The sequence below is a fragment of the Struthio camelus genome, chromosome 27, assembly GCF_040807025.1.
Source record: "Struthio camelus isolate bStrCam1 chromosome 27, bStrCam1.hap1, whole genome shotgun sequence".
Lineage (NCBI taxonomy): Eukaryota > Metazoa > Chordata > Aves > Struthioniformes > Struthionidae > Struthio > Struthio camelus.
Window position 1 is genome coordinate 1,071,868 of NC_090968.1, and position 133,855 is coordinate 1,205,722.

Consider the following 133,855-nt stretch of genomic DNA (forward strand, 5'->3'; position numbering starts at 1 on the left):
ATGGGGCGCAGCGCACGGGCACGGGGCACGGCACGGTGTGCGGACGCAGCGTGCCGGCAGACGCGGTGTGCCGGAGTGGGGTGTAGCGCCGTGAAGACGCATGGTGCGTGGGCACACCTCGCGGGTGCGGTGCAGGAGCGTGGTGCACAGGCGCGGTGCCTGGCGCGGTGTGCAGGCACGGTGTACGGGTATGGTACAGCGGCACAGTGCAAAGGCACCAGGCACGGCCCAAAGTGTATGGTGCGCGGTGTGTGGCCTGGTGCGTGTGCACCCCTGTGCATGCCCCGGTGTGTGTGTGCACAGTGCACGGGCGCGCTGTGCGGGAAGCGGGCCCGGTGTGCAGCATGGTGTGCGTGCACGCATGGCACAGCGTCCGTGCCCGGTGCATGGGCATGCTGCGTGGCGCGTGCACAGTGTGCGTGCACGGTGCATGTGCACTGTGCACGGGCATGGTGTGCTGGCACAGGACATGTGCACAGTGCATGGGCACCGTGCACAGGCAGCGTGCGTGCACGGGCACAGTGTGTGTGCACGGTGCATGCATACAGTGCACAGGCGCAGCACGCGTGCTCGGTGCAAGGGCACGATGCTCGGGCACGGTGCCCGGGTGACGTGCGTGCACGGTGCGCACAGGCGCAGCACGCGTGCTCGGTGCAAGGGCACGATGCTCGGGCACGGTGCCCGGGTGACGTGCGTGCACGGTGCGCACAGGCACAGCACGCGTGCTCGGTGCAAGGGCACGATGCTCGGGCACGGTGCCCGGGTGACGTGCGTGCACGGTGCGCACAGGCGCAGCACGCGTGCTCGGTGCAAGGGCACGATGCTCGGGCACGGTGCCCGGGTGACGTGCGTGCACGGTGCGCACAGGCGCAGCGTGCAGCCCCATGCACGGACACCGGCGGCGTGCGTCACGCGCCGGCCCGGTGCAGCAGCGCGGCGCCCAACCCGCCGCGGGCTCCCGCTCCACCTCGCCGGCCTTTCTTTCTTTCTGTCTTTCTTCTTTTTCCTTCCTTTCCGTTGGTTTATCGGTGCTACTTTCCCTTCGGGGTGCCCGCGATTGGAGGCTATCGGCGAGCCAGAGCCCCGCGGCGGCGGCGGCAGCAAAAAAAAGCAAATACCTCAAAATAATAATAAAAAAAAAACGTAATAATAATAATAATAATAAAGAACCCCCAACGAAAGCAGCGCGGCGACTTCCGAACCGAGGCCGGCGAAGGGCAGGAGCGAGGGCCCCCTCCTTCCGCTCTGCCATCAGGGATCCTTTTTTGGGGGGGGGGGGGGGCGGTTTGGGTTTTTTTTTTTTCCCCCTTTCCCCCCGCCTCATTTCCGCAGCCATCGTTCAGGGACGGCGCGCCGCTGGCTGGGCACGGCGCGCCCTTGGGCTCCGTGGCGTCCGTCCGTCCGTCCCCGGGGCGGGCGGCCCGCGGCCGGGCTTTGGGCGGGGGGGGGGGGTCCCCGGTCCCCTTTCCGTCGGGTTTCCCCCACCCCCCCCCCACCCCAGGGGGTTTTAGCGAGCGCTTCTGTTAATTCTGGTTTGTTCCCCCCCCCCCCGGCCATCGCTTTTTTGGTTGGATTTTTCCCAAGCAAAGCGGCGCGCGGATGGAGGCGGAGAGGGCGGCGGCGGCCGCCGGGGTGGCTCGTCCCTCGGACTTCCTATTCGGTGACAAGGCCTCCAATGGAGGCAACCTTGTGACTCACACTTGAAGATTTAACCTGTTTTTTCCTATTCTTTTCCCCCTTTTTCCCCCCTTTTTCCTTTTTTTCCTTTTTTTCCTTTTTTCCTTTTCCTTTTTTCCTTTTTCCTTTTTCCTTTTTTCTTTTTTCCTCTTTTATTTTTTCCTCTTTTCCTTTTTCTTTTTTCCTTCTTTCTTTTTTTTCTTTTTTTTTCCTTTTTTCCTTTTTTCTCCTTTTATTCCCCCCCCCCGTTTTTTTTCTTTTTCGTCGACTTGTGACTGTGGTTACTTGAAATGAAGTTTTATCCGGGGTTGAGTGACGGGCGGTAGATCTTACAATGTCTCAAGGCAATAGGATTAATGTGTATTAAACTGTAGATACTACTAGGACAGTAAATTTATGCCGATAATTTTATTTTGTATAATTTCCCCCCCCCCCTTTTGTTGGTGTTTTTTCTTACACTTCCCCCCTCTGCCCCCAGTGTTTCGGTAAATTTATTTTTAGGAGGCCTGAAAATTGCAAGTATGGATCCTTCCCTCTTTTTTTTTTTTAATTTGTATTTTATTCTGAGTTACACACAACCAGCCGGTTTGTGAAATGTATTATTCCTGATATCTTTAAAATATTGTGGGTGTTTTAATAAATTTTATATTTATTTTTTGCACTCAAATTCAGCAGCCCTTTTTGTTTCCTGTGTGTGGGGAGTGGGAAATGGGGGGGGTCCCTGTCCATGGAGGTCCCTGTCCATAGGGGTCCCCGGTCCATAGGGTCCCCTGTCCATGGAGGTCCCTGTCCATGGGGTTGCCCTGTCCATAGGGTCCCCTATCCATGGGGGTCCCCTGTCCATGGAGGTCCCTGTCCATAGGGTCCCCAGTCCATGGGGTCCCCAGTCCATGGGGGTCCCCTGTCCATAGGGTCCCCTGTCCATAGGGTCCCCAGTCCATGGGGGTCCCCTGTCCATAGGGTCCCCTGTCCATGGAGGTCCCTGTCCATGGGGTCCCCTGTCCATAGGGTCCCCTGTCCATGGGGGTCCCTGTCCATAGGGTCCCCTGTCCATGGAGGTCCCTGTCCATAGGGTTCCCCTGTCCATAGGGTCCCCAGTCCATGGGGTCCCCAGTCCATGAGGGTCCCTGTCCATGGGGTCCCCTGTCCATAGGTTCCCCTGTCCATGAGGGTCCCTGTCCATGGAGGTCCCTGTCCATAGGGTCCCCTGTCCATGGGGTCCCCAGTCCATGGGGGTCCCCAGTCCATGGGGGTCCCCAGTCCATGGAGGTCCCTGTCCATGGGGGTCCCCTGTCCATGAGGGTCCCTGTCCATGGGGGTCCCCTGTCCATGGGGTCCCCTGTCCATAGGGTCCCCAGTCCATGGGGGTCCCCAGTCCATGGAGGTCCCTGTCCATGAGGGTCCCTGTCCATGGAGGTCCCTGTCCATGGGGGTCCCCTGTCCATGGGGTTCCCCTGTCCATAGGGTCCCCTGTCCATGGGGTCCCCTGTCCATGGGGTCCCGAGTCCATAGGGTCCCCAGTCCATGGGGTCCCCTGTCCATAGGGTCCCCTGTCCATGGGGTCCCTGTCCATGGAGGTCCCTGTCCATAGGGTCCCCTGTCCATGAGGGTCCCTGTCCATGGGGGTCCCCTGTCCATGGAGGTCCCTGTCCATGAGGGTCCCTGTCCATGAGGGTCCCCAGTCCATGAGGGTCCCCTGTCCATGGGGTCCCCTGTCCATAGGGTCCCCTGTCCATGAGGGTCCCTGTCCATGGGGGTCCCCAGTCCATGGAGGTCCCTGTCCATGAGGGTCCCTGTCCATGGAGGTCCCTGTCCATGGGGGTCCCCTGTCCATGGGGTCCCCTGTCCATAGGGTCCCCTGTCCATGAGGGTCCCTGTCCATGGGGGTCCCCAGTCCATGGAGGTCCCTGTCCATGAGGGTCCCTGTCCATGGAGGTCCCTGTCCATGGAGGTCCCTGTCCATGGGGGTCCCCAGTCCATGGAGGTCCCTGTCCATGAGGGTCCCTGTCCATGAGGTTCCCTGTCCATAGGGTCCCCTGTCCATAGGGTCCCCTGTCCATGGGGGTCCCCTGTCCATGGGGTCCCTATCCGCGGGGTCCCTGTCCATGAGGGTCCCTGTCCATGGAGGTCCCTGTCCATGGGGGTCCCCTGTCCATGGGGTCCCCTGTCCATAGGGTCCCCTGTCCATGAGGGTCCCCAGTCCATGGAGGTCCCTGTCCATGAGGGTCCCTGTCCATGGGGTCCCCTGTCCATGGAGGTCCCTGTCCATAGGGTCCCCTGTCCATAGGGTCCCCTGTCCATGGGGTCCCTATCCGCGGGGTCCCTGTCCATGGAGGTCCCTGTCCATAGGGTCCCCTGTCCATGGGGTCCCCTGTCCATAGGGTTCCCCTGTCCATAGGGTCCCCTATCCATGGGGGTCCCCTGTCCATGGAGGTCCCTGTCCATGGGGGGTCCCCTGTCCATAGGGTCCCCAGTCCATGGGGGTCCCCTGTTCATGGAGGTCCCTGTCCATGGGGGTCCCCTGTCCATAGGGTCCCCTGTCCATGGAGGTCCCTGTCCATGGGGTCCCCTGTCCATGGGGGTCCCTGTCCATAGGGTCCCCTGGCCATGGAGGTCCCTGTCCATAGGGTTCCCCTGTCCATAGGGTCCCCAGTCCATGGGGTCCCCAGTCCATGAGGGTCCCTGTCCATGAGGTCCCCTGTCCATAGGTTCCCCTGTCCATGAGGGTCCCTGTCCATGGAGGTCCCTGTCCATAGGGTCCCCTGTCCATGAGGGTCCCTGTCCATGGAGGTCCCTGTCCATAGGGTCCCCAGTCCATGGGGGTCCCCTGTCCATGGAGGTCCCCTGTCCATAGGGTCCCCTGTCCATGAGGGTCCCTGTCCATGGAGGTCCCTGTCCATAGGGTCCCCTGTCCATGGGGTCCCCTGTCCATGGAGGTCCCTGTCCATGAGGGTCCCTGTCCATGGGGGTCCCCAGTCCATGGAGGTCCCTGTCCATAGGGTCCCTGTCCATGGGGTCCCTGTCCATGGGGGTCCCCTGTCCATGAGGGTCCCTGTCCATGAGGGTCCCTGTCCATGGAGGTCCCTGTCCATAGGGTCCCCTGTCCATGAGGGTCCCTGTCCATGGAGGTCCCTGTCCATAGGGTTCCCAGTCCATGGGGGTCCCCTGTCCATGGAGGTTCCCTGTCCATAGGGTCCCCTGTCCATGAGGGTCCCTGTCCATGGAGGTCCCTGTCCATGGGGTCCCCAGTCCATGGAGGTCCCTGTCCATGAGGGTCCCTGTCCATGGGGGTCCCCAGTCCATGGAGGTCCCTGTCCATGAGGGTCCCTGTCCATGGGGGTCCCCTGTCCATGGGGGTCCCCTGTCCATGGGGTCCCTATCCGCGGGGTCCCCCGCCCGCGGGGGCGGTGCGGAGCGCCGCGGGTCCGCCGGGCCGCCAGAGGGCGCCGCCGCGGCCGCCGCCGCCGCCGCCGCGGGTGCCGGGGCGGGTGCCGCCCCCGTGGGCGGGGCGCGCTGCCATTGGCCGGGCGGCGCGTGACCCCGCGGGGCGCCGCCCACTATGGCCGCCGCCGGGGCCGGGGCGGGCGCGGGGCTGCTGGGCCGCCGGCCGGTGAGTCTGTCCGTCCGTCCGTGTGTGCCCCCGCCCAGTCCAGGGTAGGGGGTGGGGGCGCCTTGTCCTTGCCCGGGACTCCCTCCTCCCAGCTTCTGGGGGGGGGGGTCCGTCTCTCTGTGCCCCCCCCCCCGCCCCGGTCCCGGCGGAGGAGCCGCCCGCCCCCCGGCGGCCCCCCCATCTCAGTCCATGGTGGAGGAGCCCGCCCCCCCCCCCCCGGCGGCCCCCCCATCTCAGTCCATGGTGGAGGAGCCCGCCCCCCCCCCCGGCGGCCCCCCCCATCCCAGTCCATGGTGAAGGAGCGCCCCCCCCCCCCATCTCAGTCCATGCTGGAAGAGCCCCCCCCCCCCCATCTCAGTCCATGGTGAAGGAGCGCGCCCCCCCCCGGGCGCCCCCCATCCCTGTCATGGTGAAGGAGGCGCCCCCCCCCCAATCCCAGTCCGTGCTGGAGGAGCCCCCCCCCCCATCCCAGTCCATGGTGAAGGAGCCCCCCCCCCCCCATCCCAGTCCATGCTGGAAGAGCCCCCCCCCCCCCCATCCCAGTCCATGGTGAAGGTGCCCCCCCCCCCATCCCAGTCCATGGTGAAGGAGCGCCCCCCCCCCCCATCTCAGTCCATGGTGGAGGAGCCCCCCCCCCCCATCTCAGTCCATGCTGGAAGAGCCCCCCCCCCCCAATCCCAGTCCATGGTGAAGGAGCGCCCCCCCCCCCCCGGGCGCCCCCCATCCCTGTCATGGTGAAGGAGGCGCCCCCCCCCCAATCCCAGTCCGTGCTGGAGGAGCCCCCCCCCCCCCCATCCCAGTCCATGGTGAAGGAGCCACCCCCCCCCAATCCCAGTCCATGCTGGAAGAGCCCCCCCCCCCCATCCCAGTCCATGGTGAAGGTGCCCCCCCCCCCCATCCCAGTCCATGGTGAAGGAGCCCCCCCCCCCCATCTCAGTCCATGGTGGAGGAGCCCCCCCCCCCATCTCAGTCCATGCTGGAAGAGCCCCCCCCCCCCATCCCAGTCCATGGTGAAGGAGCGCCCCCCCCCCCCGGGCGCCCCCCATCCCTGTCATGGTGAAGGAGGCGCCCCCCCCCCCAATCCCAGTCCGTGCTGGAGGAGCCCCCCCCCCATCCCAGTCCATGGTGAAGGAGCCCCCCCCCCCCAATCCCAGTCCATGCTGGAAGAGCCCCCCCCCCCCATCCCAGTCCATGGTGAAGGTGCCCCCCCCCCATCCCAGTCCATGGTGAAGGAGCCCCCCCCCCCATCTCAGTCCATGGTGGAGGAGCCCCCCCCCCCATCTCAGTCCATGCTGGAAGAGCCCCCCCCCCCCATCCCAGTCCATGGTGAAGGAGCGCCCCCCCCCCCGGGCGCCCCCCATCCCTGTCATGGTGAAGGAGGCGCCCCCCCCCCCATCTCAGTCTGTGCTGGAGGAGCCCCCCCCCCCCATCCCAGTCCATGGTGAAGGAGCCCCCCCCCCCCCAATCCCAGTCCATGCTGGAAGAGCCCCCCCCCCATCCCAGTCTATGGTGAAGGTGCCCCCCCCCCATCCCAGTCCATGGTGAAGGAGCGCCCCCCCCCCCGGGCGTCCCCCATCCCTGTCATGGTGAAGGAGGCGCCCCCCCCCCCCAATCCCAGTCCGTGCTGGAGGAGCCCCCCCCCCCCCAATCCCAGTCCATGCTGGAAGAGCCCCCCCCCCATCCCAGTCCATGGTGAAGGTGCCCCCCCCCCCATCCCAGTCCATGGTGAAGGAGCGCCCCCCCCATCCCAGTCCATGGTGAAGGAGCCCCCCCCCCCCATCTCAGTCCATGGTGGAGGAGCCCCCCCCCCCATCTCAGTCCATGCTGGAAGAGCCCCCCCCCCCCATCCCAGTCCATGGTGAAGGAGCCCCCCCCCCCCCATCTCAGTCCATGGTGGAGGAGCCCCCCCCCCCATCTCAGTCCATGCTGGAAGAGCCCCCCCCCCCATCCCAGTCCATGGTGAAGGAGCGCCCCTCCCCCCATCCCAGTCCATGGTGAAGGAGCCCCCCCCCCATCTCAGTCCATGGTGGAGGAGCCCCCCCCCCCATCTCAGTCCATGCTGGAAGAGCCCCCCCCCCCCCATCCCAGTCCATGGTGAAGGAGCGCCCCCCCCCCCCCCGGGCGCCCCCCCCATCCCTGTCATGGTGAAGGAGGCGCCCCCCCCCCCCATCTCAGTCCGTGCTGGAGGAGCCCCCCCCCATCCCAGTCCATGGTGAAGGAGCCCCCCCCCCCCCCCAATCCCAGTCCATGCTGGAAGAGCCCCCCCCCCCATCCCAGTCCATGGTGAAGGTGCCCCCCCCCCCATCCCAGTCCATGGTGAAGGAGCGCCCCCCCCCCCCCCGGGGCACCCCCCCATCCCAGTCCATGGTGAAGGAGCCCCCCCCCCCCCCAATCCCAGTCCGTGCTGGAAGAGCCCCCCCCCCCCCATCCCAGTCCATGATGAAGGAGCCCCCCCCCCCATCCCAGTCCATGGTGAAGGCCACACCCCCCCCCCCCCCCAAAACCTTCTCCTGGTGCCCCCCATCCTGTCCTGGTGCTGGCTGCCTTCCCCTTCTCCTGGTGCCCTGGACCCCAGGTAACAGTGAAGGGACCTTCTCCCCACCCTGCCCCCTCTGATACCACCCCCCCCCATGCTGGTGATGGTCCCCAACTTTGGTAGTGGTTGGGGGTGAGCCCTGGTGAAGGGACCCCCCCCCCCCAAGTCCATGTTTGCTGCGGGAAGCGTCCCGGCTCCGAGGGGTGCTGCCTGCGGCGCTGACGGCTGCCTCGGCGCCCCCAGCTCTTGCTGCGCTGCAGCGCCTGGAGACCCTTCAGCTCGCAGACGGATGGGGAGGCCAGGGTGGCCCGAGTCCTGCGCGAGAAATTCCCCCGGGCTTCTGCCATCAGAGTCGTGGATATCTCCGGTAAGAAGACCAAGAGGGCTAAGACAGCTCTTGGGGGGTTTTTTCCCCCCCTACCTACCTTCAACCAGGCCCTGCACGTTGTGAGGGCCGGGTTATCTTTTGCAACTTACTTTCCTCTCTCCACAAGCTGTTTGTGCTGTGATGACCCCTCCCCGAAAAGGGGTTCAGTTAATGCCAAGAATTTGTGGGTGCCTAGTGTGCATGCAGCCCGTGTGGCTCTCTGCACTGGGAAGGGGCATCGTGTATGGTTTGACCCACGCGCCTACTGGTTCTTTCCTCTTGCAGGTGGCTGTGGGGCCATGTATGAAATCCATATAGAATCGGAGGACTTCAAGGAGAAGCGAACAGTGCAGCAGCACCAAATGGTTAACCAGGTATGGGAGAGTGGGGCGAGGGCTGCGCTCCGCCCAAAGTGTGGGTGGCTGCACTTGGTGCTTGAGAGATTTGGGGCTTCAAATGTGCCACTTTGGGCTGGGACTCTTGCTGTAGGTCTTCAAAAGGGGGTTGGGACTCAGTGCTGTTGGTGACTGGTGGTTTGAGCTGAAGGCTGCCACCCTTTTTTTTTTTTTTTTTTGGCGCAGGAGGGCCTTTTATCAGGGCAGCCTGGTGTGGTGGGAGGTGGGACTCACTGTTGGTGCTTGTCTGCTTGCGTACAGGCACTGAGTGAGGAGATCAAGAGCATGCATGGACTGAGGATCTTCACCTCCACCCCCAAGCCTTGAGGCTGGCCTGTGTGCCCTGCTGCTGGGGGGGCAGCACCAGGAAGAGCTTCCTCCAGTGAAGTGCTTGTGCAACTGGGGGGGGATTGGTGGGGGGGGGGGGCGCTGAGTTGACCTTAATAAAGAAGCTGCTGCTGTGTGGCCAGTCAGCGCTGTGTGTGCATGGACACTGCCCCTCCGGGGGGGACTACCTGCTCGGGAAATTCCAAGTGCTGCATTTGCTTTTTGAGCATGCTCAGCCAGGCAGCACAGCTTCAGGCAGGGACTTTGGGGGGCAGGGGAGAACACACCACAAGAAGCAGGAAGGAGAAACTTTATTGCCTTCAAAGGAGGGGGAGGGGGGGGGTCCCTTTCCTTCCTTCCCCCACCCTGTGGAGTTGAGATATAGAAAAGCTGCTACTGCTGGAGGCCCCTGCCCTAGGCCTTGCTGGACAGGGAACATTACCCTAGCACTGAGGCACTTCTGTTTTCCCCCCTCCCCCCACAAGCTGCCAGGAAGGGCTTTAAGGCTCAAAGTGCATCTAAACCCAAAAAGCACGTCAAAACAAACTATGCTGCTGCCACTGCCAGCTCTTCCCATGTGCTGACTTGGCTTCCGCTGGCTCTGCTCTTTTGGTCACTACGAGATGCTGAAGTCCAGAGGGAAACTGCAGCCAACCAGTGCAGTCTTCAACGAGAGGAGCAGAAGTGTATCGCACTTTGTCACAGCATGCTGTGACAATCAGGGACTTCCTTCCCCAGCCAAGAAGCTGTAAAACTCACACATTGCTTCCCATTTCTAGGCCAGACTAGAATTATTACATGGAGTTTAGAAAAGTAGACTAAAGGTGCTGGAGTCACCACAGCTTGGCCAACAAGTTACAGAGCTGTGGGGATCTGCTGCTGCTGTCCAGATTTTTAAGCGAGGTTTCGCCAAAGGCCTCCGAGACACGAGCTGGGCTCTGCTGAACCGCAGTCCAGCTTCTCTGGCTTGCGCCGCTGAAGGCAAAGCGGAAATAGTGGCTGGGGGACGAAGCGATAAAGGAGTGGCCGAACGCGTCCTCCCAGGGAAAGTCTTATCTGTCTTTTGAGCCCAGCTTTTCGATCAGTTCCTGCAGAGGAGCCAACTCCCGCCTGTCAATCAAGTTGAATTCCTGGCAGGGGAAAAACAAAGCAAAATAAAATTAGGTACCTTGTAAAGAGCTGCCGGAAAACACCTGCCTTCACACTCAGCCGAGAATGCCCGTTTCACCAGGAACTGCCTGCATAAGCGCACGCCCGTTGTCCAGTGCTTTCCAGAGGAATCGGAGCATCCCCGTTACTACCGCAGCAGCAGAAACCGCCTCGCTCGATTCTTTTTGAGTGAACCCAAGCCTTTCGGGCAAAGATAAACCGCTTTAGGGCATCGCTGAGAAGCGCCACGCTCTTCATTGTTCACCACTAAGCTCTTTCTTTGGCTTCCGGTTCCCTTCCTGCAGGCCATCAACTACAACCAGAGAGGAAAATGCAAGCGTTTGCAGTCAACTCCTTGCGCTTCCTGCAAAAAGAACAGCCTGACTGCACAGGTCCCACGGTGGGAGCCGGCTCTGTCTTCCATCTCACAAAAACATTTTAATCGCAGTCTGGGCTTCTCAAAGAGCGAGGAGGCTCTTACAACCTGCTTCCCTGAAAAAGAAACGCAAGCGCGTGGCGACCAGCCACCTTCTGCAACTCACCTGCACAAAGAAGATAAAGTGCTTGAAGGAGGTGTTGAGATGCGCCTCCTCCTGTAGCCGCATGACGGAATCGAAGTGCTGGTGGTAAATGTGGGCGTACACGCGGAACAGCCGCTTCAGGATAGTCTTGGCCACCGACATGAAGTTCTTGGGAAAAGGGACGCCTGAAACGCACCGAACGTGCAGGGTAAGCGTTCCGGTTCCGTCAGCAATGCAAAAGCGAGCGGCCCCGGCCGCCCCCTCGCCTCGGGCCCCTACGGAAGGCGCGCTTCGTCACGCGACCGCAATTACCGATCTTTGAAGGAAAGAGAGTTTCGTCATCCAGCTGGTCCTGAACCCACGTCATCAAGTAATCAATGTACTTCGGAGCTGAGCATTTAATTGGCTTCTTTATGTTGGTGCCGTCTGCCCAATGGTATTCGTACCTACGGGGAGAGGGAAGGAAAATACGTTCTTGGCTCCGAGACATGCCTTTTCAGGCCCCGCTCCTCCTTCCTCTCCTCGGGAAGGTACGACACTGCAAAACAAGTATTCCCGAGACAAGACGAGCGCAGCGTTAACGGCATTAGCAGCGCTTCGCTTTCACGTCCGCGTCAACCCCTTCTCAAGCGTAACGGGAAAGTCGCAGTTAACAGCTCCTTTCTAATGCTACAGCAACCACTGCACCGGGGTTTGGCCCTTGAAACGTCACTCAACTTTGCGGCAACCTACTTTGACATCAAAAATCCCTTAAGATGAGACAAAACTTGGCTGAAAGGGGAACGCCGGGGCTATCTCTGCACCATTTAAGCCACTTCACATATGGCTTTCAGATACCGTCCGGGAATTCTGCTCGTCGTCAGCCCCCCGCCGTACCACTCGTACATCATGCGCCCCTCCGGTAGCTGCCCGCACGTGCGAGCTGATCGACTTTCCGAAGCAACGAACCCCGAGGCCGCCCATTAGCGGAAGGCTTTTGAAGCCACCGTTTCAAACTGACACGCGTGCTTATCAATCACGCCTTTCCACAGAACCAGGGCAGATGTTTACCATAGCGCTGAGCGGTATTTATCAGAGCTCTTCTGTGAAATCCTACAAAAGCGGGGTTTGGGGGGGGGGGGGGGATATCGACACATTCCAATTGTGTCGCGTCTCAGCCGACAACAAGCGAAAACAAATGGTGCACTTTACACAGGAAGCGTTTACAGGAAACGGCCCCAAATATAGAAACAGGAACCTTGCGGTCTAGTTACTGCTAGTTAAAGAAGTGGGGCAGGATTTTACATGGCACCCTGCAAATATGACTTTATTAGCCAGACTCCACTTCCCGAGCCAAATGACAAATAGCCTCTGCCAACCATACTAAGACGACACACCGCTGTAGCAGGACATTCAACTCGACAAAACTACGGCATCAAAACTCAAGCGGCAAAAGAGTTAGCAAACAAATTAGTTTCTACCTGCAAGGAAACGCTCGGCACCGGACGTGGGAGGCTAAATTTGGCAGAAACGCTGCAGCCATTTGCAAGGTAGCGCAGAGCCATCATATACTTTCTCTCCCTCTGGATGTTCATAAAAACAGCCTCCTAAAGCAACTCGGAAAAACAGCCAGGCACCCCAAGGACGCAACCCCTATTCTTGTCCTCCTTTCAACCCACCCTGACCTTCTCCTGCAAAGCAGATACCTTAACACCGCATCAGGTGTCTTAAACTCACATCCTGAAAACCACCGCTTGCGCTTCTTGACCGCGTGACGAGCGCCACCGACGTGACTGGAGAGACAAGAGCCCCTGAAACCGCCACGGGACGGCGCAGGCTTCGTGCCGACGTGTGGCCTACGCTGGCCTAAAATTGCTTCGGGACGGTCCGACGGCACAAACGTTACCCGGCTTGATTTGATGCAAAGTTTAGACCCAAAAGACATTCACAAAGCACTTCTCTGATGTACATACTATTCCTTAGAATCTCCGTGATGTTCCCTTTCCCACTTTAGCTCTCCTCGATGGCACAAGCATCTGGCCACCCTCTTCTCCGCTGCACACACCACACGGTAATCCGACCCGGCTATTTGCCTATCTGGTGTCATCTTGCATTCCACCCTCTACCAGCAGCAGCAGCAATTGGAGCCGCTTGTACTTTAAAAAGCACGCTACGGTCTCTCAGAGCATTCATTCCATAAGACAGCAGATTGAGAGGCTACAGTAAGACTCAAGAGCAATACCTGACGCTTCAGATCAAGTTTGACCTATCATTTTCCTTAGAACAAATCATTTTAACAAACCAATCTTTCCAGGTTCCCGACAAGATACAGGCCTCACTGATCAGCAGGGAAAAAAATCCCCACTCGTTTAACGTGCAAGACTGGCCAACGGCTACCGACACCGCGCGTTCTCCCTAACGTACTCAACGCTTTGCCCGTGGCCGAGCGTCACTGCGAGAGTGCATTCAGATACGTCTCGGTCTTTTTAATCTTCCTTCTACGCACGCCTACGTCCTGTCACGCAGACCGCAACTGTAGACCGAAGCAACCTTCTTACCTTGGTCCAGCAGACATCACCGGACAGCTCGCCTCTGTGCAAAATTCCGTAATGGTCCCATACAACATGTTGATTTGGTTGAAGAAATCCACCGCTGGAAAGAAAACGCATCAAGTTTACTCAAAAGGCAAAAGCGAAGCAGAAAGGTACCGTAGCACTACTTCATTTTATTCAGCCGACAAAGCCTCTGAGGAACGCTGTCACGGGGCGGGGGTGCACCTGCACAAACAAACGTTCCCCTTCCGTACAATGCCACGCGGCCAAAGACTTAGAGACGTTTTGACAATCTAGGAATTTTACTCGCTCGCTCGGTGAGCTTTCATCTCATTTTTCGACTTAGGACTACTTACTATTTGCACAGCACGAAGCTTCTCTTCACCGTGGCAGTAAAGCAGCATGCAATTTATCAGGAAAAATCAAAAAAAGCCCCACAGAGAAAGCCTTCCCGTTTTTTCATTTCAATACAAGACAAATCAATTTCTAGCGCCCGAGTTTTCTTTTTGAAAGGCTACTTGAGAGCAGAGACCAGAAAGAAAGCTATCACCGGCCCTACAGGAGTTCGCACCATTTCTATGAGCGACATAAAGCACACCGCTCCCTATGTGCAAAAGGGGACTCCGGGATCAATAGCAGCCTGCCTGCGTACCCCGTGCCCTCTTCTCATTTTTCATAACTTGCAAATGACTGTTTCACCTTCTAGATGCCTTTAGAAAAAGGCTGGACAACACCTTCACCCACACAGTTTTTACAAATACAAGAGATCCTCTTTAAGCTGAATCTTGGTGGCTTGACTTTATGTCTCCCATTGCTCAGAAACTGCTTTTTTCCTTTAACATCTAAAGGAATCAAGGACAGGTAGAGCAATCACTAAAAGCAAATTAATTTGCCTGTAATTGTTCAACCATCAGAATTAACCCAGTATTTTTACTCCATGTGCAACAATAACAACATGAAAATGGAAAATAACGCCAACCTTCTAAGCTAGAGTTTAACGGAGGTGAATGCAGTTCCATTTTTCTCCCCGTGTGCTGTTTGCTGCTGTGATTTTTGCAGCCGATAGCGCTAACTACTTGCTTTATAGTTCAAAACATCAATACTGAACACTCGCACCCAAATACTGATGTAACCATTCAGAAATCTAATTGCTTTTAGAAGCCTGACCTTTAAAAAAAACAACAGCGTGGGTTTGTCTTGGGGTTTTGGGGTTGTTTTTTGTGCTTCCTGAGCTCAGCATCTATTCAACACAGGATCAGTTTGCTGTCAGGGCATGCCCTAAAACTTACTCTTTCCTTTTATTCCAGCCTTCCTTGACACAGTTACCTACAGTATGTCTGGGACACAGATAAGAATTTCATTTTTTAAGGATGTAAACCAGAGATGTATATATAGGTATTTTTAACTCCACCTCCACGCTGAGCTGGATTACTCTTTCTTAGGACTCACTGTTAACTGCGATCCACTCATTAAGGTCTTCTCCCTCCGGCAACATAACCGCTTGTCTAAGGTTACCGCTCCCCAAAGTTGCTTCGGCATGTTTCAAGAGTTCATACTGATGGGAGCCTTCAGGAATGTTCTTCTTGGGTTTGAAGGTTTTCGAAGATCGACTGCCACTGACAAAAGAGAAACACGTTTCCAATTAGTCCTTCAGCAGCGTTCCCCTCTCAGAAATATTTAACTCCTGCTGCGGCTTTCCCTTCGGGTGACCGTATCTGCCCTTGCCGTCCAGCACTTTTAACAGAGGTTATATAGCAGTCCTGCCCTTTTCCCTCACCCCCGACACCAGGCCTCTCGTCATCCTCTTCGAGGAGAAGAGAGTCCACGTGCAGGCCAAAGCAGTTTTGACAGCTTCACAAAAAAGACACTAATTATGTGCTGCCAATTTAGCAAGAGAAATTTTGAATAGAGATGGTCCACAGTTACCTACGTTAGCTTTACTTGCAATTTTGGGACCTGACCCCGACTTTCCGAACAGGACCCTACCCGCACAAACCCTACAGTGGAACCACAGCCACGTGAAAAAAGTCCTATACTTTAGAAAGTATGACTACTTATTTTGCATTTGAGTAGCATTTATAGCTCCTTTTAGCCAAGGAAAGCGTTGCTCTGAGTTTCACATCTCTGTGCTTTGAAGTAGAACTTTATCTACAGAAAAAACAAGCCTAGAGGTGTGTGTGTGTGGGGGGGGGGAAACACTAATGTGCCATGATTAACTGTTGTTGCCTCTGTTCTTGGGGCAGCTTCTGCAAAGGAAGGACAGCTCACCTACCATCACCTCAGCCCCTGCTACCGGAACATGGATCAACATGCAAACAAAACATCGCTTTCCCACCCCCAAACGAAACATCACTTTCCCACTCCCGACTACCATAGGAAAGTAGCTTGTCAGGTATTCGAGTGCAAACATCGCTACAGACCCTTCTGCTGACACGGAAATCCTTTGCCTCGTCTTAAAAGCTAGCAGTCGCTCTAGCCACATGCCGAATTCTCTTTTCTATACCCTTTTCAAATCACAGGAAACATTTGGTGCAAAGAACCAGAACGCTGATTAACAGCAGTTGCCTTAAATGATACTGGCAGACAGGTAAGGGGGAGGGGGGGCAGGACAAAAAACACCACCTTACCCAACCACAAAACCAAAAATCTGTTGGCTGCTGCTACATCAGCTTTACTGGGGCAAATATGAGATACTTACTGCTCAAACACAGCGTAGGAAATCGCCTGCTAAAAATAGCAACTTCGCATACTCCAGCCCCGCAATGCAAATTGCTGCTGTGGTTAGTCTTCACATACTGCATAGCATGAACATCTGCGCTCATCAGACAAATCATTTAGTGACTCCAGACCCCAATTTCCCTGTCCCTAAAACAGGGATAACAGTACCTGAGCCTTCTTCCACAGAGCGCCCTAAAGAACATCCGTGACAAAAAACAAAACAAAAAAGCACCCCCCCCCCCCCCGCAACAGTATTATCTTCATTTCTGTGTACAAACGCTAAGGCTTCCAAAAACAGGCTCTACACAGGATGAAAGGACTGAATTCTTTTTAGACCGTGCAGCACGTTGCACACCAGAGCCTGAATCCTGAAGAGGAACTAACAATTACCACTAGCAGACGTCGATTTAAGAAGATGAACACAACAAGCTATGCGTACACAAGCGGTCAACTGCACAGCTACCAGGCTTAAAAGGGAGGAATTTTGATGCCTTTAAATCACAGCCATGAACCTTCAGGCACCCAACTGAGCAGAGCCCTCCCTGTCCCGCTCCTGGATTAACAGTCCAGACTAGCAGTCCGCTGCCTTCACCAGCATCACTTCTGGTTTCAGGAGGCAGAGGCACAAACGAAACGAACGGCAGGGCCCAAGTTTCTCCCGTTAGTCACTCAGTGGAAACACGCTTATCTGGCACACGCAGCTCAGCATCGCTGGCACCCTGCCTCAAAGTCGCACGCAACTGGACGCGCTTGGCTCACACGTGCCTCGTGCAAGCTTCTTGATGCAACGCTACCGCGGGACTGACAGCACTTCAGCGGAGCGCAGAGTGGGTGAAGCTATCTGTTTGGTGCAGAAATAAAGGGCCTTCACACCCAACTCGCTCTAAACCAAGCTACTGCCTCCTGCTACGCTACAGTAGATGCAGACCCAGCATGTAATTGACCCTGCACAAAGGCTCCCCAGCCCCTTCTCGCGCCACAGGTCACCAACTCCTTCTCACACGCGGCACCCAAGAGCTAGGAGCTACAAACATGCATACCTGTAACACCCTACCCTCTGTAGCTCATCAAAGACACATTTAAAACATCAAAGTCAAGCAGTCTCTCTGTTTGCACGCACTTCCTCCAAATCATTTGCCACAGCTCAACTTCAGCCCACGTATCAGAACAGGCATGTCCTGCCCCATCAACCCAGAGAGCCTCAGCCCGCCTGGCATACTCCTGCCTGTCCTACGGCATGTCTCCTAGCTTGCCGACACCACGCTCTCATATCCAGACATCGGTCCTCTGCACCAGTGGCCAGCTCCAGCCTGCTAGGCTATCACCTCCCCACCCCAAACAAACATATAAGATACACCAAAGTCTGCCAGCTTAATGCCTTTCCCAACTGCAATCAGGCTGCCCCACATCCCATCAGCACAGCCCCTCGTGCAAATACGGACACTGAGGGCACAAGCCCTTTCCGCTGCAGCAGCTCTTTTCCACACGCATACAGCAAGGCCCACCCAAATCCCACCCAGAAGGAAGCCCCACAGAGCAAGGGCCTCCCCTCCTCTTTTCTGCCTCATCCCACTCTTTCCATGCTCGGAATCACCACCTTGAACCGCTCCTCCACACGCTGGAAAACCCTCTCCCACGTCCCATGGCCTCCACCCATCCATCCCAAGGGCTTCCCCAAGAGACAGGCCCTACTCCAGTCACCCCAGGGCTTCTCCTTCCCCTCTCGCAAGCCTTCCGCCACAGCACGTCACCCCATTTGCCCCAAAGGCCCTCCCCATGCACAAATTCCTAGAGCCTCCCACTACTGGGAATCATCCCTGCAGACACTCAGCAATTACAACCCTGATGCAGCCCCCCCCCCCTATCTGCAGGGCCTCATCTCTCCCCTGTAAGACCAATCCCCTCAAATTCTCCCCAAGAGGGAGGGACTAGTCCTTGCAATACACCCCCTTTCCAGGGCCTCCCTCACCACAAAGGCTCCTCCCCCCATAGGCTGGCAGGGTATTCACCCTACTTGGGTGCTCCCCAGGGCTGCCTGCCTCACCCACCGCCCCAAAGTCAGCTCCCTTCCCCAGCCTATCCCAGGACTTTGGCTCTAGGAGACACCCTCTGCCACAGCCTTCCAGCCTGAAACTGGGAGCTGGTCTTAGAAGTAGGTGCAAAAACATATACGCTGCCAGGGCCTCCTCTGGCTTCCTCCATAGGACTGCACTCTTCCCCACCACCCCTAGAGCCTTTCCCAAAGCCTTCCTCAACCCCCTCACCTTCCATCCCCACGGTCTCCCCATAAGGCCTTCCTCAGCCCCCCTCCTTATACCCGCAAAGCCTCCACCTCGAGGTCTCCCTTCAGCGCTTTCTCCTCCATACATCCCCAAGGCCTCCCCGCCAAACACCCAAACCCTTCCTCCAGCCCCCCACTAACCCTCGAGTCTTCTGCCCAAAACATTTCTCAAGGCCCTCACATGCACCCAGAACTTCCTCCTAATGCCTTCCTTAAAAACTCTCTATACGCTGCTACGGCCTTGCCTCGAGGCCCTTGTACACACACAGGGCTGCCCCCTAAACCCTCTCTGAAGGCCCCTCCCCTGCATTGCCAGGGCCTCCCCACAAGGCCTTCCTCCAGCCCCTGTCTCATTTCTAGGGCCTCCCCCTCCCCAACACCCCACATCTCACCACAAGGCCTCTCAGAGACTCCCCCCGCACCCCCAGGGCCTCCCCTCACTCCCCGAGGCCTCTCAGAGAACCCCCCCGCGCACCCCCACGGCCTCCCCTCACCCCCCGAGGCCTCTCAGAGACCCCCCCGCGCACCCCCAGGGCCTCCTCTCACCCCCCGAGGCCTCTCAGAGACCCCCCCCCGCACCCCCAGGGCCTCCTCTCACCCCCCGAGGCCTCTCAGAGACCCCCCCCCGCACCCCCAGGGCCTCCTCTCACCCCCCGAGGCCTCTCAGAGAACCCCCCCGCGCACCCCTACGGCCTCCCCTCACCCCCCGAGGCCTCTCAGAGAACCCCCCCGCGCACCCCCACGGCCTCCCCTCACCCCCCGAGGCCTCTCAGAGACCCCCCCGCGCACCCCCACGGCCTCCCCTCACCCCCCGAGGCCTCTCAGAGACCCCCCCCCGCACCCCCAGGGCCTCCTCTCACCCCCCGAGGCCTCTCAGAGAACCCCCCCGCGCACCCCCACGGCCTCCCCTCACCCCCCGAGGCCTCTCAGAGACCCCCCCGCGCACCCCCACGGCCTCCCCTCACCCCCCGAGGCCTCTCAGAGACCCCCCCCCGCACCCCCAGGGCCTCCTCTCACCCCCCGAGGCCTCTCAGAGACCCCCCCCGCGCACCCCTACGGCCTCCCCTCACCCCCCGAGGCCTCTCAGAGACCCCCCCCGCGCACCCCCAGGGCCTCCCCTCACCCCCCGAGGCCTCTCAGAGACCCCCCCCGCGCACCCCCACGGCCTCCCCTCACCCCCCGAGGCCTCTCAGAGACCCCCCCCCGCGCACCCCCACGGCCTCCCCCGCGGCCCCGGCACTCACAAGAGGAAGCTCATGGCGAGGCGCCGGGCCGGGCCGGGCCGGGCTGAGGCGAGGCGGCGCCGCCGGCTGCAGGCGCGCGGGCCCCAGCTGCTGGCGGGCCGCGCCCGGCCGCTCGTCCCTACTCTCGCGAGAGCACCGCGAGACTGAGCGGGGGTTGGGGAGGGGGGAGCGCCGCGGCAGGGGGCGGGGCCTCGACGCCGGAGGTGGGGGGGGGTGGAGCCCTCACCATGGCAACCGCCCCGCCCGGACAGTGGCGCTTGCAGGACCCTATGGGGCCAGGCCTCCCCATGGGCCTTAGAGCCCTGTACGGGCCCGGGATGCCCGTATGGGGCTAGGCCCCCCTGTGGGGCTAGGATCCCCAATATGGGGCTAGGACCCCCCCATATAGGACTAGGCCCCCTGTACGGGCTTAGGACCTCCCCTATGGGCCTAGAACCCCTGTCTGAGGCCCTCCATATAGGACTAGGCTCCCCTATGGGCTTGGCCCCCCCCATGGGACTAGGCCACTCCTATAAGCTTGGGACCCCCATATAGGACTGAGCTCCCGTACGGGCTGGGTTATGCTCCTGTGTGGGCCTGGGGCTCCCCTATAGGACTGGGACCCCCCCCCATCTAGGAGTGAAGCCCACTATGGGTCTGCAGCTCCCACAGGGTCCTGGGACCCCCGATAGGAGACTGGGCTGCCCATGCATCTGGGTCCCCCTATGGGTCTAGGACCCCCCCCAAAGGCTTGGGCAGCCCTATAGGACTGAGACCCCCCACCATGGTCTTGGGGCCCCGCCCAAAAGCCTCCCCCCCCCCCCGCCATGGGCCTGGGCAACCCCACAGCCTTGCGGGCCACTGAAGCGCCCCTCTGCCAGCCCGTGGCTTACGCAACCCCCAGCCCCTATTGCAAACTCCCTCCCCGCCTCCGGCCCAGCCAATCAGCGCCGCCGTGCCCATCTACGGAGCACAAGCCCCGCCCGCCACCACCAATCAAACACGGCCGGCTCCTCTCGCCCGGCCCACCCCGTCCCCCCAGCACCTCTCTCCCTCGGACCCAATCGCAGCGGAAGAGCCCGGGCTCCGTCCCGCCCCCTCCCTCGCCGCCGCCAATCATCTCTCACCTTCTCCTCGCCGCTCGCCTCGCCGCGGCGATTGGCTGCCGCCGGCCGCGGGGCCGACGGCGGCGCTATATAAAGCCATCCTCGGCTCGGCGGGGGTCCTCGCGCATCCCTTGTGGCGTGTCCCTTGTCGCCTGCCGTCGTCGCGCCGGGGAGAGCCATGGCAACCGCGCTGGGCCCGCTCCGCGCCCTGGGCCGCGCCGCGCAGGGCTCCGGTGGCGGCGGCGGCGGCCGCCTCCACCTGCTGCCGCGGAGCCGCCGTCTGCACCTCACGGCGCCCAGGTAGGCGGCAGGGAGCGCCCCACAGGGGCGGGGGGCTTATTTAGGGATGGGAGGGGCTTATCGGCTGGGAGGCGGGGCTTACCGGCGGCGGGGGGGGGGGGGGGCGGTGGCACCGGGCCCGGTTTCCCCCCCCCCCCTTCCTCCCGCCGTCGCCACGCCGGTTGCGGTACCGGCGCGGGGGCCCGGTGTGGGTTGAGGGGTGGGGGGGGGGGGAAGGTCCAGCCCGCTGCCCCCCACCAGGGCTGCGAGAGCCCCCCCGTCCCCGGGCCGCCGGTACCGGGAATGAATGAGGCAGGGCCCCCAGCGGCCGCCCCGGGAGGTGCAGGCTGATGAAATCCCACTCCTGCCTTGCGTGTGGAGCCCGGGCTGCTCCCCTGCCCCGGGGCAGCCTCCACCCCCCCCCCCCCCCCGAGAGGAGCCCCCCAGGGCAGCGGGGCCCTCCCGACCTTACTGGCAGCACTGGGCAGTGCCGAGGCCTCGCTATCTCTGGGCCAGGAGGAGCCCCCCGTGCAGTGCTGCCCCCCTTGCGGAGGGCTCGGGGCCTCCTCAGGGCAGGAGGAGCACTGATCCCTGTTTTCAGTGGTGCCAGGGGACTGGAGGGACCCTCTTAGTGTGTCCCCTCAGTGCCCCTGACTGCTATGACTTTGTGCAAGAAACCCAAACGAATTTACTTTCTCCTTCTCTTTAGCTATCACCTGAGCAGTAATACACCGCGAGGCTAAAACAGCTTGCCCCAATGCCATAAAAACCCCCTTTGGGAGAGCGGCTGCTTCCACTTTGAATTTTTTTGCTGTTTCATGCTTTGAGTTCTTACTTTGTCAACCTCGGACTTCCCGACAGACCTCAAAGCTGGTGAGCCTCAGGCTGGCGCCTGATGTGTCTCCCTTTCCCCTCTTGGCCAAGGCTGGCACCCCTAGCCTCTAGGGTTATGCAGCCAGGATATTCTGGTAAATTCTTGTTTCAATTTGTCTTTGGACTGGTAAAGTAAGTGTTGGAAGTGGGGCTGAAAGCTTGATTTTTGAACTTGCCTTTTGTGCTGATAGTAGCTTGCCAGGTGCCTGTAGTAATTCCTTTTGCTTAGTGCAGGTTTAGCTCTGAAGCTAAAACAAGCTTTAAAAAGGCTCAGCAGGCTAAGCTAGTCCGAGATGGATTTTTCTCAGTGGTTACTGCTAGCTAGATCTGACTTGGATGATTCCCTTTAGCAATGAGCTATGATTCAGTAATGGGAAAGCTACCTATATGAATAGCTCTGGGATTAAGAAGAAGCAAAAGATCCCCTACACCTCCGACAAAGCATTTTGGCAATAAGGCTTTCTCACCTGGGTTGGTACCTTCTGCGAGTTGAGTAGCTTCTGAGGCTTGTGTAGCTGTGAAGCGCTTTGCGGGGCGACTGCTTCAGAAACTGGCTGGTTCTTGTGATTCAGGAAGGTGCCGAAAGTGTCCCTCGCGTGATGCTGCGTGGAGCATCTTTGCCTGCTTCGAGTGAGGGGACTAACTGAGGGTCCTGTCTTGGCCAGTGAAAATCATCCAGCAAGTGAGCAAGGAGCTTGTAGCGAGGCCTTGCATGAAAGCAAGGCTCAAATGCTGTAGCTGAGTCCAGAAGTGACACTTGGGAAGGTGAATCCCGTCACAGAGGAACTAGTGAATGAGCATGACTTTCAGATTGAAGTGAGAACCTGAAGAAAAAGGAAAGCAAACAGTTAGTATATAGCCAGCTGGCAGTGAGGCCTGGCAGCCGTGTCCTCAGCTGTATTTTGAGCAAGCCTTTATGTACTGCAGGGTATCCAGTTGCCTGGAATGTACTTGGCAAGAACCATATATATTCCTGTTACCAATTTAGCCTAGAAATGCTTGCAAGGAGCTGTTCCTGTGTGGTTCAAACAGCAGGCAAATGTGTCCTCCCTACTCTGGCAGAAAGTTGGCGTCTTAAAGCCTTGCAGGGGGTAAAACCAAGTATCCTCAGTATGGCTTTACCTGTCTGAAAAGACTACTGCAACGGTGGAAGCCCCCCTTTAAAAAGGGAGGGCACAAGACTGGTGTGTGCAAGGTACGTGCTGTGCTAGGTGGGCTGAGATCCTTGTCAAGGGATTTGTGGGAGATGGGGATCTCTGGCAACAGCGCTGTGTGCAGAAGTACAGTGTGCAGCACCTCCTGTGCTGTGTCAAACAAGCTAGTTACTCAATAGACCTCTCTAGTGGAAACTCCACTTGGTGGAATGAGTTCTGCTTTACGCAAGTCCTTTGTAGTGAAGCTGTCGTGCCTTTGAAAGGGACGGATGACTGACCTTCTAAAAAAGGAAACTAGTAGTATCTGACTTGATGTGCTGGACAAGAGTCTGGACTCTTGCCCTTCCAGAGAAGAGTAGTCTGCGGGCTTTCTGAGGTTGCACAATGAGTTGGTCCTTGCAACAGTTTTACTGTTGTCCGGTATCAAGGTTTCAGGCAGCAAAGCTGTAAACTAGAAGATTGAAATGTGCTGCTTACCTGGTGTTTTCTGCAAATCATGTCTTGCACTACAGTTGCAGCAGACCTGTGTGTGTGGCTGAAGTGAAAGGGCTGTTTCTGTAATGCCTTGTGGTGGGCACCTGTTTCCTGGGTGGTTGTTGCCCAAAGCTAGAATTTGATGCTCCTAACAGTGCTGACTGCTTCATTAACACTCTGTTTATTGCAGCAATGATGCAGTTGTAATTTCTGGAAGGAAGCTGGCCCGGCAGATCAGACAGGAAGCCCGTCATGAGGTGGAACAGTGGGTAGCGGCTGGAAACAAGAGACCTCACCTCAGTGTTGTTCTTGTTGGTGAAAATCCTGCAAGCCACTCCTATGTACTGAACAAAACCAAAGCAGCTGCTGACGTAGGTAGGTCTTGTACTCTGCTGTTCTCCAAAAATGGAGCAAGTGACTGTTTAATATCTTGCTTTAGTTGGGAGCCCTCTATGCTGGGGGGAAGCTTTCAGGATGCGGCTATCTGGCAGCTTTTCACCAGTCTGGGGTTTACCCCAGCAGTTGCTGTTACTTTTTGGCTGCTTTCATAGTAATACTGGGGTGTAGTTAATGTGAAAATGCAACATCAAGCTATGTATTGTGAATTGGCAGGCCTCTCGGGTCCACACAGGACAGCCTGCAGGGAACTTTGAGCAGTTGAAAGAAGGCAAAAATCAAAATGCAGTTGACATCCAGTGCACTCCTGCTACTTTGTTGTGACTCCTTCCAGTCTTGCAAGCCAAGATCCTGTTCCTTAGGCTGCCTGAGGTGTCCTAAGTATGCTTCTAGGAAAGATGCTGAGGGGGGTTGGGGTGCTAAATGGCCTAACCCCTCATAGGGTACTGTGCTGCTAAAGCCTTCTCTGGAGCTGAGTTTTTAGGCTAACATCCCCTTGTCACTCTGTCAGGAGGGTCCACGGGAAATGCAGCTGCATCTTCATCCTACCACATTCCCCATAGGTTTCTCAAAGGGCTCCATGCACTTGGGAGGGCTTTGACTTTCAGGCAGTCTTTCCTGAGGGTGGCTGCACACAGACTAACTAATGGTCCTTATCCCTAACTTTCAAGGCCTTCCAGACTGGAGGCTGTCACAAGTCTTGCTTGTAACACCAAGGAGTGTATGTATTCTCATATTGGATTTGGTACAGCAATGATGCACGGCTGAGAGTCCGATTGGACTGGGTTGAGGAATAAGGTTCCTGCTTGTGCGCATACAGCTCTCTAATACAGCACTTTGAATGATTGCACAGGAATCAGCAGTGAAACAATCCTCAGGCCAGCTTCTATTACTGAAGAGGAGCTACTGGATTTGATTAGCAAACTAAATAATGATGCCAATGTGGATGGCCTGTTAGTGCAGCTTCCTCTGCCTGGTGAGTAGCTAGACTTCTATCTTTTTCCTGTTTTTCTTATAGAAGTCTTGAAGGGTCTGTAGGTGCCAGAATGAGGTGAAGCACAGGAGTTCTCATGTCACAGGATAGCTGGCAATCTGCTATGCTGCAGCTCAAAGAAATTGATACAGCAGCTCCACCATACAGCTGCCTATGCTGCTGGCCTTGCAGAAGTCTATTCTTGTATGGGCAGTATCATCTTTCTGAGCCAGAAGCTTGAAGTTGTGACACCGAGGCTGTCTAAAAATATCCTTTCTGCATTAGAGACGCTGCAGTTCCGGTGTGGTTCCAGTCCCCTTCTGGGGGGAGCTGTTAGCTCTGAACTTGCTGGAAGTTTCCAGTAGCTTCAAGCTTCCAAAGCCCAGAGGGGCAAAGGGACTGGTGCAGCAGGTCAGACTTTGGCTGCCTGGAAAGAGCTGGTTCTGGCTGATCCCTAGGGTTAAAGCTTTTGGATTATTTTTTCAGAACATATTGATGAGCGAAAGGTTTGCAATGCTGTGACCCCAGACAAAGATGTTGATGGCTTTCACGTGATAAATGTGGGGCGTATGTGCCTTGACCAGTACTCCATGCTGCCAGCTACCCCGTGGGGGGTGTGGGAGATCATCAAGAGGACTGGTAAGTTGCTGCAATATTTGGCTGCTGTCTAGCATAACAGTAGCGTCTTTGTCTTAGACTCGGTCTTGTGTGCTGTAGGCATCCCGACGCTGGGGAAGAACGTGGTGGTGGCTGGCAGGTCGAAGAATGTGGGAATGCCCATTGCCATGTTGCTGCATACAGATGGCAGGCACGAGCGCCCAGGAGGTAGGAGCTTGGCAGCCTCAGTGCCTGCACCCCAGATGGCTGCAGAAGGAAGCCCTCTGTGCTTCTCACATGGTCCTTGCTGGGCTCCTAAACCAGTCCTGGGACTGCATTCTGGACTGGTGTATCCTGTGGGTTATGGCCGCTTGTGGCCTCAAGCGCTTGTGACCTCCACAGCTGAGTTGAAAATTCTGCCCTTATGCAGTCTTGTAACACTTCAGGGCCATCTTCAGTAGTCCTTGGCCTCTCAGTAGGCTGCTCCTTGTGGTTAGTCATCAAGATCTGATCATCCTGAGATGGACCAGGCTGGTCTTGAGGGTGAAGAGTTAGAAATGGCTGGGTTCAGGTAGTACCCATGGGTAAAACATTCTATGTAACTGCTCTTGCAGGTGATGCCACAGTAACAATATCTCACCGCTACACTCCCAAGGAGCAGCTGAAGCAACACACAATTCGGGCTGATATTGTGGTAGCAGCAGCAGGTAAGACCAAACTCTGGAGTAGGCAAGGTGCACAGAAGACACTGCATTGATGCTTACATGTGGTGTTTATGATGGGGAATCTGCTCTGAGGAGACAATCCAGTTGGTATCGGATGTCCTGGGGGCCTCTCCATCTGAAGCAGCTTTGGTAGTGTGGGAGAGCCTGGCTCTACCATGGCTGTTTGCAGATGCTGTAGGCAATGGCTGGGAAGGTGGGTGAGGGGCTATTTGAGCCTGCCAGGTTAGACTGATAAGCGTAGCCACATGCTTGATCTTACCAGCAGAGCTGTTTGCAGGTCTGTCTTTGAAATTAACACCTGGCAGAATGACTTGGTATGCTCCCAAGCACCTGACGAGATCCAAAGACCAGCTACAGACAGGCTCTGTTAAACATTCAGACAGTTTGTATTTCCCACAAACATACACAAAACAGGGTCTGCTTACCTAGAGACAGTGAAATGCTGAAGGACAGTTGCTCTAGCATCTTCAGAGCCTGAGGAATTGCTCACGCAGGTTTACTCTTCTCCAGGCTCTGCCCTAGGCATGGGGATAGCTCATCTGCAGAAGTGTTTTGCCAATTCAGGTTCTGTGCCTGCCAGCAGAAGCTTGGTGTAAGCCTGTGGGGAGGGAGGAGAGAAATGCAGGTTAGAAACAAGATCCTGAAAGGATCAGAAGTGGTAGTGGTGTTGAAGGTGGCACTGCATGTAAGGACAACAGCCACGCTGCTGGCAGATGAAGAAAGGTAGCAGAAGCTGAGTAAATTGCCAAAGATGGTTATCAAACCAGAGCAGGACTTGCCCTAAAGAGTTAACCAGCTGAATGGGGTGTAGGAATTTGAATTCCTCAGCTTGCAGTCAGCTGAGGCAGTATCTGGTAAAACCAGACAAACATACCCCACCCTGAAAGGGTGGCTGAGCCCTCAGCTGCTGTTCCCTACCCACCTCCCTGCCATGCTGGGGGTTTTATCGCCCTTAGGTGAAGCCAATGCCTCCACCAACTGGGTTGTGGTGAACTGAGACTTGCCCTTGTGAGGCAGGGAGGCCTAGATGGGTCAACCTACATTATCTGGACAATGTAGAAATGGGATGAGGGGGAGCAGGGAGTTGTTTAGTACCAGTATAAGCATGCAATTCTGTCTTTTTTTTAATGCAGGCATACCCAATCTGATTACAGCTGACATGATCAAAGAAGGAGCTGCAGTTATTGATGTGGGCATAACTAGAGTGCAGGATCCTGTCACTGCCAAACACAAACTGGTTGGAGATGTGGATTTTGAAGGTATAAAAGGCTCTGGCATCTGGCAGTTTGAGTGTTTAAACACTTAGGGTGCTGAGGAGCAGGGGAGAAAGTCCTGGGTTGTGTGATGGAGCAGATGCAGACCACTGCTGAAGTTGCAGTGCTTGGTGCGTGTGCTGTTGCACAGAGTGCATCCTGAACTTGGGCAGTTGGGTCACTTTAGCTACTTTATTTCATACTTGGACTCCTGCCTCTAGCTTCCACCTCATGAAAACATGCAGGACTTACCTTCTGGCTTGCTATTCCTTGGCTTTGCTCCTCACTTAGCTGCAGCAGTGCCCAGACAGGCTGTTGTGATGTGCCCTGCATCTCTAGGTACCTGGCAAAAGACACCAACACCTGCTTGTGGAAGAGACTACAAATGTTCAGCCTGTTAGTGCTTCTTTGTAGACCCTGCCAGGAGCATGCAGGAGGTGCACATCTGCTCTCTGGCTGTAGACTGCTGGTCTAGAACTATCAGACCTGGCTTTTCCCCTGACTTGGCCTCTGAAGTTAAGCTTGGTCAGCAGCAGGGATGGTCAGAGTATAGTGTGCCCTCTCCTGGGTAACAGGGCAAAAGAGCATTGGTTTCTCAAGTCTGACTTGAAGACTGCAAGCCAAAGACTTCGGCTTCATGGTTGCAGCTTCATGTGCCAGCTTGGTGACTGTTACTGCTCCTGATGTACCTGCTAAGCTCCAACTCTCCTTCCTGCAGGGGTGAAGAAGAAAGCCAGCTACATCACTCCAGTCCCTGGGGGAGTTGGGCCCATGACAGTTGCCATGCTGATGAAGAACACCATCATAGCTGCCAAGAAGCTGTTGCAGCCCAAAGAGCTGAAAACACTAACTGTTTAATGTGGGACTCGCTTTAGCACTGAAAACAACATTCCAGTTTGACTCCCAAGCAGGCCGATAGAAAATGCAATATTTATTTATTGTCTGGAAGTGAATTTACTATTCTGAGGTCATAGATATTTATTTGAAACTGAAGTGTACGTGCATTAGTTGTACTAAGGCATGAGCATCTAAACTCCTGGCCTACTCATGCGGTGTGTAATGACTTCTAGCAAAGCTGCTTTGTTTAAGCTAGCTCTTCTCTAAGAAGTCAAACCTGTAGCCTGCACCTCTCTCGCAGGCACTAGGGAGCAGTCTGGATTCTGGGTGTGCAGCTCCTGCAGGAGCTTAACATGGTGCTAGCAATCCTATGTGAGGCAGAGTACTGCTCCACAGTGCCAAACTGGCCTTCATGGTTCTGTTCTCACAAATGCCCAGTCTAGGCTGACTGCTCGCATTTGACTTGCTCTGAACTCTTTTACTCAACTCAGCTGTTTAGTTTGAGTTAAGCTGTTTTGTAGAACAAGTTACTTGAAACAAGCCATATGCCCCTTCTCAGCCTGTCCAGGTCCCTGAGCACTGGCAGATCAGGTGTAACATGTTCTTCTAGTATGCAGCTAAGCTGGTATTTGCTAGTTGGATGGTGACTTTTAAACCCCCTCCTTTCCCTCCCCCCCAAACCAAAGAACAAGAGGGGGCAGTTAGTGAAGTTTTCCTGGACTAGATTGTAAAGCATGCAAGTACTTAGCCTGGATAATTCACTAACACTGAATAAAGTATGAGGAGGGGGGGGGAAAAAAACCCTTACTTGTGTCCTAGAATTATTTCCAAGCAAGCTAGACTGCTGTTGGAGTTGGTGCTGCCCTCAGAAAAGGAGAGCTGCCCCCAGCTAATGGGTTACTTTGGCATTAGCACTATTAGCTCCCTTGGCACAGGGGCCAGTCTGGCTTTTCCCTTGACTTCAGCAAGGCACAAATGCTACATGCTGTTCACTCACCTTGGAAGTAAGAAGCCTTTGAGTTTAATGGCTGGACATTTTGTTCAGCCTCTAAAATTTTTCCCTTTGTTCCCTAACAGCTGCCATAGCTGTGCAAGAAGAAAATGATAACACTGAGTGTAAACTTACCTTCCTCCACCATACCAGTGCTGCAAGCTATGATTATCCACTTAAAGTTAACCTTACCTGGGGGCAATGCCTCCAGAAGCCTGAAAAAACTTGTGTGCAGCATTACTCTGGTGCGCTGAAGTGTATCTTGGCTTCTTCCTGGAGGAGATGGGTGCATAGATAACACCTGGGAGAAAAGCATGCAGCTGCATGTCTGCTGGGAGCCTGATACTGCTTTTCTGTGAACAAAAATGTTTGTTTTGAACTTAAAGCACTGCTCTCATGCCCTAGTTGGAGCCACAGTTGAGTCACTGCTAACCCCACTAGCAAAATTCATTGCTCCTTCCTGTAGCAGAGGGGATAACACAAAGCAAGGAGCAACTTGGAAAGAAGTCTGGGGTTAGAAGACTTGGCTTGGGCCAGAAACACACTAAGAGCTGAGAATAATTTAAATGAGATTTATTGGGGTGTAGTAATGACAAATACAAAAATGGCTAAAGTGGTACTGTAACAGAGGCTGCAAGTTTGTTACGCTCCGGTGCTGTCTTATACAAAAAAAAGTAGAAACCACATGTGAAACTGCAAAAAAAAAAAAAAAAATCACAAATTCAGTTGAAACAAGCTGTGCTCTATGAAACATCTACAAGAGCCCACCAAGCCTTTCCACGGGTGCTGTAGAGCAGACCTGACATACCGGATAAAGCGAGTGAACTCCTTCAAAAGCAATTAAAAAAAAATCATAAAGCCTACCTGTACTGCACATCAGCTACCACACACGAGATCGGTACAAAACACTAGAAAATACACGAGGCGTTCAAGTTCAAATAGTTGTTAACGTAAAGCTAAGTGGCTCTTGCTTAAGTGTCAGCTGGAGTAATACTGGTTTATTAACCTGGCCGTGCTTCCCCGGTACGTGGGGGGGGGGGGGTACTCGAACCAGAAGAATTGCTATAAATAGGAAACTGTATTCAAATTGTCTCGTTTGCCTTTTCGCGACTATTTACAGAGAACTGGGGTCCGTTCTGCTCGCAGGTTCAGCCCGGTTGCAACATTTAACTTGCGTCCCCGAAAGCCCCGTACGGCTGGTTGGAGCACAGAGTGCTGCTCGTATAAATAGGCTGTTTCAGCCTGTGCGTGGGGGAAAGGGGGATCTGCGAGGCCTCGAAATAGAGCAAGAGAACTACATCTAGCAAAGAGAAATGGGTGGGGGGAAAAAAAAAAAAAACCCACTCCGAGAGGGCTGCCTAGGACCAGCTTTTCTAAATTGCAACCTGCAGGCGTTCTGGGCTCAGCCCGGGGAAGGAAAAAGCCCTTCCAGAGCCTCCCGGCTGCCGCTGGAAAGAGCGACGAGAGCCGACCAGCGCGTGGTGCTGGCAGCCGCTCCTAACCTGCTCCCTTACCTGCCTCTCCAGGGGGACGCGGTGGCAGCGGCTGGAGGGAAGAGCCAAAAATGCCGATGGAGCAGGCTCTGTGCTTCAGCTGTTGGGCGTCAGCTGCTCCTTGGAGGGGAGCCTGAAAGCACCTGGGCTCTTCAAAGCCGACCACCCCCAGCCCATCCAGGTAGGAAATCAGCTCCAAAGTGTGTGTTGGGGACACGTTTGCTGGCTGCTCCCTGGCTCGAGCCGCTTGCTGTGAAACCATGTGCATGTAACTGGGATTCGGGAGCTAAACCGGGTGCAAATCCCCTTGCAAAGGGGCTGGGAAGGCACGGCGCGCTAGAGGCCTTTGGAGCCCTGCAGAAACCATTGCCAATTCCCTGCAAGAATCATTCCTCTTTCCCTGCAGAAACCATTCCCAATTCCCTGCAAGAATCATTCCTCTTTCCCTGCAGAAACCTCTCCCCATTCCCTGCTCCCGTCTTGCTCCGAGCCGCTCACAGCAGGGCTGCTGTTGCCCTCAAGCGGCAACAGCGTTAAACTGGAACCGCTTTTCCCCCCTGAGGCTGCTGCTCCTGCTCTCTTTCCTCCCTCCATCCTTCCCTCCCTTCCCCTTCCCCTTCCCCGGGCCCGGAGCGCCGCTCCAGCTCCTTGGCCATCCTGCCGGCCCCCGGAGCATCCCCCCGGCCCTTGCAGAAGCACAGGCAGCGAGAGCCGCGCTGAGATTTTGCGGGATGGAGCGGCAGACGCTCCCTCCCTCGGCCGGGCAACCCTGCCGTCGCCCCGAAATCCTCCTCGCCGCCGTGACCCCCAGCGCGGTGCCCGTCACCGGCCATTCCCACGCGCAGCCGGGCTGCTCCCGAACCCCCCCGCCAGCGCGGCCCGCGGCGCTTTCGGCCACGGCCCGGGGCTCCTGCCCTGCGCTACCTCCAGCTTCTCCAGCCCAGCAGCGGCTCCGGGTCCGGCCGCCCGCCGGGTCCAAAAGTACCATTTTCCACGTTTTCAGCCTCGTTCCGAAGCCGGCGGCGACGCTTTCGCCCAGCAGAAAGGGAGGAAAGTCAACAGCGCGTCTAGCTCGTTACGCTAAAAACTACCGGAGAAACGGGGCCTCTGGGGCCGCAGGTCTCCTCAGTCCGTCCCGTAGAAAAATAAGCCCAAATTGCTTTATATATATATATGAATATATAGATATCGATATATATATATAAAAACAGCCGAGGAAGGGCTGTGCAGGACTATAGCGTGGTCTCGCTGCCCATGTCCCGAGGCTGCTTCTCCGTGTCGGTGTCTTCGTAGTCCGACTCCATCTCTATCTTCACCTGGGGCACGGCGCAGACGGGGTTTCGGGAGTAGTTAAAGGCAGGAGACGACGGGCAGGAAATCTTCAGGTGCAGCGTAATACTGAGGAGGAGGAGGAGGAAGGTGAAGCATCCAGCACCTGAGGCCCAAAATGACGCCGGCTCGGGTCCCTCGCCACCCCGTCGGGATGGGTGAGCGGGCGCCGGGGTTTCGAGCCCCTGGTTTTCGTGCCCCATTACCTGCGATCCAGGTCTGAACTGTTGGGAGAGGAATCCGAACGCAAAGGTCCAGGTGCAGGACCTCTCTCCTAAAGGGGATGGACAGACGGACGGACGTGAAACGCTGCCCGCGGAAGCCTGAGAAACCCTGACCGCCGCCAGCCTCTCCCAAAGCATCGCTCCTCCGGGGAGGCGAAAAGCTCCCGGGTGCCCGGAGCTCCCTGGGGTGCCGGATGCCTCGGGTCAGAGCATCTCCTTCCGGGAGCGGCGGGCGCCCGAGGATGAGGCGGCTTCGCCTTCCTCCGAGCGCAAATCCCGGCCCATCCTCTGCTCCGACGAACCCTTCGCCCTCCTCGCACAGATTTTCCCTGGGAAGACGCTGCGGCAGCGGCTCTCACCGGTTAGCAGCACCCTGCAGCCGCGCGGGGCCTTGCCCTGATGCACGGGGCTCTCCCCGCTCTCCCCCCGCCCCGGTCTTTTGCTCTTGCTGGGATTTTTTTCGGCTCAGCCTGAGCGTTTCAGGATGCTTTGGCCGTGCCCCCCCCTCTGCTGCCAGCACCTAAGCATTGCTCGCTCCCTAAAGCCAGCAACCCTACGTGAGCGCAGGAATGCCTCCGCGGACCGAGTCCCAGGCTCCCAAAGCCGAGAAAGCGCCGTGCTTCCCACGTTTTGGTTTGGTAGGTTTGACCCCCCCCCGCAAAAAAACCCCTGCAAAGCCCAGCAGGGCAAGGAGCCCGCGAGCCCCCCCAGCCGTGGCGCGCACACCTCTTCGTCGCTGCTGCTGTCGCCCTTGTTGCCCTTCTTCTTCTTCTTCTTGTCGTCCTCCTTCTTCTTCTCCTTCTCGGGGATGATGTTATCGATCCAGGCCAGGTCGTGTTGGGAAAAGACAAAGTCCAGCAGCTTCCGCACGAGGATCAGGGCCAAAATCTAGGCGGGAAGAGGAGAGGTGAAGGAGACGGTGCCTCCGGCACAGCGTCTCGGAGGCACGCGGGGGCCTTACCATCACGGGGAAGATGATAGCCGCCACGGTGGACTTGAGGATCCAGAGCACGGCCAGGCAGACGATCTGCACCAGGGTGAAGAGGTGGATGCGCCGCAGCGGCACGTGCCGCAGGAACACGTAGTCGGGCTGGTGCTTGGCCGGCATGAGGAAGAGCTTGCAGCGGTCCCAGAACTGTGGCGGGGCCGAGGTGGGCATCAGCCGGGGGACAGCCCGCGCCGGGGGACAGCCCGCCGCAGCCGGCTCCTGTCTCGCCCGCCGCGGGAAAAGCCTCCCCAGCAGCCGGTACGGGGAATTTGGGGTTTCTCCCCGGGGGACGGCTCACCTGGATGCCGTTGAGCGACGCGACGCCCATGTAGAGGAAGACGCCGTACAGCACCGGCATGGGGATGTACTGCAGGCACGGAGAAACGCCGGGAATTTGCAAAGGACATATCAACCTTGGGCTGTGATTTCACCTAAATTCCCACTTCCCCCTCCCTAAATTTCTCCAGCGAGGGCAGCAGGGCAAGGGGGAGGTTTTACCTTCAGGATGGGGGCCAGAAAGACGGAAATGCCCGTCAGCACGAAGACGATGATGCCCGTCACCCTCTGCTCCCTGCCAACAGAGAGGGATGCAGGATGAGGCCGTGCCCGCTCGGCGGCACCAACCGGGCAGACCCGCTCGAGCCGCCGCGGCTGGAAACGCAGCCTGGACCTCCTCTGGGCCGGTCCCACCGGCGCGCCGAGGAAGAGTGCGGCCGGCCCTTCCTCACCTCACACCCAGGAACTGCGGCTGCTCGCCCGGGGCGCTGGTCTCCGTCTCCATCTTCAGGCTGTCGATGTGGGCGATGGAGATGACGGTGGCCGCCACGTACCAGGGCAGCCCCATGAAGGAGCACACGGCCATGAGGATGCCCACCCAGAAGAGGTCCAGGTGGTAGCCCGCCGCTTTCTGCAAGACAGCGGGTCAGTGTCCTCGGGGCGTCCCGCCACCCCGGGAAATCTTTCCCCCTCCCCGGCGCGATGCTCACCCGCAGCTTGTGCTCTTTCCTGTTGACGATGACGGCCGTGATCTGCTGGTCCATGAAGATGAGGATGGTGACGAGCAAGGCCGGCAGCGCGCTCGCCAGGTACACCCACCACGGGTTCTTGCCAAAGGGAAACACGAACCAGCCGCGGTCCAGCCGGGTGGGCTGGGGAGAGAGAGAGAGAGCGGAGGACTTTGGCACGCCGCCTCCTGCCCGCCGTGTCGCGGGGAACGGGGCAAAACCCGGGAATAAACCCAGGCGTCGCAATTGGGGGAAGCTGCTGAGATGAACCCCAGCATCCCGCAGCAGCGTCCCGCGCCGGCACGGTGGGAAGCGAACGGAGCTGCTGAGCCGGGACGGTTTTACCCCCAAGCCCCTAAACGCAGCCCAGGAGCTTGATACAACCATCCCCAGCATCTACATCAGCCTGCCTTCATCCAAAATGTCCCTTGGAAGCTCGTTCGGGCCGAGATGTTTCCCCCACGCCGATTAAGAGTGAGCAACAGCTATACCCGTGATTAGGATAGCGACGTTTTTTCGGCAAAACTGCCAGAAAGGGATTTATTTGCTTTTACCTTAAAGTCAGTAGGCACTTGGAGCTTTGGGGTGTTCAGTCCAAAAAGCACATCCAGCCCCACAAACATTAGTATGGACATAAAGATAGAGAAATCGCTAATAAGCTTGCGCAGCTGTAGCGAGCGAGAGAAAGGAAGGAAAAGAAGGTGGGGGAAAAAAAAGGGGGGGGAGGAAAAGGAAGAAAAGTCACAGAATTAGAACAGTCCCCCAGAAACGAAGAAAAGCACCGTTTCGCCAGCGCGGCAGAGCAGGAAGGCGGCCGAAGAGCGATACTGAGCACCCTGGGCCGGCGCCGCACGAGGATGCTCACGGCGGGCGCACGCCGGGACCTAGCCCGCTCGAGGGCTTTGCAAAATTCGGGGTGATTTTCCCCCGTCCCCTTGGGCGCCTGCCCCAGGGTGCTCGGCGAGGCGGCGCGCGCCGGCCGGCTGCGGGAAGGAGCTGGAAGAAAGCGCCGCGGCAGGAGAAGAGGGCAGAGCGGCCGGCCCGCCGCATCCCAACCTTGATGATACTGGGGATGTGCAGCTTAGGGGTGTCCAGTCCAAAGCAGGCGTCTACGCCGCAGAAGAACAGGATGGAGAAGACAATGGAAAAATCGGCAATGAAGGCCCTGACCTGGAGGCAGAGGGGGAAGCGGAGGGGAAAGGCACGTTACGGAGGGCACGAGGCATCGCGGCACGCCGGCCTGTGGGCCAGGTTTTTGCACCCAGCGCGAGCTGGGTTTTTGCACGGTGACGCGCGCGGGGAGCCCGGACCGCAGCAAGGCTCCCGGTTTGCACTCGTGTCCTTAAGGTTTCCAGCTGTCCTCGCTGCGAGCGGCACGTGCTAAAGGCTCCAAAACCCAGATACAACGAGCAAGCAGGTTTTTTTTTTCCTTCTTCTAAGCCTCAAGGTGATGTGTTACACAGCATGCAAGAAGCGAATTGCCGGCTGAAACCTCAGGGAAGATTTCCCTAGTTGATACCAATGCCAGTCCTCATTGATACCAATGCCAAAAGTCGCCTTTTCTAGCAGGGAAGATAAACCACCAGGCAGCAAACAGAAGTACCGATCCTTTTCCACTTAGCTCCTTGCACCCAGCAAAGAGCCCGACGGCTCCGGTTTCTCCTGCAGCCGCGAGGATGGGTTTTCCCGGTGGAGACGGAAACCCGTGGCCCTTTTCTTACCTTGGTGGGAAAATAGCGGCTGAACTTGAACTTTTTCAGCGTCAGGGTCATGGAGTAGGTGCCGAAGAAGAGGATGAAGGACATGAGGGCCAGGTCCGGCACGAATTTGCAGGATTTCCCCACGAGGCTGCCGCCGTATTTCAGGCACTCCTTCTTGCTCAGCTGGGTCCAGTCCAGAGCTGTTATGTTAATAGCATTGTACTGGCGAGAAAAAGCCAAAAAGTCAAACGAGCATTTTCAGCACTCGCAGCACGTTAGCAAACGGTCGTTTGTGGCGGGGAGCAGCCGCCAAAAAGCAACCACGGCCGGTGCTTACGGCATAGGGTGACCCCAGCAGGTGCCCCCCCCCCGCACCGTGGGAAAATCCCCCAAATCTGCCTTCCTTCGCCCAAATTCCCCCAGAGCCACTCACCACAGAAACGTTAGTGGTGTTCGGTGCCACCGGCGCTGAAGCATCGAACAACGTCGCGTTCGCTGCGGAAAAGCGGGCTGTTATTAAGGGCTGGCGACCGGAGGGGGCTGTCGCGCGTTCGGGGGGGGTGAGGTGGGGGGGAAGCTGGGTGGCCAGCCCCGTTTCGAACCCCACAGCCACTTCTCCCTGATTAATCCCACCCCGCGGGGCCGTTGTTCCCCGTTTCGGGCTGCTTTTCCCCGTTTCGGGCTGCTTTTGCCGGTGTGCTGGGGGCAAGGCTGCAGCAGCTCGCAGGGCAGTCCCGCGCGCCCGCTCCCGCCGGCGAGAGCATCCCGGTCCACGCCGGCACCCGCCTTTGAAACCAGTGGAAGAGGGAGAAAGAAGAGGGGGAAAATTAAAAAAGCAGCCCTTCCTTTTCAGAGAGCAACGCCCGGACGAGACGTGCGGTTTTTGACCATCTTGGCTTCTCACCCCTCCATCCCCCCCCCCGGAAAAAAAAAAGGAAACCCCCTCAAAACCGGCTTCGCTGGGGTCTTCGCGGCTCGGGAGCACCCTCCCGCCGGCCCGTCTTCCGATGCTCCGCGGGCATCGCGGCCCCCGTCCGGCGCTTCCCGCAGGCAGGCTGGGAATTTGGGTGGCGTCCGGCTGCCCCGACCTGCCACGTCCTTTTCCCCCGGTGGAGAATTAACGAAGGAGAAGTGATTGCGGGGTTGGAATCGGAGCTTCTGGGGCGAAACCACACTGTTTTCTTTTGATAACCTTTAGCTTTTCCAAAAATCGCACCCTATTCCGTGCTTTCTACCTCGAAACCGCTCCACGCCCGACTCAACGAATTTTAGGATGCTCTACACAGACATTTCTATCGGAGCAGAGATAAAAGTGGAATGCGCGAAAAAAATAACAACGAAATTCCCCCGAGGGGGGAAGAGTACCAAATACTAAACAATCTTAATATTCAGAAGGCGATACTCACTTGAGATTGAAATCGGCCCAAATTGGTGTGTGCAGCAGAGACAAATATGGTACAAATCAGTTATAATAATCAAAAATCAGAACTAAAGTAATAAAAATAAGGGGGGAAAAAAAAAGGACGTAGGGGGGGAATAAACGCAAGCTCGCAATAGCTAAAGGGGGGAAAAAAATCCCGCTCCGACACCGGTGCGGCAGATGCCGGGAGCAGCGAGAGCGAGGGCGCACGCTCGCGGGTGGCTTTTGCAGCATGAAGCGATGTGGTTATTCGGCCCCATGGAGGCAGGAATTATTGCTTATCGTTGCTGAGCAGCAGGAATCGAGACGCAAAAACCCAAATAAGGGCCAAAATGTTATTTTTGTGGCAGTGGGTGAGAACGCATCCCGCAACGACGTACTCCCGGGTTTATGTCGTGCCACAAGCCAGGTCTTGGATGTGTTTCTAGGGAGAGCGTTTTATCCTTGCACCTCTCTGCCTCCTCCAGCTACAGCTGTTTCCAAAAATTGTTAGGATCCGTGCTTATTAACTACATCAGCCGAGAGAAAACGTTGGTATCATCCCAAAAACAAAGGTTTCCTTTCCCTTCTCAATTCCAGGCGGTCGCGTGAGCATCTGGGCTGGACAATTTGAATCCTTGATCACTTAGCGCGTGTATCTGAGAGCAAGCCCGGATATCAGTGACAAAACGCTGTGCTTTCGGCACGGGCACGAGTCCGGATTACAGCCGTCTTCGATCCAGCCGCTATCCGGGAAAGGCACGTCCCGGCTCCGGGAAAAGCAGAGCTTCAGCTCCCCCAAGCGAGGGCTTGCTTTAATTGGGGATTACAGTTTTTTTCCCTTTTGTCGTAGTAGGAATTGGATCAAAGCCAGCGAGGGCTGTACAAGGACTGTCTGCTCAAAGCCTGATCACTCCTCCTTCTCCCAAAGGACTAAGGGAGACGGGAAAACCAGTCCGCGGAGGTTCCCGCGCCTGCTCAGACATCCCAGAATGTCCTCTCCTTCCCTGACACTGCAGAGGACCGAACCCCTCCGGCATGTTTTCTTGGGGAACAGGCATATTTTCTTGAGGAACAGCCTGGAACGATGATGGCAAAGTCTCTTTTCCATCCTTCCTTTTTATCGTTCCAGGTCTGGCCACATGAGGACGAGCCTCCGGCTCTCTCCGAGGGGACAGCCTCCAGGTTGGGCTTTGCTTTAGGGGGGAAAAAGCCCGCCACCCCGATGCGTGCCATGGGGGAGAGATGGTCCTGCTTCTGAAAAAAAACTCTCGCCGGCGTGAGCCCCGCGCCACTTTTTTGGCATCGGTGGCAATTTGACGTACTCGGCCGCAGAGGATGGAGGGGAAACCAAGAGGTTTCACCCAAAGTTACCCTAAGAGGAGGAGGACTAGCACACAGGTCTTGTCGCCCCGTTCCCCCTGCCGAGAAGGAGACGCCTTGCACTCACCTGGGTCGGGTGCGACGCACTCGCACTTGTACATGGTCACGTAGTCGGGCTTGAAGTCTGAGTTGATGGGGTAGTACTTGAAGGCGCCGATCATCTTCTTGATGGCATCATAGATGAAGATGAAGCTGATGAGGGTGGAGAAGCCTTCCTCCGTGAAGCGCGTGATGTACTTGATGATGAAGCTGGCGTCCGTGGCCACCAGGATAAGGCACTGCAGGGCAGAGTGCAAGCCGATCCAGAGGCGAAACTCCATGTAGTCGATGCCGTTGCCTCTGAAAGCGGGCGCGAGGAGAGGGCATCCCAGTGAGGATGCTCCATGTGCGTGCCCCGGGGCACCAGAGCATCACCAGGTGTCCCAGGACATTGCTGGGTGCTTCCTGGGCATCACCAGAAGCCCCAGGACATCACAAGGTGCCCCGCAACATTGTTGGCCACCCCAACCCACTGCGCAGCACCTACTTGCTGAAGTCAAAGAGCAGCTTCTCGAAGATGAGGATGGGCCCAGTGCTGCTCAGGATGATGAGCGGCTGCCCAGCGAAGAGGCAGAACATGGAGCCCGCCATGGCTGTGCCGAGGAAGCTCTCCATGACCCCCTGGGGACAGAGAAGGCGGGCAAGAGCTCAAACCCTGGGGAATTAAGGACACCTGTGGCTGGAGCCACATTGGATGACTTGGGACCATGACGCTCTTGTTCCTGGCCAAAAGCATGTTACAGGGAAGCCTTCCAAAATGTGTTTTCCCAGTCCCAGGTGTCTCCATCAGGGTCAGGGTTGCTACTCTCACTTGGGGACAGATTTGCATCCCTAGTGTCAAAGATTTACATTTCTTGGGGGAGGTAAAACCTGCCCCAGGAGAGCCCTCCCGTGTGCACCAGGCCATCCGCACCCCTCTCACTGGGCTCGACCTGGTAGTTGTCTGTAGCATCTCCGAGCAGCCCCCCAAACGTGATGGCGTTGGTGATGCAGCCCAGGTAAATGAAGAGGATGGCAGAGATGGACTGGATATGAAAGCCCTCGTAGAAATCACTCGGGAACCAGGGCAGCTTCCTCTTGATGTCCAAATAGAGACCGCCGCAAAACCTGCGGAGAAACCAGAAAGGCAGGCAATCACCCACGATGGGTGACAAGAGCCTCAAAAGCCCCTCTACGTTTTTTGGGTGGCCAGGCTGCTGCTTACCTGCCAGTCCACGCAAGCTCTTCCCCGATCTCATGCACTTCGGGCATCTCTCCGTCGTCGCTGCCGCCACCGCCTCCGCTGCCGCTAGCGGCCGCCCCGCCGACTGTGCCGTTCATCTGCCCCGCTTCATTCAGTGAGAACACCGATTTCCTGTGGGAGAGATGCCGGCTGCGTTGGACTCGCGTATTGGGGACAAATTTGGAGAGATCGCGAGTTGAGGCTGGGTTTGCTCCAAGCCAAGGGGTTGATGCAGAGCAAGATCGGCTCCAGGAGCCCAAATGGAGTGGAGACTGCGGAAAAGCTCTGGGGATTACACAGAAGGACAAGGGGAAACCGAAGCTGCTCTTCTCATCCATCTTCTCCAAAATGGAAAATAGGGCAAATCAATTCTCAGAAGGAAATCCAAGAGTCGCCCTTGGACTCTCGCCTGCCTCTCCAGCCACCCCACCTCTTTTCAGCCGAGGGCACTTTCTTGGGCGGCTCTATCCGGATAGTGGGATCCCACTCGCCGGGTGGCAGGACGATCACTTCATCCAGAAACTCGTCTATGCCAGCGATCAGGTCTTCTCTGTCGCGGGCTTTGTAGGCGACATCGCTGAAGAGCTGAGAATCAAGAGATGAGAGGTGTCAGCTGGGATGCGGTCCGGGGGCAGGCTACCGTGGTGCTTAAGGCTTATTCATCCCGGCAGTTCCTCACAGAATTAATACTGATGTTTTTCTGGGCAAGCTTTGAGCAAAGGGAAATGCCAAGGATGGACGTGAGCGGTCGGGCAGGGCTCTGCATCTACTCACATCGTCCACCAGGAGGGTCGCGATGGCTCTGCCGATCTCGTTGTAGGACTTGGCTTTTCCCGCGGGGCCCAGGAGGATAAAGAGGAACCTGGGAAGAACGAAGAGCTGCTGGATGCAACCTGCGCCAGCCACCATGAGCACCACCACCCAACGCCAGCCCCGGAGTCGCCAGACCCTCCAGCGTTCCCAACCCCCAGAACATCATTTTGGGGCTTGGCCGTTGCTCTCGCTGGGCTCACCTTGTGGGGACAGGCACCTCCGTCACCCCACCCAGCATCGTGGCCTGGAGGAGGCGCACGAAGGCCACGAAGGGCTTCTCGAGGAAGTCCACCTCGCCCACCAGCACGTTGGAGGCCTCGGCGTCTTTGGGGATCTTCTTGATGAACTTGTTCTTCAGCTGTTGGAAAGACAAGGCTGGGAAGGGAGCAGTCTCTGAAATCCGGCTCTTCCCTTCCCCAAGATATTTTTCATGGCTTGTTGCTCTACACCCTGAATGCAAAAGCTAAATTATTTTTGTCTAACCGCACAGCGGCAGTCACCAAGTGCCAAAACTTCTCACCCAGGTGGCTCTTCTGCACTCCCAGAGGCAGGGATGCAGGAGGGACACCCAAGAATAAAACCATGAGGCTTCCCAACACCGAGTTTCCTCATTATTCCACCACTAAGCCCGAGATTAACTTTAAATTACGTGCTTCGGGGGCTCCCAACACAAGCAAGCGACCTGCAAAAGGCGCTTTGCTGGGGTCTAAGCAAAAAAAAAAAAAAAAAAAGGACGCGGCAATCTCCAGCCTTGCAGAAAAATCTGAGCTTGAGCTCACATTTTGTAGCTTATTGCCCCTGTTTCTTCCTCAGAGCGGGAATAAAAAACAGAAGGAGGAAGCCTTGCACATGGATTCAGCCCCAGGACTCTTCTCCCCTGTGGCTCTTTCATTATTAGTCCAAAGGGGTTCAATGCAAACCCAGGCAGGGTGTTATTCTAATCTATACGCCAGCATGAGGGGAGGCATGTGAGCTGGGCAGCAAGCGCTCCCTAGTCTCCTAATCTTTTAAACCCAAATGGAAAAAAAATAATAATAATAATAAACCAGCTCCTCCCATTCAGCTCAGAATAAGGGAGAGCAGCAGTTAACAGAGAGCGCTAAGCTGCCTGTTACGCTTAAAAAGTCCCTTTGTAGTGCGCCTAATAGGGCGATTAAAAGCAGCATTCTTAGGTACTGAATGCTTTGCATATTTTTGGATTAACCCTCTGCACCCTGCTGCCAGAGTCAGACATTCGGGTTTCCTCAGGGGGGCAATCTGCTTGCTTTATCGCTGCTCTAACTTCAGAAAGCGCCTCGGAAACCCTCCGGCCGCCGTGGCCCGCGTGCCCCCGCCGCGGGCTCCCGAAGGTCCCCCTCGGCCCGTGAGGCCGCCTCCGGCTGGGGACCCTGCAGGGTCCCGCGGACGTAGCCGCTAGATGGCAATGGGCAAGCGGAGCAGACCCGGAGGGACCTGCTGCCTTTTGGCAGCGAGCGACATAAGGCCAAGCGAGAGCTTCCCGCGAGCGTCCCGCTGCTAGCAAAACAGCGGGTTTCTCTCCAGGTTTTGCATTGCGGTTCCAATTCGGACCCGCGTTTGCTGCCCGCCGGAGATGACGCTGGCGGGCAGAGCGGCCCGGCGAGACGTCCGGGTGGATTATCGCCTGGCTAGGCAAACCCAGCCCCGTCCCTCCCGGAGAGCACCACCTCAAAGCTACGTGCTCCGCACGCTCCAGGAGCGAAGCAACCTCGAGGGGGGGCTTAAAGTCAGCTTTTCTTCCCATGGGCATCTTTGCCAGCTTCAGGAGCTGTGCCTCGTACGTCATTTACGTTCTCGCCCCCCCGCAGCTTTGTATCGAATGCCAAAGCTTGAAAAAGATAGGAAAGTAGAGAGTGTTTCCAAGGAGGAAGCCCTCTCCTCCACAGTGGCGGTACCAAGGACAGTCTGTTTTTTAAGATATCTGCACGCACGCACATAAAGGCAGCTCTTTCCAGCACGTTTCCTTCCCTACCGCTAGATTTTAAGGATGTTTTCCCTATCCCGGGGAGCTTTGCTGCACCAGGATGCTTGCTGTATATCCCTAATTCTGCTCGTGCCTTGCCAGTCCCGACTCAAGCCCAGGTATCGTTTCTAGGACCGGCACCAGTGAGTTATCAAGGATCGATACAAGCCCCTTAGTGACGAGGGACCGAGTGTATTTTCCTTTTTGGAGAGACCATCCCATAAACCCTTAGGGTTTGCTGCGGCGGACGCGACAGCGGGTCGCTCCCGTTGCGTGGGAAGCATCGCGAGACGCGTCGCACCGCGGCCGGCTTTTGGCGTTCCTACCTGGTCCGTGCTCGGCGCGTCCGAGATGTCATTCATGCTGCGACTTTGCGCGTGGCCTGCGGGGGACAAGAGGCAGAGGCAGTGAGGGAAACGCGTCGCGAATCGGCCCTTCCCCGCAACGCCGCCGAGGGCATGCAGTCCCCTCGCTGTTTTGCACCATCGGCGCTCCGTAAAAATGGGGCATCTGGTGCTGCAAATGACTTCGGTGCAATTAAAACAGCACATACAGCTGGTCTTGGAAACCAGGTATAAGGAAATTAATGCCGAAAGCACAACCAGGTCACCCCCTGGTTAAGGTGGATCGTTTCTAATTGCTACCAAAGAGCAGAGCCGCATCGCTATTAGGCTGCAATTGCAATCGCCCCCATTTTGTATTGCAACCCGACTCTCTCTCCTCTTGCAATTAGGATCCTCTCAGAGCCACCCCGGAGCGTCCCCAGCTTACGCAGGCGGCCGTAGCTCGCGCTCTGCCGCATCCGCAGGTCTTCGGTGGAGCGGTGGAAGCTGGCACCGACGGCCGGGCTCCGGACGGGGCTGCGGGCTGCAGGAAAGGAGGGCTCAGAGGAGATGCGAACAGCCGCCGCGGGCTGGAAAGCGGCTGCCCTGCGCTGCTGGGAGCTTTGCGGCACTGGTGCACTGGCAATTTGCCTTTGCACCTGCTCTGGTTTGCGATTTTATCCCATGCATGGTGGTTTTTTCTATTTGCAATGAATACGTTTTCCTGTGCTAACCCACATGTGCCCTCGGCAGAGGCTGGGTAGAAAGAGCACGCACCGTGCCGGGCCCAAGCAACGCTCTTTTACTCTATCTTTATTCTATGCTCTATTACTTAAAATACAAAACAAACTTCAGGCCAAATGCCGCATCCCTATTTGCAACCGCAAAGCGACGCCGTCCTCTCGACAAGGCACCGGCAACGTGGGAGAGATGCCCCCGTCTCCCATACCTACAGGGTCTAACATCTCCAAAGCAGGATTACATGACGAGCCAAGCTCCATTTTGAGAGCTTCTGGGCAAATTTTAGCACAAAAGCCTCCCTCCTACATGGGTGACGGGCGTTTGGACACCCTGGGATGGGAACATCGCGCGTCGGCGGTGGCACTGGCGTAGGGCTCGGGTGCTGCCGTGGGACCCGCGGTGGAGCAGATCCGGGGCTCCACCAAATGACCTCCGCTTCAACCCGAAGCCATAATCCCGAATGCTAGCAAACAAATCCCCTTTTATAATGGCTCAAAAATAGGAAGGGCCGGCCGCCGCGCCGGCGGGATTTGCCTGCAGACGGCTCCCGATGACCTGCTGGTGGCCAAGCTTTCGGCGTCTCTGCCCCGTAGGCAAACCCCGGGCTTTCCCTTTCTCCTCCTCCCGGGATCTGCCTCCGCCAGGGCTGGTTCGATGCAAAGAAACTCGAGCCCCGCGCGCGGGGCAGACCCAGGGCTCACTCGTGTTGGAGGAGACGGACTTGCCGATGTCGGCCAAGGAGCGGTGGATGGGCTTCTTGGTCTGGTGGCGGTGCCGCCGCAGGAGCACGTAGCTGAGCTTGTCCCGCAGCTCGGGCTTGAGCAGCCCGTCCTCTATCTGCTTCTCCACGACGTCGTCTGCGGGCGCAAAACGGCGGCTGTGGCGGGACGGGCTCCGGCGCAAAACCCTCCACCCCGCTCCCAGCTACCTCGCGCGCTCGCGGCAATTAAAACCCGACCGATTTAGCAAGCTCGTGCTTCCCCTCTTTGCTTATTCCAGTGCGAGCCGTTTTACATTTGCGCATAACGGCATTTAAATCTGTGCTCAGCCCTCCAGCACGCGGGGTGACATCGCGCCGGCTCGTACCTATGATCTGGGGCAAGGAGTAGCCGTCCAAGTCGAGCAGCACCGTCCCCGTCTGCAGGCACGTCCGCAGCTCGAACAGGCTGTGCAAGGACAGCGTCGACACGTGCGGCTTGCTCCACCTCTCGCCTCCCTCTTCCACCTTCTCCTCAAACTTTATCCACCTGCAACAACAGCAAAAGCTGTGGGGATGGGTACAGAGCAGCACGGGGAAGAGAGAAAAAGGCTTCGCTTGTGCCCGCCTGGCACTGCCCTCCTTCGGGCTGCATTGCAAACCCCAATTCGTTCAGCCTGCAATGGTTTTTGTTTTCTTATCATTCCTGATGGGAATAGGGAAAAAAAAGCAAGCTTAAAGCGTCACTTCCAAGGACACTGGGTCGGAGAGAGGAGCGAAACCCCTCAGCTCCGCTGCTGTCATCGGCGATGACGATTTGACCCTCCTCAACCTGCTCCCGCAAGATCTGGGAGGTTTTCCAGAGGGAGCCAGCCTCACCGAGGACCCGCATCCACAACTACCCGCATCTTCAGCTCTGTGCAAAGCGCAAAAGCCTGGGGCGCTGCAAACGTCTTTTAAACCTCTCAGCGACGCTCGGGCTTCAACTTGGCCTGTCTGTTCCCACGTCCCTTCGCTGGCTCGCTCTGCACCTGCAGATAAGCTCTTCTGCCTCTATCCCTTAATTTTTAAAACCAAACGTGACGCAGGACATCCAGGAACAGGCCAGCAGCTCTCAGCGAGGCACCGGTTTTGGGAAGCGAGTTGTTTTTCCTTTAAGGGAGGTTTGCAGGCTCCGCGGCTTAGCCTTTTGCAGGGCTTAACCTTGCAACTTTTAACTGGTACAACTTGGATTTTGGCTCCTATCGCTGCAGACGGAGGGAATGGCGAGCTGGGATTACACGGTCTGTTGTGGGCTGGCTGTGCCCTCTCCCGGGCCGGGAGATGGAGAAGGGTATGTTAAAATACTGGTGCAAACAGAAACTGCTGAAAGTCCTCACTAAAAAAGCCCAAGAAAGCTTCATGCCGTGTTCTCCAGCAACATCCCGCGCCAGGGACAAAAATCAAAGCATCCCACAAGACAAATTTCAGTGACAGTTTGGCCCTAGCATCCTCTGGGACCCCAGCGCCCATGCTGGGACGATGGCTCTGAAGCTTCCTACTCGGATTTCTTTGCCCAAAACCATTTATTTCCAGCTCGGCGACTTTCCCGCTCCAGGATGCCAAGGGATTTATTCGCAGGTAGTGCTGGTGCTGCCAAGGAGTTGCTTTCCTGCAGCTAAAGAGGCTGAACTGCTTGTCCAGGACAGCGGAAATCCGGGAATCGAGAAACCTCCCTCCAAGCCTGTGGCTGAAAATTGCGCCGCAGGTGGATTTTTGGGCCTCCGAGACCCGGCCGAGTCCCTGCCAGATCCCCAAAAGGCTGACAGCAAAACCTGGGGCGAGGCTGGGAAAAAGAGCTGAATGCTTTTTTGGGCGCTGGGCAGGGACGAACGAATGCATAGCTGCGTAAAAAAGCAGAGCTCAAAAAGCCATCTACATCCCCAGTGCTGGAGCGGCTCCCTTCCCAAAGCACCCCCCCAAAAACCAGTGCTGACGGCACTTATGCAGCTGAGGCTAGGAAGAGAAATTTCACTTGGATTTGTGATTTTTTCCCTTGGCTAAGCTCATAATTCAATAAAGCGGACGGTACTTGCGGGTCCTCTTAGACTTTGATTTATAGAGGCTGGGCTTTTGTTAGTATTGCTTGAACAGTAGAAGCTAAAGCCCTAGTTTGCCCGACCAGCGAAAGCACGCGGAGGGGAAAAAGGAAAAACGGCAAAAGCTATCGATGTCCCCCGGTTCCCGCGCCGGCTCTGGCATCGCCCGCCACGGCCCCTCACCTGGCCGACTCCTTCCACTCCATGTCCTCGCCATCGCGCTGCAGCGTGTCCATCTCCGTGAAGAGCGTGGGGTTGGGCGGCTCATCGTCTTCGCCCAGGATGTAGCGCAGGCGCTCGGCCGCCGGCGACACTGCGGGGAGGGAGAAACGAGCTTCGTTAGGGCAGCGGCCCCGGTGCAAACCCGGCGGGGATGGAGTCCCCCTCCGGCGACGGCTCCCTCCTTTCTCGCGCCCCCAGTGGCACCGGGAAATGCAAGAAGACAACGGTGACAGCGTCTTGCTGGGACAAATTTTGGGGGAGAAGATGCAAGATCTTCACCCGTCGCCAGCTACGGGACCACTAGCTTTTTTTTTCCCCATGCCGGTTTGGGTTCGTGGTCCATCTGCATGGGAAAAAGATACCCCAAACGGTTAGTGCCTCGGAGGAGCAAAAGCAATTTGGCGTTTTCGGCCCGGAGAGATTAGGCAGGTCTGTCCCACCCCACACAGCGGGGCAGAAAGGAGGCGGAGGGCAGACCTGCAAGGCTATTTCGCATCCTGGGGTGAAGAAGGAGGATCTGAGCACAATGAGCTGTTTGAGGTAGCAACCCGTTGAGAGACAAGAGGCTCTCTGAGGAGCGGCAAAGCCACAGACTACAACCCGGTTCGGACTCCCCACCACGAAGAGGGGTTGAGACATGGGATGGCCGTGGTGGGGATGAAAGGAGGCCGGGAACGATGGGTATTAGGTCCGTGCCAGGAATTGGGGAGCACAGCCACTAGCTCGGTTCTCTGGGTGAAGCCGTTGCCTCTCTTACATCGGTGGGAGCTTTGCAGTGAGTTTTACATGGGTGCGACCTATGAAAATGCCCCATTTCGGCGCGCAGCTCCAGGTTTTCGCTGCAAATAATGGGGCTCCTGGCTCAGGCTAGCGAGGGGAGCCCGGCACCACTTCTGGCTCTCCGCTGGGCGTTTCAGTCTCCCGACGCTCTTCACCAACCTCCTGAAGGCCAGAGGAACCACAGCGGGGGCTGAGCATGACTTACAAACACTTTCCCCACAGGACCTGGCAATGTGCCTCATGCTCTACCCAAAAAAGAGTGTTTCTGTGCAGAATGGTACAGTAAAATGGTTAGGACAGAATCACAGGATGGTTGAGGTTGGAAGGGACCTCTGGAGATCATCTAGTCCAACCTCCCTGCTCAAGCAGGGTCCTCTAGAGCATATTTCCCAGGATCACATCCAGACGGGTTTCGAATTCTCCAGCGAAGGAGACTCCACTACCTCTCTGGGCAACCTGTTCCAATGCTCAGTCACCCTCACAGTGAAGAAGTTTGTCTTCATGTTCAGGTGGATCTTCCTGTGTTGCAGTTCGTGCCTGTTTCCTCTTGTCCTGTCGCTGGACACTACTGAAAATAGTCTGGCCCCATCCTCTCAACACCCTCCTTTCAGATACTTGTAGACATTGATGAGATCGTCTCATGAGATCTCCTCGATGAGAAGACGAGATCTTCTCTTCTCCAGACTGAACAGGCCCAGCTCTCTCAGCCTTTCTTCATAGGAGAGGTGCTCCAGTCCCCTCATCATCTTTGTAGCCCTCCGCTGGACTCTCTCCAGTAGTGCCGTGTCTCTCTTGCACTGGGGAGCCCAGAATTGGACACAGGACTCCAGGTGAGGCCTCCCCAGGGCTGAGGAGAGGGGCAGGATCACCTCCCTCCACCTGCTGCCAACACTCTGCCTAATGCACCCCAGCATACCATTGGCCTTCTTGGCCACAAGGACACACTGCTGGCTCATGCTGACCTTGCTGAGCACCAGCACTCCCAGGTCCTTCTCGGCAGAGCTGCTTTCCAGCAGGTCAGCCCCCAGCCTGTACTGGTGCATGGGATTATTCCTCCCTAGGTGCAGGACCTTGCACTTGCCTTTGTTGAACTTCAGGAGGTTCCTCTCCGCCCACCTCTCCAGCCTGTCCAGGTCCCTCTCAATGGCAACACAGCCTTCTGGTGTGTTAGCCTCTCCCCCCCAGTTTAGTATCATCATCAAACTTGCTGAGGGTGCACTCTGTCCCTTCATCCGGGTCATCGAGGAATACATTGAACAAGACTGGGCCCAGTATTGACCCCTGGGGGACACCGCTAGCTACAGGCCTCCAACTAGACTCTGCGCCATTCACCACAACCCTCCGAGCTCTGCCATCCAGCCAGGTCTCACTCCACCTCACCATCCACTCATCCAGCCCGTGCTTCCGGAGCTTGCCTATGAGGATGTGATGGGAGACGGTGTCAAAAGCCTTGCTGAAGTTAAAGGTAGACAACATCCACTGCTCTGCCCTCATCTACCCAGCCAGTCATCCCATTGTAGAAGGCCATCAGGTCGGTCATCTCGTGGCTGAGACTGTTGCCCCTCTCCCCACTTAGGAGAATAAGGGGGAGCTCCCCCTTATTCTGATAAGTGGTTAAGCAGGCAAACGCCAGCCTCCTTGAGCACAGCGCATTTGTAATGAAAGCTTGGCTCTTAGCAGTCTCCTAAGGAGAGACTTAATCCAGCTAGGAAAAACGTCAGATCCTCCTTTTTGCAGCCCAGGATGCGACCTTGCAGGTACCTACCGCTCTCAAAACGGTGGAAGAAGAAAGTCGGGCAACAGAGCACACGAGGAGCTAATTAAAGCGCTGTGCATGAGCCTACCGAAAGCTGCTGCGGCAGCTGGGAATATTGCCTTCTCCTACTGCCCAACCAGACGAAGCCGAGTCCGCGAAAGAAGAGGACGTCCGAGGCACGTAGCTTAACCTGCTCAACCGTTCCAGCACTTTAAGCCCCACCACCAGGACCACAACTCTGTTGCCAAGCTTTTACTGCACCTCGTACTATTACTATTTCTGCTAATTTAATAGCTGGGCTACGCGCCTGGAGGTTTGCAGGCCGAGAAAAGAGCTGGTTGGGTTTTTTGCCTTCCTCCCCCAGCTTAAGGCATAAGCCGGTGCGTCTGCGGCCTCTTGGCTTTGCCAGCCCCGCGGCTGCCTCGTCTCCCCGCCGGGCTCGCTGATCCGAACAAAGCGCCGTTTGCTAAACCAACAGCGCCCGGACTTCAGCGAGCGGCCAGGGCGGGCGGCCGCCGGGGCAAATTCTTGGGATTTATTCACCTGGAGGACCCTTCCATGCCTGGGAAGCAAAGCCTGGCCGGGGATCTGGTTACAGCAGAGCTCTCAGTCCCTCCCCCCCCCCCCAGCCTCCTTTTGGAAACTTAATACGGCACCTTGCTCCATCCCGGAAAGCACCAGCTATTCACTCGGGAGGATATACTGAGCAGCAACGTCTTTCCGAGGAGACACGCAGGACAAACAAGGTTTTAAACAAGTTTCACAACGGGAAAATGCTGCTCCATTGCCGATTCCCGCCCGTTAAAACGCCAGTCCTTTAAGCCCCAGTGGCTCCGAATCATGCCCAAGACCTCCAGAGCTGCAGGATTAGCTCGGCGTTAATACTAGCGCTCATATAGGATAATTATACATCGGAAAGAGCTTACGCTTCCGTGGGTAATTGGACGGAGCGGCTGCAGTCATTTACGCACCCACCTCTTTGAGGCGCGCCGAGCCCTCGCATCCCCTATCCACCCGCCCGAGGCCGAACACCCGGCGGAGCTCGTCCCCCCTGCTGCGCGTTTTCGGGACGAGCTTTGCCCCAGCTTCAGGGTTTTTTGCACCCTCCGGCCCGGCTCCCCCGGGCTCGGGGGGCTCGGGCCACCCAGGCACCGCAGAAGCGAAAAAAAAAAAAAAAAGCCGCGGTTTTTGCCCAAAGGCTCGCTCTCTGTCGGGCAGATCGCGCTTTTCTCCCGGCGGGCTGCTTCTTTCGGCCACCGCTTGCGCGCGCGGGCGGCCTTGCAAGCGCCTAACCCGAGCTGGGTTGCAAAACGGCTTTCGCTAGGAAGGAGCAAAGCCTGAAAAAAAAAAAAGAAAAAAAAAAAAAAAAAGGGAGGATTTCTCCCGCTCCCGCTCCTCCGATCAGGAAGAGGATGGCAACCAGGCGCCCAACAGTCTCCTACCTGCGAGCGTTTCCAGTTTTTCCCCCATTTCTTCCCGGCTAAACCAAGCGTTCGCTGCGCCGCGCAAAACCCCCCAAACTTTCCTCCTTTATCCACTCAGGCTTGCTAAACTCCCAGGCTTAAGGAGCAGATTATAGAGCCTATAAAGCACTTTCCTCTCCCTTGGGCTGGCATGACGTGAAGTTACCAAATTGGACGAGGTGCGCGGAGGAGAGGTGAGCGCTTTGGGGCACGTGTGGCCGGAAGGAGGCAGCGAGGAAGGGGAGGGAGGGAGAGGAAGGAGGAGAGAAACCAGAGGACAGGTTTGGGGTTGTTTCCTTCTTCTTTTTTTTTGTTTTTCCTCCTCCTCCACCTGAATCCCCCAATTTTAGCCAGGCCGCCCTCAGTCTCTCCTCCAAGCACGGCCAGGAGGCTACGTGGGGGTTTTTCCTTTGGGAAAAAGCTCCCGCTCGAGGCACGCCGGGAGTTTTCCTGCGGGGAAGCTGCCCCGAGGGGCGATGCTTTGCACGGTGTTTCTCCAAGCTGGCTGCGAGAAACGGCTCAAAACTGCCAAAAGGAAGGAAACACGTATTTGACCCTTTCCGAGGAGCTGCCGGGCTCGGTTCCCAACCGGCGCTTGGCCCCGTGGACGCTTTTCCCAGGGAGCTGCCGAAACCTGTTGGCACCAGGAGCGAGCCGCGAGAAACACCCGCTGCAAATAAAACCCTCTACGAAATAAGGGGGATGAAAACTTTGCCTCCTTAGGGAAAAGCAAGCCCCGGAGCCCGCCTGCCCCGGCTCCGCCGTCTGTTTTATGCAGACCCAAACACGGCGGGGAAAACGCGAGATTGACGGCTACTTTGCTGTGCAAAATGTTAATCTTTGCTAAGGAGATTTAACGAGACCGGCCAAAGCCCGAGGTAAGATCCTGCCGGGAACTAGGTGTGACGCCCGGAAGTGCGTTTGCCCTGGCTGCAATTTGGCTGCAAGATGTTGCAATTTGGCTGCAAAACATTGCAATTTGGCTGCAAAACGCCTCTTGCACAGCTCGGCGGCCCGAACGCCGTTCCTGCGGGCCGCGGCCGGGGGGGACTCACTGGTTCTGCTGGCGTTGTCGTTGCCGCTCTCGTAGCAGAGGTGCCCGCCGCCGTCGTCCGTGTCGGAGCGGTCGGGCCGCTCGTAGGGCCGCTCGCTGCCGCTGTGCCCGTCCCGGCTCGAGGCCGACCTGCGCCGGCGCCGTTTCCTCCGGTAGCCGCGGGGCACCGGCACGCCGATGTAGATGGAGTGGTAATCTGGAGAAGGGAGTTAAAAATAAATAAATAAATAAATAGAATAAACCCCCGGCGGGGAGCTTTGGAGAGCCGAGCTGCTCCGAGAGCGAGGAGCAGCCCTGCCCCGGCGCCGGGGGCCTTCGCTCACCTTCCTCATCCTCGTATCGCCTCCGGGAGCTGCTGAGAGCCCGCTCGCTCATCGCGTCCTCATCCTCCATCGCGGTCCTGCCGCCGGGAGGGAGCCGAGCGGCGCCGCCACCACCGAGGGTGAGGAGTGGGGGGAAAAAACCAAAATCAATATCCCGGGCTGTTCTCTTCTGGGACCCGTGCGACGGTCCTGGACCGCGGGTGCGGAGATGCGGGATTGCGGATTTTGCAATTCCTTCCCGTCGCCTGCTTTCTCTCCCGTCTCTCCCCTTTGCGTTGGGCCCCGGATGCTAATTAGGCGCCTAACGAGCTGCCCGGTGGCGGTTGCCTTTCACACTTGACTTGGGCAGGAGAACGGTTACCGCTGCCGGCGGCCCGATCGATGCCGCCCAAAGTCACTTTGAGAGCTGCCGGAGAGCCGGCTCCCGCGCTCGCCTTTCGGCCGCTGGCGCGAGCGGCAACTTCCTCTCGGTTCCCGTCTGCTTTGGGAAGGGAGGGGGAAAAAAATCACAATTCAACCCAAACGGGTTAAAAATATAAAGCGAAGGGGGTCCACGGCTGGCCAGGTCGGCTCTGGTTGGATCACCAAATTATTGATGGATTTTCCCGCAGGGCAAAATCTGCAGCCTTAACCCGATATCTGTTTGAAGGCACCCATGGGCTCCTTACCTTAAATTTTGGCCAGTTGGTGGCAAACAGGTCCACCACCAAGAAGGAACAGGGCTCGCCTGCTTTAGACTTTGCATAGCCTGTTAAAGCTGCTAAAACCTCCACCGAAAAAACCAGCCAGCATCTGACGCAGGCTTGTCACGCCTGCGCTTGGCCTCCGTACCCCACGGTCTCTGCAGCTACGTGGGACCTAACTCGTTTTAGGAGCAAACGCCCGGGCGAGGGGGCTATTCTGCAGAATTGAGGACGCCGATGTGGGAAAAGCCCGCGGGAGAAATGGCAAAACACGGCCAAGTGAGCAAAAAGAGAGCTGCTCGCAGAGACGCCCGGCAGGGACGCGGCTGAGCTGCGAGGGAGGAAGGCGGCCAGAAACAGAGCACGCTTGCTTTTTCCCATTTTCCTCCCAGAAAAAAAAAAAAACAGCACTCCGCAGCAAGCACTCTAGAAACAACGTGGTACTGCGTAATAGATGAAGTGCCATGAACGCCCCCCCAAAACTTCACCGCGGATGAGGATTTTAGGTCGGGGTTCCCGCACACCGCGATGATGGGCGGAGGTTTACACAACCCTCCAGCTGGGGCTGTATTGAGAAGGGCAATTTTTTTTTTTGCAACCCATCTTGGCCAGCAACGGCTCAGTCCGGCAGCAAAAATAACCCATTTTCTGATATAAACCCACTTTTCTCCCCAGGGGAAATTACCTGCAAAAAGGAGCAGGCTGCTCCGGCGCGCAGTGCCCAGAGCCTTCCTCCCCGGCAAAACCCCTCGTCCCCGCGAGACGCGTCCGCATCCCTCATCCACACTCGGAGGTGAGCAGCCCTGATTGATTACGGCCGGCCTGAGTCACAGCTTGGGATTTTTGCTCTTTTTTTTCTTTTTTTAACCTAGAAGGGGCTTTTCCCCTGCAAGAAGTCGCGTACAAGCACAAGCATGACATGGACCAGAACTGCTGGAAAATACGACTGGAAGCACCTGAGAAATCTGGGAGAAGCGAGAAGGAACAGCAAAAACTGCTGGAAATTAAAGCACGCTGCCTCTGCCACCCTTATAGTCCACAAAAGCATCCTCAAAGCACCCGGAGAGGCACCAAATAAATAAAATAAGGGCGAGGGGAAAAAGCCATTTCCTCCAAGGAACCAACACGTTATCTGCTAGCGCAACGCAACCGTCGGCGGCGCGGCTTTCTGCATCCATGTCTCCAAGGCGAGTTTTAGGGTCAATAAGAGAACTTACCTCTCGCTGCCCAGAAACGCTCAGAAATCGGGGGCCGGGGCGGCGCGAAGCGGCCGGCGGCTCCCGCGCCCGGAGAGCCGTTATCGACTCCCGCCGTCGAAAGCGCTGCGGCTCTGGGAGCAGGGGGGGAAAACGCGGTTTGGGGGCAGCGTCGATCGAGCCGCGGAGCGGGAACGGCACCACGTCACGGGGCACAAATAGGAAACAGAAAAAAAAAACAAACCCAAGGCACCAACTTGCTCTGGCTTCAGGGCAGCCTGGGTTTTTTTTTTTTTTTTTTTTTTGCATCCGTTTTGCCCAAGACCGCTAGCCGATCGGGAACCGCTTTGGCATCTCCTGCTCCGCAACGTCGTTTCCAGCCAGAGCTCAACGAACCGAGCGGATCCTAACGTTATTTAGGAGGCCCCAGAAAAGCATCAGCATAAATCAAAAAGCTCCCTGAAACCCACGGGGACTTTACAGGACTGGTCCGTGGGCCAGCAACTATCGATCGTTTTTTTTTTTTTTTAAAGGAGGGTCACGCACCCGAGTGTTTTGCGTTTGCCGCCCTAAAACGGTGCATCCGCAGGCCGGGCTTCGTGAAAACCAGCCTCTTCGGCCGCCCGGACCCGCTCCGCCGGGCGCCCGCTCTTTCCCGGCTGTCCGCTTCTATTTTACGCCTGGCTTGCTCGGACCCGTTCATCCTTTTAACGTGACATGTCGATAAAGCTGCGTCAAAGTGGCGCGCGGCCGGTCTCGACGGCCGGTCCCAGCGCGAGGCAAAAAGGCGGACTGGGAAATCGGACTTGGCGCTTTAAGGCAATCCAAAAAAAGGTTATTTTATAGGTTTTTTTTCCCTCCTCACCACTCGGCCTCTGAGCAGAAGAAAAGAAAACCCACCTACCGCTATCATTTTCTTCCCAGCCCCTATTTTGAGCTTTTTTTCCCAGGCAGCCGGGGCAGGTCCGGAGTAAGGTGCAGTGATTTCTGGCAGTGCCGTCGGGGCTGGCTCGTTCGCCGAAATTTGGACTGAATTGCTGCGGTGGGGGGGATCCTCCGGGCATCACCTTGCGTTTTAGCACCCCGAGTCATGGCACACATTTGCAATGGGGGGAAAAAAGCAGTTTTGGAGGGCACGGACGACTATGTCCTCAGCCCACGTTTCCAACGCGAGGATGCCCAGCCCGGCCGGGCTGTGTGCCCACAGGATGGCAGTAAATCCACGTCGTTTCCCCAGCATCGGCATCTCCTTGCAGGGCCAACGATTATTTTACCTTTCCTGTTTTCCAGGCCTTTGCAGGATAATGCCTTGGGAACAGGGCAGCCGGGAGCCCGTGCATCGCCGCCCCCCGCGTCTGCCGTCGCTACCTGCTGAAAAATGGCCCAAACCCTCCCAGGAAACGTGCTCTGCGCAGCAGAGAAAACCGTTTAGTGGCAGCAGCTGTGTGCACTGTAATAACGGAAAGAGAAAACAGCAGAAAATGCCTTTCTTTCCCTGAGAATCGCGTGGACGTGCTCATGAGGAGCAGGCCGAATTTATCAGCTTGCATTTATTAAGGTTTTACCAAACGCCTCCCAGAGAAAGCAAAAAATAAATCTTAAATGACTGTGACCAGCCCGTTCCCCCAGGCTGGAGCGTCGGACCTGCAGAAAACCCACCCGCAACCGCCTGCGGCGCCGGTTTCGCTCATGGAAAATGAACTCTCGTGCCCGATTTATGCAAGCAGCCGGCTCAAGCCCTGTGTTTGCAGGCCCGGGCTCAGGACCGCTTGTCGTTTGTTAAAAGAAAAACCCTGAAAGCGGTCGGAAGAGGGAGACAGAGCCCAGCAGCCCTGCCTTGCGCGGCGTGCCTCGCGCTCACCTGCCCCCCTACTCCCCAAATCACTGCACCCAGCTCCCGCCGCCCCAAAACCTTCCTATTAACAGCGCGGCTGTTAAAACCGGCAAGGAAAAACATTTCCTTTGCGGAGAATCACTGTAAAAACATTGCCGTTTTCAAGGACGCAGCTCCTGCAGCCGCCCGGGGCACGAGCAGGAATTCGGCACCTTCAGAGAGGCCCTGAGGTTTCATTCTGCCTTTTTAAATAAAAGCAGGCTCACGGTTTTGCAGAGCGGTGCAATTCACCCGCCGCGAGCCCGTTTCCCAAAGCGGGGCGGGCACGGCTATCTGATCCCGCCGGCGCGAGATCCCCTCCGCCAGCACTCTCCGCGTTACCGTGTTGGAAAATAACCCACGATAACCCGTTAAACTCCCCTCCTTACCTGGCAGCTGGAAGCCGGCGCTTTAGTGCCACACGGGCCCCAAATTCCGCTCGCGGTGCAAATTTGCAAAAAGCAACAGAAGTCACGTTTATTGCATATTAAAAAATAACAACGATAAGGAGACATGTACAGATGCTTCAAGGTGCCGAGGGAGCGAAGGACCCCACGGCCTTCCCGCGCTCACACAGCGCTTTTTTTTTTTCCCTTTTTTCACAGCATCCCTCCAGCGCTGCTTCATAATTTCCTCCCACGGCTTTTGCTCCTGCAGTGGCTCACACCTGGCTTTGGCACCCGGCGCCTTCCTCCTCCTCGTCTTCCTCGCCCGCGGCACCGACGGGCACGTAGCCCCCTTCCTTGGGCAGGCACCAGCACCAGCCCGCGCCCGTCAGGTCCAGCAGCTCCAAGCTGAAATCCCGCAGCTCGAGCCCCTTAAAATCAACCGTGTCCAGCTCGGAGTAGATATCGTCGAGCTTCTGCCAATACAGCCGGGCCATAACGAGGCCGATGACCTAAAAAACACACCGGCAGCAGAGGCGTTAGCTACCCAAACCCCCTCCCGGAGCTCTTCGCGCTTGCAAACCCAGCATCCTTTTCTCAGCCCCTTCTCCAACGCTGGTGGGCGCCGCTCCCAATTTCGAGGGGATTCGGGAGCCCTCCGCGCTCCCCAATTACTGATTTCCCAAATTCCTCCAATTACAGCCCCGAAGGCAAAGCGTTCTCGCCCCGCGCCGGCCGAAAACGCCCAAAGGCGCGAGCGCGTCGCGGCACGGCTCCAAGTCCCCGCGCAAAGGTCTGCAGCGCTTCCGAGGTCCAACCGCTTTCCCCGCCACGACCTGCGTAAAACCTCCCGTAACCTTTGGAAAAGAGCAACTTCCCGAAATCTCTGCTGTCAAAGCGACAGGTTCGTTGCTAAACTCGGGAAGGTGCCCATGCCCGATGGCCGGGCGCCGCTTAGCCCGACGCGACCAGGCGCGGGAAAACGGCAAAGAGCGGGAGGCGAGCCAGGGCTTTTGCTCCCGCTTCGGTTGTGCCGGGAGCGAGGCGGTCCGTCTGCTGGCTGCCGGGGGGGAAAAATACGCTTCAGGCCCCCCAAAATTTCCACCCGTGCAAGGGGTTTTCGAGGCGTCACCCGATGTTTTCCATAAAATGATGCAACGGTCGCGGCGAGGAGCGAGACGGCGGCGGGGGAACGGGCAAGGTTAAAAGCAGCTGCAAGGCGGAATTTGCCGAGGAGGGTGACGGGAACAATCGGAGCATTTTTAGCACATGGTCTTTTTGGCATTAACCCTTTACTCAATGCACGAGACTGGGATGGACCGTTTCTGGGGTTTTCCGGTTGTTTTGTGAACACTGCTGGCCCGCATCCTCTCGGCATGACGTTGCTTATAGCAAACCCGTAAGCAAATCGCACCCGCAGCATTTACGAGCGCGTGCCCAGCGCTATCGTTCCCTCCTATTAGCGCATCATCGCTGGAAAGATTAAACCTCCCCCCCGACAGCGCACGGCGAGCAAACCCCCGTGAAACAACGCGGCTCGGGGCCCGCACGTCATCTCTCCTCCCGGAGCCAAACGCTAATTCCAGACCGATGTTCCCGCTTAATGAAAACAACAACTACAAAAAGCTGTCAGGAATATGGATGCGTTCAATATCGCAGGCACCGAGGGCCCCGCGTTTCCCCAAAGCAAAAAGCCCTCTAACTCGCAGGCTGATTTTATTGCGTTGCAACATCGCGGAGCGTTTTATTGCAACCGAATCGAGACCAGGGCTAAAAAATAAAAAAATTAAAAAGCTGCTCTTCTTCCCTCGCTTCCCCAGCTCGTAATCATAAACCCCATGGAGCGAGGGGAGAAACTGCTCCAAACCTACTGCTCGCTGCGAGCTATAAAACCGGCGATTCTTTCCGCGCGGCGTTTGGCAAAGCACAGCAACGGCCGCTACCTCTTGAGGTCTCTATTCTGCCACTTTCCGAGCCATTTTCATGGGATTCAAATGCACAGAGGGGACAATTTCATCTAGTAGATGCAGCAACCCAGTGTTGGCAAGGACGGCAGCATCCCTACAATAGATCCAAGGCCCTTTCCATCCCTAGGGAGCATTATAGATATGAATACCAGCATATATATATACATATTGCATCTATAAATTGCAGAGACAGATATCTATATATACACACACACGCTTATCTCTTGCTACGCGTGCAATCTGCACGGGTCACGTCATACAAATTTTGGTGGCACCCCAGGTCTGGGACGCGCCGGGCTGGCAGCTATGGGGAAAAAGCGCGCGCCACAAAGCGGCCGAACCCAGCCCTGAGCCTTGATACCGGCTCTCAAAAACTGCTGCCGAGGGGAAAACGCTGCCGCTATCAACACCAACGTGCAAACGAGTCTTCAGGTTCCTGCCACCTCAGTTTTTCTGCTTTTACGTTACAGCCCAACCATGAAGGCTTGTGCCAAACCCAGGAGTTTCCCGCGGGGGTTTGCAAGTCCGCGCCAGGGGATCGCTTGGGCAAGCCGCTGAGAGCAGACGAGAAACCCGTTATTTACTTCCCCAAGCTAGCAATTATTTCTAGCTAATGGTGACAATAGTTTTAAGTCAGTGCAATATCTTAATTAAGCTTCCGGCGCTGGTTTGCTGTAGTGCTAAGCGGGAACGCCGCTGCTCCCAGCTCATCGCCCCGGAGCGGGGGAGTTAAGTACATATCGCACCCGGTGCTGCACCTGGCCGAGCAAAGGTGATACAAGGTAGGGCTTACGCGTCCCATAGACTGAAGAAATCAGTTTATGCACTGCTATTACTCTAAAGCACGAAGAGCCATCTTATATTACGAGGGAACGTGGCAGCTCGCTGGTGGGCTCGCTCTTCCCACGCCTGCGCACGCCTAAAAGGGCTTTTTTCCAACTGCTAAATACAAGATTTTAGGGTTTTTTTTTTTTTTTTGCCTCCCGTCTGGCATTTCAAGTGAGAGAGCAGATCCAAGCGGACGCGCCGTCACGGATCCGCCGGGAAAAACCCGGATTTAGCAAAGCCCCGGCGCCAGCCTCGCCTGGATGCGAGGCAGCTGCAAAGCGGCCGGCACCGGGGAGGCTCCTCCAGAAGAGGAGCCCCGAAAGCCCTTTCCAGGGTGATCTGTCAGGCAAGGCTCGTTTGGACTTTTGCATAAGTAGGGGGGGGAAAAATAAAAAACCCCAAAAAAACCTAAGGTGGAAAGCAGCAACGCCATCGCGCATGAGAGCCGCGGACGGGTGACAGCGAGGCGAACGCAGCTCCCGCTCCTGATAGAGCGGCGAGACAAGCTCTGGGCACGGAGGGAAGAACCCGTCTGCCCCCGGGGGTCTTCTGAAAGCAAAACTTTCTGCAAAAACAAAAAACAAACAAAAAAAAACCCCAAACCCCGCTTTCTTCGTGCAAACCTCGCGGGTTTGCTTCTTGCCCGCCGGGGCGGCTGTAGGAGCTGGGCCACGCTAAACGGAAGAGCTGAGCGATGTCGAGCTTTCCCGGAGCTAACCACGTGAAGGGCCAGCGTTTATCTTCTGTTGGCTCCTTCCTCCCGCAAGCTGAGGTTTATAAGCCAGGGCTCTCTGTGGCGCTCGCCGAGCGCAGAGGGAAAAACCCCTTCGAGTCCCCTCTTCCGCTTCCCTCGACGGTCTGAGAAGAAAATCGGAACAACTCAGGCGTCCAAAAGCAATGAAATTACAAGCTCCCCGCCTTGCAAAAAAGGGAGACTTTGGCCGCGGCGGCGATCGGCGCGCCGGCAAACGTGGAGCTCGCCCTCGCCGGGGAGGCGCTAAGCGGCGCCGGAGCGGCGCTCCCGGCGGGCAACGCGTACCCGCCGCGGGGCTGCTGCTTGCTCGGCAGCCGCCCACAGCTAGGGGCTTTCGAGAGCGATGAGCTATCGGAGCGAACGCGAGTCTTGCTGAGGACCGCGGGACGACGGCGGCGGCGGCCGCCCGCCCGCCGCGGGGACCGAGGGCTCGGAGGCGCTCGGCCGCAGGCGCGGACGCCCCTCGCCGAGCGGCCGCCACGAGGCTGCTCCGTCCCCAAGGCTGCATCCGTCGGCCGCGCTCCGTCCCACCCGCGCCGGCCGACCTGGGAAGCTCAGCCGGGGTCCCCGGCGGAAAGCGAAGGAAGGTGACTACGTCCAGCGAGGCGGGCGGGAGGAAGAGCTCCAGAATTAACGCTTTTCCAGAGTTTCCCAAAGCAGGCGCGTCCAGGGATCGCCCCCCGCCTCGGGCGCCGAGCTGCTTCAAAAGCTCTCGGCGGTCGCTGCCCGGGCTCGCCGCGAAGGCCGCGGACGGCGCGTCCAGGGGCCAAGGAGCAAAGGCCGAGGACGCCGGGCTCCTTTCGGTCGAAGGTGCGTTTCCGGCGCGCTGAGAGCTCCTTCGGATCCTCCCTCGAACTCAGGCCGAGGCACGAGCGAGAAAGCAACGCGGAGCAAAGAGCCCCGACCCCGCGCCGCGGCGGGCGGCGGAGAAAACCGGGTAGAAAAAACCACCGCGCACCGCCTCTCCCTTCCCGAAAAGGAGGGGAGGGACGCGGCACCCACCTGCGGGAGCAGCAGGGCGCAGACGATGCCCGCGGTGGCCTCCACGTTGTCTTTGAGCCACAGCCCCACGGCGTGGACGCAGCCCCGCACGTGGATGACCTCGAGCAGCTCCAGGCGCTGCGAGCGGAGGGCAAGGACGCCGGTCAGCCAGGGCGAGAGCCGGGGCAACCGACCAAAGGGAAGGGGGACAGGGGGAAAAAAGGGAAAAAATGAGTCAAACGGGTGCACCGAATCGGGCTGGAAAGCCATAAATCAGTGCGTGCCTCCTGCTGCTCTCCAGTGATTTATCAACGCGAAACCTGTCTCAGCCCTTCATCTTCCCTCCCCGAAGGCTGTTTCCGCTGAAAGCGAGGAACTAAAGCTATTAACTTGTCTGGGGAGCAAAAGGAAAATACATATATATACACATATATACACATATATATACATATATATACATATATATATATCTATATCTTGATCTGATTCTTGGGCAAGAAACCCCCAGCAGGCCAGCCCCTGCTTTGAGGCCGTGCAGCAGGAAAAAGGAATTGGGAAGAAAACGTAATAATTGCCCCAAAGTTCTAGGGAATTAGCAAGCCTGAAGGACAAAATAATAAGAATAAGAATAAGAATAATAAGAATAATAAGAAGAAAGTATTCCCGGGTGAAAAGCAGCGCTGTGATTTTCACTGAGCTTTTGCCTTTGGGGGAGGATGTGATTTCTCGTGCCCAGGGCAGGAGGTCGCCCGAACGCATCTGCGTCCGGAGAAAGGGGGAAAGCGTACGTCACCTCTTTACCGAGCGTCCTGTATCCGCACAGGGTGTTGACGACTTCCCCGGGCGCCTGCCGACCAACGGAGAAGCGGGCCAGGCTGAGAGAACGGAAGCAAAAAACACCCGAAACTCCCCTCCGTTTTCTCCGCCTCCCCTCCCTCGCGGCAAAGGGGAATTTAGCGGCGACGGGACGCGCTGGACCCTCCGGAGATCGGGTCGGGGTTTCTCCGAAGCCTGTTTGTTTTTGCAAACAGGGGTTCGCAATGAAGAGAAACGCCGTTTCCCGCGGCGGCTGCGGGAGCGAGGGCACCGTTCCTCGCAAGGGAGAGGCTGTTCCCGGCGCGGGCTGCAGCCCGGGCGGCGGCGTTTCGTTTGCTGACTTAGCGCCCCAAATTGCAGGCACGGAGCGGGTGGAAAAATACAGGAGAAAAAAGCCGGCGCCCCTCTCCAGCGCAAAGAAAGGGCAAATACGTGAATTTCTAATCCCATCCTTAAGAGCCGGCAAAGATGCTTAATCAGGGCGCTGATCAGAGGTGAGAATTATCACTGCCGCTCGTTGGCACGGCAGACTCCTGCTCGTAATTAACACCGCTCAAATTTCCCCCTTTTTTAAGCAAAAAAAAACCCCGCCGCCACGGCTAAAAAGGGGTCTGCTTTTCCCGCGTGACCTTGCGAGACGCAGGCGCGTCGGAGCGGAGAAGCGAGGCTGGTTTGGGTCTGCGGCCGAGCCGTCCTCCGTACCTTCCTGACGCAGCACGTGTAGGGCACGCCGCAGGCCAGCGGGCCGCTGCCGTTGCACGAGTGGTACCGGTTCACCCGCCAGTCTTGGTACTCGTCGCCGCCGCAGCAGGAGAACTGCAGAAACAGGGCAAAAAAAAAAAAAAAAAGGAAAGAAAAGAGAAAAAAAAATTGCAATGACCAAACCCGAGCGTTTGCAGCCCGCCGGCACATCCGTCAGCTACTTTTGCAGGGCTAAAAGCGTTGCCGGGCTAAAGGGCGCTGTTAGACGCCGCAAGTCTAACAGGCGTTTCTCTCCCCGTCAGGTTAAATCAGAGCTCGGACGGTGCAGCTACAGAAAGAAAAAAAAGCTACAAAGGAAAAGCTGGGGTTTTTTTTTCCTTCGGTTCAGAGAATAGGAGGAGGGAGGGAAAAAAGAAAAAAGGACTTTAATGACACAGTCGTTTTCTGTTCCCTGCAGGATAAAAGCAGGCTTTTTATATAGCAAGTCATCCCAAACCCGTTTGCAGCTTCCCCGCGGTAAGAAAAGCCTCACGGGCGGCAGGCAGGAGAGGTGCGTGCTTGACAGCACACCCATATACACACCTATATACACACCTATATACACGCGCGCACATATGTCGCGATATATTCACTAACCAAGCACCCAGAATAGGCATCTACAGGCAAAGCTGATAATTTGGGCCATAATCCCGGTAACGCATCACTGCCCGGCGCTTTGTTCTGTTATGCAGGAAAGGACCGGTCGCTACTCGTTATTTGTTATTAAGGGATAGCGGTTTAAGCGCTGGTTTAAGTGGAGGCAGCTGAGTCTCACTTAGAGCATCGCTCAAGAGGGGTTTAAGGCTCGAGGGCTACAATCACAGCGCCGCAATTTCCCGTCCTTTGTTTTAGCCCGGGGGCGGGGGGAGAGATTCGGGATGAGCATCTCCCCTGCAAAAGCTTTGAATACAAGCTCAAGCGGGGAAGCAGAAAGAAAAACGTTGTTTAAAAAAAAAAAAAGGGTGGGGGGAGAGTATGCGAACGGCACACCTCGCCTTTGGAGATACGGAAACCTGCCCGGAAAGATCTCTGTTTTTTCCAGGAGATTTGCAGCCCCAGAAAAAGTCTCACTCGGGACCTCGGCGTGCATTTGCAGACTGCTCGCGCGGAGACGGCGGGGGGGGGGACCCGAATTACAGCGACCGGGGCAAAAACTGTAAAAAGAGATGAAGATCGGAGCCCCAAAGCGATCGCGGGTCGAGACAGCCCCGGCCGGGCACCCAAGGGACGGGGACGCGCTCGGCGGCGGCGGCGAGGTCTGACGCCTCGGGCAGAGGTTAAGCGCGCTTTGTGTTACGTCTTGTTCGCTCCCGAGAGACCCTTTCTCGGGAAGCAGCGCGTTAAACTGAAAAGAAAAGAAAAACCCCGCTATCGATTTCTTCCCGTAGCGATTATCTCGCGGCTGCTTCATGACGAGTTTCGGAAGCGTCGCTGCGCGGACGGCGGCGGGGAGGGAGGTTCAGCTGAAGCCCTTGGGAGAAAAAAATACATGCGTGCGTGCGTGTGTGTGTGTGTGTATATCTATTTTTGAGATATATACGGATACCTTAAGATATACACACATATATATATTTTTATATATGACCTCCCACCCTCCCGATGACGCAAACACCGACCTTTTCCTGCACAAAGTCCAAGATGTTCTTGAAGTCGAGGTCGTCGTAATAGTGCCGAATGCCCTCTCGGATGCTGGAGTGGAGAACCGCGTTCATCTGAGGCGGCGGGGGGGGGGAATAAAACCACAGAAAGACGCGGCTCGCACGGGGAAACGATGCCGGGAAAACACGGCGAAACGGGGACGGACGGGCTGACGGCGAGCGCCTCCGCCGCGTAGCGGGGCAGGAACCCAAGCTGCCGCCGCCCCGTCTCTCGGGGCGCGAGGTTGGTCGATTACGTTGAACTGCCGCGGCTCGTGGGGCTGGACTGAAGGCGGCGACGGGGACCCGATGTTGTCCGAGGTGCTACGCGGGGTCCGGCCGCCTCGGCAGGGATGCGACCTGCCTCTTCTTTCAACCCTCTCCCCCCCCGCAAAAAATAAAAGAGCTGCCCGGAGGGGCCCCCAATCCCAGCGCTTTGGGGACCGCAGGCAGAGGGAGCAGGGCGGGTTTCGCGCCGACGGGCACGAAAACGCGGCAGTGTGCGCATCTCCTCCCCGGCAAAGCATCGAGCTGTTTGCACGTGGGGGATCGATTTTTAAAGCCTTTAAGGACAGATATTAGATTTTCTGCTCCCGCACCGGGCGCTCTTTGAGCCGGCAGAGATCGCGATCCCCCGTTTAATCCTTTGATCGATTGCGATGGCAAGCCACAAATCGAAAGCGGCAGGGCTTCTCGGGCCGAAGGACACCCGTCGGGAGCGTTTACGACCTGTCCGGTTCAGCCATATCTCAAAATACCTCTCGCCACTGCAAGCCGTCGCTCAACACAATCGAGGCAAGGGAAAAAACCCAGTCGTTGGCTGGCGCGGGGGCTCCGGGTGCTGCTGCGCATCCCCGAGACCGCGCGGGAGACGCGGTCCCAGGAGAGACGAGCAACGCAAAGCGCCCTGCGCCAAGGGATGCTCAGGACCGGGGAGAAATCCCCACCCTGACGCTAGGCGGGACGGCCCCGCGCAAGCGGCCCAAGCGCCGGCTGAGCGCGCGCCCTGCTCCCGAGCGAGCGGGTGCCGCTAATTTCCTTATTCCCCCTCCCCAGGATGCTTTAATTGCGCTCACCTTGTTCTCAAAGATGATCTCGGCGAGTATCAGCAGCAGCTCCGCGACGAAGAGCGCCAGGAGGATCCAGAAAAACTGCGCGGGGGAAGAGCGAGGGATTAGCGCGCCGCACGCGGACAGCCCCAGAGCCCAAATCACAGCCTTTCACTACGCTCTCCCCGGCGAGCTGCAACGATCCCGGTCCCACCGCGGGAAAAAGCTTTCTCCCTTTTGGGAAAAGCAGCAGGACGGACGGACGGACGGCAGCAGAGTCGGATTGATGCTACTTCTCTCGCTTCTGCCAAAATGGGCAGTGGCGACAAATTGGGCTGGAAAGCAACGTTGAAACGGTTAAAACTAGAAGGCCTGACGTCCCCGCAGCCATCACCCGTCGTCCTCCCAACACCCCGCTCCCTGCCCGAGGGCCGGCGTCGGGGGATGACGTCTGGCTTTGCTAAGGACGCGCAGCTGGTTTTGCCCTGCAAACCGTCTCCCCAAGGCTACGTCGCTCGGCGCCCTGGGCGAATCGCCGGAAAAGGTGGGTGGCACGTTCCCGGGCGCAACGAGCTAAAGCCCAAAAAGCGACTTCAAAAAAGGGCAGGTAATTCATGAGCCCGATGTTAATCCTGACCGCTGGTTTACGAGCGCGTCCTGGCTGCAAAGCGGCGCTCAGGGCGAGTGTCCCCAGGACCTGTGCGCCCAGAAAGGAGTTACCGAGCGCGGCGAGACCAAAATACGGCAAAATACCACGGTTTTACTCAGCCGGCCCCGCTCGAGCGTGGTGCCGCACGTGTTTGCTAAGAGCCACCCAGCACGACTGCCCCGGAAGGAACAGCCCCGCTTGCCTCGTTACCCAAATGAGTTTATAATGGGCTGGGTGCAACTAGGCAGGGAATCCTGTATTTGCAGAAGACAACGAACCAAACCTCCCAGCTGGTGTTTTGCAGCTGGAGATGCTGCCCGGATTCCCGCGCACGTGCGGGAAGCGATGCAAGGAAACCCAAGAGTATATCGGATTTCTAAAAGTCAGCGGGATGCAGCTTGGAAAAGCAAAGCGAGACGCCTCCAAAAGCACAAAGCCTGCAGCTCCTTCCAGAAACTCTGACTTTTAATCCAAGAGGCCCCGTGCGTAGGATGCTCGATGTATTTTTTCTCTATTCTTTCTAAGGTCTTGGCCATTGCACGCTGTGCACCGATTTCTCTGTCGCCCACTATCTCTCTCCGGATCCTCTGTTTCCTTCTTTTGATCCAAATTTCTACTGCGCGGCTTGTCAAGTCACGGATCTAAAACGCAAAATTCCTACAATCCTATTCAGCCTACTCTGTGCGTACTGAAATCAAGCTTGACGTTGCAATCCCAAGGAGCCTTGGCTGGTTGGCAAACAAACGTGGGTCTGTTCTGCATAAATCCGTGGGATTTCCGGACAACGCGCGGCACAACCGCTCTTCGCAGGATGCCACCGCGTTGCGACGGAGCCGCTTCAGCCCCTGTATCTGCGTCCCGTGTTCGAGGGCAAACTGCCGGCCGCATCCGCGACCGCGCAGGAAATTCTCGCCAGCTTTTGCAGGGAGAAAACAGCCCATAAAGCTTTCAGCCACTCATTTGTCTCACCCGAGATGGCCGAAGCGGGGAAAAATTTCTCGAGTCTTATTAAATTAACGCTCGCCGGAGCCAGCTCCCTTTACAGAGCTCATCAATCCCAACCGTCGCGATCAATTATCCCATTTAATTCGCCCAACGACTTTGGCAAGAAAGACCAATCGTCCCTACTCCGGCACCTCCAAGCCGCTCTTTTACCGGCTCCTTCCCTCCTTTCACGAGCCTCCGGCGCCGTTTTCGTTCCGGTTAATCTTGCCCGAAGCCAAAGCGAGCGCGGGAGAGAGGCACCCGGGCCCCGAGGGGCAACGGCAGAGCCGCGTCCCGGCCCGCCGGCAGAAAAACCGCTCGCTCCGAAGCGGCTGGATCCCGACCCAAACTCTTGCTGGGAACCACCCCTTCAACCCTGGCAGAAGCGATATACAGGATATATGTTATATATATGCAGATAATTGCACGTATATGCGTGTCACGTGGGTGGATATGCGTCGACGCACGCACCTCGCTTTGCACCTCGGAAGCGTCTCCTCCTTTTTTCATCTTTTCAGGCGAGTCAGAGCCGAGGGGCAGGTGCCACGGGAAGGTCTGGGTGCGCCGAGGCGGCGGCACAGGGATTAACCCCCAGGGATTTAGCGGGGAGCCAGCCCGCGCTTTTGCAGGCTCCTGAGCTCCGGCGCGCTCGTGACACCTGGGGCCGCACGACGAAGGCGGAAGTGTCAAAAATGCGACGTGCAGACCCAAAACCCCCATTTCACATCCCTCCCCCCGGCCGGCGGTGAAGAAACGCCTGCGATCCAGCTTCTCTTCCTGCAAAGCCCCATCGTTTTTCCTAATGAAGTGCTAGAGCTTTCTCCCACGGCGAGCTGCTCTTTTTAAGGTTTTTCTTATGTGTGGTTTTTTTTTTTTTTTTTTGGAATGACACTTGCAAGTAGCTCTTCCTTGGAAAAAAACAAATACTTGTTTATTCCTGCACGTAACTCAAGCTTTCAAGGTCCCTTTGAAGAAGAAAACAAAGCAAAACAAAACCCAAGATCTGTCAGGAACGCCTCCCTCCCGGGGATTAAAAGAGGACGGCGAAGCCCAGATGCTCCAGCTCCGAGACTTTGCTGAGCACCTCCTGTTTCATCGATGCAGAAATAACCCTCGCTGCCTTGCACAGCGCCCAGGACATTATTTTTCCCATGCAAACTGTCCTTTTTTATTTATAGGGTGCCCAACGGCCCCTTTTTCTGCCCACCCACCGCGGCTGGGAGCTCAGGCTTGCACCAAATACGTTTTGCAGGGAGGAAACCGCAGTCCTGATGCCAAGGGAGCCTCTGCTCCCTCCAAGACTAAATCTGACCCTTTCTGCTTCGTTCCTGCTAGAAAAATCTCCTCTTTTCCCCCATCCTGGCTTTTACACCCTGCAGCTGGGCTGGGTTGCAGCCAGCATTAACCCTTCCCTGGCCGCATCCCTGCCGGCCCCGGCGGCTTGGGTGCTTTCCCCTCTCGAGGCCAAGACGAGGCACCGTTCCCCAAAACCGCGGGAAAGGAGGTTTCTATTAGCGGCGCCTTTGTGCAAATCTAATTTATTGCTGCGTTTTCGGACCAAGCAGTTCAATTTGTTCCCTTTCCAAGAGATCGCTATACCCTGGTCCCTGCCTCCCAAGCAGGAAAAATATCTAAAGGCACAATCAGTTCAAGCCTTTAAGGACTGAGGCAATTCAGGGGAAATTACCGAGACAGATTAAGCTGCTTTGATGCTATTGATACCAACTTCTCAAGACTTTGCATGGGCCAACGGTCCCCAAGCATCTTCTGCGCTCACCTTCGAGGTGCAACAGGTAGCACCGACCCCAGGGATGCTCTGGGTCCTCCAGCTGCCCTCCTTAGTGGTAAAAATTCAGCTTTCCAGGAGCCACGAAACCCCCTAATCCGCTGCAACGGTGGCTGCTGCTATCGCAATGCCTAATTTAATAACAAGAATAAGAAAGGCGCGGGGGTGAGCACCCAATGGAGAAACGCAGCAGGCTCCCGCTCAGCGGACGAGGCTTGGGAAGAATAAAACACGCCGGCGCGCTGCTCCCCACTCCTTCCGGAGCGGCTCCTAGGGAGGTGGCAAACGCAATGTTGCAAAATTGCAATAAATTGAATGCAAAAGTAGCACGGCCGGAGAAGCTTAACTCCTTTAGGTCTCCCTCCCCCCTTTTTCCCCCCACCCTGTGCAAAAGCCAAACCGGCACCAAGTGAATCACCCGCAGAAACAAGTGGCGGCAACTCAGAGCCGTGGGTGACTAACCCCGGCGAACATCAGCCCCCGTACCGCTGCTCCGCCACCCCTGGGCTCCTGCTTTGCCTCAGGCAAACGAGAAAAATCATCCTTTTTTTTTTTTTAACCGGATTGCAAAGCGCAGATTTAAAGGAGAACGAACTGAGGCCGAGGGCTGGGGGAGGACTGCGCGGCGCCTCTCGCCGGGCGCTTTTCCCACGGGGGGGTTTTGGCAGTTTTGGCAGCACGGCACTGGGAGAAACGCCTCATTTATCAACTCCCTCACTCCCCACTGCCCCAAAACACTAGAAACTTGCCCCAGAGCCAGTCTTCAAAAACTGCCGCGCGTGGGAAACTTCCCGATTCTGATTTGTGGCGCTGCACTGGCCTGATTTTTTTTTTTTTTTTTTTGGAAACGATGTTTCCTATCAGTCCAAATCTTAGGTCTGGCGCAATTTTAGAGCAGGTTTTTTTTTTTTTTTTTTTTTTTGCCTCGAACTTCCTTTTCCTCACTCATTTTGCAGGGGCAGAAACCCCCCCCACCTCCAGCTGCCAACGGACACGAGTTTTGCAAAATCAGGGCAGCAAGAACGCAGAGGAAATTCAGGACTTTTAGTTCAGCCCTTTGCAAGCAGGGCGCGGGGGTAAACGCTTTTTCCAAGCCGCCCATCTTGCAAATTTGTTTATTTACGGACAATATCGGAGTGACTATTTCTGTTTGCTGCAGTCAAGTGTGTTGGGGGGGTAAATTTTTGGCGTTTCCACATCCTCCCGCTTCGGACTTATCTTACGCAGCCGCTTTCGGGATGGGGTTGCCGCCGGCGACGCAGCCCAGCGATGCTTTAGCGCCGCTCTGCCGTAACGGAGCTTTTTCCACCCGATTTCGGCCCGGCGCCATCGCGCAAACAGCCGCTCGACCCAGCTGGGAAACCCAAAGCTTTAACGCGGCCCGTTACTCCGCTTGCTTTTATGCACAAACAGCGAAGGCGCCGGCTCCAAATCACCGCGCCGCCTCCGCGCGCCCAGCAGCCCCGGCGACCTCCCTGCGTCCGCCGCTTCCCCGGCATCCCGCGCGCGGGGCTCGCCGGGCGGGAGGCGCGTTTCGAGGCCGGAATAAAACCTTTGCAAATTCAGCGCTTTCCTGACGTTTTGGCAGCTCAAACTGCCTCAATTTTTTTTGTTGTTGTTCCCCTCTAATAAACTCACGCGGAGCGCGGCGAGCAAGCGGAGCGTTTATTGAATCGCCTTCGCTTCGGATATTAGAGAAGTAATTAAAGCGGCGCTAAGCCGGCTCGCGCGCGGGCAAGCACCTGAGATAACGACCCGAGAGGCTTGGACTGATGGAACAAGGATTAAAACCAAAACGTAATTTTGGCTGCGGCGCCTTGCAGGGCTGATATTGGAATAATTTATCAAGCGCCAGGTTCAGCAGGCTGGTAACTCCCCCGGCTGCTTTGCCTACCGTAAACCTCGTTAGATTTTTGTCCGCGGGGCGGAGGCAAAAAATAAAAAAAAATAAAACCCGTCAGTCAGCACTAAATTACGGGGACGAGCGAGAACTGCACGAGCGCGTAGACGCCCACACCTACGCCCCCGGCCTTTTTTTTTTTTTTTTTCCCAACCGGTTATTAACATCAAGCGCCATCGCACGAATTGCTTTACAGCCTGGAAACGTTTCCTTCTGAACGCGCTGGGCCGTTCTGCACGCACGTTCGTGGTTTTAGCTGGAGAGACAAGCCGGCATTTATCAGCGCCGGGAAGTTCGGGCAGGAGGATGCTCGACCTTGGCTCGGCTCCCCCGAGCGCCCGCGGGCGGTCGAGCCAGCGCACCGGTAAAAGCCGGCGACGCCGATTCACGCGTCCATCGACCGCTCCTGAAGCCGAGTTGCCTTTTCAAGGGTTTTCCCTTGAAATTCGGCAAGCAAACGGCTATTCCCGGCCGGCGCGAGGCTGCTGGACCAACGCGAGCGGCTCGGTTTCCCGCGCCTGCGGGAGGTCGCGGAGCCCCCGCTCGCCTCCGGCGGGCCCTGGAGGCTGGATGCCCCCCGTGAACCAGCCTTTGCTGCCTCAACGTTAGCAGCAAATCGACAAACGCACAAATAAATCTGCGCATCCTCGCAAAAACCCGCCGACTTCGTCCCCGGCGGGTCACCGAGGCAGCCGCTCTGCCGTCGCGCTCCTCTCCGCCGCAGGCGCGAAGCTGCTCCTGCCCGCGGGGTCGGCGGGGGGGAAAGCCCGACGCTTTATGCGACGACCCCTTGAAATCATCCTGGAAAGCCCCCGAATTTTTTTTTCCCCCCTCCCTCCCGCAAGCTCTAGCCGTCCAAGTTTTTCCCAAGCTGGGAGACGCTCCAGCCGCCCTCAGCAAAACAAGCAAATAAATAAATAAGAAAGAAAAAAAAGGCAACGCCTGCCGCCAAACCGCTTAGTTCGCCGCGAGAAAACCCCCGGGGACGAGGGCACGGCGACGCTGTCCCATCGCCTCCGCGACGGCCGGCGAGCGGTACCTACCGCCTTGAGCAGCGCGCGGTTGTCCCGGAGGCTGCCGACGGTGCCGACGAAGGAGACGCCGAACATGGTGGCGCCCAGCAGGAGCAGCATCACGGCCGGCGCCAGGAAGACGCCCTCCAGCGTCTTGTGCTTCTGCCTCTCCGCTTCGGCGTAAACCCCCACGCACAGGATGGCGAGGCCCAGCACCTGCGAGGCGAGAGCCCGAACGGGGCAATTAGCGGGTGGGGGGGGGGGCGGGAAACCCCCCCCCCCCCCAGGTCGGCTGCTGCCAAACGCAGACGCTCGCCGGGGCCAAGCAACCCGGGAAGCGCGAGCGCGCGTCCCCCTCGCTGTTCGAAAGCCTCAAACCTCAACCTTTTACTCTCCTTTCCTAATAAACCCGCCGGCTGCTGCAAACGGCGGCGCTCGAGGCCAGCCAGGCTGCATAAAGGAACATATAATTGCGATAAATCCGGCTGGAGGGCTTTTCAGCTAGCTTTTGCTGGGTTTTCCTCTGCCCCGTCTGCTGGCCCTGGAGCATCCAGATACTCATAAAATAATTTAGAGGAGCAGCCCACCCGCCCCGATTCCCACCCGCGATGCCCCCGACAGCGCGTTTTTGCCGCAGAGCCGCCAAGCCGCTTCCCTATCGATGTTTAAAGACGAGGCCACGAAAGGATAAAAAGCGCCGTAAAGCGGAGCGACAGGCCGTTCGCGACCGCGATGAAACGGGGCTCGGGGTAAAAAGGCAAGTTTCCACGCAGACGGGGCCAAAGCCCAGGGCAAGGCGCCGGGCGGCGCGTCCGCTGCTCCAAGCCCGGAGGAGGCACTCGCAGCCGGGCCGTTTCCCGCAAGGCTCCAGCACCCCGCGAGCCCCCACCGCGTTCGCTCGGACCCTCCGAGCCCTTCCTGCTCCCTTTCACCGCCCCTTCCACCCTTAATTTTCATGCACCAGCCTCACTCTTTTTTTTTTTTTCCTAAGAGATTTTTTTTTTCCTTCCTCCTTTCCTACTGTGTTCGGAGACCCTGGCTGCAGGGCAGCTTTTGGGGATGGGCTTGCACGCAGCTTAAAAAGAGCCTCTCTGAAGCAGAAGAGTCTTTATTTATTTTTTTATTTACTCAATTTTGCTGCTTTTTCAGCAATAAGCTGCTTGCGCCGCCCCGGCCGGCTCTTCTGCTCTACCCGCCGCAGCTCCGCTCTGCCCGGCCGGGAAGGGAGCGGACGTGCCAGCACAGCTCCCAGCAAAGGCAAAGTGCAAAATAAATAAAAAATAAAATAAAGAAAAACACTCGTCCCCTTCTCACCAGCCCCTCTGGGTATTTATTTCCCAATGCAACCCGGTTTACCCAGGCGTAGCCGCGGGGTCTGTCCCGCGGATATATTTCATCAAAAATCTGATCTTCTCCCTCTTTGCAGGGCAGAGGAGCATCAACAGGGCGTCTCAAGGGGTCTGGCGCCTTTCTGCTGCGGTTATACGCGTTATTGCCTCCAAAAAAAAAAAAAAAATAGGACTAACCTGTTCCCCTGGCCTGCAGCCCTCCGCCAGCTACTGCCAGCGAAGGATGGGACCGGCGCCCGCCAAAAAGGCAAGGATAAGACAATCTTACTGGCAAAACCCCCTCCTGAGGTCGACTTCCGCCTCTCCCGGCGGGAAAAGGCGCCGTCGCCCCTTGCGAAAAACCATCCGCCCGTCTGGTTTCCATCACTCTATTTTTTGGGGTCCCCCCCCCCACAAATCCAATCACTGCTGCTGTCTCCCCTTCCCAGCCTTCACGCGGCGCGGACCCAGCAACAGGAGCAGCCTGCGGCTACCGGCGCTCGGAGCCGACGAAGGCCGGTACCTGCCCCGAAACGAGAGGGTGGTTACCCGGGTGCTGCCCGACGATAACCAGGCACCCCGAGCCGGCTTTTATTTTCTGCCATTTGGCAACAAAGCGCTTGTTCAGGTTTAATTTCACACGGGCTGGATTCGCCGCGCGGGGAGCTCGCGCCCGTGATGCCCAACCGCCCTGAGGGTCCCCCGCGACTTTTCCATCCCTCCCCCCCCCATTATGCCTCTGCTGGGAAAAAAAAGTTGAATTTCTGCTTTTTCCAGCCCAAACTCACCACCAATGCTCGCGGGACACAGCCGAGCAGCCTTCGGTGGCCCGCTGTCACGGAGAGGGTGGCTAAACCCGGACGCGAAGACCCAACGCGTTTCCCCCCCCGCCCCCAAGGGGTTCAGTCCCATCATCGCAGCGCCATGCGCTTTTCGGGGGGTGGGAGCCCCCGAGAGGGAGCAGAGCTCGAGTGAAGCCTGGTAGACGCGATGCAATTAATGCCCAGAGCACAACGCCGTGCACGGCCCTAACGAAGGATGCTGCGGCTGGGGGGATGCCACGCTCCCCCCCCCCCCCCAAAAAAAAAAGAGCTAAAAACCCCTTTTTTCAAGGGCGATCGCTTGATAATGCAAACAGAAGGGGATGGGAACAAGGTCCAAGGAGGTTTTTTCCTCCCTGCTGTAACACAGATTGCTGCAAAGTGACTTTCTAAGCATTTCTCAGCACCTGAGACACTGGGGAAAAAAGGAAAAAAAAAAATGCAAAAGGCAGCAAAGGTCCCCGGGGGAGGCAGGGGGCGAAATTGGGGACAAACTCCCCCATCTCGATGCTTCCCAGCTTGCTCACACCACAGGGGGCATCTCGTTCCAGCCACCAGTGTTTTACTGCAAGGGGAAAGCGAGAAAAGCCACAGAATAAAGAGCTTTTTGTCATTAAAATAAGAAGTTACAGGGTTGATAATGCCATGATTAAACACAGCTGCCAGCAACAGGTAGGAAGGTTAAAAGGTTTCACCACTATCAATTGAAACAGCGTATTTCAAATCTCTGCAAGAAAAAGTGTAAAAGTGAAACAAGTTTTTCTTTCTGAAAGGAGGAAAAAATTAGCTTTATCCTCAGATGAATTCTTCTAGTTCACAAGACTTTAAATGGCCCCGGATGCAAAGCGTCTGGGCCCGCATTAATGCTCCTAACGTGCCAAAAACGAGGTTTATCGCCCCGGTTTCGAGAGGGGCCGCTCCGGCTCCTGCCCGCTCCCCACCGGCCGCCCCATCCCGCTGCAGATTTCAGCACCGGCCTTCTGGGGCGGGATGAAGCCGGCGTTGAAACCCGGGTCTGCACTTGGGCTGGTTTGCAAGAGCAAATTATAGGGGGAGGGGGGGGGAGGAATTAAAAAAAATTAAAACTTTGGAGAAAAGCACACTTAAGCCCCAAGCCAGTCGCCCGCCGATTTTGCACCCGCCAGGAGCCAAAAGGGCCCCGGAGGCGGTGACGCCGGCCAGGCGCCCGCAGCACCTACCGAGAAGAGGGTGGCGTAGGCGGCCAGGGCGAACTTGATGCCGTAGTAGTAGTGGCGCGAATCCCTGCAGCCGCCGGTCGGGGCCATCGGGGCGCTGAGCCGCCCGCGAAACCCTCGGACCGGGTTTAGTCTGGAGCAGTATTTAAAAAAAATAGTAGCAATGATTAAAAAAAAAAAAATAGGCGTCAGCCGCTGGGGTAAGGCGAAGGTCTCAGGTGTTCTTAAGGAAGCAGCAGAGCGGGTGGAGAGAGGGGAGAAAGCAGCGGTTTGATAGCCAAAAAAGTAATGAATCAGTAGCCAAGAGAAAAGAAAGCAAAAAAAAGCAATGGTTCGATAGCTAAAAAAAAGCAAAAAGAAAGCAATGGTTTTGATAGCAAAGAGAAAATAAAGCAGAAAAAAGGGCAATGGTTTCAATAGCCAAGTGAAAAGAAAGCAAAACAAAGCAATGGTTCGATAGCCAAGAGAAAAGCAAGCAAAAAAAAAAGGGCAATAGTTTCGATAGCAAAGAGAAAAGAAAGCAAAAAAAGCAGTGGTTCAATAGCCAAAAAGCAAACAAATAGAAGATAAAAAAAGCAAGGGTTTGATGCTGAAGCGCGGCGCGGGCAGGGCGCCCTGGGCACTTTCGAGCCCGGCGAGCAGCCCCAGCGCCGGGCGGAACGAGGAAACGGCCGCAGCCGCGCAAAGGTTTCCCGTCAGTCTCGCCTGCTTGGCCCGCTGCCCAGATGCACAGCTAGCATGCATCAATAATATGTGTATATATATATATATATATATTTTTTTTTTTTAAAGAGTGTGAAAGCAGCCTAGGAGCGACAGCCTCGCCTGCCCGGGTGCATGCCAGGCTGCAGAGCAAGTTTCCCCCCCCCGCAGTGAAATGAGGAAGAAATCGGGTTCCCCGGGGTGGTGAAAAGCACCTAGGAGCTGCGAGAAAAAAGGGGCTGGGGGGAGGAAAAAGCCCCCTGCGCGGTCACAAGGGCTGACTCTCCGCCGGGGATGGAGCAGCAGGGAAGAGCCAAAACAGGAAGGAAAAGTGACACCTTCTGCAACGCTGCAAGGCACCCAGAGATTTTTTTTTTTTTTAATGAAAACCCTAATTTCTCCAAGGAAGGCCTTAAAAGCGAGCCCTTAGTTACCACCTTTAATAATTAACGTGCCGCTCCGGCGGCCGAGCGAGGCAATCATTAACCCCAGCCTTCGGCTGCTCCACCTTCGCGGACGAGACGTTTTCCGCCGGCTTTGCCCCAAAAGCAGAGAGGACCGAGGCAGGACCGGCCGCTCGTGCTTCGGGGTTCCCATTGCTGGGACCCCACCAGCACCAGGACCGGGGCGGGGGGGGGAGGACTTCGTGAGCTTTTTGGCCGGTTTGAGCTTTTAATCAGCACGAGCCTGCATCCATCCTGCTGGAAAACCAGCTGAACCCTTCTGGCACTCTTCAGTCATTTTTCTTTATTTCTTCATTATTCTTTGCTGGTTTGCAAACGACACGCCGCACGCTCTCAATCCAAGGTACGTTTAATCCCTAACTCCTCCGCGGCCTCCTTCCCGCGCCCAACCGGTTCCCCAGCTTCGTTATACCCCGGATTAAAGCGTCAACCTGTCGAATAAACATGCTGGCAACTCCAAAGACCTTCCGCGGTGCAAAGAGACCAGCCGACTCCCCCCCGTTTTCCCAGGCAGGCGGAGATTAAACCCTAAACCTTCATCCGCGCCGCAGGTTTCCCGCAGCCGCCGCGCAGAAGAAAGCCGGCGGCGGGGGGGGACGGAGGAGAGACGGCCCCGAGGGGCGAGGGTAACGAGCAAGCAAGGCGGCGAGGACTCAAAACGGAGCGGCAACATGCCATTTTCGGATTTGCCAACCCACGCCGGGCAGAGGGGCGCGGGAACGCCGCCGAGCGCAGGGCAGCGCGCCGGGCTGCAGAGCATCGCTGGCAAGCGCCCGGGCCGAGGCGGTTCCCACGCGAGTCCGTGGCGCCCCGCGGGAAACCGGCCGAAGGTCCCATTTCTGCAGCCGGCTTGCGGCTCCGGCAATTTAATTACGGAGAAGGTGGGAAAAAGCTGCCTGTTGCGGCACTAGCTCGTCCCTGGATGGATTTGAATGCCGGCTGCATCCACCCCTTAAACTAGGCTGCCTAGATCCTGCAGAGCTGCTGGAGAGCAGGAAAAAATAATCCCAAAATCTCCCAGTCATGTGCTCAGGTGGACATCGATGGACAGATGAAGCGACAGCAACTTCGGAGATCGGGCAGATGCTGCCTGGCTGCGCTAGGATTTTGGGTGCAGAATAGCTCAGCTCCATCCCCATAAAGCATCTGCAAGGTGCAGGAGCAGCTACTCCTTCCCTTGCAGCTCCTAAAGGCCTCGGGCATTGGGTTTCCCCTGGTTTTCTCGCCAGTCACCTGGGGGTTTTTTAAGCTATCTTGGTTGCTGCTCTCCTCCAGCTTGGTCTCCTGTGTGGGAGCAAGCACACTAAGAGCTCCGTTTGCTTAAACCCCCCCCTGCACAGACACAGCAGTGCATTTAGCCCGCGCTTGGCTTTCGGCTCAGGGGTGCTACAAGTGCACTCAAATATTCTCCCAAGCCAGGGAAACGCACTCACTTTTGCACCTCCCATAGTTTGGGGTCCAGCAGGTACTTCATCATATCGCTGTGCAAAGCTTTGGTCATTGCCTTCAATATTTAATCTGCTGCCGTGAGATATCTGCCTCCAAGACGCTAAATAAATAATAAAGCTACAAGGCTGCAGAAATCATCTGGCAGCTCAGGCTGCAGGTCTGGGGGGAAGCTCTCTCCGTTCTCCAAAAAGGAATCAGAGGCATTTAATCATCCACAAGTTACTTCGAGCATATTTTTTGGTGTGTGTTTTCTTTCTTAAATGAAAAACCTTCCCAAAAACCCCCAAGCTTAAGCCGGGCACAGAAGGAGAGCCAACGCTATTAGGAAGCTGCATTTTCATTCCTACCAAATGCTCCTCGTGCAATTCACCCGGCTTTTTCCTGGAGGAGGGAAAGAAACCTCAGCGTTGGGATCAAACCTGCCCTCGGACACCGGCACGGTGGCCGGCTTCGTTGCGGCCAAGCCTGGCAGGCAGCCGCGCTCCCACCCTGCGGTGATAAAGCAGACGAAGCCTCCGATGCAATAAACCTTCAAGCAATTTCTTTTTCCTCCCCTCCAAACCGCGTGCCGGGGTAAGAGGTTGGGCCGAATGGAGCCGAGCGGCTTCCCCGTTTCACTGCAGCGCTGCTTATTCCCGCGCCGGAGTTGCTTTACGCTCCCGTACCGGCGTGGAGCGTGGGAAGCGGAGCCGCGCGAGCCCTTGCGGGGCCAAAGCAGAACCAGGCGGCGGCTGCAATCAACCCCCCGCCGACCCGTCTCACTCAGAAACACATTTTTCCGGGCAATTAAAAGCTTTTACACCTCAGGCCATCACGAGAGGGACGCGCGAGGAAGCCCGTCGCCTCCCAGCTCGCACTTGAAGCCGGCAGCGGATGCTTCAAGGTGCCTTGGAGGAGCGTCTCAAACCACCGCAATCAAATATGACCAAGGGAGGGGGGAAAACCAGCCCCTTTGCTAAGCTAGCCTAAAAAAAAACACCAGCAAGCCAAGCTCAAACCTGACCCTCTGCAACCTCAGCATTGATACCCTGCTCACGCCAGGGAGGGGAAAAAAAAGCCATCATCCAACAGTAGATAATAACCCTGGGCCTGAGCAAGATCACTATTTTTAGTGTGAATTGCTGATATGAAATGCTTATAAAGCCCAGGAGCCAGATTTTCTCCCAGCTGCCTGGGAGAGATTTTTCTCCTGGGTGCCTAAAAAACATCTCTGTGCGCCACTGACCTATAGGTGACATCGGCCTCAGTCCTCCTACACACCCAAAGCAAACAGAAGAGATGAGCACCAAGATATCCCAGATCCCTAAAAATCTCTTTATTTGATATCCTGGGCAGAGAAACAATTCGCAGCCACGGGAAGTCCTCCAACACCCAAGTTTCAGTTGGAAAGCCGGGAGGGAAACGATTGCACTAAGTGATGACGTTAGGGCAGCACGGTCCTCGCCCAAACAGGCGGAAAGGGCTGAACTGATTTGCAGCACGGCTCCAGAAACATCGATCCCAGGGCGATTTTCCAAGCACAAAGCAGATCGCCAGCGGGAAGGCCGCTTGGGCATTTTCAAGCGCAACCTGCTGCGGATCGATAGCGCCCGCAACGAGAGCCGCCTCCTACGCTTGGCCCTTGGGAATAACACAAGCACTCACGGTTTCCAAAATCCCTGCTTCTTCCATAGGCGGGGAGACAGCGCATCCAGCTCAGCCTCCGGACAAAGGCATCAAGCACAGGTTTATCCGTGCTGCTTGAGACGAAATCCCAGCGAGAAGAAAAACCTGGAGAGAGAGAGAAGGGGGGAAAAAACGCTGTTTGGTGGAGTTTATCCATCCAAGAGCACCGTCAGCAGCGCTGTACCCAGGGCAATCGGGGTTCTTTGCCATTAATCCCAGGCCATATCACACGTGCAATGTGATTCACAGCTGCCGACTCTGCACTGTTCCTTCCCCATCTCCACTTCCCACCTTCCCACCAAATCCAAGAGGGCAGATAGAGCATTGCCAGCACCCAGCCCACCCCGATGTTCCCATCTCGTCTCCCACAATCCCTGCGGTTGTTAGAAATCATCCGGCATCCACTGAATATTTAGGCTTCCCAACCTACAGGCATGCTCTGAAGTCCAAGGAAAGGACGAGACAGGCAGGAGTGACGCGCTCACAGCTGGGTGCCCTCGAGCCAAAAAAGTGCTCTTTGATATCTAAAAGGGGCAGGAAAAATTAAATAGCCTCAAAACTCCCCAAAATTCCAACCGTTAAAAGAAAAAATAGCAGCCAGTATAACAAAACCTCCTTTCCAAAAACCCTTTATGCACTGGCATTAATTGCACCCTCTCCCTCTCTTAAATCATTATCCCTCACAGCAGCCTTTCCCACGCTGAAAAACCAGGGAAATAATAAAGGTCTTTTCTATCTCTTGGCTTCGGGAGCTTTATCCATGCTGACAGTTGTTGGAGCTGGTGCTGATGCAATTATCTAATCAGGCCCTTCCTCCGGCCGCCAGCGCGCACCGAGGAAGAGGAGACGGCAGGTCCCCTGTGCAGGATAACCTAAACCCCTGCCCTCCCCGCCCTGGACCACGTGAAAACGCAGCAAAATAACAAAAAAAGGGATGAGGTTAGGAGCCCGGCTGCACTGGGACAAGCACAGTGATTCCCCGGCACAGCAGCTGGCCCAGCAAACAGCAGGGGCAAAGCCACCGCTGGGTTCCCCCCAGGAGATTTTGCAGCGAGGGACCGTAGAAGCGGAGCGTGCAAGTCGCAGCAAGCCCACCAGGTCCCCATCGCGCACACTTGGTTTTGCATTTTATTTCAAGAACACCAAATTGAGGGGTTAAAGCTGCTTTTCCCACCAGCCACAAGCTTCCTCCAGAGCAGTGTCACCACTTGGACTTGTCCTTGCCCTAACAGAAACAAGGGGGGCAGCTCCCCGGGAGCCCAGCAAGACAGATGCAAACACAAACCCACCGTCCGGTATTGCTGCCAGCCTCCATCCTGCAGATGGCATCTCCTCCCCCCCCCCCCCCCAAAAAAAAATATCAGTGCTGCTTTTCTACCCAGGACCAGCACGCTGGTGGGGGCAACTCCAACGTGCAATTGGGAATGCAACCAGCCACCGGGCCAGACAAGGTGTTTTTCCAACAGGAAGCACACCATCCATCCATCCCATCGCCCGCTCATCCTCATTGACCGCCAATAAATCTCAGCTTCTCTCTGGCCTGCTGCTCCGCGGTGCTGAGGTTGCGCCCGGCGACACTCTGAGCTCTCAGAAATCGCCCGATGCTTTTGTATCGTGAGATGCCTCGTGAAAAACAAAAAGGGATTAAAAGTTGCTCAATACAAAAACCGAGATTTAGCAGCTACATCCAGCTGATCTGGACCTTTGGTGCTGCACCTGGCAGGTTTTTGTTAAGAGCCCGCTTCCGGGCTCTTCCACCTTCTCCCTGCTACCTGTTGCCAAATTCATCGGGATGAAAAGAGCCAAGAGGAGACCAGGGCCTGTTGCAAAGACGTCCACAGCTTGCAAGAGCAGGAAGCAAGGTTCACAGAAGGGATTTGCAAAAATCACCTTTTTCCCCTCCCTTCCCCCTCTTAAAGCAGTGGCAATTGGGCCCAGTGAGAAGAAAAAAATAAATCAATAGAAAAAACATTTTTATTCATTCCCAGCAGCAAGATGCCACTCAATTTCCCTACTTGAGACGCATTTGAGCCCTGCAGCAGCTCCTCACCTTCTCCCGGCGCGAACTCAAGTGCTAACATTTCACCCGCCCGGTTCCCCGCCGGCCGCTGTCAGGACTGATCCTTTTCACTTCCTCCCTGATCGACTTTGGAGCTCTTAATGCAAGAGCGTTTAACAAGATGAACTTTCCACGGCCAGGTGCAACACCAGGAAAAAGAACAAACCTTCGCTCCGACGCAGGGAATTTTTCATCTCACTGATGAGCACAGCGGTTGGGATGCGGGAAAACGACACAAAAAGGACTTTTCCTGGGGGTTGCAGCAGCCACACGCTCCCGTCGCACATTCTTCATGCATCGTGCCCACAGCAGCCACTTGCACATTATTCAATTTGGCCAACGTGCCCCTAGTTGCCGTGTAAAAAAAACCCATCCAAATTTCAGGCTGCAGCTTTTTGCCCCCAAATTGGATTTGGTGGGCAGCACACTTGGCCCAGCCAAACGGGACCTGCCGACTCGCCACAGGGCGGATGGGACTTGGGGTGCCCCACGCTTTAACCCCCTTCTCCCTCTGCAACAACCGCTCAGAGGGCTCCAAAATGCAGAGGTTTGCACCCAAAAGGGACCACCCGCACCCCAGCTCTATAACCCATGAAATAACGGGGGGAAATCCCAGCCAAGCTGCCTGCAAGCAAGGAGGGAAACAAAAATTACACAGGGGGGAAGTAGATCTGCTGAGCAAGAAGAGCGTTTTGCAGTTATTTTCTGGGTTAAAAGAGAAAAGAAACAACGTTTCAGTGGTTTGCATACAAAAGGCCGAGAGAAAGAGTTGTCTTTCTCTGCTGAAAGCATCTCTCACAGCAGCCTGCATTTGCACAGCTTTCTCTGCAGCCCTTGGGGTTGGAAAAGCAAAGCTTTGCATGGGAATAAGCTGCTGCGAGGAAGCATCTCTGGAGCACTTGGCAGATGCAGAAGCCGTTTCGAACCTCACTTAATATTGCACCTTCGGAAAGGGGCCAAATTAAGCCAGTGCAGGAATTGAGAAAGGGTTTAATTAGCTCCCGCTGGGTTCGGGCCCAGCTCATTCATTCGTCAGCAGCTAGGGAGGGCCAGCAAAGCAGATTTGAGGCAATTGTGATTTGTAGCCACTGTAAAAGCATGCGGAGAGCATCGCTGCAGTCTTTTTTTTAAAAAAACACAGCAAACAGCAGCCAGAGCCACGAGAGACGTTTACAGACCCAGTGGCACCGCAAACGTCATCCGGATCGAGCTTGCCAGGGCTCACGAGCCTTAAGGGCACCCAAAAAAGGGGAGGAAAAAAAGACCACCTCCTCCCTCCCCACGCAAGCAGCCAGCCTCCAGCCGAGCTCCTGCAACCCGCTCCACGGCTTGGAGGGCAGCTTCCCCAATAGAGCTTTTGGCCAGCAGCGGGCACACCGCCCCAATTCCCCAGCCCAGGAGCAACCCGCAGGCATGGGGTTTACCCAGGCAGCAGCTTCATGTGCAATTACCTCGTCAGCCCTATTAATATCAATTAGGGCTCTGGAGTTGCACAGAGGAAAGGCAAGAGGCAAAGGATGCACGCTGCAACGTGGGAAAGTCCCATGAGATACCGAGGATTTCGCCTCCCATCAGGAGGATGGTCAAAAATTGAGACTGGGACCCAGCAAGGGGGAGGAAACCTCCATCCTCGGAGATATTCAAGCTCGCCGAGGCACAGACACTGCCTCTCTCCGGCATCAAAAGCATCCGGAAGAAGCTGAGCATTTTCCAGTTGCTCGCACAAAGCTCGTCAGGGGATTTGAGCTTCCCCAGAGCTATTTATACACCACCCATTACGTTTGCATTCAGCCCATGCACTTAATGATGCAGAGCTGGATAGGTCCTCCAAGGCCCTCTAAGCTGATCTCCCAGGAAAAGGTGACACAAATGCACCTATTTCAGAGCTGCAAAGACCAGAGGAGCTATCTCAGGGTTGTGCTTGATGTTAGCCTACCCAAGAAAACCCTGGCAGAGCCACATCTGGTCATTGCCCTGCTGGAAACCGATGCCAGAAACCCCACGCTTGCAACCGGAGGGGGTCTTGCACACTGCAAAAGCCATTCATGCTGCTTTGAGCATTGCAACACTGAGATGGGGGACAAACCCCAAACCTGCCCACTCCCAGATGCTTTTTTGGGGAGAAAGAAGAGAACAGCCACGTTTCGCTTCCTCGCCCGCCACCCCTTGCATGTTGCTAGGACACCTGCGCGAGGCTCCAGCAATTTCGGGCTGGAGATGTGGCAAAGCGCAGCAGGAAGCTGCAAAAAGGAGAGGAAGAAATAAAGAAGTGAGGTGCTGGGGAGAGATACAGCACCCTCGGGGCAACACCAGCATGGGCAGGACAGGTAACAGCTCTCGGATAAATGCTTAACCCCCCAAAAATCCAGCATCAATGCTAATTGGGGCAAGATCCAAACCATGCCCTGCAGCCTCCCAAACTGAAGCTCAAAGCAGAAAAATTTTGCCCAGAGCCAGGGAAGAGGCTTTTAACTAAGAGACGGGTCATGCAACCCACATCCAAAGTGTCCGCGCCGCTCAGGCTTTCAAACCCCTAAATAATAATTAAAACCGAGCCTGGTGTTGAGCCCACTTCCATCTGACATGGCAAAGCAAAGGAAGGAGAAGGCAAACAAGGAGATGGAGGGGACCTGGGCCCTGCAATGATCCCCCAAGGCACCTTGCAGGGGAGCGGGTGGGCGTTCAGAAACTCAGAGGACACGTCAGCAGGAAGCATTTTGGGTCAAGGCAATTGTTTCTGGAGAGGAGCGGCATGTAAAACAAGCCAGCTTGCATTGGTTTTGTTGCTTAAGTCTCCAAATAGCTGCCTAGATCCATGCAGAGGGCATTTTGGCACCAGCATTCGCTGCCAGGTGCGAAATCGCCCTCCTCCCTGGGATTTGGGGTGGCTCCTTCTTTAATTTGCAACCAGCCACCCTCCTCCCAGGTCAGGGTTTTCCTTCCCCTGCTTATTCCAGTGCAGCAGCAAGCAAAACCCCATGCATTAGTCCACCAGGGTGGGTTTTTGCTTTGGTTATTTACTCCCCTGTTGTTTTCTCCCCTTGCATGCAGAAATTTATGACTCCTGCAGCAGCAGCAGCGCACAGCTCATCGCTGCTGCCCGCAGCTCAGGAGCCAGAGCAGCAGTTTGACTCAGCCATAAGGGAGGATTTAAAAAAACCCCATCCCCAAGCAGGTTTGCTCCCCCATTTAGCCTTTCCCATGCCCTGCCTCTGCAGCCCACTTACCGGAGCTGCTGCAGTCACGCAAGGACCCTATCGCAACAGGGACACTGCGGCACCAGGCTGCTGGTTTTCACCCCACAAATAGGCTTAAATACATGCTACAGATGTGCCCATCAGCATGCTGCAAACACGCAGCGCTCCCTTAGTCATCAGCTTAAGTCCACACAGCTCTTGCTCGGGGCAAGGAGGTGACTTCTAAAGCACACAGTGAACCAAAAACCACATTTCTAAAGGGGCTATTGAACACACACATCCTGCAAGGCCAAAAAGTTAAAAGGAGAAACCCACTGCCCAGAGTTTTGCAAAAATTTGCTACAGCGCTCCCCACCTCCAAACCTCGCCCAGGTAAGAGACCACCGTTTGGAGCCGGGGCCGCAGCCCCACGCGTCGACTCACGTTCGGCAAACATGACACAAGCCAGAGCCACGCGTCCTCCAGCCACCCTGCTTCATCTTCAACACCTGATGCACCTCTGTGAGGAGAGCAGCCCGGAGGAAAGAAAAGAGCTGTGGGCTGAGCACCCATTAAATAACCAACCGCCTCAACCTGGGAAACACAGAGCAGCTGCAAACTGCAAAGCCCAACGGGGAGCTCAGCTGGGCTCAGTTTAAAGCCCATGCAACACCAGCATGGGATCAAGAGCAGAGCAGGCTGCAATGAGATGGAGGAACGCGTGCAGGGGAGCTGGGCGCTTGCAAAACGAGCCCGTGCACGCTTGCACGCACGCTACCGGTCTAAGGCAGCCTATTTCTGGGGCTTTTAGAGTCAGAGATGTTTTATCCCCAAATTAATTGCAAGCAGCAGTTTGGCAAAGGCTTCCCCCTAGGGTCCTTCCACCTTGGCGAAGGGCAGAAAAACCCTGTGGAGCGGCCCCCTCCCCGGCCAGCAGCTTGGCAACGCTGTGCGGCACCCACGCCGACATTAGCACGGGGCATCGCCCGAGGGAGTTAATGCTGCCGAGCCACAGCGCCGAGTATCCGGGCCCCGCTCGGCGCCACGGAAAAGAGCTCCGGCGGCTCCCCGTCATCTCTGGATGGGAGCTGGAGCTGCCGACAGATGTTTCCCCGGGGATCCAGCTGTGTCAGGCGGCCTTGCCTTGCTGCGCCCCAACGGGCGAAAGCTGGGCTTGACCCACGAGGGAAAAGCCGTGCAAAAGCCGTGCAAAACTCGGCACCCCGAGGGCAAGGCCAGGGTTTTCCCGCGCTGGCCCGGGCCACGCCGCCAGGAAAGCCAGGCTGAAAGCGGTTCCTGCCGTCCTGGAAAACGCAACAGGAAAAGCAAGGTTTTCCCCATCCGCCTGTTACAATGCCTTTTCCTTCGCTCCCGTAGAGCCGACGACAGGTATACAGCAGCGTCCGCAGAGAGGAAGGAAGGGGCCGTGGCTGGGGGAGCCCAGCGCATCCGCACCCGGAATAGCTTTGGCACCGGCAAGTTTGCATTTCTCCGAGCAATAAATACATCTGTTCTCCCTCACAAGGCTTTCCTTACCAGGAGTGATTTGTTTTTTCCCCCTCTCGTTCAAAAAGAAAGAAAATTTCCCCCTGGGGTGCATATCCCTGCAGACCACTGACAATTCAGTGGCCGGATCAGCCAAAAGCACAGATAACACCCGCGCCCCCATTCCCGCCCCAGCCGGGCTGCTTTGTTTTGGCTGTCAGGCTGCATGTTCAGTTCCTTGCACGGCAGTTGACGTGACAGCGAAAATAGCCGCTTCTTCAAAAGTCACTGCCTGCTCTTTCCAGCCGGGGGAAACCGAGGCAAGGGACACCGAGGTGATGCGGTTGGCCCTGCTCGGCCAGGCCTCCTCCGGCAAGCATTTCCCAGCCCCAGCAGGCTGCGTCCCCATTGCTCTGCCGGATTTTTAGGCAATGCTGCCATCGAGTGGTCCAGGCGCGTCCGCAGCCGGGATCCGGGTGCGGGTCCGGGCCTCCCACGGCCTGGACCACTGGACCGTCCTCCCGCAGGCAGCCCGTGAGAGGTCTCCTCTAGGACCTTTAGGAGCCTTTCGTTCCGTATCGATCGGCGCTGAAACGGGGTTCAAACGCTCAGTCCGACTTACCGCGGCGCTGGGGCCGTGCGCAGAGCTCAGCTGCGCCGTTCGGACCCAAACTTTTCCGCAGGGCCAGTGTGGAGGATCCAGAGATTGCACAACGGGAGGCTGCCGGCTCAGCACCTCTTCCTCCACCCATTTCAGAGCCTGCACCCCGAGAATATAATTCAGGAGCAATCGAGGAGCATCCCTCTAGCAAGCTGGAGGTACAGGCTCATCTTTAATAGGCAGCCTTTTCTCTCGTAACCCTTTCCTGGCGCTGTGCGGGCTGCCTAGTGCTCACTCTGCAGCCCGAGAAAAAAACAGCCGTCCTGGCAGGCAGCGATGCGGTTGTTGGTGGGTTTTTTTTTTTCCCCCCACGCTTGGCAGTTAAACAATACTGGAGGAGTCTGTTAAAATCACCCCTGCCTCATGGATTTTATAAACCCGGGCTGTGGGAAGGCACGAATCTGTGTTTGCGGCTTAATTGGATCCCAGCAGCTTATTCATGAGAGAACGGGACTTGTTCGCTGAGCGGGTTTCACCGACGGGAACCGTATGCCCTTGCTACCGATGAGCCCTTAAGCGAAACGTCCTGTTTGCCGTGGTGGGAAGCCGATCACATCGGAGCGGGAAGACCTTTCCCTTGTCACAGAAGTCAAATATTTGCTGTAGCCATCGGGGATACGAAGGACTCGCCAGCTAAGGACGCACGCTAGTAAAGCCACGGGGAGAAACACCAGCACCGTCCGCCAAGCGTTATTTTGGAAAAGGTATATCCGGGCAGGTCTGGGCTTCATGGCACGGAGCAGCCGACGTCACCGTTAGCACAAGCGTACCAGAACGATGCATTTTCGAGCCATTTCCCCCCCCCCCCAACGTTGCTCTGGTGCTGGGGGTAAAAGCTCAGCGGGGGGAGTCGTACAATTAACCACGTTTTTCAAATTAGTGACTTTTTGGAGACGGGCCGCCCTGCGCGCTCCTTGTCGGTCCCGCGGGGCAGCCGCGAGGCGTCCCCCCGAGAGGACACGACTGACGGCCCCGGGGGGAGCGCAGGGTGAGCGTCACCGGCCGCGGTGGCAAACCCGCTCCCGCCACCTTTGCCTCGTGCAAAAAAAGCGGTGGCCTGGACCGCTGGCAGCGCCACGCCGGCGGCATCGTCCGGCTCGCACCCGCTCGGCCCGACGGCCCAGCGGGGCGTCACTGGGGTGGCCGGACAGGGGGTGACGGTCCCCTGCAGCGGCACAAGGGCGGGCGATGGGGTGCTGCAGGGCTCGGGTGCGGCGGGCGGCGGGGGGGTCGCAGCGGCTCGGGAGCCCCCCGGTGGGGCCGGGGCCGGGGCCGGGGCCAGCGCAGGCCGGCGGGGCAGGGGGGGCCCGGGGGAGGGCTCGGTGCCGGCTCTGCCCATCGCTCCCTGGCGCCGCCCGCGCCGCTACAAAAGCCGCGGCCGAGCCTCGCCCGCCGCAGCCGGCTGCGCTCCGCGCCGCGCCGCGGGGACGCGCGGCCACCGGCACCGGCACCGGCACCGGCACCGGCACCGGCCCCGGCCGAACCGGGAAGGGCCCGAGCCGGCTGCACCCCGATCTGGGAGGGACCCGCGCCCCGAACCGGCTGCGCCCCGATCCGGAAGGGACCCGCACCCCGAACCAGGAGGGACCCGCGCCCCGAACCGGCTGCGCCCCGATCCGGAAGGGACCCGCAGCCCGATCTGGGAGGGACCCGTGCCCCGAACCGGCTGCGCCCCGATCCGGGAGGGACCCGCGCCCCGAACCGGCTGTGACCCGATCCGGGAGGGACCTGCTGCACCCTGAACCAGCTGCACCCCGAACCAGGTGGGACCTGCGCCCTGAACTGGCTGCACCCCGATCTGGGAGGGACCAGTTTCCCAAACCGGCTGTGCCCCAATCCAGGAAGGATCTGCTTCCCAAACCGCCTGCACCCTGATCCAGGAGGAACCTGTGCCCCGATCCCGGGGGGACCCACTTCCTGAACCGGCTGCGCCTCGAACCAGGAGGGACCCATGCCTGATCCCAGAGGAATCTGATTCCCGAACCAGCTGCAACCCAAACCGGGAGGGATCCGCTTCCCAAACCTGCTGTGCTCTGATACAAGAGGAACCTGCACCCCAAAGCAGCTGCTCCCTGAAGCAGCTGCACCCCGAACCAGGAGGAACCTGAACCCCGAACCGGCTGCACCCTGACCCATGAGGGACCCATGCCCCAAACCTGCTGAGCCCCGAACCAGGAGGGACCTGTGCCCCAAAGCAGCTGCACCCTACTCCGGCTGCACCCCGCACCCTTGAGCTGCGTGCACCCCAAATCAGGAGGACCATGCACCCTGAACCAACTGTGCCCTGAACCCGGAGGGACCCGTGCACCCCGACCTGGCAGCGCCCCAAACCGGGAGATACCTGCAGCTACACCCTGAACTGGGAGGGACTTGCGCCGCGGGGCCCATCCGGCTGTGCCCGCAACCGGTCCAGCGGTGCTCCGAAACGGCCAGTGATGCCCTGAACCGGGAGGACCTGCGCCTTGCTCCAGCTCTGCCCCGAACCGGGCTGGATAACATGGATAACACCCTGCCCGTAGCGGGGGAGCTGGAGCGCCGGTGGCTGCACAACGCCTCGCTCAACGAGTCCTACGCCAACCAGTTCGTGCAGCCGCCCTGGCAGGTGGCCCTGTGGGCCGTCGCCTACGCCCTCATCGTGGTCGTCTCGGTGGTGGGCAACGTGGTGGTGATGTGGATTATCCTGGCCCACAAGCGGATGCGCACCGTCACCAACTACTTCCTGGTGAACCTGGCCTTCGCCGAAGCCTCCATGGCCGCCTTCAACACGGTGGTGAACTTCACCTACGCCGTCCACAACGAGTGGTACTATGGGCTGCTCTACTGCAAGTTCCACAACTTCTTCCCCATCGCCGCCGTCTTCGCCAGCATCTACTCCATGACGGCCATCGCCCTGGACAGGTGAGCTCCGGCCTTGAACCCCAGCCCCTTCGCTCGGCCGGCAGGCAGGATGGGGGCCGCGGTGCCCTCCTTGCGGCGCGCCGCTCTCCGGGTCTGCCCCCGGCCGGGTGCTTTGCTCGGCTCCGGCTGCCTCTGCGGCCGCCGGAAAACGTTGCGACGGGAAGCAAGGCTGGTTTTGTTAAAGCAGTGCTGGAAATAATCCCGCTTCCCTCACCTTGGCTGCAGGGGAGCGTTTTTGGGCGGCCTTTTAGCGAGGAGCCGCCTGCAAAGGGCTCGGGGAAAGGCTTTTCGAACCGCTGTGCGTGTCGTCGCCGTCTCTGCGTGCGCGTTCGTAGCGTCTGGCCAGCCTCTCCCTTCCCGGCTCCTCAACTAATTCATTTCCCCATCTGCTCATTTAAAAGTGAAATTGGTGTTTAGCACAAAATGGCATCACCTAATGACATTAAGGACGTGCGCGTGTGTGCGGCGGACATGCCTTCGCTGCATCTTAGCTGCTCCTTGTAGCTCGGACTCAGCTGCAAACCGGCTAAGGAGCCTCGGCGAGAGGCTGGCGCCTCGGGGAAAGGCACTGCTCTGCGTTCGGGCTCGACTGCATGGCTGCGCCGGGTCGGCCGCTCGCCGGCTCGTCCCCCACAGCACCAGCCTTTTTTAAAAAAAAAAAACCTTGATTTTGTTGCTGGGGGTCGCGGGGAGGGAAGGCGCTGGGAATTCACGTATTTTTGCCCCGGCGGCCAGCGTGGCTTAGTTACTTATTTACCGCCCGTTTCCTCCTGGCGTTGCCCAACGGCTCGGGAGCAGCGGCCGAGCGCGATGCCGCTTGCTCCGGATAAAAGTTCGGCAAACGCTCGCTGCGGCTCGGGGAGGTGGCGTTTGCCGAGGAGACGGGAGAGGAGGGATGAGCGAGGGGGTCGGTAGCGCGAAACAGCCACGCCGAGATACCCTCCTCCCTCCCTCCCGGCACCTCCGCCACGCCGCTCCTCTCTCTGCCTCCCCTTCTGCTTTTCCAAACCGCCCAGAAATCTTTCCATCGATGGCGTTTTCCACCTCAGCACTATAGAGGGGGGGAAAAAAATATCGAGGCTCCCAGGCGGTTTTGCAATCCCTGGCATTTCCAACGCAACATATTTCATGGAGACAGCCGAGCTCTGGAACGTTTCTTTTGGTCCCTCTTCCCAAAAACGCATTTTTGGCTGGGGACTCATGCGAATTTGGACTGCCGTATGCCGGCACATTTTGAGCCGAAGTGTAAGTACTGCACGAGCTGGCACGGATATTTCCCTGGGAGAAATCACAGCGCTGCCACAACTCATTCCCTGACAGCTGGGGAAACGCAGCTTTAAGACGTACGACGCTCGAGCCGTGAAAAACACTCTCGGGGTTTGTTTCCTGGGCTCGCGGAGCGGTTACAAGCCGGCGAGCCCGACCCTCATCGCTCCGAGGCCGAAATAAATGAATTGGACATCACTGAGCTCCCGCACTGGGGGAGAATCGAGGCAATAGCAGCTAAAAAGGAGAGTCCTAGCAGGGTGGCTCTGTTCCTCCCTGATGGCATTTCAGGCTCTGGTTCAGGAGCGTTTCGAGGATGTTGGGAGCGAAAGAGCCTCTTTCAGGTTACGAAGAGTTACGGAGATGATGCTCCGTTTGCAGCGCGAATCGGCCCTCAACCTGCACCGCGCTCCCCCCCACCCCACACCAACCTCGCAGAGCTGCTGCTCATAACGAAAAGCAGATCGGGCGAGGCAAGCTGGAGGAGCCGGCTGGGCTCGAATCGGTCCGTGCAGCGGGCGCGTGGCTGGCGGGAGCGAAGGCAGGCTTGGGAGCCCGGCACCCGGTTTCTGGGCGGTCGGCGTTGCCGGCTTTCCTCTTGCATTTGCAAGCTTTCTGGAGCGAGCCGCCGAGGGCCCGTTGCAACTGCCTCTCGTCGAGCAGGATTTCAGCTTTGCAGGCTGGTCGGACCGGCACGGGGCCGAGGGTGGGCTGCCAAAACCTGCGCGCGCAGGCTTGGCGTGCCTGCACCCAGCCCTGGGTTTGGGTTTTTTTGGCAAAACCCCTGCAGGTTCCTTGGGGTTCACGGCTCTCGGGGAGCTCCCGAGCCAAAACGGAGAGGGCGGTTTTGGGAACGGGGCCCAGGCCCTTGCGTCAAGCTGTCCCGCACGCGCAGAAAGCGATGCAGAATGCCGAGGTCCTCCAACGCGCCCGCCGAGGACTCACCGGAGAGGAGAGCGGAGTCGCCGACGGCAGGCCACTGCAGCGGTGCTGCCACCCTAACCCAGGTCTGTTCGCTGGGCCCTTCCGCCTGGATGCGTTTTTCGGCCCCAAATTTGCATTGGGGTAGGAGGCTGGGAGGGCGAACGCAGCAATGCCCGTCCTGGGCCCCTCCGGGCGAGGAGCGCACGACATCTCCACTAGCATTTCCAAGAGCTGGGAAACTGCTCCTTCTCTGGGAGAAGGGAATGGTGGTGAAGGGTCTGGGAGCCCAGGTCGTTTTCTCCTCAATCTTGCCTGTGAGGGGAAAGGATGGGAGGAGGAGTAGACGAGTTTTCCAAGCTAACAGCTGGCTGCGCCGCTGGTGTTGGCAACAGGGCTTTGGTTTCTATGACCATGGGACCCTGTTGGAAGATGGACAGCTGATGGGGAGAGATGGGATCCACCTTACCAAGCGGGGCCTGTCTTTGCCAACAGATTGGCCAGCCTGGTAAGGAGGGCTTTAAACTAGGCAAGATGGGGGAAGGGGAGTGGTATAGTGGCAGGGGAGTCAGTAAAACACCGCTCAAGTCAGGATGCCTCCAGCGGGTGCATACAGCCAGGGGAGACAGCATGGGACATGGCTATGGAGGATCCTCTTGCACCTCTCCTGGGAAGCTTGCATGCTTGACTGGCTCTCTGAAATGCCTGTACACCAATGCACGCAGCATGGGGAATAAACAGGAAGAGTTAGAGGTCTGTGTGCGGTTGCAGGGCCATGATCTCATTGCAGTTACAGAGACACGGTGGGATAGTTCACATGACTGGAAGGCTGTCATGGATGGCTACGTGCTTTTTAGGAAAGACAGGCCAGGAAGGCGAGGTGGTGGAGTTGCTCTTTATGTGAGGGAGCAGCTAGAATGTATGGAGCTCTGCCTCGGGGTGGATGAAGAGCAAGTGGAGAGCCTATGGGTAAGGATTAAAGGGCAGGCTAACATGGGTGACACTGTTGTGGGGGTTTACTACAGGCCACCTGATCAGGAGGAAGTTGTCGATGAGGCCTTCTACCGACAGCTGGAAGTAGCCTCACGATCACAGGCCCTGGTTCTCATGGGAGACTTCAACCACCCTGACATCTGCTGGGAAGACAGCACAGCTAGGCACAAACAGTCGAGGAGGTTCCTGCAGAGCACTGAGGATAACTTCTTGACTCGGGTGGTGGAGATGCCAACAAGGAGAGGTGCAATGCTAGACCTTGTACTAACAAACCAAGAAGGTCTAGTTGGAGATGTGAAGGTTGGGGGCAGCCTTGGCTGCAGTGACCATGAGATGGTGGAGTTCGGGCTCCTACCAGGAGGGAGCAGGGCAATGAGTAGGATTGCAACACTGGACTTCAGGAGAGCTAACTTTGGCCTCTTGAGGGACCTACTTGGAGGACTCTCATGGGGTAGGGCCCCAGAAGGAAGAGGGGTCCAAGAAAGCTGGTTAATATTCAAGCATCACTTCCTTCAGGCTCAAGAGCAGTGCATCCCTCTGAGTAAGAAGTCGAGCAAAGCGGGCAGGAGACCTGCATGGAGGAGCAAGGAACTCCTGACAAAACTCCAACAGAAGAAGGAAGTCTACAGAATGTGGAAAAGGGGACAGGCAACTTGGGAGGAATACAGGGACGTTGTCAGAGTAGGCAGGGATGCAACAAGGAAGGCTAAGGCCCATTTGGAATGAAATCTGGCAAGGGATGTCAAGGACAACAAGAAGGGGTTCTTCAAATACATCACTAGCAAAAGGAAGACTAGGGAAAATGTGGGCCCGCTGCTGAATGGGGCGGGTGCCCTGGTAACGAAGGATACAGAGAAGGCAGAGTTACTGAATGCTGCCTTTGCTTCAGTCTTTACTGCTAAGGCCAGCCCTGGGGAATTCCAGAGCCTGGGGACAAGAGAGGAAGGCTGGAGAAAGGAAGACTCTCCCTTGGTCGAGGAGGATTGGGTTAGAGATCTTTTGTCCAAACTTGACATCCACAAATCCATGGTCCCTAATGGGATGCACCCATGAGTGCTGAGGGAGCTGGCGGATGTTATCACTAAGCCACTATCCATCCTCTTTGAAAGGTCCTGGAGATCAGGAGAGGTGCCTGAGGACTGGAAGAAAGCCAATGTCACCCCAGTCTTCGAAAAGGGCAAGAAGGAGGAGCCAGGAAAGTACAGGCCTGTCAGCCTCTCCTCCATCCCCGCAAAGGTGATGGGGCAGCTCATCCTGGACGTCCTCACTAAGCATGTGGAGGACAAGAAGGTGATCAGGAGTAGTCAGCATGGATTCACCAAAGGGAAATCATGCTTGACCAACCTGATAACCTTCTCTGATGGAATGACTGGCTGGGTAGATGAGGGCAGAGCAGTGGGTGTTGTCTCCCTGGACTTCTGCAAGGCTTTTGACACTGCCTCCCATCACATCCTCATAGGCAAGCTCCGGAAGTGTGGGTTGGATGAGTGGATGGGGAGGTGGCTTGAGAGCTGGCTAGATGGCAGAGCTCAGAGGGTTGTGGTCAGTGGCGCAGAGTCTAGTTGGAGGCCTGTAGCTAGCGGTGTCCCCCAGGGGTCAATACTGGGCCCAGCCTTGTTCAATGTATTCCTCGATGACCCGGATGAAGGGACAGAGTGCACCCTCAGCAAGTTTGATGATGATACTAAACTGGGGGGAGAGGCTAACACACCAGAAGGCTGTGTTGCCATTGAGAGGGACCTGGACAGGCTGGAGAGGTGGCGGAGAGGAACCTCCTGAAGTTCAACAAAGGCAAGTGCAAGGTCCTGCACCTAGGGAGGAATAATCCCATGCACCAGTACAGGCTGGGGGCTGACCTGCTGGAAAGCAGCTCTGCCGAGAAGGACCTGGGAGTGCTGGTGCTCAGCAAGGTCAGCATGAGCCAGCAGTGTGTCCTTGTGGCCAAGAAGGCCAATGGTATGCTGGGGTGCATTAGGCAGAGTGTTGGCAGCAGGTGGAGGGAGGTGATCCTGCCCCTCTCCTCAGCCCTGGGGAGGCCTCACCTGGAGTCCTGTGTCCAGTTCTGGGCTCCCCAGTACAAGAGAGACACGGCACTACTGGAGAGAGTCCAGCGGAGGGCTACCAAGATGATGAGGGGACTGGAGCACCTCTCCTATGAAGAAAGGCTGAGAGAGCTGGGCCTGTTCAGTCTGGAGAAGAGAAGATTGAGAGGTGATCTCATCAACGTGTACAAGTATCTGAAGGGGGAGTGTCAAGAGGATGAGGCCAGCCTCTTCTCCGTGGTGCCCAGCAACAGGACAAGAGGCAATGGGCAGAAACTGGAACACAGGAAGTTCCACCTAAACCTGAGAAAAAACTTCTTCCCTGTGAGGGTGACAGAGCACTGGCACAGGTTGCCCAGAGAGGTAGTGGAGTCTTCTTCCCTGGAGATATTCGAAACCCGTCTGGATGTGATCCTGGGCAACATGCTCTAGAGGACCCTGCTTGAGCAGGGGGGTTGGACTAGATGATCTCCAGAGGTCCCATCCAACCTAAATGATTCTGTGATTCTGTGATTCTCCTGGATTTGGGACCGGACAGTAACTACATGCATTAAATTCAGAAACGTGTTGCAGGAACCCAAGGGGAAGGGTTCGTCCTGGTGAGCAACGAAAGCCGCTCGGGGCTGCGCGGGAACAGGGAGAGCCAGCAGCCGAAAGGAGCACTCGGTGTAAGAACGACGCGGCCAGGTAGACGCGGCGAAACGGGCTGCGGCCAGAGCCAGGGCGCGATTGAAATCAAAGCTGGCGGCAGTTCTGACTTTCAGCCAAAACAGGCAAGTGGGGCTGAATGTGCCGTGTGTTCCCATCCGTCACAGCGGTCGGACGTGTAAGCTGAAGGCTCGGCGGAGATTTCGCCGGCAGGTTGCTCCCCTAAATTGTCTCGGATGGCGCTTTCGGCGAACAATTTCCCTCTTTTCCTTTCCTCTCCCTCGTTTCCTTTCCTTTCCTCTCCCCCTTTTCGCAGACCCCGCCGTGGCTTTGCGCCAGCGGTTCGGAAAAGTCCCTCCGCTTGAAGGCGGGCCGTGCGCTCCTTCGGCGGCTCCTGGCCGCGACGCTGCGGCAAAAGAAGCTCGTCCCTGAATTGGGGGGGCGGTTTCGGAGTCGAGGGCGGAAGCTGGTGCCGGGTGCTCAGGGAAACGGCGGTCCCGTCCTGCAGGAGGGGCTCCCCGCGACCTCGCTCGGCACTAGCGACCCGGGCCGAATCCTGCGTCTCGGGGCGGCCCGCGCCACCTTTCCCAGCAGCGCCGGCGCGTTTCCCGCGCCGTTAGCGAGCCGGCGGCCCCCTTGCACGTGGCCACAAGGCTCCTCGCCGGCGGACGGCTGGGAACGCGGCCCGAGGTTAAGATATCCTGGATGATTTACAGGGCTGACGGGCAGGAAAAGGGGGGAAAAAAATCATCTGTAGGTTGAGAAACGCAACCGGGCTAAGCTGAAAACTGCCCGGACGGAGCGAGCGCGGCGTCTGCAGGTGCCCGAAGAGGAGGGTTGGAGCCCTGGAGGCGACTCGGGGTCAAGCTGGACTCTGCAGCATTCGGGCTATTTAATACAGAGCAATTTCCTTTTTCTTCAGTTTTCTACGCTAAAAGCAGCTAAAAAAATAACATGCCATGGTACCAACCTCCTGCGTCTTCTCGGCCACGTTGCTGCCTTTGAGCCCCGCGAGAGCCCCCTTTTCCCACCTCTGCCAGCCCCAACGCTGCCAAACCGGCGCACGGGGCCGGGAAAGCCAACCGGGCTTTAATTTCTATTTACTGTTATTGAAGCAACATGCGAAATCGCATGAGGTGTTTTAAGAGCCATCGAGAGGCCAGCGTGGAGGTGCAGGAGAAGCAGCAGACCCGCGCCAACCTCCCGCCGCCGCAGCTGCGAAAATTGCCGGTCTGCAGCTGAGACCGGCTCGTGTCTCCCCAACCCCTTATTATTCGCAGCAGGAAAATAGCCTGGGAAAAGCAACGGTTTTCTGATGGCGAGCTCCAAACCGGCAAAGCTGCCGAACGCCAGCAACGTCCTCGCCGGCTCAGCGCCGACGGAAACCCTCCCGCGAGGACAAATTACATCGGTGCATGGCGAGATTAACTCGTCGTTTACACCCGAATATAGCTCCGGTTCTGTTCTTTTTTTTTTTTTTTTTTAATCTTGGCTTAACGCGCCGCTGCTGTTCGAAGCAGTTGGCTTTGACGCGCGGGGCGACGCGTTAGCGCTGGCTCTGCCGGGATGCAGCCGGGATGCGGCTGGAACAGCGGGAAAAGCAAGGCTGCGCGAAAGGAGCCCAAAGGGAGGTTGCGAGCAGAGCTGCCTACATACCAATTGGCAGTAATTAAAGCAGCGTTTTGCGCTCCCTGTAAGTAAAGGGTCTCGAAACACTGCAAAAGCCACGCAGAGCTGCTGGATACCTACCGCGGAAATGGCCTGAAAGCTTGATTTTTTTTATTTTTTTTTTCCCGGCTGGGGTTGAAAAGCGGGGTCGCTCTGTACTAACCGATGCTGGGAGCAAAGGTGACGAAAAAGTCCTTTGCAAAGTCCTTTTTGGTTTTGGGTTTTTTTTTTTTCTTTTTTTAGCCAGCGCATCCTGCGGTGGTGAGGTCGGGACGCCTCGTGGAGGGGGTTACGCCTCCTCTTCCTCGCCCTCCTCTTCCTCGCTTTCAGCAGCCTTCCCCTCCTGCCAAAGAGGCCGAACGAGGCCCTGAACGAGCTGCAAGAAATTATTTCCTTAGCAGAAAAAAAACGAAAAACGCCGTTTTCAACAGGGAACGCCCAACGCCTGGCGCGGGAAAAGTAAATCTCTTTACTAGGGTGCCAGGCAGCGGCGGCCGTTTGCAGGGCGAAACAGGAGCCCCAAAACTCGTTCGCCGGCTCCCGAGGGGTCGTTTCTCACGGACAGATGCCCCGAAGGAGGCGTTTTCGTTCCCCGCAGCGGGAAAGCGCCGCGAACACGATTTGGGTCGAAACTGAGCCAAAGGACAAAGCAGCCCAGCTGGCTCTTCGGGAGCTGCGTGCTGCAAGCGGAGCGATTCAGCGGCTGCCAAGAGGCAACAGAAGGTGGGGGGGCAGGAAAAAATAAAAAGGGGGTAAAAAAAAAACCCCAAATCCCAAGTATATACGACTCTTGGGGTGAGAAACGCAGAAAGGCTGACTGGCTGCTAAGTCCCCGCCATGGAAATTAGAGATATTTCACAGGGACGGAGCCGGCGCTGGGAGAGGGAAGGCAGGACGAGAAACGCATCTGCAACCCCGCGGTGAAAACCCCGGCAAGCGAGACGGCGCCTGGGCCGAAGGAGGCCGCGAAGCTCCTCTGCTGCCCCCGTTTCGTTTTGCGTGAAACATCCTCATCGAAAGGAGGAAAAAGGCGGGGAGGGTTAGACGGGGGGAAAAAAAAAAACCACAAACCCAAAAACCCAAAAAGGAAGCGGTTATTAAAATATTAGAACAATTTTCTGCTTCATGGTACAGTTATTGGGTAATTAGACAATATTTTAATATGAAATAATGGCCTAATTATTTTCAGGATACGTTGGTACATTTCCATCCATCTCCAGCATGTTTATGGGCTCGATAACCCACTCCTCTGAGCAGCCCAGACCCTTCTGATTACATTTTTTTCCCCGGCAGAGCCCCGGCTGGGGGAATGGTCATTATTCCCATTTTTATTCCTGCTGGGTGGCCGAAGCCAGAGCATCACCGAGGGAACGTTTCGGAGGTCACGCAGTGCCGGCGTCTTGGAAAGTGCCCGAAAATGGGATTCTAGGCTGTTTTTATCCATAGCTCTTCCCATCCTAGCGTGGAGAGGGGGGGATCTTGTTAAGACCCTGTCCAGCTGCTGCGTTTTTTGTCCTCGGCTCCTTGGAGCAGCTGCCGTATTTGTTTCGGCGTCTCGTTTCCACGCCAAACGCTGCCGCGGCGGGCGACTCGATGGCTCCCGGTGACCGGGTTGCATTTTATTGCATCGCGGCGACGCTTATTTGCACGTCTCATCGGCAGGCAAGGCTCCTGCGGCTGCAGAGCGCCTTAAACCGGGCAGGCGCGTTCTCCGAGGTGCATTGCCAGCAATTAGGTCCAAGGCGTAAAATCAAAGCTCTTGCAGCGGGGCGTCGCAGCCCGCAGGGCAGCAGCTTGCTTGCTCGAGGTTGCAGCCCCAGACCCTTCGCCGGCCACTTTTTTCAACAGCGTTGGCCCAATTTTCCTTGAAACGGCCTCGTTTTCTGCTCTTTGCCCGCTTGAGCTCGACCTGCCCATTCGAGCATCATTAGCGACATGCAGGGGATAATTATCAGGCAGCTTAGCTGCGCCAGGCTGATAAGGGCTGGTACCCCTGGGCGCGGAGGGAGAGCTGCCACTGCACGCCTCCCACGTATTTCTACATAACTTCCCGTGCTTTTGCCCCTACAAATGCAAAAAGGTGGTGCAGGATGTGTTTTCAATGCCCGGCACGGAGGAGATGCCGCCGGGGGATGCCGGGTCCCGAGCACCGTCATGGCTCAGAGATGCTTCTCGGGAAACGCTTCCCCTCGGGGAGGAAAGGGATTTTTGCAAGCTGCCCCGGCGCGTGAGATACAGGGAGGGGGTAACGCACACGGGCGGCGATGCACGATGAGGCAAAAGGGGCAGGTTTTGCTGGGTTACGCGAGAGCGGGCTTCTTCCCGAGGCTTGAAGGAAGCTGGGGAGCAGGGGAAACAGGAGCCGCGCGCGGTTCATCCCGCCGGCTGCTGTCAGCTTTGCTGAACCTGATTTGCGGTGGGAGAAACGCAACCTGCCTCGGGGTGGCTGGAGCTCGCGCAGGACGGCTGGCGGGTCTTGCGGCGGAAGAGGCCACGACGCACAGGGCGGCGAGGTTAGGGCTGCCGGGGCGTCCTCCTGCCAACGCGCGCGGGGCCCCTCTCGCGTTCGCTGCGTTAAGACCCGGAGGAGGTCAAGGCCAGGGGGAGGTTTCGCGTAGCTGCCTTGTCTCCCTTGCTGCTTTATGCAGCTCGGTCTTTGCAGGAGAAAGATGTTGCCGGTTGCGTTTGGGAAGCTGCTTTTCCGGTAGAGCTGAGCTGAAAGTCAACGAGCATCTCGCGCAGGATTCAAACCTTGAGGATGAATCCTTGCCTGAGCGTTAGAGGAGGGTGTTTTGCCTGGGGAGTCCTGCAGCAATGGGTCATTCGATGCTCTTTGCACCGTGCGGAGCAGGGCGATCCACCGAGAAACCGCTTTCGAGCCGTCCCGGTGCAGGACGGGCTTCACCAGGGGCGGCTGAGCAGCCGCTGCACCCTGCCGGCCGAGCCCTAGGGACTTTATTTGCGGACTGCTGCTGCCCTTGAAGCATTTACCTTGCTTAAAACTCATTAAACATGAGGGCAAATGCCTCCTTTTGCTGTCTGCGTTGCGCCCATGCGTTTTTTTCTCGAGCCTCATCTGCTCTCGCTCCGCCGCAGGTACATGGCTATCATCCACCCGCTGCAGCCCCGGCTCTCGGCCACCGCCACCAAGGTGGTCATCGGCGTCATCTGGCTCCTGGCTTTCCTGCTAGCCTTCCCCCAAGGCTACTACTCGGTGACGGAGGAGCTGCCGGGCCGGCTGGTGTGTCTGGTGGCGTGGCCGGAGCACGACGCCAACGCCTACGGGAAAACGTGAGTCGGCGCCTCGCGCCGGGGTGGGACGGTGGGAAATCGGGTGCCGGGAGCCACGACGGGAACGCCACAGTGCTGGCAGAGGGGAGAAAAAGGAGCGAGGTGAAAGGCACAGAGATGCGCCGAGCCCAAACATGCAAAAATCCACTTGGCCGCTGAAAAGCCAAACTCGGGTCTTTGCCGCATCTGACGCCGTCTGCCAGCTGGGGAAAACCAGGAGGCGCATGCGTGGCTAGGAGCTAGCGCGGGAATATATTTCCTCCCCATTAAGGTGCCACCTAATTATCTCCGGGGTTTCAAAAGGCTCCGGGCGGCCCCGCTGCTCCGGCAGCCGCTTCGCTCTTTGAGGTCGGGGCGTCCGGCTGTTCCCTTGCAAGGTTGTCACGCGGTGACTTAAATGTCATGCGTTAAAGGAAAAAAAGACATTTGCGATCTCGATTCCCGCGGAACGATCCACAAAATCGCGCTGGGCCAGGGCACGCGGAGAGGGGCTTACAGCAAGCGTGAGCCCGGCGAGGGTAAGATGAGTTCATCAGTCAGCAGCAAGTTGCAGGACCAGCTCGGGGGCTGGACCAGCCGACCTCCAGAGGTGCCTTCCAACGCTTTATTTGGGTACCAGCTGGGTTAAAAAAGAAAAGAAAGAATAGAAAAAAAAATCACTGCAATCCAGTCCATTCTGGTTCCCAGCTAATTGCAGTTATTATTAGCCTTGCACAGAGGGAAATCTGGGATCTGCAAGCTTCACCTTTCGAACTGCGCTTGCAACAGCCGAACCCTGTACAACCGGCAGGGACTGAAAACAACACGCAGCTTGGTCCGAGTGCTGCATTGTCTCCCTGAACCACACTAACCCTTGGCCACGTTTTATGCAGCCCCGTGGCTGCTGCAGGGACACGGATACGCTGGTTCCCATCAAAAATACCGACGATAAAGGCACGGGAGCCGTCACTGCACGGAGGGAGCACGGCCCTTCATCCCTCTCACACGTCCCTCAGCCTCGCTGCCTGCACAATAAAGCCCGGCATAGCTCGGGATATTATTTTACTACCCAAAAATAACTTTGCAAGGACAGGTGTCTGGGCCGCTGTCAAACCTTCTTCCTTGTTTTTGTGAGCCTGTCTGCAGTTATTTATGGAAGGCAATGGGGGAAATGCTCCCTGCAGCTCGTTTGCAACGCCAGGATGGGGAGAAAGAGGTGAAAACAGCCAGAGATAGGGAAAAATAGGGAAGCAGGAGAGACCTCCGTGCGGGCAAGATGCTGGAGCCACGAGAGGGCCCAGCAATCCAGGTCAGTTCAATTCAACAGCTTCTCGCCACCGCTAACTGCCAATTCTCTCGCCCGCTTTTGGTTTCAAAATAGATGGCTAATCTGTTCCAATCTCATTAGCTCCAAGTCAGTTCGGCAGGCAAGGGAAAAAGCTGCTCCGCTAGGATAAACCGTTTTTTCCAGACCCACCGCGAGAGTTTTGCTGCGGCCCCGCGGGGAAGGGAGCTGGATCATCCCTGCGGTTGCACCTGAGCCGGCCAGCGACCCCTTTTCAAAAAAAGCCCCAGGGCTCTTTGGGAATCCCACGATATGATGCCCCCCATCATGCCCAGGTGGCTCCAAAAACCCGGAGCACTTGCGTCCGTCTTGTGTTATCCGACGGCTCCTCCAGGCGCTCGGGGGCATTTCTGCTACCGTCGGCCTCAGCTCTTTGCAGCCGGTTTGAGACCCTGCGTTGCGTGGGAACCACAGCCAAGTCCTAATTGCGGAGCCACCGAGACGCCTCTCTAATTAGCAAAATGGAAAACAGCCCTACAAAAATCCAGTGCAAACGCAATTAGTGCCGGGGAGGGAGGGAAGGCCAAATGAGATTGCAGGTCCAAAACAAGGAGGAGACAGTGTGGCAGCACGAGGCCAGGGCCACCTTCGTCCCCACCGGCTGGCCAGTGGCGCTGCATGTGCCCCAGGCACGAACCTGGCATATTCGATCAGAGCTGAATACATTTTGCAGCCAATAAGCCTCCAGTTCAGGCCAGTTTTGCCCCAGACTCCCACCTACCTCGCTCAATTTGAGGCTTATCTATGCCCATCGTAAAGGGTACCCGGAGGTCCTGTCCGATGGCTCTTTACACCAGCCTGGAGAACCGACCCGGCTGCCGAGTTTGCAAAATTAGCTTTTCTTCCCCCACAGTGCTTGCAGGAACGAAAGACGCTGCCAAATCCACCAAGGGGAGAGTTTACACCGAGCAAACCCAGGCCGTGCAATGCAGCCTGCAAATCCCAATTGCTTCCAAGCAAGCTCCAGAAGGACCCTAAAACCTCACCGTCTTTCCCAGCTACGTCTGTTGAGTTTAGGAAACTATCTCGCTTCCTGCCCCTATCCTTACTCCAGGTCTCATCTTACCTGCAAACAGCAACCCTCCCTTCGAGTTCTGACCAGTCTCGTTTGCCCCAACAAATGGGTCAGATTGATACTGGCAGGAAATATAACTTGGCCCCCTGGGTTGAAAATAAATTGCAAAAAAAAAGGGGGGGGTGGAATTTGGCCCCAAGCATGTTGCACTCTGCTGTTCCCAGCTGAGCTCTTTGGCACTGGGGCCGGGGTTAGGTCTTGCAACAGCGAGCACAGCCAAATCTGCAATGGGCCAACTCGGGCGATGCACATCCAAGACCCAGCATTTGTCCTGCAGGGAAATCCTTTATCCTTTTAGCTGAATATTCCCATCCTTTAAACGATGGGGAAAAAAAAAAAAGACATTTGCTCCTGCAGAGCTACCAGATGAAAGGGAACATTTGTCTTTAAGATAATTTGGGGTGTAACTAGAGCATGCCAGGGGCATCATGTTGGAGATGGCTGAATCCAGGTGGCCTCTCTCCAGATTAGCTGCCCAGCTCTTGGAGGAGCATCTCCAACAAACGGCACTGGACCTGGCTCGTCAGTCTTGGTGTGGTTTCTTATGGGAAGGAGGTGTGTGCGACACCACTGCGGTGCACCGTCTCATCACAGAAGGCATTTTTGGTGTCACGGGGGCCTGGCGATGCTGTCAGACACTAATGCCTTTTGGTCATAGTTGCCTTGAGACCCTCAATGTTATTTAAAAAAAGCCTCACAGAAAAAGTCTCAGCACTGGCATGTGAAGTCTTCTTAGGTCACTATTGACACACCTGTAACTTTCCAGCGGGACCTGGGCACAATCTGACAGAGAAATTTAGACACATCGCACGTGCCAGCAAGATCTTTTCAAAAGAAAACATTTCAGTGGTGGGAACACAAAGAGCTCACTCATGCCCATCCCTGCCTAGTCCTCAGTTTTGACTTTTGTCCCCTTTTGAGAAAGGCACTACCATGACCAGCTCCAACTCCTACACTGCAAAATGCAGGGTAGGGTCAGTGCAAGCACATTTGTCTTTCACTCATCTCTACATCACATCCCAGGAGAGCTCCAGGATGCTAACGGCCGGTAGCTGCGGGTTGGGAGAGACTGAGCTGGGACCACGGGATGGAGTCCTTTCTCCACAGAGGTTATGGCCCCAAGCTCTTTGGGTAACACATTATAGAGTTGTGCCAAATTCCCTTTTCCCCCATGAAACTTTGCTTTCAAGCTCAATTTGTGGAAATGACTTCATCGATAGAGGATACCCAACAGCCATGGTCTGTCTTAGGTATCACTTCTGCATGACTGTCCTGATCTACTTCCTGCCACTCCTGGTGATCGGATGTGCCTACACTGTGGTCGGCATCACCCTCTGGGCGAGCGAGATACCCGGCGACTCCTCTGACCGCTACCATGAGCAAGTGTCAGCCAAGAGGAAGGTAAGGTGCTTCCAGTGCGGTAGGAGGCATCATGCCCAATCCCAGCTTACCACGGCCAAAAATAATCCATCTAGAGTGGGAAGAAGTAAGGACTCATTTCATCCTTGCTGCTAAGGGAGCAGAGAACGTCTTCCAGACAGCCCCAGCTGAACGCACATGGTTAAACCGAGATGTTGCCTGCGTGGTCATGGTGGGACGGGTGCCCAAGGCAGAGCTGAAGCTGTGGTGTGGCGCAAGGAGGACACCCACTCTGGTGGGTGATGCCCCATCACTGAGCTCGTGCTCCCTGGCGTCCAGGCAACTCAGCTTCCCTGCCTGCTCTTTTCCTTGCAGGTGGTGAAGATGATGATCATCGTGGTGTGCACGTTTGCGCTCTGCTGGCTGCCCTACCACATCTACTTCACTCTGCAGTACTTCAACCCCGAGTGGTACCTGCAGAAGTTCATCCAGCAGATCTACTTGGCTATCATGTGGCTGGCCATGAGCTCCACCATGTACAACCCCATCATCTACTGCTGCCTCAATGACAGGTGGGTTACGAGCTCCCTTCAGCAGCGACTCGGCCCAGTAGACCAGGGAGGAGGAGACATCCGAGAGGTGGCAAAACGAGTGAGAAAAGGGGGAACAGCTTAGGGGGAACAGCTCCTCACAATACTGCTCAAGCTGCTGGCTTGGCTTCTTTACCCCTGTCTCTCCTACTTTTGGAGCTGCAGGTGCAAACAAAGCCCCAAAAGCCCCAAAATAGCCCTGCGCACAAAGTTAAATGCAGTTACAGAAGCTTTTCCAGCATGGCTCTGTCCCATCCTCCAGCAGATACAGGGCTATATCAGACTCATCCGGGTAGACCTTTCCTACAGCCCATGTGGGATCTGAGGGCAGGTATCCAAGCAGACCCCACTCCAAACTGGGGGGTTTGCTTTTTTCTGCCCTGGTAGTAAAAAGTAGCACCTTCTCACGTTTAGTGGTGCTTAGCTCAAGCTTCCTGCTCCTGGCCTGCTTCCTTGCAGTAGCCCTGGGTCTCTCACCCCACAGCAGCTGTTGCCTGTAAATGAGGCTGAATTTGGGTAAGAAATTGCAATTTTGGGGGGCAGAGAAAGCAACAGAGAACTGGGGCAAACCCTGCCACCTTTCTTTGGCTTCTGTGGGACATTTGACCCAAGCGAGACATTCAGAAAGGGGTTGCACTATCCAATTTTTGGGCAGCACAGAACAAAATGCACCCCCTGGCCCTTAAAGGGCCAATGAGGCCAATGCCGCAAGCGCACACCATCGCCCTCCTTGCCTCTGCTCTCTCCCCAGGTTTCGTGTGGGCTTCAAGCACGCGTTTCGGTGGTGCCCCTTCATCAGTGCTGGTGAGTACGAGGGCCTGGAAATGAAGTCGGCCAGGTACCTGCAGACACAGAGCAGCACCTACAAGGCGAGCCGGGTGGAGACCACCGTCTCCTTGGCGGTCGGCGTGGCCGACGATGAGCTCGACGAGGGTAGCAAGGCCAAGCGCCTCTCCGTGGACATGACCTCCAATGGCTCCTCTCGCAGCGACTCCAAAACCGTCTCCGAAAGCTTCAGCTTCTACTCAAACACGCTCACCTAAGCGGTCCCCGTCCCTTCTCCCTCCCAGCGCCATCGCCCTGGTTCGTGTCTCCGTGCCGTTTTCCCGTCTCTCGCTGCACTGACAACAGTGGGCAGCCCGAGAGCCAAAAAAATCCCCCTTTGGATTAATTTTGGTGTGCTCCCTCATGGATCTTCTCTGAACACAAGGAAGGTTTTGCTGGCCAAGCTTTTTTGTCCTCCCCGTCACTCCTGGCTGGATATCCACATGGGCATAATCCAGTGGAAAATATCCTTTAGAAATTTGGGGGCCACAATGCAAGTTTTCTGTGGGGACCGCAGAAGCCAGGGACAGGGTTTTGGTTGCAACTCAGATTTTTGGTTGTTATCTAGCAGTCGTATGTGCCAAAAAAAAATCTCAGTCATTTCCTAAAGGGCCCAAAGCGGTGGATTTTGCATAGGTTTTGGAAGCCTGGGGAGGTCTGGAGGAGAAGAGACTATACCAAAATACATGTTTCACAACCCCGAAACAGTGAGAGCTGCTCAGAAACAGGTGCAGCAGTTTTCCTTCAGAAAACTGAGTTTTGCCAACATGAAATGTTTGATGGGTTATGGAGGTTTTGCAGAAATTTTTACTCAGTGGTGTGCCAAAAGAAGAATCGCTTCTGCTTTCTGGATTTTGTTTTCTGAGAAATGTCTCTCTTTTCATCCCCTTTTGTCTAAAGCTGTAAGTTTATGACATGTATATGGGTATATTTAATATTTTAGTTGCTGTGATGTGGTTTCACTGGGGCCATTCGCACCAAGCAGGACCCCTTTGCTTCAGAAGGTTTTGAATCGCTCCGGCTATCCCAAATCGGGGTTGTTGCAGATGGATCAGGAATTGTGCTGTGCGTCCAGCGGTGGATTTCCACTTCAGGAAAGCTAACAGCTCACTGAGAAATAAAGGCATCGTTGTAGGGAGCCAATACCTTTTTATTAGGTATTGGGACTTTGCTTCCCCAGAAAACCCTTGGGATCCTTCAGCGAGCGGTGAAAGGGCTCCTTTGGTCTTATGAACATACACTCAAAAGGGCAGGGGGAAAGGTGTGCAAACTTGGCTTGTTGGGAACAAAATCACAAGGGTTTGTGCTTTGTTATTTTTATTTTTTTAAAGCACGTGAGTTGTTTCAGCATGACAAATTCTACTAAGATGAAGGAAGTTGTGAACCTAGATTTTTCACTGGATATAGCTTGGATTGAAGGTTTGGCCCTCTGTGCTCAGCAGTGGCCAGGGTGAGATCGCTGTGGCCGTTGTATCAGGAGCCGCCGGCACCATCTCTCCCTCCTCGGGGTGGAAATCAGCCTTCTGAAAAGGTCTTCTGCGAGACAGAGACGCTGGAGAGATGCCTGACAGATTTGCACAGGGCAAGGAAAGGGCTCGCTTGCTTTAAAGCCAAACATCTCTGCTCTTCAAGCCTGCAGCGATTTCTGCAAGTAAAACAGCGATGACTTTTTCAGCTTCTCAAGCTGTCGGACGACACCATCATTAAATATATCCCCAGCCGCGACGGCGTTTGGAGATTAAAAACACGCAGTTAAGCAACGACTCCAGCAGAAACCAAATGAACAGGCCAACAGATTGATGTGAGAGCAACAAAAGTGCCGTGAAGTGGGATTGGTGAGAATGATTGTGGTCGTTTTTACCCCAAATCCTGCCCCATGCCATCGGTTAGGAGCAGCCCTGGCCACTGGGACAACATGGGGTTGCAAACTGCCCCGCACTTCGTGCACGCGCCGCAACGCTCATGCGCGCTCCAGGGTTTGCAGCAGCCTCCAGAAATCAGCAGGTGAAAAAGAAATAAATAAATAACCTCTTCTCCAGAGTTTTTTTTTTCCTCCCTCTAAGTGTCAAGCTGCCAGCTGTAACGCAGAGGCTTTTTCCAGCTTTCTGAAGCCTGTTTCCCTGCTTTGCTTTCAGATCTCTGATTAGAAATGTGCTTGCAAAGCCAGGCAGTTTCTTTGTCTCTTTTCTGGCTCTCTGAAATGCAAAATAACCACTGTCGCCGCGGGGAGCCACGAGCGCCCCATCACGATACGCTGAAATAACCAGACACGCACCGAGCACCGTGCACAGCAGTGGCAGGGCAAACCCAGCTCAAACAAGCCAAAAAAATGCTGCAGAAGGCAGGGAAAGGGGCTCCAAAACCCAAATCCCAGCCCAAAGCTATCTCCTCTCCCCATGAGACTGATAAAAACCTCAGGTTTGCTTCCTAGCATTTTGGGATCGCTCTTCCCCACCAGGAGCACAGACCAAGGAGCAGCAAATCCCCATTTCCATATAAACCTTGAGGTCCACCCGGTTGCTCGGAAGTGCAACATTAACGCCCCGGTTTCAATCCCTCCCTGGTGCAGAATAAAAACAGCAAAAGCCAGCTTAGGTCCTGCTTCCCCCCACCCCCCAAATAAATAAATAAAAAAAAAAATCAGACAGTTTTGCCAAAAAGGAGCTCCTAGTTTCTGCTCACCATTAAAAAAAAAAAAAAAAAAAGGCTTTTCAGGCTCAAATAATCTGTAACCCGCTAGTCACTCAATGCTGCCCCAAAGCCCGTCTCCAGCTCAGTAACAAACGCAGCACCCTGAGCACTTGCATTTTCAATTTAGTTTGTGGCGTTCGGTTCGCGGGACAGCTAATAAGAGTTATTCCCCTAGCAGCATCTCCATCCAAAGAAGCGCAGCCCTCCCACCCCGAGCGGTCTCGCTCTGACGGTCGGGCTTGCCTACCGGTAAGTCGAGGTGGATTTTGCTAAATAAACATTTCTTGAGGGACACCCAGTCAGCAGCCAGTTAATGCGGCTACGGCGAGGACGGGAGGAGAAGGGGGCAGATGGGACAGGTCCAAAATTAGGCAAAAGGAGGGTCATGACGCAGGCAGCGGGTTTCAGGGGAAACCCAGTGCAAGGGGTGTGCTCAAGCTCCCCAGACCGCAGCAGGATAATCCTCAAAATCCAACCATCCAAGGGGATGCCTTGCACAGGCCTCACAGCCCTAACGAGAGGGGAAAGCATAGCCCTAATTAGCAATCAGCCCTGCTTCCCCCACAGGAGCAAAGCCCCCAAAGCAGGCAGGCCTTGCAATCAGCTGCAGCCAACTGTAATTTGCAGTTTTTAATTAGAGGAGCAGCACTGAGGCACAGCTGATCAGCATTGCTGCCAAAGGCCCTGTCCCACTTGCCTATTAAGGCTGGTTTATTTATTTTCACAGGTCATTTTTTACTATGTGAAAGGGAGAAGGGGAATAAATGGTGGCACCCGCTGCTGCTCTGCTGTGCTGTGTGCAGGCATCTGCTCCCAGCTCAGCTTCCCCACGGCAGGAGCTTGCCAGCAGATCCCAACATCTCCGTGCAGTTCAGCACATCAAATCCGAATGAGAGGTCCTTTTATTTATCAACATCAACCGTTGCCGGAAGGGTTGGTAGCGGTTCTTAAATGTGCCTGCTAGAGCAAAGTGTGGGAGCGTGCTTATGGGAGCTGGCTGTAAAAAACGCTCATCTGCCAAAGCGATCGGCTCCAGAAATTGGACAGGCGAATCAGAAATCGTTGTAGCCCAATCTGTCCCTGTTTACACATTTCTTCCCTTTGCAAAGTGAACACCAAGCCTGGAGAGCGTTTGCTGTCGCTGAAACCTGTGGCAAGGCTCTCGTGGCTCCAGGCCCTGGGAAGGGTGATTTATAGAGGAAATCAACTCCCTGGGATTCAGACTGAACCCACAGTTGCATGTGAAAACCACTAAAAACAAGAATTATCTTGGTTTGAGCCAGGGTTTGGGGAATTCAAGGTAGTTGTTTTACAAAGAAGGGGAGGAAACTTAAAAAGGGGTTATTCCCAGCCTGGCAAAGTACTGCACAGCTCTTCTCTAACAGCCAGCATCTACCTTGCCTAGCAGAGGCCGATGCTACTCATTGCATGCCACCATACCCTTGCACAGCAGACAAAACGCAGTTACGCCATCCACTGTGTGTCCCCTCCGAAGGGCCGATTGCGTGCTCTTAAATATTAGCAAAACTCACTGGTTTTCCAAGCGGGGCCAAGCCTGGCTGCGTGTCAGGCTGTGAACGAAGGGGTCAAGCCAAGACGCAGCGGGTGGAAGGAGAACCAAGCATGTTCGGACCAAGGGGGACAGGGACAAAAACGTGGCTGATTTTCACCTGTGTGGTTGTGTCTTTTTATAGCTTTCCTCAGCCACCGCAGAGAGTTTTGGCAGATTTCAATGAACCCATCAATCTGATTATTTGCTATGGCAAAGGCATGAGTTAGCTTAATTAGCATTTATGGATTCCACCGTGCTTTGCATAAATGCTTGCTTAATACACAAGTCAAAAATAACCCCAGAAAATGAAAATTAAGGATAGTTAATTGGTTGTAGCAATGCACCAGTGTGTAAACTGGGGTTTCCATGGCACCAAATGGTCCGTTGGATCGTTATGATAAAGTAACACCTGAAAGAGAAACAACTTTAGTTTAAAACCTAAAGGGAAGTAGCCTCTTTGCATTCTTCACAAGACTTCGTGGACTCCCCAGTTTAATTTCTGGGCTGATTGCGGTGGATTTTTGCTTCCCTGCCACAAACGGGGCTGCTCGATGGAGAATTGCAGACACCGCTCCACCATAGCCTCGCTGTTTAGGCAAGCAATTACTCTTTATTACTGAACTAAATGAGTCAAGCATTAGCTAATGAAAGACTTGAAAACTGGCAGAGGCGATATAAAAAAATCAACCTGATCCGATTGCAAGTGTGAAATGAGGATTAAGAGCAGTTTTGATGTTTTGGGTGCGTGTGGGGCAGCCAAGTAACCACATTAAAATGACTTTCCTCTGCGTCGGTGAGATGCAAGCTCCTAAGGAGGGGAGGGGAGAGGGTGAGAATAATTATTGCTAAGGATGGTTAAGTGTGATGATGATGCTAATGGGTCTGATTAAGCCAATATTATTAATTTGAGCAATTTGACAGGCGGGGAAGTGTGTCACAGAAGGGTCTAGGAGGTCCCGCTCTAACCCGGAGCAGCGCAAGGCTGATGCTACACAGGATCAGGTTGCTCAGGACCTTGCCCAGGCGAGCCTGGAGGATCTCCCCCACTAGATTCCCACCAAACCATCCTCACCAGGACCAGGCCACGCTGATCCCACTTTCTCCTGTTCCTTTTCATATAAACAGCTGTAAGCTTCCTAAAAAACTACACTGTGGTTACAAAAGACCAAGGTGTCAAGAAGAAATACAGGTCCTTCCTGAAGCCTCAGTCATTCTGAATAGCAATAGCTCAGGCTCAGAGGAGCCTTGCCATGCCAAACGTCTCCAGAAACATATTGCTGTTATTGCAAACCAGATTGTGCTGTCCACATTGATTGAAGCACAACCAACAAGATTTCAGGGAGTAATGAGAGCAATTTAAGCAGAGGTGAAAGGAGAAAAAGGGAAAAGGAGAGTTGTTCTGAATCACTCTTGCTTTCTGCAAAGTGGCATACAGCTACGCTAGCTGAAGAGCAGATAATATCTGTATTGCGGGATGTGCAGTTGATTATTACAAGCTGTTCACAATCCAAAAGCCTCTCTGATTCAGGGCATAATCAAATGGGCTGCAAATTTGCATTTAAATTGAAGCATTTAGGAATCCATACCTCAAAGAGGAGCTGTCTTCCTTGGTTGATGCTTCTGATGGCCTTCACAAAGGAAGACAAAAATTGCACATGACTTTAAAAATCAACACAGCCCCCAAGCCGGTACTGCTGCCCTTTGCCAAGAAATCCTTCTCTGTGAAGGACGGGATTGATATGAACATCTGAACCCTGCGCAGTGATAACCCTCCAACTTCACCCTCCAGCCAGCAGAGTCTCAATTAGATGGAGCTGTCTTAAAGACTTGTTATAGCACTAACGTTATCAGAGTCACAACCTCTCCCCCCAGCACCACGGGCTGAAGGATCGCTCTGACACCCAAATGGACACCGGCAGCAGACATTATCCACACTAATATCTGGTCAGCTGTGCAAAAAGGCCATAAAGTGGCAGCAGAGGCACACCGGGACACCTCCAGGGACATCTGAGTCACATGGCATGCCCAGGGGAAAGAGCCCATGGAAGCAATACATTTTGGATGCGGTCAGCTGCATGAACAGCTCTGGTCTGAGATGCTCTCTGAAGATAAACTCCCTGAGGACCAGGTCCATGCTCTGTGCAAGCTGAGAAGTGCAGCAAAGCAAGGCATCCCATGCTGCAAACCGTCTCCTCCTCCTCCCACAGAAGTTCAGAGGATGCAGCAGTTGGTGACAACTGTAAAAGTCCAGGTTGCAAACCAGTTAGCAGTCTTTGCTAACTGCAATTCGAGGGCTGCAGGCTGGTGGTTGTGTCCGGACCAGTCTGCTTGTTTCCCCCTCTTCGATCATAAGGGAACATTGCCAGGAACAATGCGAGATGCACGTGGGTACAGCCAGATCCGAGCTGGGCAGCAGCTCGATCTCTAACAACGTACCTTGCCAACACGGCTGTGCTGCCTCCTCCTCGCTGCTGCCTTCCCCCACAGCCTCGGAGACTGTACAGCACTGGTCACCTCTCTCATCTGCTTTAGACCCGGACTTGATTGCTTCTCTGGGACCTTGAGGGCTTTTCCTCAGCTGAAAGTACGAGCCTGTGCTATATCGGTGCTACAGATGATTTATACATTGCTGCACTCGAGGGGTTATTTTTACATTTGATTTTACAGCTGTTACTGGAGCTGTGGAATCTGGGATTTTATAGCACAAATACTTCACCTGGTGATAAAAATGAGAGGTAGGCTGTAACCCTTTTCAGAGCATCCTTCATACACTGGCTTTTCCCAGGATCCTCCTGCCTGGAGTCACACTAAGAAGTCCGAGGTAACAAAGTTCAGGCTGTGCTAGTGCAAATTGTGCTATATCCAAATCAGCAGAAAGCAGAGGCGGACGAGAGGGACATCGAGGATAGTGAGAGGAGGGAAGAGGAGGTGTAAGGAGCCCAGAGCCCTGTGCCCAGGCTGGCTGCATGGAGGCAGGAACAGGCTGCACTGATGGGGTGGGTTTGGGTACAGCTTAAATACAAGGATTTGAACCTCTTGAACCACAGCAATCACGTAGTTTGTATCCCACTAACGTTTTGTACCTCAAGTCCTCCCTTGGGACAGGCACTGGCAAAAGTCACAGCTATGCTCCTCTGCTCGCGCCTTTTCAGATGTAGCCCTGAGCAAGCACAGAGGAAGGCTGCTCAGGAACGGGCCTTCCCAATGAGATCTTCTTCAAGAAATTGAACCCTTTTCCACTACCTCTTCTGAGGTTTAAAAGTCTTCCTTGCGCCCCAAAAACACAAGCACAGCAGAAGGTGGCTTTGCACCAACAAACCAGGCTGAAAGCAGACAGTGTGTTCTGGAAAAACATAACAATGAGGCTGGGTCTAGGGCGTCTATCTGCAAAAGGGATCTGCGCTGAAAATCAAAAACAAGAGCCTTCCAAGTCGCTATCAGCAGCCAAGGCAGATATTAAATCACTTTTTATTACTGAGATGAGCTACACTTGTTTGCATAAGAATAGCACCAGTGGGTTAATAAATGCTCCCGGACTATCTGTTGTGGCACGTGGAAATCACCAGATAATCTTTAGGTTTTGGGTCATTTATGCAGGCGTGAGGCAGTGCAACAAAAGGAGACCCTCCCTATGCACTTTCAACTGTCTTAACCACTGTAGCATGTCCACAGTCACTGGATGTTTGGGACCATTTGAGATGGGTCCATATGGAAATGCCCTAGACCCATGCTGAAACCAAGCCCAGTCAGTTGGATTTGCAGCCCCGTCACTGTGGACGAGCACCCACTGAGCGAAGCCAAGGTTTGACGCTCGCAGGCCAGCTGGCACACTGGGGGTAGCAGTTCCAGTAACCCCAGAAGCCTGTGAGTTCAAGGCTCCCCAGCTCTATTTTTAGCCTGACAGCTCAGGAAGATCCCCGTTGCTAAGCTACACGTGTTGTGGGTTCGGAGCGGTCAGCGCATCCCACCCCTGGGACCGGCCGAGCAATTCAGCAGCCCTGTGGACGTGACTGATGAGGTTTCAAGTCTGTTGTGGCAGCTGCAACAGTCAAACAGGAGCGCTCTCCTTCCTACTCTTTTCCTAATCCCTCAAACTTTCTGCCCCCTGTCCAACACTTGCCTGCATGAGAAAACATTCCCTGTTTGGGGCCAGCCCGAAGCTGCCTACAGCTCTGGCATGGCGTAGACAAGTGGGTGGAAAACTACCAGGAGAGCAGCAGGCAATTGCTGTCTGGTGGGTGGACAGCCGGCTTTCCCTCATAAGTCATTTTTACCAGCTCACATAGCAAACCTTGTAAGAGCCCCCAGCATCCCTCCACAAGTGAAAGAATGCAGCATACCTCCACCTACTGGGGGATTTTTCAGGAACCACACAAAACATCCCCCAGCAAACACCTACTGGCAGGTGTGAGACATAAATCAAATTTCCCAAGTTACTGGTTACTGCCACGGATTTATTAGTCTGGGAGCTGATCAAAGGGACAGCTGTCATTTGTAAAAGTTCTTGTCAGCAAATGATGCATTCTCTTAATTTCCAGTTAAACAAAGAGCATGAATATTTCTGTCCTCGCCAGCATCACCAATGGCTAAGGATAATCAAATGCTCCACACGTTGCTACTGCCACAGCAGGAATAATAATTTATTAGAACATTAAAAACCCTCATAGCTCCTTCAGCCTCTTTCATTTCAGATGTATAGCTTGAGGTATTGATTTGTTTACAACAGCCATTAAAAGCTTCGCTACGAGGCCTTTACTCACAGGAAAGGAAGACACATTACCAAAAGCATTACCCAGCTTTTACAGCATGTCCACGTTAGTCTGACCCAACCAGAACAGTCAAGGGAAGAGGCCAGACCTCCTCAATCCAGAGCATAAGCAATTTGTGTGGGGACAAAAAGTCTCCACAGGGCTTTTGTCCCTTGTAACTCACACAAGTCACTTAGTCTCTTGGACTTGCTGCTCTTACAAGAGCCCTTGCCCCTTTAGGTGCTAGAGCCTTGCTTTCAAGCAGACGCTAGTCCCCACAAGTTTATCCTTTTGCAGTGTTCGGGCTGTTTGGAGTTGCTGCAGACACAGGCTAATTGCAGTGCAACTCCTCAGCAGCTCTGTTTAGGGAACGGGAGACTGCCACCAGGGCTGGCCTCAGAGGGGAAGGGCAGTCCTTTCTGGGATGCTGCTCCCGACTAAGGCAGCAGAGATCAAAGCACATCTTTTCCTCCTGCCCCACCCAGTGGTTCAGGCTGGAACACCACTTTGCCATTGGGAAGAAATCAAGATGCCAAACTGCAGCAATGTGGCAGTCCCCAGTACCTAAATCCCCGCAAAAGTGCTGGGGCAGCTGCTACTTTACCCCTCTCCGGGTCGGCGATGGCTGGAAACACCAGCCCAGCAGGGCCAGAAAAGCTTCTTGGTAGGGCAGTGGCACTGGAAAGCAGGCTGCTCTTCCCATCGACTACAAGGGCAGGATGAAGGTGAAGGCAGGCACAGGTTTGGGAAATCTTGCTGACCTTTTGTTGATGCTTCTGCCATGCAGAACACACTAAAAAACCCAAAACAAAACAAAAACACACACAGCTTCATTTCCCCCAACCTGCAGCCCTTCCTCAGGCACACAATCCTCATTCCCAGTCATCTTTGTATAGAATTAATGGGAGGGGGCCAGGGACATGAAAGTGGGGGCCACTGGGGCCTCTAGCCCCAGTGCCTCTAGTCTGAGCACTGAGCTGCAAGCAGGACCAACAAGCTTGGGTGCACCAGGCCCCCGAAGATGGAAGGCATCAGCCAGCAACTTGCTTTTGCTGAAAGTGCTGCTGTATGAGGACACATCTCTGTTGGGAAAAATGAGATTCGAGGGGCAACAACTTCTCTTAACAAACCTTCCCTGCTAATAACCGCAGGGGAAACCAAACCATGCCGAGGCCCCTGGGGGCACGCAGGAAGGCACAGCAGGGCACGCAGAAGCCCTGGGGGTGCCTGGCAAGGCACACCGGCACCCTGGGGCTCACACAAGGCGCACCAAGGCACTCTGGGGCGCCCAAGTGATAACGCAGAGCATGGAAGGAAGCCCCGAGTGGTACCCGGGGGTGTCCGGAGCCTCTTGAGAGCACAGCGAAGCCCCGCACGGGCTGCCTCGCGGGGCCCCGCTACACAGGCGGAGGCCCTGGGGGCCAAACGGAGGGTTTGGGGAGAGGGGCGAACGGTAAAGGCTGAGTAAAGGCGGGGGTGGGGGGGCACCAGTACCTCAGCTCGGCGGGCTCTGCCGGACCGCCCTCCCTGCTCCCGGGGGCGCTCGGGCCTGGCGAGCGCTGCGCAGGGGCGGCCTCCACAGCCGCGGGGCCCAAGCACTCCGCTGACCCCCCGGGGTGGGAGGGGACTCGCCGGGGCACCGGCTCGGTGCCCCCCCGGCCGCCGCCGCCGCCGCCGCCGCCGCCCCTCAGCGCGGACCCGGCCCCGCCCCACGGCCGTTACGCGCGGCGCGTGCGCAGTGGCCGCGCGCGCGGCGATTCAAACCGGGCGGCCGCGGCGCTGCGTGAGGAAAAAGGGGGGAGGGGGAGGGAGGGAGAAGAGCCGCGCGCTGATTGGCGGGCCCGCCGGTGAGCCGCGCGCTGATTGGCGGTGAGCTCGGGTGCTGCGCGCTGATTGGCCGGGAGGGGGGGCGGGAGGCCGGCGGCGACGGCGGCGGCGGCGGCGGTAGCGGCCCTGAGGCGACCCGGTGCGCGGCCAAGATGAGCGGCGGCCCCGGCACCCCCCGCTGTGGCGGCGGCGGTGGTGGTCGCCGTGCCGCCGCCGAGTCCCCCGCGCCGCGGCCCCTGGGCGCTTCGGGCACCCCCACGTTGGCCGCTTGCCCCGGCAACGACGATGAGCGCGAGAGGAGGCAGCGGCGGCGCTCGCGGGCCACCGACCTGCAGCTCGGCAGCACCGACTCGCCGCTGGGCCTCGTCTCCCCGGTACCCAGGTAGGTAGGGCCGGGCTGGGGTGGGGGGGGGAGGACAGCGGGGCCTGGGTGCCCGGGGGCGGCGGGGGGCGAGGCCCGGGCTCCCCCCCGCCCAGCGTGCCCCGTGTCTCCCCTCAGGCAGGTGGACACGTCGCTGCCGGCCGTCCCGCAGTGGACGAACACGCAGATCTCGGAGCACTACTCCACCTGCATCAAGCTCTCCACCGAGAACGTGAGTCCCCCCCCGCCCCCCCCCGCGTCGCTGGGTCCCCTGGCAGCCTGCCTCGGCCGAGCGGAGGTTGCGGGAGGGCGGCAAGGGGCAGCTTGGAGCCCTGGCACCCAGCCGCACGTTGCCTCAGTTATTCCTCTTGCCAGCCCCCTGAGCTAACAGCTGGCCGTGTCACCCTTGCAAGGCAACTCTTTAGACCTCCTTTATTGCCTTTCAAGCAGGATCAAGTCAGGTGTGACATAGAGCAATGCCCTTGGCTGTAAATACCCCCGGAGGACAGTAGTTTGGGCTGTAAATACCCCCAGAGGAGAGTGGCCCTCAGAGTGGCAGATGTCATTTTCCAGGTATCCACTCTCAGCTGTGCTTTCTTTCAGAAAATCACTACCAAGAATGCATTTGGCTTACACCTGATAGACTACATGACAGAGATACTGAAACAGAAGGATTCTGAACTGACCAACTTCAAGGTGAGAGAAGTTGCTGCCAGGTTGCTGCAGTGTTTTGACTCTGACTTGCACTTAACAAAAGGTTTCATAAATGCCAAGCCTCAAATAAGCCTGCAGCAGACTGAAGGTACCTTTACTTTTAGTAAAAACATCTGGTAGAGGCAGCACAGTAACTTTTAGTATAAATTTATAGTATTGAATTCCTTTGTACTACAGAAATTAAAAGCTAAATTCTCCTCTCTGTTACATTCCTTCAAAACAAGGGCTTCTTTAAAAATAAGACTTGTGAGACTTCTGAAGTAAATATTGCATGTTATAGCCAGTAACAGAACAAGGCTATAAAAAGAAAGTAAGTTTGTGTGACTAAGTCTAGCAGATATCAGGGACGGATCAAAATAAGAACTTGTCAGGGCAAAGACCTACTAGCTATAATAGTTTGTTGATGTTAGGAGGGAGAGGTGAATTCCTGGATGAACAAACAGCAGGGCTTTCAAGCGTGGCCTCTAGGAATCTGAGCTAGTGGTCTTAAAGGTGAGGAAACTAGGTCGGGGACAGGAAAAGGTGTGTGGGTTTTGAGTAGGCTGCCCTTCACCTTCCTGGGTGGGTCTGTGATCTGAAAAGGACACTCAGCGTTTCCTGTGCCTTCCTCCTTTTGATTTTGTTACGTGGGTAAAATAGAATGACACAAGAGGGTGTCTCAAAAGAAGGCACAAGAGCTGGAGGAGAGCAGTCTCTCTGCAGATGCAAATGCAGATGCAAATCTTCACCCACTGTTGCTTAATCTTGGCAGGTATTCTTCTGTGTGATCCCTTCCAAGAGCCTTGATAAAACAAACTGTAGGCTCTGCCTGGGAAGACATATCTTGACTCCTGCTGTGCCAGTAGGTCTCTGATAGGTTTCAGGATAATTCCTTTTCCAGTTGTTCAGTTTTGCTGGTAAAACACTGTGAGCATCCCTGAGAAATTCAGGTCCAGGTCCGCAGCTCGTCTTCTGTGTTTGCATCTTCTGAATGTGACTTGTTCCTTTCTAACTCTTAAAAATTGCATGCTATGTTCCTTCTGTCACCAGATAGCAGCTGGCACCCTCGATGCCAGTGCGAAGATTTATGCAGTGCGAGTGGATGCAGTCCATGCAGATGCATACAAAGTTCTTGGAGGCTTGGGCAAGGACTCGGCACCTACAAAGGATGCAGACAGCCAAGAAGGAGGTGTGCCATTGGCTCGATTTCTGTTAAGGTGTTCCTGGTTCCACCTACAAGCAGAACAATGTCAATGTACTTACGTAGCACCTATGCATTTCAAAGCATCTCGTCCATCTGGGAGAGTCCTGCTAGCTTCATTTTTTTCAAGGGCTGGGAAATACCAAATTAGTTTGCATGGGTGCTCAAGCAGACAGAGCTGAGATGAGACCCTGAATCTGATGTTCAGTCCTGTATTCAACAATTAGTCCGGTTAGATTTGAATGCAAACCAAAGGTGGCCTAATTTGAGGCATTAAGAATGAAGTGCCCCACTCCCTGCTGTCTTTTGCTTCAAAATGAAAATGCACTCCTACAAAAAAATAGAGAAGATGAAAGGAAGTGCTGCATCCAGCCGATGAAAAATTGGTGGTTCATGCTAACAGATACCCAGTTGGGTAATTTCATGCCTACTGTTTTTTTGTGCATGTGTTTGGCTGTACAAACTGAAGTAAAAGTTTTAAGTTGTGGCATCTCTCAGCTCTAGGGTATTTTAGCAACTTTTCTAAATGAAACTTCTTCTAATTTTCCTTTTAGGAGAAAGCACTGCATCTCCTGAGACTGGCAAGAGAGTTCAGACAAAGAAAAAGCATACGTTCAAAACCATTGAACAGAACTTGAATAACATCAACATGTCAGAGGCTCATCGCAGATCTGAGGTGGGTGAAGGGGCTGATGTAGCAGCTGCATTCTTGTGAAAGAAAGGAGACACTCCTCATCTCTTTTTTTTTCCCTTCATCATGGCAGCCTCTTTTGGGCTCTAGCATTCACACCTATGTCTGTGAATTGGGCTGTTAGAGCAAGGTTGTTCCTGGTTGCGTATATCCCTCCTGCGTGAGGCAGCTGTGAGAGCTCTCTGCTAGCTGAAAAAGATGCATGGGTGTTGCTCCCTTCAAGGCTATGCTTAAAGTCTCCTGCAGAGACCAGCGCACCCCATCCGTCTGCTTGATTCTGTGCTTGATTCCATGCCTGTAGGTTGATCCCATGTTCCAGAAAACGGCAGCATCTTTTGATGAATGCAGCACAGCTGGCATTTTCCTCACTGGTCTGCGTACCCACGGCTGCCATAGTGAGCTCCTCTTTGATTCGAAAATTGTGCCTCTCCCGTCTTCTGAGACACTTGCACTGCCAAACTCTGCTCCTGTGAAAGTGACGGATTTAAAGCGTGAGTGCCAGTAACCACTAAACGATAGGCCTATCCAGACCTTTCTATCCTTTTTAACCTCCCAGGTGTGCTCCATTTAGTCTTCAACCAGCTTGAGTTATGCTTTTATTCACTGCTTGGTTTTTCTTTCTCAGCTACCCTTTGTCACTGTTGCTCTGATCCTGCTCAAATTGAGACTTGCTGTTGAGAAAGCAGGAACCTCTTTCCTGCTTTCTCGTAGGTTTTAGATCATTCCATGTAGCTTAAACTCTGGCAGGTCTGTCATGTAGCATGTATACGTGGTCTGAGCCGCGCAGCAGTTGAGTTTGCTCCGTACTGAGGGCTGACCTTTTTAAAGTGCTTTAAGCCTGTCCACGCTACCAAACCCTACTGCTGTGACAAGATTCCCAGTGCTATGCCCACCCTTGAGTTAGGGTAGCAATTGAACTCTCCCCTTCTGCTAAGAGATGAGACCAAGTGCTTTCGCAGTGAGGCCTCTACTGTACCTTCAAGAAGAGCTGCCTGCATGTGAGGCTTTAAGAATGTTTTAAGAATGTTTTAACATCTGGAACTTGTTTTAGCTGCCAGTTGCTTTATTCTATTTCTAATTTCTCCTTTTTGCTCTCCTTGTGTCTAGCCCTGCTAGCGCAGTGTGTTGAAAAACGCCCCATCTGCTCTTCCTTGGCTGGTTTCCAGTTTACGCAGTGGGATGCTGAATCCCATGATGAGGTATGTTTGTTGGCTCTGGTTAGGGTGGGATACTTGAGCTGTATTCTCCCTGCTGCATCTCCCCCAAAGAGATGCCCAAGATAGAGAGGGCAGTGGGATGTTACTCTGTACAGCCACTGATGTCCTGTGAGTTTTCCACTGGGCACCCTCTTGTTCCACAGTCAGTGTCAGCCCTGTTGGATAAATTTAAGAAGAGCGACCAAGTGTTTGATATCCATGCTGAGATGGCCAGCGATGATGTGGAAGACGATATTCCCACCCTGCCAAATGACGACTTCCATGCTGACTCCCCCAACTGTACGCTAGCAGACAAAATTGGGGAATTCACAGGAAGCCTCAAGGCCTTCGGGACAAACTGTGAGAGGAAAAGGTGAGTAGTCAGTGAAAATCCATTGCAACTGGAGAGCTGTGCTGAGAGAACCTGACTGTAGCTGAAGGAATGGGACAGTCCATGCAAGGAGTCTGTGTTTTTCTGATTCCTCTTGGATGGAGAAGAAGAATCCCAGAAACCAGGCCTGGAGCAAAGCTTCCCTTTCTCTGCCGAGTTCCTCACAGGGGGATTACAGATACTCTTAGGTGACGTAAAGAAGCCAGCTGTGCTAGTGGCTGCTGCACAAGGGTTTCTGGGTGAAGTTTTAGACTTTGGCATGAGAGACATTTTGAGAGGTTGAGGCTGATATGACGTGCCAAAAGGAGGCAAGTCAGCTTCCCTTTTAAAGGCACTTTCTGGGTTGCTGATGCCTAACTCCCACAGCATGTTGGGCTGCATGGTTTCTTCCAGTGGCAGAAGGCTGTGTGCTGAGGTCCCACTCCTGTTGTTCGGGTCTGGCTTTCCAGGATCTTTAACTTACTGTGCAAACAGTAAGTTTTCCATCTGGATATAAAGCTTCCTTTCTGCTTGAGTTCAGATATGTCCAGGAATGTATTACAGGAACATCTCTGCCCTTTTCATATGGTTTGTGCTTCCCTGGAGTGATTGCTTGCTTGCACACTCTGCTGCTCCCCAGTTTTCCGCCTGCCCTGTGGCAAATCAACCTCTGTTGTTGCAGCGGCCTCACGGACTCAGACTGTGCAACAGCCACAGGATTAAAGAGCAGGAGTTTTGCACACATGCCAGCAGAGAGAGCAGGAAGCATCTGTACAGAGCTGGTCCTGGTATTAAATGCTCGCTCTGGTCCTTGTTCAGTGGCAGCAGTGCGTCAAAGGAATGGTTTCACTCAGTGTTGTGTATGCCCTTTCCAGAACTGATGCGGCTCCTCTGGGAGAGGGCGACATCGGTACCTTGTGCCTCCACCTCTCCATGCAACCAGGAGAATACTCCTACTTCAGCCCCCGAACTCTGTCAATGTGGGCTGGCCCAGAGCACTGGCGTTTCAAACCTCGCCACAAATGTACGTATTTACAGACAGCACTTATGTTAACAATCCAGCTACTGTCCAATCATCCTCATGTTTAGAGATAGATGGCTTCCGAGTCATAAAGCAGGGACAGTCAAGATGGGGACCAGCCTGCGTGGCTCTTTTGTAGCCAGGATGGAAGCTATACTGAGTTCAGGCACCAGGAAGGCAAGCATGCTCCAAGTCTCAGGAGGGTCCTTTGGCAGCTAATGTATTCTCTATTATTTGGGTTTGTTAACGATGCTCAGAGTTGAAGGGGAGTCTCACTGCAGCAATAGACTCAATTAGCAAGAGTACTAATACAGATCCTCCTGTTGTTTCCCAGCTTCTGCATAAAAAGTAAAGATTAAAATAAACTTTCTGCTTCTATAGAAAGATAGTGTTTCCTTTAAAATGCAGAGCCAAGGACAGCAGCTCTTGCTTTTCACTAGCAAAGAGAAAAGGCCTGGTTTTTAGAAGATATGGGTGACCTTTCTGTGTGGAGTAGACCCCCAAGTAAGCATGTAGTCTTTACTCTGTCAAAGTCACATTGACTGTCTCTTTCTGCAGCAGATGCTGTCTCTGAAAAAGAGACCAAGAAGAATGCAAAGAAAGCGTTTGAAATAAACTTTGATGAGGATATTGACTTTGAGGTGTATTTCCGTAAGACTAAGGTAAGCGCTGAGTTTCTGCCTCTGTCTTTTTTCTCTCACTTCTGCCATATCAGTGTGTCTTAGAATTGTTGCCTGCAAACGGCTCACCTGGTTCTCTTGTGAAACTGGCTCCGTGCTACGCACGTTCGTTTGTGCAGGTTCTTCCGACTCCAGGTCCTGTTACAAATAGAGAGTTTTATCAACCATGGGGTAAAGAAGAGGGCAGGATTCTTCCTGGCTAATACTCTGCCAGTAAGAGACACCCTGCAGGCCCAGTTGTGTGTCCCAGGATGCTGTGCATATGACATCAAGTGCACGGACTGGACCAGTGCTGAATTCCTCTTTGGAGGCATCTTGGACCTTCCTTCTTTCAAACAAAGACTTGTGTTCAAAGCACTTAGTTGCGCATTCATCTTGTGAGTAGTGGATGTCACATGGATAACAATAATACCTTCCACAGGCAGCTGTAACTCTAGCCAAATCCATTCTGGAAAGGAATGTGAGGAGCACCACGCTTCCGACAGACTTCAACTATGACCCTAACAACATTGTCCAGCTGTTCCTCAAACCAGCTGTCAAGGTAAGAGTCTTCTCCAAAAGCCTGTTGGCAATGGCTCCATGCACACAACCACCCTCACCATCAACTTGAAGTACTCCAGGATGCTCCTTGGGGCAAGAGACTGGCCAGCACAATCGTGAACTTGACCCTCTTGCAGATGACAAATGGGTTGAGCTTGGCTGTTGTGCTTTACGAGGGGAAAAAGGGGTTAGTGGTGAGCTGGTACCTGAGGAGGAGAAGGAGCCAGCAGGCTGGGATGGGGGAGGTGATTAATTAATTAACAAGGTACAGGCATTGTTTGGGGAAACATTTAGAGTTTTTCTATTCTCTTCCCCTGGTCCCGTCTCTGCAGCTCTGCAGGATGGCTGTGCCAGGCAGCTCAATGGATCACGAAGATGAGATCGGCGAGTATGATTACAACAACCCCAACGACACCTCCAACTTCTGCCCTGCATTGCAGGTAAATGGTGGCAAGAAGATTTCTCTGTTGCGTGTACTTGATGTGTAGCCGGAATAACTTAGGGAGAATCTGTGGCCAGGATTCATCGCTAGAGGAAAAGAATTGGCCTTGCAGATTGCGACAAAGCTGTAGGAGTCTCTGCACACACCTTTGTCCCTTCACTCTCTGTGGTACTGTGATAGCATCAACTAAACTCTCTAGCTTTGGTGTTTGCCAGTCAATTTGCTGCAGAAACTCCATTCCAGCCCTTCTGTGCATCTGTACTATAAAGTAGGAGTAAGTGCCACTGCCCATCGCTGCAGTCACCTCTACGCAGTGACATTTGCTTCTAGCAATACTTGCTCTCAGCTCTTTTGAGCTCCTGCTGGAGTAGATTTCTTCAGAAGCTTCAGCTTTCTGCAAAGCCGATGCAGCCTTGTGAGTGTTTGTGACAAGTCTCAGCTAATCCCGCACCGCCAGAAGAGCCCTCATCTCTCATCTCTCCATGTAAAACAGTCTTCTGATATTCTAGATCTCTCTCTTTAGGTCTAGATCTCTCTCTAGGTCTCTTTTGGTCTTAGCCTTAGCCCAGGCTAAGCACTTGGGGGAGGCTGAATAAGAAAATTCTCCCATGGGGAAGGTAGACAGGTATCCAGCTACTCTGCTGAGGGGTGGGTGCTTCTGTTAGCTGAATGGAGGACAATTCTGGCTCCTCAAAGATGCCTGTGCGGTGATCTCACTGGTACATCTGTTCTTGATCAGGCTGCAGACAGCGATGACGACAATGACCCCGCTGAACTCATGGGCCAGACTGGGGAGTTTAACCTTACTACCCACCCTGCGAGTCAAGAGGCTGAGCTCAACGAGGATGTTGGTGGTGTTGATATCACAACATACGGAGAGTTGAACCTTATTGCTGAGCCCCAGAAGGTAAGGATTCACATGTTATCCCCATGCTGTGAACTGCTCACTAAGCAGGTCTGGAGCAAAGCCTCTCAACACCCGAGACGATAATTTCGCTGGAACAGGATCTCCTGGGCTTGCTACTGGCCTCTTTATTCCCAGGTGGCCCTTTTGCGTAAGGGAAGACAATTAACAATCAGGTGTTTAATAGCAGGACAGCACTCTCTGTTGTTCCCAAGGGAGAACCATGTTTTGGTTGTTCTTGTGGTCCTGACCGCGGATACGGCTGCTCCTGCTCAGTTGCTCTCAGCTAACTGCGAATGTCTGTCCTCAGGTCAATAAGATAGCAATTCAGTATGCAAAGACAGCCAAGAAAATGGACATGAAGAGGCTGAAGCAAAACATGTGGGACCTCTTGATCGATGGACAGAAGAAACAAACAGTGGCAGAGGTGAGTGTGGGGGAGGACCCCAGATGAAAATGTCTTGCCAAATACCTCAAGAGGCCTGAGGATACAGGAATGTCCTGCAGGTAACTATGCTTAGCTCCTGTGGAGACAGGCTTGGGTAAGGAGAGGAGCAATTCCTTTCCAGTAGTCTTGCTCTCGTGGAGTGGCTGGTAAGGATGGACTTTGAGCAGTGACTATACCTGCAGTACAGGAAGGTGGCACTCCTGCAGTGGTTGTTCTCTGTTCACGAGGCTGTGCTGAGTCTTTCGGAAGAAAATCTCTCTCAGCGGTGGATGTCTGTCTTTCTGCTAAACAGATCGAAAATGTGGAGAAAGAGACAGACAAATCAGCGGTAGCGGGCGAGAAGGTCTTCAGCGGCATCACAAAGGAACTGCTCCACAGGTAGAGAGGCCCTAAATTGGGTCAGAATGAAGCTGGGGCAGACTTCAGCTGATCTTGGGCACTGACCCACCTGGGTCGGTTATGACCTGCTAACTGAACCCTGATGCTGTTTTGATCACAGATATCCTTAGTCCATGCCTTTACATCATTCTAGATGGTAGCCTTGGATCTGTCAATACAGGCAGCAATCTGAAGATGACTCGCTGAGACGAGTCACTCCCCCATGATGTCTGTGATTGATTTTCCATGCTAGTGTCTGAAATTTTAATCAGAAAATCTGTTCCCTTCACTCTCAGGGTTTGCAAGGGGGAAGCTACAGGCTTGGCGAATACCTTGCTAGCGAGAGGGGAGAAGCAGAGAAAACCAGGGACTTGGGGAGGACCTGCCACACATGCTCCATCAATAGGGTTTAAGTGCCTGGTTCCTGGCCAGTCTAACCTCTTCCCTTCTCTTGCTCTGTTTCATAGACTGCCTTCTGTGATGGCTAAGAATCTGTCTGTCCCGCTAGCGTTCGCCTGCCTCTTGCATTTGGCAAATGAGAAGGTAAGCACACTGCATGCAAGATGTGAGCAGTGCCTGTAAAAAGCATTGCTCTTGGTAGGAGCAGTGGGTGAAATCTCAGTGAAAAATCTCCAGGAACAAGAAAATGGGGCAGAGGTCCTGCTACGTCAGGACTTCACAACCTAAGTTTCATGCTTACCCTAAACAGGAACTGGACTCTGCTGAATGTTTTTCTTCTCTTTTTTCCCAGAATCTGAAGCTGGAGGGCACAGAAGACCTGTCTGATGTCCTAGTGAAACAAGGAGACTGAGCCCTGGGCAAAGCAGCTCACTGAGGCCGGCCCTACAGGACAGAGCTCGGCTCTCCCAGCTGACCGGTGCTCGCTCTGGACTTTCTCATCAGTGGGAGATTTTTCCCTCGTTCCAGCAGCAGCATTGCTGAGAAATCCCACTGGTGTCTGCACCTCAGGAAGACTTTTAAATCATGGATGCCCAATCTAAACATAACGCCCTCATAGGGATGGACAGTTGCAGCTCAGCCGGCCTGGCTCTTGTCACCTTGGATCCATCACCTCTTTCCTTGGGCCTTGGTAGCAAAGTTCCTCAATCTCACTGTGAACTGCCAGTGCCTGCTAGCAAAGGGCCCCTGTGTGTGTTGCTGTCTGCCTGTCTAATTTCCAGTACATGGACTGACTGTTATTCATGTCTCCAGGTCCTCCTGTAGTCTTATTCCTTTGCCTGTTCATCGCCTGAAATGATTTACCTTTTGTACTGAGCTTAATAAATTGCTACAGACTTTTTAGATGGGCCTTTGAGATGGGGAAAGAGGAATCTCAGACGGAAAAGAGGTAAAACAGACAAGGTGGGTGGAGAGCAGCTCTGACTTACATGCACAGTCCATGCATGTAACTGCACCTCCTCATGCACTTGAGGAGGTGCAGAGGGGTGCGACTGCCATAGAACCCTTCCTTCTACCGCAGGCAGCTCACAGCATGGATGAGAGGGGATTTTTTTTCAGTAAAATAGTGACAAATAGTCTTTTCTTAACAAATAAAAGATGTATTTCCTTGAGTTGCAACTCAGCTGAAGGGTGATCCAGCAGGACAGGCGCATACTGGAGGCACCAGCAATACCTGCGTATCCATGGCTTCAAGATCTGCCCGGTGACTTCCACTGAGGGGCTTCCAGGGCCATTCCAGGTGGTAGCAGCTGTTTCGTCCTGGCTCTTCCAGCACAGGGAGACCAGGCTGCACAGGAGGAACCGAGGAGGGCTCGAACACACACCCCTTTTGTCTCTGCCATCCCCGCGATCCACGCTGCGTCCTGGCCTGGTTGCCCCGTGTAGGCTGGCCATAGCTCAGTGTCCTGGGGCTGCCCCACCTCGCATTTTCTACAGCTACTTTCGGCTCCAGTCCCTGGGAGGCTGCCAGCGGCCACCGCTCTCGCTCTTCCCCAGAAGCCACAGTGTAGGATTAGGAGAGGAGGTGGAGGAAGCGGGAGATTCTGCTGCTGTGGATGCGGTGTGACCCGCCTTGCTGCTGCACAGGCAGGGAGTTCGTCAGCTCCTCCTCGAGCATCTGGAGGAGAGAAAGATAAGCCGTGTCCCTCCCAGCCAGGACTCAAGAGGAGAAATGGCCTGGGGTGCACAGGGTGGGTTGGGCTGTGGCATGTCAACAAACCCGAAGAGCCGTCGCAGGGCAACTCACCTCCTTGCGGACAGCCAGCCGCTGCTTCCACTCACTGAGCTCCATGGCGTGTTCACCGTCCAGCCGCGCCAGCTGTCTCCTCTCCTGCTCAGCCAAGAGGCGCATCTTCTCACTCTGGGAGAAGGCAAAGGGCGGGTGAGAAGAGAGATGCTCGAGGAGAGCTAGAAGGGGTGTGGGAAATGGCCCTCTGGCCCCAGTACCTGCATCTGCTCCAGTTCCCCCAGGCTCTCAGCCTGCTGCTGCTGCAACTGCTGCAGCTGCTGCATGTGCTGCTCCTGCTGCTGCTGCACCTCCACTCTCTGCCGCTTGTCCTCCTGCTGCAGGAACTGTGGTGAGGACAACCTGTGTTACATTCCCCTTCCCAGGCAGGAGAGGCAGCCCCTAACCCCATCCTTGACCACCCTTCGCATGAGTTTTCACTGTCTGTCACTGCAAGCTGTTGCTCACAGCTTTTGGGGGTGAGGGGGCTGCAGACAATTCAACCCTCCTGCCAAAGTGTTCGGTACTTTGCTGGCAGCCCGGTTTCCACCAGCCCTGCCTGAGGCAGCCATGAGCCTGGCCAAACTGGTATTTCATGCTGGGCAACCTTGAGGGTCCTGGAGAACCAGTGGCCGGTACCTGCTTGGCTCTCTCTCTGTGCTTGGCCCCATTAACCTCCTGGATCTTCAGGTTGCCTTTGAAGAGGGCCAGGCGGGCCTTGGCGTCGCAGCGCTGGCTTTTCAGCAGCTGAGCCCGTTCTTGGGCCTGCTGGTTCCTGAGCTCCTCCAGCAAAAGGTGGTGGAAACGGTTCATCCGCTCTGTCTCCTGCAAAAGGGGCTGGAGGGTGAGCTAGGACCAGGATGAGGAGCAGGGCTGGAACGCCGGCAGCTCCCACCTCACCTTCTCGTGGCGCTTGTGGAGCTGCTGCCGCTGCAGCACGTGCTGCTCCTTCACCTGCCGCCTGAAGAGCTGGTACTTCTCCTGCAGGTGCCCTTGCTCCATGCTCCACACTCTGGACTCACGGGCTGCCGGGCAGGACCACAGCACCGAGTGGATCAGTAGCTTCATGCCATGGCCTGCCCCAGCCTCTAAACCCACCTCTTGCTCCCTTCTTCTGGCTACTTCCCACCAGCCAGAACCCCACTGCTCTTGCCCCAAGGTTCCTCCATCCTCTTCCTCCCAGCCCCAGAGCTCTTGTGGCCCAGTCCACCTCTGCGGAGGCTGTGGATCTTGCTGATGTACTCCCAGTTGATGGACATCATCTTCTTCTTATGTTCCTGGACAACTCTCTGCAAGGATGCGTTCAGCTCCTCCTGCTGTTGCTGCAGGAACCGCTGCTCCTGCGGTGGGAAATGTGGGGGCCCTTGTCCCAAATCTCGAGGGAGACTGGCCCCAGGTGCAGCTCATCAGCTCAGGGGAACCACAGCCCAAGTCCACCACCATGAGAGCCGCCACCATGCCCTCACCTCTCTCCTGTTGCCCTTCAGCTCTTGCATCCTCCTCTCGCCATTCTTCTCCTGGAGGGACTTCAGGCGCTTGGCTTCATCACGCAGCTTCACCGTGTACTCGCACTCCTGGCGCTCCTTCAGCTGCTGATAGTGACGCTCCAAGGTCTCCACCTCCCGATCATAATACTCCTTCTTGCTCTGCTATGCAGACACAGAGGGTCAGCACAGACCGAGGACGGCCCACAGGGAACTGTGACCCCTTACGCCAGCTCTGTGCAGACAATGCCAGCCCAGGGGACTCACACGTCCCTCCTACTGGATCGCACCAACAGATGTCCCCCCGTTACCGTCATCTCCTGCTCGATGTTCCGAAACATCTGCCCCCGCTGCTGGTGAAACTTCTGCTCCAGCTGGCTCTGCGCCCTCTGCTCCTCCTTCTGCAGCACCCGCAGCTCACGGAGCTCCTGGCGCCTAAAGGTTTGGGCAAGTCAAGGTGAGAAGTGGCCAAAAGTTGGCTTGATGGCACCTGCCTCTGCCAGGGCTTTAGGGGCAACCTGGTGAGGAGGCTGCACTGGATGGCTGCCTTGTAAGTGGCTAAAGGAAGGAGAAGGAGAAGCCCTAGTGCAGTGATGTGGAAGACACTTTCTCCAGTGAGCAGGATCACCAATGCCTCTTGGGTCCATCAGCTCTTAAATCAATTGTTGGCTCTGCCCCTCCATTTTCCCCATCCTCCCCCGGTCTCCTTGGGAGGGTCTTCCCAAGGAGAAGATATTGGAGAAGATCTTCCTCTCTCCTTTCCTTAAACAACCCCCAACTGCTGGCAAGAGCAGATATGGGGCTGGGCAATGTTTTGGCTCTTTCTGTGCCCCTACACCTCACCAGGGGATGGACATGGGATGCCTGCCACCCCTCTGCTACCACAGCCACTCACCGAGCAGAACGCATCTTCTCCTCCCTCGTCTCAGCCTTGCTGACAGCCTTGGCAGTCGTCACGCTCACTTCCTCCCCGTCCACAACGAATCTGCGGGTTTTCTTTACCGTCCTTCGGAGGGAGGGAGGTTCCTGCCACCAAGAGCAATGGTTTGAGCTCAGACAACCCAGACGACGTAAATTCCATGCTGGGCAACACAGCGCGAAGGTAGAGTTGTGGGTTTAACGCAGCGTGTTCGGTCCGTAACTGGAACATGCACCCTGTGGGCTTCTGGCTGCGTTCAAATGGGCTCTGGGAGCGATTTGAGCTACCCATTGACACAAGGCAACAAGGGCTGGCCCCGCACCCTGCTGCAAGCCAAGAAACGGGGATCCACAACCTCAGTATAGCACAGGAGGTTGTTCAGATGCCTTCACCCTGGAAGGGTGCACAGAGGAGCTTTAGGTCCCTGAGCTAGCTCTGGAAACAGCACGGCAATGTGCATGCAACAGCCTGGGGCAGGGTTTGCGGGTTCAGCTCTGCTGCTTTCGAGACCCCAAGGTCTCTGCAAGGCCATTTTACCTGCAAGCCCACAGTGAGCACTGGGTTCCCTGCGGCCTGGCCCAGGCAAGCTGTTGAAGCTGCAGCCCTGCGGGGCTCCTGTGCTTCCCTACCACGCTGCTTTGCACAAGGGCCATCTCCATCTGGAAGCGCTCCAAGCCCCATGGCAAGTGAGGCTTTGGCAAGTCCAGGCTGTGTTTTTGCTCAACCAAAAACTCATGGCCAACCAAGGGATCTCTGGTGGCCACCCCAGAAGTGCCATCTTCTCCTTTGCCCCTCACCTGCTGGGCTTCCTCTGCAGATGGCGATGGAGCTCGTGTGTCTGCAGGGTTTGCTGGAGGCAACAGCTCCTCCCCTTGCTCTGGTGCGGAACAGTTGCCCGAGCGTGGAACTGGGATGTCCTCCACTCTCCAGGCCACCCGGGAAGAAGTGCGACGCAAGACAGCAAAGCTCACAGTCTTTGTGGCCTGTGGGTGTCCACCACGAGGCTCCTGGGGCTCTGACACTGCTCTGTTGCCCAAGTCACCCATTTCTCCTCCGGATCCATCCCTCGACGGCCCTGTGGGAGCTGGAGCAACCTTCATCCCATGATCTCCAAGCAGATTCCTCTCTTCCTTCTCTTCCTCTCCATTTCCATCTTTTCCATCTTGCCTTTCACAGTCATTACTATAACCAGCCAAGAGCTGCTTTTCTGTGGAGCTGTTTTCCACTTTCTCCTCCGTTTCCTCTTTAACTGGCCCCGGGATGTCCTGGGAGGATGAGTCCTCTGTTGAATTTTGGGCTTCCTCACTCACCGGTGCCTCTTCTGCTTGCACTGCACAGTCTGCCTCTGGTCTCTCTCCTGCAGGCAGTTCCTCCCCGCTGACTGCATCTCCCATGGGATTATGGTCTCCAGTTAAACACTCCTTTACAATATCTTCCACGTTCACTTCTGCTAGCACCAGGGTTCCCTTGGGAGGTGTTTCCACTACCAAATACTGATCATCTTCCCTAAGGTGGCCAGTCACTGCGGTGTCTGTGGCTTCCGCCTTGCCATAATCCCCTATGTCCTGCTCAGCCAGCTCCAAGGGGTTAGCGGTAGACTCGTGTGCTGCCATGTTTTTCTCCCCATCATTTCCCTCTTCAGTCTCTTCCAGTCCATGTGGTGGCTCCTGCCACCCTTCAAGCCCTTCTGACCCCACTACCACCTCCTCCACTGCACTCTGCATGAGTGAGGTTTCTCCCAGTGGCACGGTCTCCTGCCCCAGGTTGGTCTTCCCATCACTCTCAGGTCCTTTGGGTACTCTCTTAGCTCCATGCCTGCCTTCTCCAGGGCTGTCTTTCCATTCTTCAGCTGCAATGGAGCCAACCTGAGCCTGCAGCTTAACGCTGGCACCTTTCAGCTCTAGCAATGACCTAGTAACTCCATGCCTGAGCTCTGAGACCAACTCTTCAAAGCCCTGAATTTTGGTCCTGATGTGCCCCAGGTCCAGGGCTGCCACCAGCTGGGAGCTCCCCGTTGCACACCAGGTGGCATGGGGCCTGCTGCCATGAGCATGATCCTGGTGCTGCTTCTCAACTAGGCTTTGCATTTCCCTTCTCCTTTCAGCTGATATTGCCCACCTCCCAGGGACGGGGAGAGGCTGTTTATCCAGCATCTCTGCAGATGAGCTTCTGATCCAGCCCCCATCAGCTTTATCTTGGGGCAAGGTCAATGAATTGCAAGTTGGGTCTCCCCTTAACTGGTCTCCAGCATCACTTTCTGGGGGCAAAATGGGGTTTGTTTGGGCTGCAGCAGCTGTTTGCTGTCCCTCTGCTGCAGTTCCGACCCACTCCACTTTCTGCTCTTGCATTTCAGCAGTGTTTCCTGCATGACTTGTCCCCAGGAGGAGCTCTGCTGTCTTGGACAGATTCTCCAGAGTGTTGGGCTCCTCTTGACACCCTTTAACTTCTTCTCCCACCTCCGCCTGAGCTGGTGTCACTTGGAGGGCATCCAGCACCATCCACCCTGGCCCACTCAGGAGTTGCTCAGGGGGCTGCTCCCCGCTCAGCTCCCCTCTGTCCGCCCCACACTGCTCACTGGCAACTTCACGGGACTTGAACCCTCCAAAAAATGAGCGGCGCCTCATCAGCTTCAGGAATTCAGATGGTCTTTTTGGAGGGAGCCTCAGGGAGCTCGCCAGGATGGGCGTAGATTTCCTCCTCGCTTGCTTCAGCAAGTCGGATGCTTTCTTGGGCCGCATGTGGAGGGCGCTCTTTCCTGGCTCCCCCTGGACGCCAGGGTGGGCATCCTGCCCCTCACTGAGCTTCCCAGCCTGCTCCATCAAGTCTTGTGTGTCCTCGTGTGGGGCAATGGGAGCCGCGACCAGCCTTTGCCCCTGTCCCACAGCTAGGCATGGCAGCACTGCTCCATCGCTGGTGGTGCTCAGAGATCTCTCCAGCTCACTGGTGGATAGGAGGCAGAAAGAGCCTCTGTGCTCTTGCCCAGGCTGTGCGGTGGAGAGCAGACCTGAGGTTAGTCTCCACATGCCAGCACCTCTCCCAGCCGAACAGCCCTTCTCCCATCCTTAAAAGCTTCTCATTTTCTTGGATCTTGCACCCACGCAAGACACTAGCTGCTACTCACCGGCAGGGCCCGTTCTTCCTCCTCCTCTTCAAACTCCTCCAGCACATCAGCCCGGGCCTCAGCCACCAGCTCTCTGAGTGGCCGCTTGTCGCAGACGTCTGCCACAAAGGGATGCTGCGCACAAGTGAAGGAGGTGGGCAGAGCCACTGCCAGAGGACAGGTAGCACCTGGTGCCGAAGCACCAGAGGTGCCCTTGTCCCAGGGATGGTGACTGTGGGCCAAGACCCATGGCATTACCCACCTGCAGGAGCTGGCTGGCCGACCACCGTGCCTCAGGGCTCTTCTCCAAGGATTTCCTCAAGAAGTCCTTGAAGTCTTCAGACCTGTGGGACAGCCCCCTGTGAACACGCACCAACTGGTTGCGCCCCATGGGCTCTGAGCTCTCCTGGGATGAAATCCCACAGCCCAGAGTGATATCATCTGCCTAGACCTTGGCAGGAGCCCATTTCTTTACCACGATGCTGCCTGCTGTTGAGGTTACCTTCTGCAGGAAGGTGGTATGATAGAAAACCCAAGGTGCTAACTGGAAACACCTCTGCAACCAGACTTGGAGGAATGAGACCATAATTTATGGTCCAAAAACCCATCTCAGTCCTGCCGTGACTTTGAGCGGGAGCTGCCCTGAGGTCTCCACATGGGGACTCACCACCTCTTGGGGTGACGCAGGGTAGGTGGTTGGGACTTGGTGATCTTCAGCAGCACCCTCAGAGGGTTGAGGTCATGGTGAGGGGGCTCCATCTCCGCCATCTCGATCAGCGTGATGCCCAGGGACCAGATGTCAGCCTTGTAGCCATAGGGGTTCTCCTTGGACGTCTCACACTGCACCACCTCAGGGGCCATCCTGTGTGCAGGATAGAGGGGAAAGTGTGTCCCAGACTGGAGGCTCACCCCCAGCTTTCTGCTGGAGACAAGCACTTATCTCCTTCTGAAACCAAACCCCCGTACAGTCCGGGGACAGTCCACCCTAAAGACAGTCCTATAGGCATGAGAGGTAAGATTTCACCCCTAAATCCTCCAACCCTTCCCTAAAAGCACTTGCACCAGCAGGTGCTCATCCCAGCGCATGCCATGGACAGTCTCGCAGTATAAGGAGGCTCATCCTAGAGAAGGTGTTGTCTGGAGAAGGGGAAGAAGGAAAGAGCTGGTTCCTCAAGAAGATGCTCCTGCTATTACAGCAGGAGCAAAGCTGGTTTGATCATCCACAAGATGAGCAGCAATCAGGGCTGTAGGGCGGAAAACCCACCTCGAG

The 133,855-nt window shown here is 55.8% G+C and overlaps 9 protein-coding genes and 1 long non-coding RNA gene across 19 annotated transcripts in view; 4 read left to right on the forward strand and 6 right to left on the reverse strand.

The window, feature by feature from the left end:
• Positions 1 to 2,496: 2,496 nt before the first annotated feature.
• LOC138062429 (collagen alpha-1(VII) chain-like) lies at positions 2,497 to 5,046 on the reverse strand. The gene has a single exon (XM_068920519.1). The coding sequence runs from the start codon at positions 5,044 to 5,046 to the stop codon at positions 2,497 to 2,499; it is 2,550 nt and encodes an 849-aa protein (XP_068776620.1).
• Positions 5,047 to 5,194: 148 nt separating this feature from the next.
• BOLA3 (bolA family member 3) lies at positions 5,195 to 9,069 on the forward strand. The gene is made up of 4 exons (XM_068920966.1): positions 5,195 to 5,287; positions 8,067 to 8,190; positions 8,476 to 8,564; positions 8,847 to 9,069. The coding sequence occupies exons 1-4, from the start codon at positions 5,237 to 5,239 to the stop codon at positions 8,910 to 8,912; spliced, it is 330 nt and encodes a 109-aa protein (XP_068777067.1). The 5' UTR covers positions 5,195 to 5,236; the 3' UTR covers positions 8,913 to 9,069.
• Positions 9,070 to 9,208: 139 nt separating this feature from the next.
• MOB1A (MOB kinase activator 1A) lies at positions 9,209 to 19,499 on the reverse strand. Its single transcript, XM_068920965.1, has 6 exons — positions 19,357 to 19,499; positions 14,563 to 14,729; positions 13,120 to 13,213; positions 10,895 to 11,028; positions 10,604 to 10,767; positions 9,209 to 10,042 (listed from the first exon to the last, which is right to left on the reverse strand). The coding sequence occupies exons 1-6, from the start codon at positions 19,368 to 19,370 to the stop codon at positions 9,965 to 9,967; spliced, it is 651 nt and encodes a 216-aa protein (XP_068777066.1). The 5' UTR covers positions 19,371 to 19,499; the 3' UTR covers positions 9,209 to 9,964.
• An 883-nt stretch (positions 19,500 to 20,382) lies between these two features.
• MTHFD2 (methylenetetrahydrofolate dehydrogenase (NADP+ dependent) 2, methenyltetrahydrofolate cyclohydrolase) lies at positions 20,383 to 28,153 on the forward strand. Its single transcript, XM_068920955.1, has 8 exons — positions 20,383 to 20,741; positions 23,412 to 23,596; positions 24,471 to 24,593; positions 25,077 to 25,229; positions 25,308 to 25,415; positions 25,802 to 25,894; positions 27,046 to 27,171; positions 27,884 to 28,153. The coding sequence occupies exons 1-8, from the start codon at positions 20,620 to 20,622 to the stop codon at positions 28,021 to 28,023; spliced, it is 1,050 nt and encodes a 349-aa protein (XP_068777056.1). The 5' UTR covers positions 20,383 to 20,619; the 3' UTR covers positions 28,024 to 28,153.
• A 139-nt stretch (positions 28,154 to 28,292) lies between these two features.
• SLC4A5 (solute carrier family 4 member 5) lies at positions 28,293 to 54,502 on the reverse strand. The gene is made up of 26 exons (XM_068920954.1): positions 54,431 to 54,502; positions 52,006 to 52,082; positions 51,684 to 51,878; positions 46,591 to 46,720; positions 44,719 to 44,879; positions 44,334 to 44,489; positions 43,340 to 43,435; positions 42,895 to 42,950; positions 40,788 to 40,945; positions 40,549 to 40,636; positions 40,205 to 40,359; positions 39,757 to 39,906; positions 39,485 to 39,659; positions 39,040 to 39,173; positions 38,581 to 38,852; positions 36,165 to 36,226; positions 35,753 to 35,953; positions 34,586 to 34,699; positions 34,014 to 34,175; positions 33,756 to 33,934; positions 33,526 to 33,598; positions 33,326 to 33,394; positions 33,001 to 33,174; positions 32,766 to 32,927; positions 32,022 to 32,089; positions 28,293 to 31,884 (listed from the first exon to the last, which is right to left on the reverse strand). The coding sequence occupies exons 2-26, from the start codon at positions 52,073 to 52,075 to the stop codon at positions 31,719 to 31,721; spliced, it is 3,426 nt and encodes a 1,141-aa protein (XP_068777055.1). The 5' UTR covers positions 52,076 to 52,082; positions 54,431 to 54,502; the 3' UTR covers positions 28,293 to 31,718.
• Positions 54,503 to 56,220: 1,718 nt separating this feature from the next.
• On the reverse strand, positions 56,221 to 75,447 carry LOC104150775 (tetraspanin-15-like). 8 transcript variants are annotated; one of them, XM_068920957.1, is made up of 8 exons: positions 74,597 to 75,447; positions 71,279 to 71,464; positions 64,944 to 65,018; positions 63,847 to 63,942; positions 62,192 to 62,305; positions 61,467 to 61,520; positions 60,695 to 60,811; positions 56,221 to 56,655 (listed from the first exon to the last, which is right to left on the reverse strand). In XM_068920957.1, exons 1-8 carry the CDS (start codon positions 74,681 to 74,683, stop codon positions 56,419 to 56,421), a joined length of 966 nt encoding a protein of 321 aa, XP_068777058.1. In that variant the 5' UTR covers positions 74,684 to 75,447; the 3' UTR covers positions 56,221 to 56,418. The 8 variants fall into 8 exon arrangements, with proteins under 8 accessions (XP_068777058.1, XP_068777060.1, XP_068777061.1 ...); XM_068920959.1 differs by lacking the exon at positions 61,467 to 61,520 and having other exon boundaries at positions 74,597 to 75,274; XM_068920960.1 differs by lacking the exon at positions 60,695 to 60,811 and having other exon boundaries at positions 74,597 to 75,274.
• Positions 75,448 to 87,865: 12,418 nt separating this feature from the next.
• On the forward strand, positions 87,866 to 106,320 carry TACR1 (tachykinin receptor 1). Its single transcript, XM_068920735.1, has 5 exons — positions 87,866 to 89,152; positions 99,787 to 99,981; positions 103,631 to 103,781; positions 104,115 to 104,311; positions 105,081 to 106,320. The coding sequence occupies exons 1-5, from the start codon at positions 88,752 to 88,754 to the stop codon at positions 105,370 to 105,372; spliced, it is 1,236 nt and encodes a 411-aa protein (XP_068776836.1). The 5' UTR covers positions 87,866 to 88,751; the 3' UTR covers positions 105,373 to 106,320.
• A 134-nt stretch (positions 106,321 to 106,454) lies between these two features.
• LOC138062469 (uncharacterized) lies at positions 106,455 to 115,880 on the reverse strand. Of its 2 annotated transcripts, XR_011136478.1 has the most exons (3): positions 115,640 to 115,880; positions 114,750 to 114,938; positions 106,455 to 106,799 (listed from the first exon to the last, which is right to left on the reverse strand). It is a non-coding gene; the product is annotated as an uncharacterized lncRNA (long non-coding RNA). The 2 variants fall into 2 exon arrangements; XR_011136479.1 differs by lacking the exon at positions 114,750 to 114,938 and having other exon boundaries at positions 115,640 to 115,874.
• A 179-nt stretch (positions 115,881 to 116,059) lies between these two features.
• On the forward strand, positions 116,060 to 126,199 carry NCAPH (non-SMC condensin I complex subunit H). Of its 2 annotated transcripts, none has more exons than XM_068920913.1 (17): positions 116,060 to 116,354; positions 116,472 to 116,565; positions 116,937 to 117,029; positions 118,077 to 118,215; positions 118,782 to 118,903; positions 119,220 to 119,409; positions 120,026 to 120,117; positions 120,279 to 120,487; positions 121,360 to 121,508; positions 122,064 to 122,167; positions 122,607 to 122,726; positions 123,058 to 123,165; positions 123,907 to 124,074; positions 124,382 to 124,498; positions 124,812 to 124,897; positions 125,365 to 125,440; positions 125,649 to 126,199. In XM_068920913.1, exons 1-17 carry the CDS (start codon positions 116,125 to 116,127, stop codon positions 125,706 to 125,708), a joined length of 2,157 nt encoding a protein of 718 aa, XP_068777014.1. In that variant the 5' UTR covers positions 116,060 to 116,124; the 3' UTR covers positions 125,709 to 126,199. The 2 variants fall into 2 exon arrangements, with proteins under 2 accessions (XP_068777014.1, XP_068777015.1); XM_068920914.1 differs by having other exon boundaries at positions 116,065 to 116,354; positions 122,067 to 122,167.
• Positions 126,200 to 126,442: 243 nt separating this feature from the next.
• LOC104150777 (STE20-like serine/threonine-protein kinase) overlaps positions 126,443 to 133,855 on the reverse strand; it is a 10,713-nt gene continuing 3,300 nt past the window's right edge. Inside the window, exons 6-18 of the mRNA XM_009685215.2 lie at positions 133,253 to 133,447; positions 132,848 to 132,929; positions 132,607 to 132,720; positions 130,283 to 132,469; positions 129,462 to 129,592; positions 128,878 to 129,001; positions 128,549 to 128,728; positions 128,293 to 128,422; positions 127,983 to 128,107; positions 127,722 to 127,907; positions 127,304 to 127,429; positions 127,104 to 127,217; positions 126,443 to 126,974 (exon numbers count right to left, since the gene is read on the reverse strand). Coding sequence (XP_009683510.2) covers positions 126,870 to 126,974; positions 127,104 to 127,217; positions 127,304 to 127,429; positions 127,722 to 127,907; positions 127,983 to 128,107; positions 128,293 to 128,422; positions 128,549 to 128,728; positions 128,878 to 129,001; positions 129,462 to 129,592; positions 130,283 to 132,469; positions 132,607 to 132,720; positions 132,848 to 132,929; positions 133,253 to 133,447 — 3,799 coding nt within the window. The 3' untranslated portion in view covers positions 126,443 to 126,869. The remainder of the gene's footprint in view (positions 126,975 to 127,103; positions 127,218 to 127,303; positions 127,430 to 127,721; positions 127,908 to 127,982; positions 128,108 to 128,292; positions 128,423 to 128,548; positions 128,729 to 128,877; positions 129,002 to 129,461; positions 129,593 to 130,282; positions 132,470 to 132,606; positions 132,721 to 132,847; positions 132,930 to 133,252; positions 133,448 to 133,855) is intronic.

Coding starts and splice junctions, on each gene's coding strand:
- LOC138062429 (XM_068920519.1), bottom strand. CDS start 5,046: ATGGACAGGGGACCCCCATGGACAGGGGACCCCCATGGACAGGGACCC.
- BOLA3 (XM_068920966.1), top strand. CDS start 5,237: ATGGCCGCCGCCGGGGCCGGGGCGGGCGCGGGGCTGCTGGGCCGCCGG. Junction 5,288..8,066: donor GGCTGCTGGGCCGCCGGCCG/GTGAGTCTGTCC, acceptor CGGCGCCCCCAG/CTCTTGCTGCGCTGCAGCGC. Junction 8,565..8,846: donor AGCACCAAATGGTTAACCAG/GTATGGGAGAGT, acceptor GCTTGCGTACAG/GCACTGAGTGAGGAGATCAA.
- MOB1A (XM_068920965.1), bottom strand. Junction 10,768..10,894: donor TCTCTTTCCTTCAAAGATCG/GTAATTGCGGTC, acceptor GGTGCGTTTCAG/GCGTCCCTTTTCCCAAGAAC. Junction 10,043..10,603: donor ACTTTATCTTCTTTGTGCAG/GTGAGTTGCAGA, acceptor TTCCCCTGCCAG/GAATTCAACTTGATTGACAG.
- MTHFD2 (XM_068920955.1), top strand. CDS start 20,620: ATGGCAACCGCGCTGGGCCCGCTCCGCGCCCTGGGCCGCGCCGCGCAG. Junction 24,594..25,076: donor AGTGCAGCTTCCTCTGCCTG/GTGAGTAGCTAG, acceptor TTATTTTTTCAG/AACATATTGATGAGCGAAAG. Junction 25,230..25,307: donor GGAGATCATCAAGAGGACTG/GTAAGTTGCTGC, acceptor TGTGTGCTGTAG/GCATCCCGACGCTGGGGAAG.
- SLC4A5 (XM_068920954.1), bottom strand. CDS start 52,075: ATGGAGGATGAGGACGCGATGAGCGAGCGGGCTCTCAGCAGCTCCCGG. Junction 40,637..40,787: donor GAGGTGCCTGTCCCCACAAG/GTGAGCCCAGCG, acceptor CGTTCTTCCCAG/GTTCCTCTTTATCCTCCTGG. Junction 39,174..39,484: donor ATGCTACAGACAACTACCAG/GTCGAGCCCAGT, acceptor CTCTGTCCCCAG/GGGGTCATGGAGAGCTTCCT.
- LOC104150775 (XM_068920956.1), bottom strand. CDS start 74,683: ATGGCCCCGACCGGCGGCTGCAGGGATTCGCGCCACTACTACTACGGC. Junction 65,019..71,278: donor ACCGCGCGCTGCTCAAGGCG/GTAGGTACCGCT, acceptor TCCCCCGCGCAG/TTTTTCTGGATCCTCCTGGC. Junction 63,576..63,846: donor TGGACTTTGTGCAGGAAAAG/GTCGGTGTTTGC, acceptor TTTTCTTTTCAG/TTTAACGCGCTGCTTCCCGA.
- TACR1 (XM_068920735.1), top strand. CDS start 88,752: ATGGATAACACCCTGCCCGTAGCGGGGGAGCTGGAGCGCCGGTGGCTG. Junction 99,982..103,630: donor GCCAACGCCTACGGGAAAAC/GTGAGTCGGCGC, acceptor GGTCTGTCTTAG/GTATCACTTCTGCATGACTG. Junction 104,312..105,080: donor TACTGCTGCCTCAATGACAG/GTGGGTTACGAG, acceptor CTCTCTCCCCAG/GTTTCGTGTGGGCTTCAAGC.
- NCAPH (XM_068920913.1), top strand. CDS start 116,125: ATGAGCGGCGGCCCCGGCACCCCCCGCTGTGGCGGCGGCGGTGGTGGT. Junction 116,355..116,471: donor CTCGTCTCCCCGGTACCCAG/GTAGGTAGGGCC, acceptor GTCTCCCCTCAG/GCAGGTGGACACGTCGCTGC. Junction 119,410..120,025: donor GAAAGTGACGGATTTAAAGC/GTGAGTGCCAGT, acceptor CCTTGTGTCTAG/CCCTGCTAGCGCAGTGTGTT.